Below are 144,179 nucleotides of genomic sequence, written 5' to 3'. Positions count from 1 at the left end.
GTAGAACAAGACAGTTCTATAAGTCAGTTGTAGAACAAGACAGTTCTATAAGTCAGTTGTAGAACAAGACAGTTCTATAAGTCAGTTGTAGAACAAGACAGTTCTATAAGTCAGTTGTGCTGTCGTCTTGCTCTATCTCCTATTTTGTTGTGGATATACCTATTTGCTCAAATGGCCCATTGTTAATTGTGGGTGGATGGGTGCTGTCTATATAACAAACATGCTGTTATGTTAAAGAATTGAATGAATTGAATAAATTCATATTGCAAGGGCTGAGGCGTCAAAGAAAGAGCATTGCCTAACAGACTGTTTGTGAAGAAGTCAGGGGTTGGATGGAAGCCAATTAATCAATTATTAAAATCACCATTCACTTATTGGATTTAGTAGTTCATTGAATAAATAACTCAGGGATGGATTAATTATTAATCTAAGCACAATTTATTTGACCTTATTTTAGAGATAGCCTTTTCTTAGTTAAGTTTCATTCAAATTGAATTTGCTTTGTTTAAACCTACGTCGGCCATTTTGAATAGTAGTAGTGAAAGCACTATATTGATTCTACTAGAACATAGGATCGCTAGAAGATTGGAAAATAAAGGTCAGTGGTAGTAGGCCTGTGTAGTAGTGCCATTGATTACCACTGGTGTTGCGTGTGACTTCATCACTCCAGGACTTGTGGCTGGTGATTGAAAATCATTCAGGATGTATTTTTGGAATTCCCACTTGAGTGATATTGATTGTGGTAGCCAATTCGATGCCACACATTAACTTATTAAATCATGTTTGTATAGGAAAATGAGTGGAGCTATGAAGAGAGAACAACAGAGCGTGAGGCTTAAACAGCAACCGGCAGCCGAGGCACTCATGATGAAATGGAACCTTATCAGGTGTCGCTTATGGTTTCGTCACCATCCCGACTGCAGGAGGAAACTGTATACTCACTCTGAGCTGCCGCATACTCAATACTTCGTTTCAGAGTAAAAATGCGGGATCCGATTCCAGCCACCCACGGCTGACTGATCAGGCTCCATGCCTATGCAAGAGGTCTTTCCAAACAGCGAGCACACAGGTGCCACACAACACATGTCAGAGTAAGAGAACTCATGGCGGGGGATATTGAAAAGCATGGCTTCTCTTCTCAATAACATGTACTTGGGGCATCGTTTCTCTCGCAACCTACTACATACTAACTCCTTCAGGCTGTTGCCTGGACATTGAGGCAATGTAGAAATATCTTAATAGCTGCCAAACGTATCAGTTCATTTCTTTGCAGCGAACGGCAAGCAGTGCCTGGCAGTAGTAGTGAAGCCTACCTCGCACACAACCAACCACAATGCAGAGTTTTTTTAGTTGTGGGATCGTGCATGGATTTGCAAGCCCCCTGAGACAATAGTTCTGATTGTCTGGTCTCCTTGAGGAATGACCTCATCCTTGTCTCTGGTTCCTTCAGCGCAACCCCACTAGCTGTCTCCATTGACACAAGGCACTAGCTCCCTAGCTCCTGTCTGCGAGTGACAGGAGCGCTTACACACAGAGGCCACAGCCTTCCGTCACCGCTGGCAATATGCCAGGCTCAGCGACGTCTGTCCCAGAGCTGTAGGGATGTCGATGGGGGAAGGGATGGGGAACATGTGTACTGTGTGACTTGTCTCAGGGAAACCCCTCCGCCTCACATCACTGACACAGGAGTGGAGTCCCCTACTCACTCACTCACACACTCACACACACACTCTCTCTCTCTCTCTCTCTCTCTCTCTCTCTTCTCTCTCTCTCAACTGGGCACATACTGTTTGAATCAACAGTTTCCAAGTCATTTCAATGAAATTACATTAAACCATCGTGGAATAGACACAATTGACTGACCTTGGAGTTTTGCATCCTATCGTACAATTCCATGTCTTTTCTTTAAAAGAGAAGGACGGGCTCGTCCTCTTTAAGACTTTGTTCCTCTAAGTTTATTTGGGGCTTTTCTCAATAACACATACATTTTCTTACTTCTCTATTTCCAGAAATGCCCTGAATTAATAATGATTCACACCAAACAATAACTCCTGTCGGCAACTATGGAGACTAGGTCTGACCACAAAACTATGATGCAGAGCTATGTTGCGTAGTAGTGATTACAAGCATTGCCCTCAGTCACAAGGTCATGTTACCTAATGAGGATACGTTTTTTTCATGATACTGTACTGTACTTCCACTGCTGAGAGGAGGACGGCTCATAATAATGGGTGGAACAGAGCGAATGGAATAGTATCAAACACCTGGAAACCATGGAAACCATGTGTTGTATTTGTATTTGATGTATTTGATACCATTCCACCTGTTCCGCTCCAGCCATTACCACGAGCCTATCCTCCCCAATTAAGGTGCAACCAACCTCCTGTGACTTCCACATCCATTCAGCCCTGGCTTTCTGTTTCTTCTCTCCATCCTCCTTCTCCACAGGAGGTGGAGTGGGGTATGATATTTGTGCATCTGTAACTTTCTCACTATTCACGAGTCATTCACAAATATACGTAATCATGGTAGCATTCACATTAATGTAGAAGTGTTTAGAAACATATTCTATTCTTATGTACCATAAAAGTGACTCCCAAAATGACAATACATTATTTACCATTCATTTCTATTGGGCACAAAGTATCCTGAAACACAGCCAAAATAAACAGCAAATGCATCCAACAAGTTTGTAGAGTCACAAGCTTGATGTACTCAGTGCGTGCTATGAATACGGGACCAAATACTTAACTTTGTACTACTTTAATTCACATATAAGTGCATTTTTCACAATACTTTTGATTGTACATAGAGTGTGTAGGTGGGACGTTTCATACTAGTCTGTTGTGTAGTTTTATTGAAGTCGTATTGAATCGTCATATTGATGCGTCACTAATGCACTGGTCCAGTCTGAATACATGGACGTTTCTAATTCACACGAACATTTAATACTATTCACAAGATGCAAAGAGAGAGTGAATCATCGCTGACCAAAAGCCTCACAACCACCGCTGTGAATGGTGTGCGGATCTTGAATAACCAGATAGCCTGAAAATGTCACATCATCTTGTCCTACGCCGCCTGCACTGCTGTTCCCCCTTTGCTGCCTTACATTTGTCTGGCTATGACAGGTAACCTCCCACTGGGCAATTTCAATGAAATGACGTGGAACCAAATGTGGAATAGATGTTGAATTGACGTCTGTGCCCAGTGGGCTAATTCCTAACTTGTCCCTCCAGAAACTTTGCTGCTGTCAAAAATCCACCGATTTAGCTAGCAGGTGCAGCTCAAGTTGTTATCTGATACCTCAGGAGTGCTTGAAAGAGGTATGCAATGCTGCAATGGATAGCTCAGGGAATGTATAAGGTAGCTAGCTTCAAGTTACACCAATACTGTCAACTGTAACATATTGTCAGATACCTAAAATGACTCTCTTCACCTTGACTGACCTTGGAGTTTTGCATTCTATCGGGAAATTCCAGCCTTTTATTTGAAAGAGAACGATTGGCCGCATCCGGATTTGTTCCTCTAAGTTTTTTGAAAGACTTTTCTTAATAACAACATACATTTTCTTACTGCTCTATTTCTGGAAATACCCTGATTTAAAAAAAATCCCACCAAACAATAACTCCCCTTGGTAACTATGGAAACAAGGTTTGACCACAAATCTATGACTCAGAGCTATGTTGCGTAGTGGTGATTGCAAGCATTGCCCTCAGTCACAAGGTCTGCCATGCTACTAAATGAGGATACGGTTATCATGTTACTGTACGTTCACATCCCCCTCGGCCCTGACTTTCTGTTTCTTCTCTCCATCCTCCTTCTCCACTTCTGCTTTCTCTGTAACTGCCTGGTCTGTGAGACCACTGGGTGTTTCCACGAAGGAATCCCCTGCACTCCCAAAAGTAAGCGTTTGTGCTTTACACTTTATTACCGTACTATGGAGGAAACCAATCAAACGTCTTTAAGGGAAGCACAGAGGAGCTAAAAGGTGAATGAACAGGCTGGGAGGGAGAGGAGCGGAAAGGGGCCGGGTCAACCATGAGGTTACTGGTCATAACCGTCATTTCCACTTTCCACACACTGGTGGAAAATGTCACATGGAGGTTCTAGTATGATCACCAGATTAGCTGTTATGGGAGCACTGCCCTTCCGATGGTGAATGGTTTTATATGGAGCTGAGGTCAGCAAGGTCACGGGGGTCACATATAGACTTTAATTGACACGCAGTTGCCAGAACTATAGGTTTTGAGATCCACCTAATGTCCTTTACTGTGGATGGTCTGTTTGGTGTGGTCAAAAAAACATTTAAAAACAAACTATCACTTGTGTTCAACTGGATCAATATTTATATCATTCTGTTTTGTTATGAATGACTGGAATCCCCTTAGAATCCATAATTGCTTTGTTGTCTCAACCAATGTGGTTATAGTGGCACATTTGCTTTGTACCTCAGGACATGAAAAGATATTGAATTGATATTCCCTGTGGCTGAACAACATCAGGACAGATGTTGCCGTGGCGATTGCTTGACCCTATCAGTCAGGGACTGCATTGAATGTGAGTCTCAGCGGTGCTGTGCCTTTCCTCTACAATGTGTCATCCAACAAGATGACAAATGACCTAGCGTGCCTAACGCACTCGCTCCACTCCACTCTCTGCTCTACTGATGGGCGGACATAGTTGGAGGGAGGGAGGCGCACATCTGCGATGACTCATCTGGACAATCCCCCGTCCTCTTTTCCACCCCCCGTCCGGCCGGCCGTCATCCCTCTATCCCCCATACCGCTGGCACAATGCTGTCCTTATGCCATGTGCGAACCCCTTTCTCCACACACACACACACACACACACACACACACACACACACACCATACATAGACAAGTGCACACAATAACATTTGATTTGAAAGAATGTGTATGCGACCAATACAATTTGATTTAATTTGACAGACATGGACATACTGTCGTAGATAAACACTGCATCCAGCATTAAGTAACACAGTGATATACACACACAGAATATACAGTAACACAGTGAAATACACACACACACCCCTCCCCCCTCAGGGGCTACACACACACACACACACACACACACACACACACACACACACACACCCCTCCCCCTCAGGGCTCCAGGGGCTACACACACAAACAAAGCCAGGAGGGAGCCACGCCCCGCTGAGAGATAAATGAGGCCGGTCACCTGAGTGTGTCTGAGGATGGAGATCAGCTGGCTCTCCTCTGGGTATCTGGGAGGAGGGAGGCTGGGGCCCTCTGGGGCCGTTCCACAAAAGATGATCCTTAACTCCTCAAACAGGCAGACTCCCCCTTCAAGCACTCTGATATACGGGGCTTTCACTTTTCATTCTCAACACCCATCGCACCCCTTCATCCATCCCTTCACATCCACCCACACATGCACTCCAGAAGTCTATCTGATGCTGCATATTTAGTTGAGAGCTGCTAAATGTTCTGTCTCGGTCGCAAGAACAGACAGAATGTGCCATCGTTATGGCTCTGCTGTTTTGAATTGCATCTGATGATTTCAGCCCGGCTAAGATGAGTCATATTCAGAGTCCTTCAACAGTGAATAAACTCACACATACTGCTCGAGTAGCCTAACGAGTTGTTACTCATCTCTCTTTATTACTCTCATCTTTCTTTACCAGTGCTATATAGAATCTAAAATGGTTCTTTGGCTGTCCCTATAGTGGTACCCTTTGAATAACCTTTTTTGGTTCCAGTTAGATCCCTTTTGAGTTCCATGTAGAACCCTTTAGAAAGAGGGTTCTACATGGAAACCAAAAGAGTTCAACCTGGAACCAAAACGGTTCTACCTGGAACCAAAAATGGTTCTCCTATGGGGACAGCTGAAGAACCCTTTTGGAAACCTTTTTTTCTAAGTGTAGGATCTTAATTTGAGCCAGTTTTATACAACAGGAAATGTGAATTATGTGAATTATAATTCATGGCAAATTTTTGTAAGTGTTGATACATTTTTCAACCTTTGCAAACCAAGTCTGACATTTTAAAGTGGAAATTGCAAACTTTTGAAGCCTTTTTAATCCTTGAATACACTTATTCAAGTCTGCATTTCCTTCTATGCAGGAAAATTCTCAGCAGCAAAAGAGGGTTCAAATTAATATCTTACATCTGTATACTCACACGCCATAGGGTTACTGCTACTGCTACTTTAAAAAATATATATTGTGTACACTCTATATAGACTTTTTCTATTGTGTTGTTGACTGTACGCTTGTTTATCCCATGTGTAACTCTATGTTGTTGTTTGTTTCGCACCGCTTTGCTTTATCTTGGCCAGGTCGCAGTTGTAAATGAGAACTTCTTCTCAACTGGCCTACCTGGTTAAATAAAGGTGAAATAAATAATAAAACTGGCAGTCGGCGAGTCATCTTGAGGCCTATTCAGTGTCACAACACTAGACTTCAGATCATTCCTACATTGGCTCAAACGGGACTTAGATGTTCAAGAGGGGTCATCAAATGATCTACCTACCGAAACACAGACCTAAGGCTTCATAAAAGACGTAAAAACTTAGTTGACTTGTTTTTTCAAATATATATTTCTGTGTTGGGAAAGGGGTAAACAAAGAAGATAGAAAGAGAGGAGAGGAGCACCCTCACACTTTACACTCCCTTGCACACTACAATTGTGACAGCCTGAGTCATTTTCTATGCGTCTATATAAAAGTGAGGAAGGAGAGCAGCATCTGGGCGATGTGATGTGCTGCCCTGACCATCACTCATTAGCCGGAGCCTTACAGACACATCATTTGTCTATGGATGAGCAATAAAGAGCAGCGGAGGCTGCCGTGAATCATGCCTGAGCTTATTGACGTGTCACACACACACAAACACACACACACACGGATGGGGGTTAGGGGAATGCGTCGTGGTGACATCACCACCCTTGGTGGCAGGGTGCTTTGTTTGGCCTGTAACTGCTACAATGGGGCGGGAGGACGGGCCCCGCCTCCGCAACGCGCACCGCGATGCCGAACAACAACAAGGACGGGGGACCCTGCGTTGAATATACAGGACTGTCAAAGATGGGCCATTAATAATACATGTATGTGCTACTGCATGTTAGCGGAGTTGGCAGGTATCGAGGGGGACACAGAAGAGACTCACTCTCTGGTGGTGCATATGAAGGCCAAACGGGCCGACAACAATACAACCAAAACAGAGCCTTTCACTTCAACTCTGCCCACACAAGTAGACAAGGCCGGACACAAAAGAGGGAGGGGAATCCATATGCAACACATTCATCAGGCACAGGAGAGGAAGAACGGGGGCTTGGGGTAGATAGTGAGGGAATAAGGGAAAGTATGGGGTGGGGGGGGAGTGGTTTGTGGGTTAGGGGAAAGAGAGGTGTGAGGGGTAAGAGGTTTGAGGGGAATGGGGAAGAGAGGGGGTGGAAAATGGGTCTTAGGGAAGAAAACATGATTGACAGTTAGGGAGAGAATAGGATTACAGCATGATACCTTCGTAACAACCAGCAGTAGAAGAAGGTCTGCATGAAAGAGAGAGAAAAGAACGTGGAAATGGGTTTGTGAGAAAATGTTGGCCAGCTTCGTTGATTGTGTGGGAGGTGTCGTGAAGCCATTTCGTAAAGCTAATTCAAATGCACAAAACATCAATGGCAAGAATAATTTATTTATTTTTCAAATGAGCCCCGGTTATATAAGAAACATGGCTGAGATACCCCCTGGGCCAGAACACAAGCAGCAGTTTAGAACTGTCAATCCAAAACCTCACATGGCAGCTGCCTCCATGAACAACATGCGATGAAATGAGTCGCTCGTCAACCGCATTAAAAAGCATGAGACAGAGCATGTTATTGGACAGCATAGGTGTGGAAAGAGACAGCATTGTAATGTAAATGCTGAGCGCCTTCATTCCAAATGTACTGAATACATTACGCCACTTATAACGTGGTTTTTAAAGCAGGGGATGAGCAGTACAAACTATAGGCTTACATCCTTAATGAATGAATACCCGAAACGGAGTCCAGTATCTGCAATACAAGTTTCTGTGTGACTCATAATATGGCTGGGTGTTAGAGAAAGAATCTCTTTGATTCTACCAGCGGCCGACTTCTCTATTTCTGACTGTATGCACATAAATATTCACAAGGAGGGTGATTGGTGGTCTGTGTTGGGGAAGCAACTCTGAAAATATAGTTTACCAAGCTACTAATGACTTCACACTGGAAGATGTTAAGTTACACTAAAACTCCCCTTAAGAAAAATATGCTTTTGGTATTTAGGATTTATCAGGAGCCTATTAAAAACAAAAACTGGTTCAAGTAAAAATGTGTCAGGTCTGATGACGAAAATGAAAGGAAATTCTTGCCTACTTCACACATATTTTATTATATGTTTGCAAAATAAGTAGTGTGTAGTTCCAGTAGTTAGCTACACTGGTACATGCTAAAAAAAAGTAATTCACTTCTGAAAACACTAACAAGGTTAGAATTTAGTTCAACTGCCACCAAGCTACTGGAAAATGTAGTTAAATTACTAGTTGAGCTACATGTAGTTTACCACTCCCTAACACTGATGATGGTGAAAATATAGTGTGGAGAGTAATGAGAGTCTGGAACGATGAGATGAGAGTCTGAAACAATAAACATTCAATACCTTTCTCTTCTCTCTAATTTACCTCCTGTATATTTGTGCCCAAAGGGATGTGTGTCGAAAGCAAAGTTCACTAAACAAAAGAAGCAAACCACCTATTAGCACATCCTATTAGCTTTGCTTGTCCTCCAACACCTGAAATCTGATGGAATGTGGCCCAAATAGACCTATTAGTTATGGTAAACTAACCAATAAAAATGATTTTGGTCATAATCTCTCCACAAACCCGAACTAACCTTCAAAGAAAGAATGGTTGAATTTTTAACAGTGGGCTTAACGCTGAAACTCTCAGCTAAAATATACATATTATGCCATGGATCAGGATCAAAGTAAACCTCCACAGCGGTCTAGGGAGTTTGAATTAGTTAAGCTTTTAGCCCCTTGGCTGTGCAATATTCCGTTTTTTTTTTACCTCATTCAAACACAATTATTGATGTACAAACTTGAGTACCCCTAGGCTTCCCTCAGCTCCTCTCTCCCCGCACTCCTCTTACACCAGATCAGTATGCCTCCCAACTCTCTCAGCTTTCATTTGAAAATCCTTCATAGGGTCTGGTTCCTCTCAATGTTTCTTCCACAAGTGTTTCATTTCAATGCCAAATGTCACCTTCAGTATGTTAACGCCTGGTTTTTGTAATAGATGGCTTTCAAATGACCGTGGAAAGCGCTACAAATACATTTAAATGGATACATTATTCTCAACCCTGCTTGTATGAAGAGAGTCATACCGCATTGGTAAGAGAGTAGATGATAATGCCACTGTGGCTATTTCCAACGTGTACTCTGCATGCCTACATTCCATAGATGTCATGACAGAAACGTTGCAAATTGCTACGACATGGCAGAAAGTGAGATTCTCTATTGGAAATGTCTGCAAAAGATTGGCATAGAGACGGACAGAGGAGCCCTGGTAAAGAAATGGCAGGCAAGTGCATTTCCTTTGTAGCCTGTCCTATAAAACGTAGCTAACCAAACCAGGGCTAGAGTTAACTATACAAACACAGCATGCCTTGACCTCTTATTCAGGTGTGAATCAATTGTGTTCATCTCTTCCTTGAAACACAAACCATATTTTCCACTTGGAAGAATCAAAATCGACCACTGTTAATGTCTCTTGCCCTCAAGCTGTCACTCATCTCTGTAGCTCTACAGCAAGAAGTCTTTCAGTCTCAGTGCTGGCCCCAGCCATTATAAATGGTCCATTTTTAACATCCATTAATGGCCCTATTATAATTCAACAGTGAAATGCAACTAATTAAATTGTCATGTGATGGCTGGACTCAAGTCATTTTAACTAGTCAACTGAAAAGGAAAAATTGTGTCATTGAGTATTAGTTTGTAGATGGTTAGTCCTGTGGGGCTCAGTTGGTAGAGCATGATGCTTGCAACGCCAAGGTTGTGGGTTTGATCCCCATGGGGGACAAGTATGACAACGTAGGCACTCAATACTGTAAGTTTCTCTGGATCAGTGTCTGCTAAATGACAAATCATTTGTGAATGATTCAAATGTTTAATCAAATTTATTTATAAAGTCCTTCTTATATCAGCTTTGAGATCAAAGTGCTGTACAGAAACCCAGCCTAAAACCCCAAACAGCAAGCAATGTCTCACATAATAGGCCTCTGTGAGAGATGCAGTTAGTTAGAAGGCTTGGCACAATGTTGCCATCCAGTGGTAGCTGTTCAATAACTTCCAATCAACCACATGACAATGATCTTTTTCCTAGATTCTGTTTAATGTTCCTCAGTCTAAACAAAACTTGCTCCACAATCAAGAAAACTTGTATATATATTCAAACATCTATGAAACAAACAAGCCCTCACAGTGTTGGCAGGTCTAGTCAAATTAAACATGTCAAACCAATTTATCCTTAAGGCAAAGAAAATAAAACATTTAAAAACATTCTTACCAGCCGTTTCTAAACAAAAAAACTTTGAATTACAACTCAATTCAGTTTATACTGATACAGGAGGGTTTAAAAAAAAAAAAAAAAAAAAAAAAAAAAAAAAAAAAAGCCAATTTAAAGTTGCATCAATAACTTGCCCTTTTTGGGCAGACTCACTATAACAGTGTGCAGCCACCAGCACCAACTGAATTACTTTCACAATCATATCTATGTATGTATGTATAACATGCATGTATGTTAGGTGTACTTGGCTGCTTTTAGACAGACAGCCCGTTCTGACCCCACCCACCCCACACTAACTGCTCTTTTGACCAATCAGATCTGAAAAATATCTGATTGTGGAAAACATTCAGAATTTGGCTGCCTGGCGAAAGCCTAAGTTAACAGAATTTTCTTTAGGGAAAATCATTTGGGATCAGCAGTATGTTCTGCAAACAGACAAATCATATCCATTTTAGTGGTAGAGTGGCCTCACCAGTCTCTCCACTTTCACAAAAGGACTCCGAGGGGTAAAAAATGGAAACGGCAAACTTCCAAACAACCATTTCATTTCAAAAGCAAGAGTTAGCCTCGTTTAAAAAATAAAAAAAATGTATCCATTCATAACCATGTATTTGATAACAAGGTGGTAGTATTTATGCTTATTTAAACCACAGGCTTTAATATACATTTATCTATATACACTTACATTAGAAAGCAGTAGCACTGTCAAGTACATCAGTTTCAGGCCAGGTTAAATGGTTCTCTGGTAATACAGTATTACGTAAATAACTAAAAGAAACTGGGCAATGTGGAAGGTATAAAGAAAACTCGAAAATAAGTTGTTGAAATTGTAGGGTACTAGCTATAAGTAAGCACCATCTGTATAATAGGTTTTAATCTTTATCTAAAAAAGTGTGCGTTCACAAGACTCGAAAACATAAAAATAATAACTAAGGCCTACGATGCTGTTGCGAGATGGAAAAAATGGGACACTACATATTTATTTGGACAGTGAAGCAACATTTTTCCCCCTCCATTCGGCTCTATACTTCAGCATTTTTCTTTGAGATTTAAATGTTTTATACAGTGACTAAAGATTGTCACCATTAAATTGGAAAATACTTCCATACAAATCTGTTATGTTTCGAAAGTAAAGCACTTTATGCATCTACTACCCCCCCCCCATTTGAAGGTGTCATTAGTATTTGGACAAATTCACTTTGTATTAAAGTAGTCAAGTGTAGTACTTGGTCCCATATTCATTGCACGCAATGACATCAAGCTTGTTAAACTACAAACTTGGATGCATTTGCAGTTTGTTTTGGTTGTGTCAGATTATGTTGTGCCCAATAGAAATGAATGGTAAATAACGTATTGTCATTTTGGGAGTCACGTATTGTAAATAAAAAGTAGAATGTTTTAGAACATTAATAAGGATGTCTCCATGACTACGGATAATCACAAATAAATCGCAAATAATTACGAGTAAGAAAGTTCTTAAGTTCTTTGTGGCTCAAACTCTCACTCATCATTATTCAAGATTCATTCATGAGTATCTGTAATCAAGGTAGTATCCACATTAATGTAGAGGTGTTCAGAAACTTGACTACTTTAACACACAAGTGAATTCATCCAAATATTTATGACATCTTCAAAATGTTTGGTGTTCATTTCTAAAAAAAGAGAAGCTCAAATTAAAAAAAGAGACATTCTGTACTGTCGCCTTGTATGAAACATTTGATCTCAAATCCAAAATGCTGGAGTAGAGGGACAGTCATACTTTTGCTCCACTGTTCAAATAAATACGTAGGGGAGTGTAAATGTTGGCTACAAAATGAGCAGGATTGTGGTGGGTGGGACAAACAGCTCTAGCTAACCCATATAAAATGACCAACTATCCCAGTTAGATTCTCTCCGTAATACTCACGACACATTTAAGCCAGTCCTAAACATTTGTTCGAGCTTAAAAACACATTTTTTTGCATGAATATACCTACAGTTGAACGACAGATTGTTAGAAGGAACAAATATCTACGAATGTCATTGGTGTCGGGTGTCACGTAATGTTTACAGAGGAGTTGTTATCGAGGGCTTTCGTTAACGGTTTTCTATGGTTACGTTTTATAGGGTTTTTAAGACCGCACTCCCCTCAGAGGCAAAACACTGGTAGGTGAACCAAAACAACAACCCTTCAGTATTGTGGGCAACCAACCAATGTGGCACCTGAACACACGGCGGATAACATCCCAGATAACATAAAAATAAACTAATCCGCTCCACATGTGGTGCTGGTCCTCGATAGCAGACTCCGTCTCCATGTCTATCGCTCTCTTCCAACTGGCGTAGCCGTTTGGAACGCCATGCTAGGATCTGGCCTTCCCACTCCGGGCCTGGAGAAAAGGGAAAATAGCAGAAATGGGACAAATCAGCACAACTGTTCCGTCGCGCGAGCTTTGGCTTAGGCTGGAAGGAGGAGAAAAGAATGCATGGTTCAGCAATACAATTGAGCTCACTTCAGGAAACAGCAGAGGGAGCAGCCCCCCCGATCCACATCGATGGGACCGCAGAGGAGAAGGTGGAAAGCTTCAAGTTCATCAAGGAGGCTAAATAAATTTGGCTTTACACCTAAAACTTTTACAGATGCACAATTGAGAGCATCCTGTCGGGCTGTATCTCCGCCTGGTACGGCAACTGCACTGCCCATTACCGCAAAGCGCTCCAGAGGGTGGTGCAGTCTGCCCAACTCATTACCGGGGGCAAACTTCCCACCCTCCTAGACATCTACAGCACCCGATGCCACAGGAAGGCCAAAAAAGATCATCAAGGACATCAACCACCCGAGCCACTGCCTGTTCACCCCGCTATCATCCAGAAGGCGAGGTCAGTACAGGTGCATCAACGCTGGGACCGAGAGACTGAAAAACAGCTTCTATCACTAGGCCATCGGAGGCGGCTGCCTACAGACATAGATTAGGAATCACTGTTAATAATGTTTCCATACCTAGCATTACTCATCACCCATCTCATACGTATATAATGTATTCTATACCACTATCTTAGTCCAATGCCGCTCTGACATATGTATCCATTCCTTACTTAGTTGTGAAACTTAAATATTACTTGTTAAATGTCACTGCACTGTCGGAGCTAGAAGCACACGCCTTTCGCCTTTAGTAACATCTGCTAAACACGTATGTGACCAATACATTTGATTTGAAAAGTCTTGAGACAGTCATGCAGCTAGGTGTTAGGCATTCATTTGTTTGAAGGTTACCTCTGCACCAAAGCATTTCTCTGGTGGGATTTTGAATCACGTCTTTGTAGTGTGTGTGTGTGTGTGTGTGTGTGTGTGTGTGTGTGTGCCCACTCACATCTCAAAAAGAGACATCAGTTTGAAGACAGTATTATTGCCTGGGGGCTTTTAGGAGGAGCTCTAGGGGATAAGAGGAGCTCGTCTGTCAGAACGAACTGGAGAGCAGAGATCTGAAACACACATTCAGCTGCTTTACTCCGACTCAGAGCCACTGGCCTTACTTCACGTGTCCAAGGCAAAACAACACCATTTGATTCAGACACGGTGCCTACTTTTGAACGAGAGCTCAAAAAACAAAATGAGGGAAGCAAGCACCTTTATGGCAACGTTATGACTTGACCTACAGCAACAGTCTCTGGGATAGGCCTATTCTGTCATCCTCCCCCACCCAACTCTCCAAAACACATTTTCAACATGATCAAAATATTTAAAAAACATAATCTTTCCTTTCGTCCTACTCTCACATCGACTCACTCAGTCAGGACTGAGGCAGGTCGATGTCTTGGCGTTTTGATTGGGTGAGAGAGGGAAGACTTACCGGTTGTTGGGTCGCTGGGGGTTTGGGGCTCACTCCGGGCCGTACCCTACCTCTGGTGGGGGAGGTTTGACGGTGACGGGCTGGGAGGAGCGCCGGGGAGGCGAGGGTTTGGGCTGGGCTTGCTGCTGCATTGGATCGTAGTACGTCACCCCACCGTACACCTGCGACTGGCCGTACACCTGCGACTGGGCCTGAGGGGAGAGGAGGTTACACGGTTTATGCATGTGTGTAAATACACATTCCTAAATGTTACGGGTGGAGTCAAATAACTTCTAAATATGCATAGAATTGCAGAGCTGTCAGCATAGTGCAACAGTAATGTGTTGCATTGGGTACAATATATAGCAACATTTGACATGCTGATGTGGTAGCTATGGTGTCTTGAGGGCAGAGGTCTCACCGGCGGGTTGTACATGGGGGGCAGGGTGGCTCCTGCCGGGTAGGGGTAGTTGGTGTTCCCAAAGGTCATGACCCCTGGCGGAGGGTAGAAGGGCGGGGCCAGCAGCTGCTGTGGAGGGGGCTGCCCAGGGGACATGGAGACGGGGGGAGCAGCATAGAGAGCTGGGTTGGGCATGGGGCCACTCGACTGGTGGGGGTGTAGACCTGAGGGGGAGACGGGAGGGGTTCATGGGTGTGACCAGACAGACTGAGGCCCATAAAGTAGCCAACACCATACCAGCATTTCTGGTCAGGAGTGGGGGCCGTTTAAAACTGAAACTTTGGTTACACCCCCCCCCACACAATTAAAATCACAGTGCAGTTATTTATCACAAAATTACCATTAAAAAGGTCCCAATCATCATCAAACGGAAAAATAAACATACCTAACGCAACAATGCTGTAACGTTAGGAGATATTATTTTCAAAGAATATAAAGCACTTTGCATGTCTTCCTTGTTAACAGTTGAGAAAATGGCAGTGAGAGAGACAGGGAAGCGACAGTCCTGTATGGCAATACTTAGAGAGGTTAAATTAGGTAGTGAAATGCAAACTTTGCCAAGTGGAATTGAGCTACAGTGGCAGTACAGGTGCAATGCTAAAAGGTAAGCACCGTGAGACCCGAAACATTGCTGGCAGCAGCTCAGGACCCTAAACAAGAGACACGGGATCTTCACAAGAAAGAAGAGCGATAAGGGATGGATAAAATAACAGCCCCGATTACAGAAACTGCAGTTAATATGCAGCCATCGAAATGGTAGAGGCTATCGGCTTCAATGCCCTGATGCTACATCTAGAACCAAACTACAAGAAAAAAGAACCGTGATGGCCCGGAAGGAGGAATTATACAATGACTGCTCTGCAAGTACAAAGCGTGAGCTCTCAAAACACCACAGATTGTTGAATGTCTGAACAAGCTGTCATACATCACTATCACGAGCCATCACATTGATGACAAGTGGGACAATAAGCCCCCTGTACTGACCAGAGCATGGAGGAGAGGCACACAGAGAGCCTACCATCATTGCTGGCAGCCATGACTGGGGTCGATTGAGCGCGACTGCACCCTAGCAGTCATGAATAACCATATCTGCATTGTGATTTCGCATGTCATTTTATGATTTTTTTCTTGTTGTTTAAAAAACAATCACATCCCTAGTTTGGAGGCACTTGAGGAAACTTTTAATGACGTGAAACACTTATTGAAAAGCACAAAGTTATTAACTAAACGAGTAAGAATAACAATTCATTTGAGTTCAATAAGAGAGCATTTAAGCAATACTATTCCTGAGTTGATTGAACATGTCTTCACGTGCATGGTGATTATACAGAGGTAAGTGAGGTTCAAGAAAGCTTGTCATTGACTTTCCTTTTTGTTGCCAGAGAAGACACAGGCCGAGTTCATATCTATCATCTTAGTTGAGGGTAACTGCTGCCCTCACCACGTTTTCCCTGGGTCCCCTGGCAGCAAGGTGACAGACACTAACCTGGGTGTCCTGGATGGCCTGGGTGGGGGAGGTGCATCTCAGGCTGGACCAGCATACCCTGGGGTGGGAGGGGGGCGGGGCTGTCGCCGTGGGCATAGATTGGTCCTTGGTAAGACACTGCAGGAGGAGACAATATAGCATATATATAGCAACTCATGTAAGCGCTCTACAGTCAGATATATCATTCTACAACCAAACCAAACACACTACATGGTTTGCTTGTCAAACATTTCTAAAGTTGCCACCCCCCCTTGCTGCTATGCCTCCACTCTCCTGGGTAGGCTTTCCACTAGATGTTGGAACACCGGGGACTTGGTTCCATTCACCCACAAGAGCATTAGTGAGGTCAGGCACAGATGTTGGGCGATTAGGCCTGGCTCGCAGTCGGCATTCCAATTGTCCCCAAAGGTGTTCGATGGGGTTGAGGTCAGGGCTTTGTGCAGGCAAGTCAAGTTCTTCCACCATGATCGACAAACCCTTTCTGTACAGACCTCGCTTTGTGCACAGGGGCACTGTCATGCTGAAACAGGAAAGGGCATTCCCCTAACTGTTGCCGCAAAGTTGGAAACACAGAATCGTATAGATAGCGTTAAGATTCCCCTTCACCCGAACCATGAAAAACAGCCCCAGACCATTATTCCTCCTCCACCAAACTTCACAGTCGGCACTATGCATTGGGGCAGCTAACGTTGTCCTGGCATCCGCCAAACCAAGATTTGTCCATCAGACAGCACTTCAGGCAATACGATTCCACTACTCCAGAGTCCAATGGCGGCGAGCTTTACGCCACTCCAGGTGACGCTTGGCATGACGCATGGTTATGTTAGATCTTTTATGAAGCTCCCGGCGACAGTTATTGTGCTGACGTTGCTTCCAGAGGCAGTTTGGAACTCAGTAGTGAGTGATGCAACTGAGGACCGAAGATTTATTACACACTTCAGAACTCGGCGGTCCCGTTCTTGTGTGGCCTACCGCTCACGGCTGAGCCATTGTTGCTCCTAGACGTTTTCACGTCACAATAACAACACTTACAGTTGACCGGGGAAGCTCTAGCAGGGCAGGAATTTGACAAACTGACTTGTTGGACGGTCCTATGACGGTGCTACGTTGAAAGTTCCTGAGCTCCTCAGTACGGGCCATTCTACTGCTAATGTTTGTCTATGGAGATCGCATGGCTGTGTGCTCAATTTCATACACCTGTCAGCAACGGGAGTGGCTGAAAAAGCCAAATCCACCAATTTGAAGGGGTGTCCACATTCACTATATATACAAACATATCTGATGTGGCAATCATGTGTTAAACTATAACAAAATAAGCTACATGGTTTATCACAGATACCCGTGTACCCTAACATTTTTAAGGCAGCATTCTAACGCAGCTACAACATGTAGTAGTTTAGTACTGATTCTACCAGAGCCTGGCTCTGAGCCGATGGACAAAGAGATACCAGCTAGTGTTGTGTTTTCAGTTGTGCCCTGCCTTCTGGTGGTAGTGTGTGGCACCGACTCACTGGGCTCGTAGTAGTGGCTTTCCATGACCCCTATGTGCATAGGAGGAGCGGGCTCCGGGCTTGGCCTCTGGCGCTGGGACGAGTACCGCTTTGCCCGGTTACCAGCTCCCTGAGATGGAGAGAAAGAGGGTGAGAGCTGACCGAACCACTCAAAATGTCAGGTAAAAAACGCCACACTTCTCCTTGAAGGCAACATATAAAACGACAGAAACCCATCTCTGTACATAAGTCACCACAAGTTGGCCTACTCACCAGCTCTTCTATGTTACTGTATTGTGGAGGTGCTCCACCCATGTGCATAGAGTTCGGGATGCCTGCAACGAGACAAAAAAAGGGTTGACAACACGCAAGCAAAACATATCCAACTACCTGATCCACTGCTGCGGTTTAGATACATCTTATAAGCTTCATGTCAAACAAGCTACCAACGTGTATTTCTGACTCAGGTTTCTGTCCTGACAAAATGTGTACTTGAGGCACTTTAAACCTTGGGTGCAAAAAGGACATTTTATTTCCAATGTATTGCATGATGAAAACCTCCCAGGCTCCAGACAGCATGCAAGGACGCACCACCACCTGCACTGAGTGGATTAGCTGGCTTAAAAGAGCTACTTGCATTCGCACACAGCCGGCCCCCCCATTGCTCCACACTGACTAATGGCCTCATTATGTCAATCAGCCTCACTGAATGGTCACTGACCTACTGACTGGCTGCTGCTTAGCTTCACCATGGCTGCTGGTGCAGTGGTGACTGAGCTGCTTGTAACAGTGCTGCTGGAACTATGAGAGGATGTGTGTCACTCCATATTACTCAAATAATAATAATAATTTTAAAAAGAGGGGTAGAGCGAGAGAGAGGTAGAACGGGGTAGAGCGAGGGCAAAAGAGAGAAGGCTCACCCCTCATCTCAGCGCGTAGAAACGAAGTTGGGTTCTGGGCCCAGTTCTGTCCAGCCAGGCTTAGTCTGGCCAGGTCCTGGTCCAGCCCTGTGAGTACCGTCGCCTGGCTACTGTCTCCAGCATCCCCCTGGCTCTGACTGGGGCCCTGCCACGGCTCACTCGTCAGTGCCGAGGAAGACACGGTGGAGGCAGGCTCCTCAAGAGAGGCCTGCTTGTCCAGCTCAGTGGCCCGGGTGCGAGTCCTCCTGGCTAGGGAGTACGACTTCTTCTCCACGGGCCGCTCCGGAGCCGGGGAGGCATCGCGGGTAACCGGGTTGTCTGCCGGAGGAGCAGATCCCCCTCGCTGCTGCTCCTGTCGCCGTGGCGCTGAGTCCCTTTCTCGATCTCCCTTGCCACTGTAGTGGCGATTGTGGTAGACGGACTGAGACGTTGTCACTGTCGTGTTGCGCTCGTCATCCTCCTCACTGCGGATCTCTTCCACCACTACCGAAGAGCTGCGCTCCGTATGGGCCCCTCTGTTCCCGCGGCCCCTGGGGCCTCGTTCCCCGTCCATGGGCGGTAGGCTCCGGGTCTGGAGGGGCTCGGCCTTGGGGCCTGGCCGTTGAGACTCCTGGTGTCTGTCATTCTTGTACTGGGCCTGGGGGGGACGGTTGCCCTGGAAGCCCCGGGGTGGGGGGTGGGAGGAGGGCCTGGGGGGGTTGTTGTTGCGCTGGGTGTTGGGGGCTGCTGAGGGGGGAGGACCAGACTGCTGCAGGGCCACGGCTAGGGGAGTGCTACGGCTGTTGGGGTTCCCTCCCTGCTGCCAGGAGGTATGGATGGGCCTCTCCCCGTCTCCATCCCGCCAGCGCTTGTCCCGGACTGGAGAGGTGCTGTGTCTGCAGGGGGAGGAGAGGAAACTAGTGAGGACAAGCTGCTAGTAGACCAGCGGTTGGTAAATGATGGTACACGGGCCAGATTATGTTTTGATTCTTTTATTTTTATAAACACTCCAGGCGACTTTTGAACATCTAAAACGAGGTAGAAAGTATACAGAAACTATAATGGACCTATATATTTTCAAATTATTTATCCTTTTCAGACACGCAAATAGCTTTTGACTAACAAATCGGCCCAAGAAAACCTGCACGACTCTGCTCAATTTTTATTTATTTTATCTCAAAGTGACCATCAAGCCAAAAATGATTCCCCACTCCTGTAGTCAACTATTGCTGTTATTTGTGAGATGACATTGTAAGGGGATAAATTGTGCCTGTTAATATAAATTGGCACGATAGACGATACTGGTGGTTAGTGTTACAGGCTTTCAGAGACATGGGAATTTCAACACTGGGTTAGTAGAGTTGAGGGTCAGTAGAGTTGAGGGTCAGTAGTACCTGGGCTTGCGCTGTCTATAGGACCGCTCATTGGAGACACCTCCGTTGCGGATGTCATAGCCGTAGATTGCAACCAGCTCCTCACGTGACTTGGGTGCCTGCTCCTCCTCCCTGAACCTATCGTGTTCCCAGCGACCCTCATCCTTCCACAGCTTCCTGTTACGACCCTTCGGCCTGGAGGACAGGAAAGAAGCAGCAAATATACCAATAAACAGGTTTACCAATGAAACGACATCCGTCTATTACTAGGAGTCATCCATCCTTTGTGTGGTTGTTGGTCACGTTTAGATAGTTTCAGTTGAACGACAAACATTCAATGAATAAAAAGGATAAACTTTCCGTTCCCCCTTACCGTTCCTCCTCCTGTGCGTTTCCTCTGACGTCGTGCTCAAAGAACATTCCCTTACGGGGGATATAGGCTGGGTTATTACGATCCTGGTCATCATCCAGCTTCTGGCCTGGTTTAGCACCTTTATTCTCAGAGTCTTCTGTGCTTTCCTGGTTACACGGAGTAGAATTACTCAAAATGATTGACCAAGAGGACTATATTTGTATACAATTCTATATATGCATGTATGCATTTTCTTTTCAATGAACCATTATACCTGTCCATCCCCGCTTTGCCTCTCCCCTGCCAGGTTGCCTTTATCTTCACACTTCACTTCTTTACTCAAACCTTTCTCCCCCTCCTCTACCTTCCCCCCTCCTTCCTGCAGCTCCCCCTCTGCAGCAGGGGTGTCGGCAGTAGGACTGGGTTTGGGCCCAGCAGCCGGTGGAGGGACCTCCTCCTCCTCCTCTTCCTCCTCACCTCCCTGAGAGAGACAATACAAGACTTGAGTTAGTTTGCTTCGTGTTTATCATTATCAAGATGCTGTCAGAGAGATCAATGCAAATATCCTTAGAGTCCTACTTATTCCAGTCAAAAGCGTCCATGCATAGTGGACAAATTAAACTTCTCATCAGAACCACAGTTGAGACCTCATTAAGAGGATTCCAGTACCATCATGGACATTGCAATGCATGAGTACATCAATTGAAAATGTTGTATTTGTCTGTATCTTGCATCTAGGGGTTGCTACAGTGCAGAAGGTCTGTGTTCTGAAATACCGGTACCTGTATCAATGGTTGAAACCTGCTCATCTCTTCAGTCCATCCAGGATTTCGCTGCAGCAATTCTGACATTTCACATTGCAACATGTGAGGATTTTGTCCAATTTGTTACAAAAATTCACTGACGAGGGAACAGGTCTGTTGATGTGTGCTTAACTGGACCACATTATGCAGTACATTTGCAGTGATTGGTTGAAATTGTAAGCCCTCTTTTTTTGTGGTGATCAGTATGCGATAATTTGACTGTTTTATGAGGTAATAGTGCAGGATTGGTCAAATTTGCAAGCCCTCACATAATATACTGGGTATTGTTGATTTAGCAACAAAAAAAATATGGGTTGCAGAACAGCTACATCCTGGAGGGACTCTTGTTTCATGGTGATTGAATTTTTTTTGTCTCAAATACTTTGGAAGTTAGATACATCATGATCTTTCCAATCCACTAGTTGGGCTATTCTGTTGGGAGGAGGAGGAACCTTGGGGTAGCCTCATGAAGCCTGCATTACTGAAATTCAAAAAAAAAATCTGGTTCATCAAATACTATGTTGCCCAGCTTTCCATGCAAATAAAATATATAAAATGACATTTTACCCTACAGCATAACTCTGTTCAGCAGTGGCAACTCACCTCTGAATGGGAGGCATTCTCCTCAGGATCTGCACTTTCATAGTCAGAAAGGACAGCTGCAAAAAAAAACATTAAAATGTGTCTGAAACAAGTACATCAACTGTTTAACAGTGGTGTGATCCAAATGGGAAATGCTTCAGATGTGTGCGTCATTCTAGATAGGCCATTGGATTGCGTCACCAAACACTGGCTCACCTTCTCCTACGCCATCTTCACTTTCCTGTTAAGAAAGGATAACACTAGTCAAACAATGTGAATGAATTAACAACAAATAGCAACAGTATGTAGCCTACACACCGTCACGCAAACACGATACCAACCCGTACGTCAATTATTTAGTAGCGGGGGGGGGGGGGGGGGGGGGGGGGGGGTCTGTGTCACTATGAATGTATCCTCAATTCATTAGCATACTGGTATTCGGATGACTGACATGCCCAGAGTAAACTGCCTGTTACTCAGGCCCAGAAGCTAGGATATGCATATACTTGGTAGCATTAGATATAAAACACTCTGAAGTTTCTAAAACTGTTCAAATGTCAGTGAGTATAACAGAACTGATATGGCAGGCAAAAACCTAAGGAAAATCCATCCTGAATTTTATTTTATACAGCACAGGCCATTTCAGAGCTTGCCTATGGGAAATACAAATAGATAGGACCCAGATTGCAGGTCCTATGGCTTCCACTAGATGTCAGTCTTTAGAAAGGGTTTCAGGCTTGTTTTTTGAAAAATGAATAAGTAGTTGGAAGAACTACAAGATTAATTAGAAATATCGTTTGACTTCTTTGAACGGACTTTAGCGGTAACATTTTGGATTCGTTTGTGTGCCTGTTGAAAGAGTGGATTACTGAGATTATTGGCTCCAACTAAACTGACTTTTTTGGATATAAAAGGACTTTATCGAACAAAACGACCATTCATTGTGTAGCTGGGACCCTTGGGATTGCTAACAGAGGAAAATCTTCAAAAAGGTAAGCGATTTATTTAATCGATATGTGAGCTTGTGACGCCTGTGCTGGTTGAAAAAGTATTTTGGTGTGTGGCCCTGTCCTCAGATAATCACATGGTATGCTTTCGCCGTAAAGTATTTTTGAAATCTGACAATTGGATTAACAATAAATTAAGCTTTTAAATTATGCATGAAAATACAGGTGTCATACATGTTTAATATCACAATTTTTGTATTTTGAATTTGGCGCTCTGCAATTTCACCAGATGTTGTCGTAGGTGTCCCGCTAGCGGTTCACGTGCCAGAAGACGTTAAATGACCAGGCCATTCAGTGAATTAAATGATTGAGGGAATTAACTGGAATTATCTTGTCCTATACAGATGTGGAAGCTGACAGTCAAGTTTTTCTATTCACAATCCAGACTACAATAAATTACTTCCTAAAGAAAATCAAATCCAAACCTGGGAAAAAGAGCACTCTTCCATAGCTAAATGGAGAAATCTAGAAACGGATGAAAGAACGAGATCATGCTCTAAAAACAGCCCTGAAGTCCAAATTAGACCATGAAAGACGTAAACGAGGCAAAAAAAAAAGAAAAGTCCTCACTGTCAACTGCGTTTATTTTAGGCAAACTCAACATGTAAATATTTGTATGAACATAAGTTTCAACAACAGACAGAAACTGAACAAGTTCCATAGACATTTGACTAACAGAAATGGAATTGTGTCTCTGAACAATGGGGCGGGGTCAAAATCAAAAGTAACAGTCAGTAGCTGTTGTGGTCACCAGCTCCATTAAGTACTGCAGTGCATCTCCTCCTCATAGACTGCACCAGATTTGCCAGTTCTTGCTGTGAGATGTTACCCCACTCTTCCACCAAGGCACCTGCAAGTTCTCTGACATTTTGGGGGGGGGGGGAATGGCTCTAGCCCTCACCCTCCAATCCAACAGGTCCCAGACTTGCTCAATGGGATTGAGATCCGGGCTCTTCACTGGCCATGGCAGAACACTGACATTCCTGTCTTGCAGGAAATCACACACAGAACGAGCAGTATAGCTGGTGGTATTGTCATGCTGGAGGGTCATGTCAGGATGAGCCTGCAGGAAGGGTACCACATGAGGGAGGATGTCTTCCCAGTAACACACAGCGTTGAGATTGCCTGCAATGACAACAAGCTCAGTCCGATGATGCTGTGACACTCCGCCCCAGACCATGACGGACCCTCCTCCTCCAAATCGATCCTGCTCTAGAGTACAGGCCTCGGTGTAACGCTCATTCCTTCGACGATAAATGCGAATCCGACCATTGCCCCTGGTGAGACAAAACCGCGACTCACCATTGAACAGCACTTTTTGCCAATCCTGTCTGGTCCAGCGACAGTGGGTTTGTGCCCATAGGCAACGTTGTTGCCGGTGATGTCTGGTGAGAACTTGCCTTTCAACAGGCCTACAAGCCCTCAGTCCAGCCTCTCTCAGCCTATTGCGGACAGTCTCAGCACTGATGGTGGGATTGTGCGTTCCTGGTGTAACTCGGGCAGTTGTTGTTGCCATCCTGTACCTGTCCCGCAGGTGTGATGTTCGGATGTACCGATCCTGTGCAGGTGTCGTTACACGTGGTCTGCCACTGCGAGGATGATCAGCTGTTCGTCCTGTCTCCCTGTAGCGCTGTCTTATGCATCTCACAGTACGGACATTGCAATTTTTTGCCCTGGCCACATCTGCAGTCCTCATGCCTCCTTGTAACATGCCCAAGGAACGTTCACGCAGAGGAGCAGGGACCCTTGGCTAACAAACAATCTAAAAAACAATTGCAGGGAAAAACCATAGTAACACTGCAAAAAGACTAGAAATCTAGAAAGACTGTGAATGAGTCTAACACAGGATGGAGTAGAAATAACAACAGCCTTCAATTCCTACTTTGTTGACTCTGTCAAGGTACTGACAGAGCCCCTCCACCGGTTTCTTAAGGGGTCAGCGCTAATGAATGATACAACCAGTGAACAAGGTGATGAGCTCACTAAAGAACTAAAGCAAAATGTGTTTGGGCTGGACTCTACCTTTCTTAAACTACACAGTCACTCTTTAGTCCCATTACTAAGGTCACCAACACATCTATTGGTCAGGGGGTGTAGCAGAGAAACTGATTGCCCACCTCAACAACAGCCCCATCACATTACACTCCATGCAGTTTGGCTTCAGAGCAAAACACTCCACAAAAACAGCCAACTGCTTTCTTTTGGAAAATGTGATGTCCAAGATGGACAAAGGGGTGTTGTTGGGGGCTGTATTTCTTGACCTAAGGAAAGCTTTTGAGACGGTTAACCATGAGGTTCTCGTCACAAAACTGTCCAAGTTCAATTTCCCCCCCCGATGACTCTAGATGGATGAAATCATACCGTGAAGACAGAACTCAGCGTGTCAAGAGTGAACAATGGGCTGTCGCCCACTCTCAGCTATGATGTGGGGTGCCCCACATCAACCTGTACATTAATGATCTGCCTGTACTGGGTCTTAAGTTCAAATGTATGCAGATGATACAGTGATATACGTGCATGCAATGAGCAAACAAGCTGCACAAGAACTCACTAGTGTAATGGTCCAGGTTACAAAGCATCTCAGCGACTCATGTTTGCATCTCAATTCTAGGAAGAAAAAAAAGTCTGCATGTTCTTCACAATGAGGGCAACAGATGTTACTGTGTCAGGGGAGAAGCTCCAGGTGGTATCTGATTTTAAGTACCTTGGGCTTCATACTTGATTCCGACCTCTTAAAAAGCAGGTGAAATGGTAACTCAAATAACCAAATTCAACCTAGCTAATTTCCATTCATACAAAATTGTTTGACTGCAGAGGTAGCAAAACTGTACTTTCAAATCTCTGATACACACTTAATATACTGCTTGACTAGTTAGGCCCAAGCTTGCTGTACAACATTAAAACTTATTCAGACTGTCTACAAACAGGCTCTCAAAGTGCTTGATAGAAAGCCCAATAGCCATGGCAGCAGATCCACAAGGTCTAACATGAGGTGACTATATGGTTCCCTTAAGGAAAAGCAGCTTTAGTCAATTGGCTTTCTCCATGAGAGCATTTTGTTTTGTTGCTTTTTGTGCTATTGCTCTGTCTGCATGCTATGTGTTGCCTTTCCTATGTTGCTCTGCATGTGCTCACTGCTCATTGATTGTATTGTTATTGTTCTTAATAACCTGCCCAGGACCTGCTGTTGAAAATTAGCCGGCTGGCTAAAACCGGCACGGTTTTCTAAAAGTTGATTAATGTACACTGTCCCTGTACAAAAATTAAGTAAAACCACCATTTATTGTGCCAAACATGGATTCCTCACATCACTAGGGATTTAGATAAATATCAACAAGCTTTGTGGTAGTGGCCATTCAAAACCAGAGGGTGAAGTCAAGATTATTACTGGTCAGGAAAAATTACTAGGTGAGGCGTGACTGGACGCAAATGTAACGTTATGTAGCTAACGACGTTAATTTGCACAATTTAACAGTCAGATGAAATAACCCAACAACATCAAAGCTCCCTGTGGCTTTAGTTAACATTAGCATCTAGCTACTACAGTAGTTAGCACATTACTGACATAACGTGCGCCAACGTTAGCTAGCTTATAAGCTTGACACACTGATAGTACAGTAACTAGCTACATTAAAATACTTTCCTCTTGCTAACCATTAGCTAACGCGTTACCATCGCGGTAAACGTGCTAGCTAGCGTTACCAAAAAAACTAAGCGAGCGCAAACGAACGGGCTTGTCTAGTTAGTTCACGGTTTGGCCCTTCACACGTTTCCCGGCCAAACATGAGCGAGTTGGTTGATTTATGAGCAACATTAGCTGAACGCAGCAAACGCAAAACATGGGGATGCGGTTTGGCCTAACCACTGGACAACTATCCGCGCGGTACTGTTCCATTACCATAGCCGGCTGACTTGTTGACCCAGCCATTAATTATAGTAGTGAGCAGGCTAACGTTAGCTAGCCAACTAATCAAGTACTATTAAATCGATCGGCTTTGCGTCTCGAGAACAAGACACTCACACACTCGGATTCAGCATCGTTTTTCGGCACCACACGAACAGCTGGTGCCTCAACTGGCTCAGGTTCCCGTACTCGGGGCTTTGTCGTTGGCGAAAGGGACTTTCCACTTTCCGATCCCGAACCAGATTCATCGTCCTCCTCGCTATCCTGGGACGCGCGCCTCCTTCGCCGTCGCCGGTCCGCCATCTTAGAAATCATATAAAGGAAACCGGAAGAATGCCAGGAATTATGGGTGAATGTTAGTTACGCAATTCCGCCTTAGCCTCCTCGAGCTTTTTTTAATCAAGGCATTTCAATCTCTCTGGCAAGTTATCGTTTCAATTAGAAAGTGTCGTTAACTGGTTGTTGAAGCATTTTTGAACGATTAAGTCAGTATGATGACACCTGTGAACAAAATTATAAATCCCCTAAAATCTGCTCAGAGTTGAATGAATATGAAGTATTATCCAGAGACATTGATATTCACATTCACTCATACCTAATTCCCATTATGGTCCAGTGCTTTCAAATGAATTGTATCTCCTACATTTATAAAATCAGGCACAGACACCACCCAAAAGAAACGAAGTCATGTTCATGGGCATAAAGCATTTTTTTAATTACAACATCTTGTTTGAAACACAAACCATAAGTGCTGCTGAGGCGCTTTCAACACATCTCACTCCTTATGACCAATGTTTTTTTCCTTTTATCTCCAACAGGTCTCCTTTCTATAGGATGCAACAGCAATCACATACAGATGGGAGACAGAGTCTTTCTGCTCTGTTCAAATATGAGGCATGTCAATATGAATGACAACGTCAACAGTTTGTAGAACTTTAGCTTCTTTTCTTGGGAAATTTTGTGGGTGAAGTTGCAGAGGAAAACTGTCCTCAAATGAACCCAGTGGGACTCTAGAGGAGACAAACATCTCTGCTCTTCCTGGATAGTTCACACCAGCCTCAGTCTTCTTCCAAACCAGCCCTACTATGAACAAACAATAGGATCCGCTCTGCAGTCCAGCAACCATGACCAAACTGTGGCACAGTACATCTTTTGATTTTAGGGGATTGTGGCATGCAATTCCCCCACCCCGTCTGTAGTACTCTCCCAAATAACAAGGCAGACGTTCACACAGAGGGGTGCTGCCTGGCACCAATCCAGCCGGTGTCTCCTCTCTTGAACTCAGCTGGAAAGGACAGATTTATTTATTTTCGGCAGGTCCGGTGGGGGGTCTGCTTTTTGGGCACCTCTACTCGACAGCGGCTTCGCTCGTCCAGCCAGGGCAGGTCAAAGATCCTTCAAGGGTGAATAGAGAAACACAGGGGTTTAGTGTTTAGGAAGCAAGCACTCAGATTGTATTCAAGTGATGTTTGGCTCAGTGTTATTTAAGAACCAGTGCGTATGACTCAACTCACCGTCTTGACAGCTTTGGCAGAGGTCGGCCAAACACCACCACTGGAAGGTGGGGGGTGATCATGAGGGTCTCCACTGAGGAGAGAGAAAGAACACCTTCATAAGTGATGAGTCCAAGACCCTACTCAGTATTTCAACTGACTACATTTAATCTCAACAGACATTACTAATGGGATAGTTGCTTTTTGGCCAGATCTAAAAAATACAATGTTATTGGTTACATACACATATTTAGCAGATGTTATTGTGGGTGTAACTAAATGCTTATGTTCCTAGCTCCAACAGTGCAGTTGTATCTAACAATTCAGTGTATAGGTGGGCTTACCATCCTCGGCTTCTGGGTAGAAGGAGAACACTTCTGGCTCACTCTCTTGGATACCCTTCCTCTTGTTCATGCGCTGCTGCAGTCGCTGGAACATCCGCTGCTCTCGGATCCGCTGGATGTCCCATCTACGGGAGGTGAATGAAGGAGAGTGAAGAACACAGCAACAGAAGTTCAAAATAAGGGACACAAAAATAAGAAGAAAGGCAGAAGAGGTATGCCAGAGAAACACACAGACTCATGGCAAGAGTTGGTCAGACAAGTAAACAGAGCAGAGTGAAAACTCTAGCCCTCCCTTACCTCTTCCTTCTCTTCTCATCCAGTTCATGCTTTGAGTGGCGCTTCAGGAAGACATTGTCATCCAGATTCTGTAAGAGAAAACATGTGGACTTTAGACCTCCTGACCAGGGGTCTAATCTGGACTTCCACCAGCATAGGGCTTCAAACAGAGCAAGACAAGTACCCACCTCAGGGATATCAGATGCCGCCTCCTCCTCTCCCAGGGGCTCCATAAGGTTTTCCTTCCACGAGGGAACTGTGTACAAGAGAGAGAAGGTCATTCCACCACATATGCAATTTTACAAATCCTGTTTTGCACACATTTTACAAAAGATAAAGCAACAAAAAACAATAATGTGGCCTATTCCAAAATACTTAGGCCCAAGTCTCAGCCTTCTTATGTGCTGTTCATACTTATTTTGCCCGTTTCCCTATTTTTGGGGGATCCAATACAACCACTTCATGACAGTTTATAACACTCACTGGCCACAGGCTCCTCCTTCTTGGGTGAGGGCTCCCGCGAAGCTGGTGACAGGGGAGGCACATGCCAGCGACACAGGTACATGTCTGTGGTGGACAGGTAGTCTAGTTCCTCAGTGGCGGCCGAGCAGGTCCCAGGAGACCCATCCGAAAACTCTTCCCCGTCCAGAGGCTCCTCTTTGGGGAGAAGCGCCTCGTTGTGTGGGGACTGGGAGGCCTTGGCTTGGGCACGTCGTTTGGCTGCCCTGGGGTCCTGGAAGAGGAAACGCCTATTGGCAAGAACAAAACAAACTTTAGAGGAATTGCGTGAGGGACAATAAGGGGCTTTGCATGAATCTACAGTACATAGATATATCTATCCATGTATGGATCTAGGACAGGCCTGGGCCCACGACCTGATTCAATGACCTGATTCAACACGGCCCGCGGAATCATGCTCAGATCAAAGAATTTGCGATAGTAACGTTTTGAAAAACGTATTTGTTATTCAAATTAAAAGCCCAATGAATACTTGCCTTTGTGTAATGATTTAACTCCCACCACTTGTTGGACATTTATTTTGAAGGCACGTATAAATAACTGCACAAGGACATACATTGACTGACAGGCTGACACACGCCACAGTCACAAATAGTAGCTAGCTAGAAATTGCGCAAAAATTAGTACAATTTAAAAGAAAGGTAGACAATGAACGTAGGATGTTCTAGCAAGAGTGGACATCAAAATACAGTCATGGCCAAATATACATGTTCACAAAGTCTGCTGCCTTAGTTTGTATGATGGCAATTTGCATATACTCCAGAATGTTATGAAGAGTGATCAGATGAACTGCAATTAATTGCAAAGTCCCTCTTGGCCATGCAAATGAACTGAATCTCCCCCCAAAAAATCCACTGCATTTCAGCCCTGCCACAAAAGGACCAGCTGACATGTCAGTGATTCTCTCGTTAACACAGGTGTGAGTGTTGACGAGGACAAGGCTGGAGATCACTCTGTCATGCTGAATGAGTTCGAATAACAGACTGGAAGCATCAAAAGGAGGGTGGTGCTTGAAATCATTGTTCTTCCTCTGTCAAGCATGGTTACCGGCAAGGAAACACATGCAGTCATCATTGATTTGCACAAAAAGGGCTTCACAGGCAAGGATATTGCTGCCAGTAAGATTGCACCTAAATCAACCAATTATCGGATCATCAAGAACTTCAAGGAGAGCGGTTCAATTGTCGTGAAGGCGGCTTCAGGGCACCCAAGAAAGTCAAGCAAGGACCGTCTCCTAAAGTTAATTCAGCTGCGGGATCACCAGTACAGAGCTTGCTCAGGAATGGCAGCAGGCAGGTGTGAGTGCATCTACACACACAGTGAGGCGAAGACTTTTGTAGGATGGCCTGGTGTCAAGAAGGGCAGCAAAGAAGACACTTCTCTCCAGGACAAACATCAGAGAGACTGATATTCTGCAAAAGGTACAGGGATGGGACTGCTGAGGACTGGGGTAAAGTCATTTTCTCTGATGAATCCCCTTTCTGATTGTTTGGGGCATCCAGAAAAAAAATCTTGTTCGGAGAAGGTGAGCGCTACCATCAATCCTGTGTCATGCCAACAGTAAAGCATCCTGAGACCATTCAAGAGCAACTTCTCCCAACCATCCAGGAACAGTTTGGTGATGAACAATGCCTTTTCCAGCATGATGGAGCACCTTGCCATAAGGCAAAAGTGATAACTAAGTGGCTCAGGGAACAAAACATTGACATTTTGGGTCCACGGCCAGGAAACTCCCCAGACCTTAATCCCATTGAGAACTTGTGGTCAATCCTCAAGAGGCAGGTGGACAAACAAAACCCCACAAATTCTGACAAACTCCAAGCATTGATTATGCAAGAATGGGCTGCCATCAGTCAGGATGTGGCCTAGAAGTTAATTGACAGCATGCCAGGGCGGATTGCAGAAGTCTTGAAAAAGAAGGGTCAACACTGCAAATATTGACTCTTTGCATCAACTTCATGTAATTGTCAAAAACCTGACACTTGTGAAATGCTTGTAATTATACTTCAGTATTCCATAGTAACATCTGACAAAAATATCTAAAGACACTGATGCAGCAAACTTTGTGGAAATTAATGTGTCATTCTCAACTTTTGACCACGACTGCACTTCTTTGAGGTAAAGGGAAAGCTGTGTGCTTAGTGTGCAAAGAGAGCATCGCTGTCTTGAAAGACTACAATTTGTCCCAACACTTCCAGACAAAGCATGCAGAGAAATATAGGAAAGTCTTCTGAGCAGAGGGCAGGTGCATCAAAAGAGTTGCTTTCTCAGTTGCAAAAGCAGCAAGGACTTTTCACAAAACTGCATTCAGCAAACGCTGGAATTGCGAGAGCTAGCTATGTACTGTCCCACAAAATTGCTAAACATACCAAGCCATTCACCGAGGGCGAATTCATAAAAGAATGTTTAAATCAACAAGAAAGAGCTGTTTGAAAATGTTTCCCTGTCAAGACGAACAGTGACACGGCGTGTTGAGGACATCGCAGAGAATATGGAACAACAGTTGAAAGACAAGGATTTCACCTATTTCTCCTTGGCCCTGGATGAGAGCAGTGATTCACGTGACACGGCGCAGTTGTTGATATTCTAACAAGTCATAACCCCAGACTTTGAAATTACAGAGGAGCTTCAGTGCAGTCAATGAAGAGCACCACCACATGGAAAGATTTATTGGAGGAGGTTAATAAGTGTGTGGCAAAGCTGGGACTGAGTTTTGAAAAGTTATCCAGTGTGACCACTGATGCTTGCTCAAACTTGACAGGAACAAATGTTGGCCTTTTCAAAAGGATACAAGATCAAGTAGCTGAGTTGAACCCAGATCAGAATGTTTTTTCCTGCATTGCATTATCCATCAGGAGGTGCTCTGTAAATGTATTCTGAAAATGAGCAATGTTGTGGATACAGTCATTAAAGTGGTAAACTTCATAAGCGCAAAATCTTTAAATCACAGGCAGTTTACCTCACTGTTGGAAGACAGAGTCAGGTCATGCAAATCTCTCCTACCACACAAACGTGAGATGGCCAAGTTTTTGGGAGGAGCTTGTAATATGATTCTGGCCCGCAATGGCAAAAATATATTCTAATGTGGCCATCCATGGAAAATAATTGCCCAGGCCTGATCTTGGAAGTATGTCATATCATGAAGTTAAAAAAATAAAAATATAAAAAAAAACTGAATGTGGAGCCCTACCGTTTGTGGCCCTTGCCTCCTCTGCCAAAATTCAGCATTCGGGGTGTATGGCTGCTGTGGCACTCAGACAGCCCCTGCCCCTCTGGTGTCCCTGGCATTGCCGCCTGGTCTTCCTGCAGGCTAGGGATGTGGTTGGGGCACTGGTCACACCCATCCTTCTTACCTAGCTGCAGACGGCGAGCCATGCGCTCAATCCGCGCCATGAGCTGCAGTAGTGAAAAAACGCGTCACATCAGTGGGGCTAAAGTGAGCTTTATACCCCCTTATGATTTGGCATTTAAATAGTTTGTCTTGAAGGGTAGCCTATTCTCTTCAACACTTGAGATTTACAGTCCATAAGAGTACATCAAAAATATATTGAGGCCAATTTAGTTGACTTCAATAACCTTACACTTCATAGAAACAATGATGTCATAAGTGCTGCACTGCTATTACATCACAATACCACTGGTGGCATTGTGGAGCTGGCCTAGGTTGGAGGTGAAATACCTACTGCTGGTTATTCTGGAAAATTCAATTTTTCACAAAATGTGCTGACCAGGATCGACAATTGAAATGTTATGCATTGTGTTTGCTAGCATACCATTTCCTTCTCAGCTTTGAGGTCATCTATCTCCTTGCTCTTGGACTGGAGCTGCTGTTGCTGTTGTTCAATGAGTTCCAGTTGGAGGAGGAGGATCTGGCGTATGCAGCTGGTCTGTGTAGGGGAGTGACCAGGTCCTTTCCTAATATTCCCTCTTTTGCCATCTGGGCTGTGTTCTGATGACTGTGCCCCCATGATTGATGCAGTAGTAGCCCCTCTGACCTCCCTGCCACACACTGCATCGTCCCAGGGCTGTTTGATAGTGTTGAGCACTGCAAGGTCTGTCTTGCCCATATTGCTGTTTGTCTGTCCTAGTAGTGTCTTGCTCTTGACTGGTGTGGTGCCATCACCCCCCATTGGTTTGTCCTGGGGAGTTTGGGCTCCAAAGATCACCCAGTTCTCCTCTTGCCCAGACCCAAGCCCAGGGTTCTGTCCAGATCCAGGCCTGCAGGAAATCGGTGCCTGTCCTGGCACCACCTTGGCTTTCCCGTGGAGCTGCTGGCCGCTGCTGTTGTGGATACTGCCCAGCACGTTTGGGACTCCGATGACGTATTCACTTGGCTCCCTCCTCAGGCCAATGAAGGAATCTGGTGTTCCTCCTGCTGGAGCTTTGACCAAATCAATCTTCCCTACTGTGTCTAGCTTATATCCTCCACTTGTGAACACAGTGGATGTCATTGTCGTGGCAACCCCACCACCAGAACCCTTGCCAACCAACGCCCACCAATGTCCTCCTGACAGGGGCGTTGGTGGCACAAAGAGCTTGATCTCACACCGTGGATGCCGTTTCTCCTCAGCAGTGGGCTGTCTAGATGTCCATGCAAGCCTGAAATACAAGGGAGGGATGTCAGATGGGCACACAGTTAATTCAACATAGTTTATGCCTGATAACCTTGTCTAACTAAAATCAAATGTTGAAACAGACAGGAATCAGCCACAATGCCCTCTCTTACATCAGATATAGCCCAACTAAGGAAGCCACTTTGCTAATAACGTTAGCGTTCTCAATCTCTGGTTGCTACTAACTACAATTTCCCTCCTCGCGCATTTCTATACGCCCATGAATAATCTGTACGATATTGACACATGAACCAACAAACTGACACAATAACAACAATCGAGCAACCCGGAGATAAACTGACTTTCATCCCAACAATACAGGCATGCCTAGCAGACGAGGTAGTTAACGTTAGCAAGCTTATACAATCATTAAAGAGTTGAGTTTCGTCGGCTACCCAATGATGTGTATAATTGACCTAGCTGGTGTTTGGAGAAAACATTATGCAGGGACTGGCAATTGCTTGGTTACACGGGAAACAGTTCTAGAATAACAAACGCTACAGCGGAGCTGCAGTCGCTTAGTTGGCCAGCTAACTGGTTAGCCAAGTCCTCCATTTTAGGTCCGCAGCAAAGAGCAAAACAATGACAGCCACTTTGCCTTCAACCAACCCGGTCTCATTTGACGCCATTTTAACTTTAAACGCTTTACAAAGTTAAGTTTTTCTCTTGAACGTTATAACACATTGTGCTTTACACTTCTCACTAAAGGCCACCTACCTATTTGATATTCTCTGTACTCATTCGAACTCACCTATCGCCTTGATGCCCCTCTTCTCAGGTCGTTTTAAAATAATGATAATGCGCATGCGTTCCTTGTATGCTCGCCTCTGATTGGTCAATTAGCGAGCGGTTGCGCTGAGCTCAAAAGATTTCCCAATAATAAAAATGCCAAGGCAAATGCATATTCCTACCTAATTTTTATGATTGTTACAATTTGTTGTAGTTAATGTATCTTGTACAATCATGCAACCATGATGAAATTGTTATGGTCGAGAGAGTTCTTGTCATATTTTCTCTATTCACCCTGGGATTAGGTGCAACCAATTGGCAACTGGCTCAGTCACCACCAATTATTTTTTTATATTGTGGAACGAGTACAGCTATGGCATTTCATCTGTTTGCTTGATATTAGTTTGGGCTCTTCTCTATTTGGGGAGAGGACAATTCTGGGCTCCCTAATTCCCTATCTTGTAAGGGAGTTATGTTTATTGAAGATTAGTTGGAGATAAACCATTACATGTTACCACTTTTCTTGTAAATGAGTTAATATCTCAACATATTCTACAGTAGAGACCACAGGCTGTTTGTTACATTGGTGTTAGTCACTGTGGATCAATGCTGCTCTTTGACCACAAGAGGGCATACTGAAACGGGTGTCAGTCCCACCCACATCACTGTAAAGTAGCATTCAGGTGCAACACCTGTTTTTGTAAACTGTTTTTCATAAGCATGCATGGATATGCCAACTTCAACAGCCAAAAAGTAATAGCCTACTATAATATTTTAACAATAACCTATTAATACAAAGAAACATTCAAAAAGAAAACGGTATGCCTCGTCCTAGGTCGTTTTTCCCGAATAGAATATAGCCTAGGCGTATAATATGCAGATATACAAATCCAAGATTATGTGGCGCTTCTTCCCTCACATGTCTCTCTACCTCTCCTCTGATAAGTGTTTACATTGATGTAGCCTATGACTGGGTGGTGCTAAAGTGGGTGATCTAAAGTGGTATTTTCTCCACGAAAATAGCAGAGGATCGGCTCCCACTCAAGTATGCCTGATCGTAACAGCGCCCCTGTCACGTGGACAAGCCCGGTGACCATGCATATCCGCTGCAGTGTTTATTAGTGTTGACACTCCTCTCACGCTCTCCGGCTGGCAGACCCGTCTGTTTGAATGTCTGTGCCATCTTACACCCATAACACCGTCCACTGTGCCATAGCGCTCACATGAAGCACCGGGACCCTGCGACAAAATATGCACCTAAGGATTATATATATGTTTTACATAATGCTATAATAAAACCGCGGGGTAGTTAAATAGTCTTTACATTATTTTATTTATGGAATTCTTCTCAATAATGGTAATGAGGTTTTAATGTTTTCTTCTGCATGTCATATAGTGTGAGAGGTTTCCTCTATTTATGTTATTTAACTAGGCACGTCAGTTAAGAAAGACATCTTATTTACAATGACGGTCTACCAAAAGACAAAAGGCCTGCGGGAACTGGGCTGTGATTAAAAATAAATATATATAAATATAGAACAAAACACACATCACAACAAGAGAGACAACACAACACTACATAAAGACAGACCTAAGACGACAACATAGCAAGGGAGCAACATATGACAACACAGCATGGTAGCAACACAACATGAAAACAACATGGTAGCAACACAACATGATAGCAGCACAAAACATGCACAAACATTATTGGGCACAGGCAACAGCAAAAGAGCAAGAAGGTAGAGACAACAATATATCACGCAAAGCAGCTACAACTGTCCGTAAGATTGTCCATGATTGAGTCTTTGAATGAAGAGATTGAGATAAAATGTCCAGTTTGAGTGTTTGTTGCAGATCCTTCCAGTCACTAGCTGCAGAGAACTGAAAAGACTAGGGACCCAGGGATGTGTGTGCTTTGCTGTGGACTGTGCATTATGGCATAGCTTACAATGTTGTTATTTTATTGGAATTAATTAATTATATTATTTTCTTAAGGATATAGTGAATTTTAAAATGAACTTGATGTCCAAACACACTGTGCCTATACAACATGACCCTATTATATAAAAAAAAAAAATAAGGACACATTGGATACGGTCATAAAACACTACTAGCTGGACTAATTACTTAGTATTTTGAGTATGAGACATGCTTGATTATAAACTGGGTATTTCGAGCCCTGAATGCTGATTGGCTGACAGCCCTGGTATAAGAACTATAAGAACTGCCCATAGCCGTGGTATATTGGCCATGTACCACAACCCCTTGTGCTTTATTGCTTAATTACATACCAGAGAAGAGAGGTATAACATTTGCACCATTTGACTATAGTCAAAAATGGTACCTCTCTTCTCTGTTGTCCAACGTCTGCAGTATGGTTGAGCCCACCCATTTACTGCGGATGAGTCACGCGAACAGTAGGTTGGGAGGCGGCAAGCCTCGCTATGTGACCTACTTTTACTTCAGTCACGTCTTCACTGAGATGCTCCAGATACTCAACTAGTCTAAAGAAGGCCAGTTTTATTGCTTCTTTATGCAGGACAACAGTTTTCAGCTGTGCTAACATAATTGCAACAGGGTTTTCTACTGATCAATTAGCCTTTTAAAATTATAAACTTGCATTAGCTAACACAACGTGCCATTGGAACACAGGAGTGATGGTTGCTGATAATGGGCCTCTGTACGCCTATGTAGATATTCCATAAAAAATCTGCCATTTCCAGCTACAATAGTAATTTGTAACATTAACAATGTCTACACTGTACTTCTGATCAATTTTATGTTATTTTAATGGACAAAAAAATAACTTTTCTTTCAAAAACACTTAGAAATGTCCTTGTTTTTTAAAGAAAATCTTCTTTTTTTTGTCCATTAAAATAACATCAAATGTATATATATATATATATATATATATATATATATATATATATATATATATATATATATATATATATATATATATATAGTCCACTACAGTTGGCCAACAGGACTATCATTTTTCTCATAGCCTAAGTAAAATAATAAAAAGTCTAATCTAGTTTTCAATTGTCTAAACGTTCCATCATCAAAACCGCCACTTGTATATTGTTAAACTCGAATCCCTTAAAAGTCTCAGTGAAGACATAACTGAAGTAAAATTAGGTCACATAGCGAGGTTTGTCTCCCAATCTACTGTTCGCGTGACTCACCGACAGTAAATGGGTGGGCTCAACCATACTGCAGACATTGGGCAACAGTGTAGTCAAATGGCGCAATGCAAATGTTATACCTCTCTTCTCTGGTAAATAATTCAGCAATAAGGCACGAGGGGTTGTGGTATATGGCCAATATACCACGGCTATGGGCTGTTCTTACACACTGGTGGAGTGCCTGGACACAGCCCTTAGCCGTGGTATATTGGCCATAAACCACAAACCCTAGAGGTTTCCTTATTGCTAATTTAAACGGGTTACCAAAGTAATTAGAGCTGTAAAAATACATGTTTTGTCATACCCCTGGTATACTGTCTGATATACCAAGGCTGTCAGCCAATCAGCATTCAGGGCTCGAACCACCCAGTTTTACATTTTCTTTTGGTAGCCCGTCATTGTAAATAAGATGTCTTTCTTAACTGATGTGCCTAGTTAAATAACATAAATAGAGGAAACCTCTCACACTATCCTCAAAACAAGGACATTTCTAAGTGACCGCAAACATATATATATATAGTACCAGTCAAAAGTTTGGACACACCTACTCATTCAAGGGTTTTTCTGTATTTGTACTATTTTCTACATTGTAAAATAATAGTGAAGAACGGATGAAATAATACATATGGAATCATGTAGTAACCAAAAAAGTGTTAAACTAAAATATTTTATAGTTGAGCTTCTTTAAAGTAGACACCGTTTGCCCTGATGACAGTTTTGCACACTCTTGGCATTCTCTCAACCAGCTTCATGAGGAATGTTTTTCCAGAAGTCTTGAAGGAGTTCTCACATATGCTGAGAACTTATTGGCTGCTTTTCCTTCACACTGCGGTCCAACTCATCCCAAACCATCTCAATTGGGTTGAAGTCGGGTGATTGTGGAGGCCAGGTCATCTGATGCAGCACTCCATCACTCTACTTCTTGGTCAAATAGTCCTTACACAGCCTTGAGGTGTGCTGTGTCATTGTCCTGTTGGAAAACAAATGATAGTCCCACTAAGCACAAACCAGATGGGATGGCCTATCGCTACAGAATGCTGTGGTAGCCATGCTGGTTAAGTGTGGTTTGAATTCTACATAAATCCTGACAGAGTCCCAAGCAAAGCACCCTCACACCACCTCACCTCCTCCTCCATGCTTCATGGTGGGAACCACACATGCAGAGATCATCCGTTTACCTACTCTGCGTCTCACAAAGGCACGGACTCATCAGACCAAAGGACAGATTTCCACCGGTCTAATGTATTTTGCTTGTGTTTCTTGGCCCAAGCAATCTCTTCTTATTATTAGTGTCCTTTACTAGTGGTTTCTTTGCAGCATTTCGACCATGAAGGCCTGATTCACGCAGTCTCCTCTGAACAGTTGATGTTGAGATCTGTCTGTTACTTGACCTCTGTGAAGCATTTATTTGGGCTGCAATTTCTGAGGCTGGTAACTAAGGAACTTATCCTCAGCAAAAGAGGTAACTCTGGGTCTTCGTTTCCTGTGGCGGTCCTCATGAGAGCCAGTTTCATCACAGCGCTTGATGGTTTTTGCGACTGCACTGACATTTTCTGGCTTGACTGACCTTCATGTCTTATAGTAATGATGGCTGTTGTTTCTCTTTGCTTACTTGAGCTGTTCTTGCCATAATATGGACTTGGTCTTTTACCAAATAGAACTATCTTCTGTGACCACCCGTACCTTGTCACAACACAACTGATTGGCTCAAACGCATTAAGAAGGAAAGAAATTCCACAAATGTACTTTTAACAAGGCACACATGTTAATTGAAATGCATTCCAGGTGACTACCTCATGAAGCTGGTTGAGAGAATGCCAAGAGCATGCAAAGCTGTCATTAAGGCAAAGGGTGGCTACTTTGAAGAATCTCAAATCTCAAATATATTTTGATTTATTTAACACTTTTTTGGTTACTACATGATTCCACATGTCTAATTTAATAATTTTGATGTCTTCACTATTATTCTAGTCAAAATAAATAGTCAAAATAAAGAAAAACCCTTGAATGAGTAGGTGTGTCCAAACTTTTGACTGGTACTGTATATAGCTACTCATGCGCAAACATTCATCTCTCATAAGTAGGTGTGGTTAGTTACAAGATATGGGCATATTGGCCCTCCTCATTCACAAGGTGTAGGCTGTATGCCAAGTCTCTCTCTCTCAAACCTACTGGAAGGTAGCTCTCCAGGAAGAGTGTCGGAACCATTCTATACATACATAAACCGACAGATAGACAAGACAGAGACAGGCAGACACAGTTGATACATCAAAAGAAATAGTCCATGCACTTGACCATGCATAAGCTATAACAACTTTTTTGTATAACTTGACCACTGACATATTTAGCATGGGAGGTCGATGTTAGGTCACTGTTACATTTTGTAGTTCTGCAACACAGCAACATAACACTACACTACAAAAAACAACAGCAATTGAATGGGCTACCGAAACAGTGGTTAGGTGTGTGACCTGAGAATTGAAAAGGTAAATTGGTAGCATGTTGAAAAGTATAGCCTGAATTATTAAAATAAAAATTAAATTAAAAAAATTAAGGTAGGCTGAATTCTCAACCTCATCAAGCTAAAAATTGACATTTTGAATGTGCAATTCCCAATACAGTGTCTAAATTAAGGCTGTCCAAAGTCATAATTTGAAGTGCCTCATAAAAGCCTGTATGGCAAGGTTCTCAAATGAATCAAATCGTGAAGAAACCTTTTTCATTTATGGTCTCAAAAGTCGCCATGGTGTGCTGACAGTGTTTTTTTTCTCAAATGTCATTCATTCAAGGCGAGCCGGTGATCAACAGAGACGGAAACACTGAACTGCTGCAGCATGCATGCGCGTGCATGGCACACAAGAATTTCTTCACAAGGATGGACACTGGCACCGCTGGTGGCACATCTGATTACCAGAGCATGGCTCGGGGATGGGTCGACACAAACAACTCTTGATTACTAAAGGCACGAGATATGATACGCTCTTTATTCGTTTGACCCTTGAGGTGATGCTCTGCCCTAGACTCAAAACAGATATGGCAACATCAATCAAATTGATTTATAAAGCCCTTCTTACATCAGCTGATGTCACAAAGTGCTGTATAGAAACCCAGCCTAAAAACCCAAACGGCAAGCAATTCAGGTGTAGAAGCACGGTGGCTAGGAAAAACTCCCTAGAAAGGCCAGAACCTAGGACAAAACCTAGAGAGGAACCAGGCTATGAGGGGTAGCCAGTCCTCTTCTGGCTGTGCCGGGTGGAGATTATAACAGAACATGGCCAAGATGTTCAAATGTTCATAGATGACCAGCAGGGTCAAATAATAATAATCACAGCGGTGATTTACTCCTCAGGAGTAAATGTCAGTTGGCTTTTCATAGGCGATCATTCAGAGTATCTCTACCCCTCCTGCTGTCTTTAGAGAGTTGAAAACAGCAGTATGCTGAACAAATAGAACAAGTAGCCAGTTAAAACCTATAAACCAATCCGTGTGATACTTGTGTGCCTTATAAAGGGAATAATAACCTATTAGTAGCTTATGATTCTTAAAATTATTTCACTTATAGCAATAGAACTTGGAGCACAAAACGTGCATCTCCGGATCATCCCCAAATATGGAGTTTGGCAACATGCACTGGGTTTCTTCATCTTATCTCTGGGACAGATCTTATGGAGCTGCTGGCTGTAGTACAGACCTTTACTGAACACCAAACTTTCCAACCCCAATAGATGAGATAGGCTTTTCAGGTCATGCTGTCTGGGAAACTAGCTGATGGTGACATTGGCTCTCCAGGCCAAGGTCACCCCTGCCCAAATAGGCAGACAGTGACAGGTAGTAAGAGATGGCTTAGATGATAAGGAGGTCACAATTAAAGAGACACATAGCATTACGAATATAGGCCACCTATCTCCCTGTGCTTATTTATGGTCACACATGTGCTCATTATGCACACGTAAAAGACATGACCAACATTCCTGTTTAGGTCTATTTTTGATAATGTGTGTTCTCTTATGTTAATCAATTTAGTCAATACATAACTAATGTTGGTTTGGGGTATTTATGGTGGATTGTGTTTTTTAAGCAAACCTTTTGTATTTGATTTCCAGTTGTTACACTCAAATGTTATACATTTATTTAAGTGATAATGCCCGAGAAACCGGTGTTTGGAGGATATATTTCTGCTTCGAGGGCATTATCAAATTATACAACGGGTTACCAACATATTCAAATGATGATTATTTTTATGAATTTATTCATACTATTTCATCCTTCCACAATATATAATCTTGACACAAATCTGGGGTTACTAAGCAAACCGGCTGGTCACGAGTCGTTCAGTCTTTTTGATTTGTGTCTATGGACACGACCCAGTCGTTCGTTCTAAATGTTCCAATTGCCATACTTGCTGGCAACATTCTTATCCCTTGCTTGCTAGCTAGCCAGATATGGCTAACTTACAGTCACGTCACAAAGTGCAGCAAGAATAACAGCAAAGTAGCCGCATTTGCATTTGTTTAAGCTGTTTTCTAGTGACACTTATTTGGATAGGTCCATAGCAATTAGCTAATGAATCGCGATTTCGCCTGGCATAGAAAATGTGGTCACTCATCAGGACACTGTCGTTCAGAGGAGCTAGCCAACAACACAGCTAACACAATCACTTCAAACTGAAGCTGGAAAAACTACAGTAGCTGCGATTCGTTTCGTTTTACAATTTTTCAATTGACATTTCTTTGTATATATCCATAAAAATTGTGCCACCTGATTCATGATTTAGACTGGCTGAGAAAAGCTGCCTGCCTCTCTGTCTCTTCCCAACTCGTTCATTACTATGGGACAGCTGGAGGTCGAATTTGAACATTGAAACAATGTTGCAAATGTCAGAAAGATAAATATCTGCTGTTGAAAACTAAATGTTAGTCTAAAAGTAATGTGAGCTAATGTCTTGATGCTTTTTATAGTGGAGATCAAGTTTATAAAATGCCTGGCTGGGCTGATGAGACAGTGGATTGTGCAGTCAGATGGAACAGAGTAAATAAACATTTTAACTTCATAGATTTAGCCGGTGGTAATTTGTGGAATAGACACCGGCTGGAATGCGGTTTTAACAAATCAGCATTCAGGATTAGACCCACTCTGTTGTATAATGAATCATAATGCACTGTCAAGACTTATGTAGGGCTTAATCGTGTGTCTGATATACAGTCTCCAAAGGGATCATCATCAATCTATAGAAAATAATTAATTTAAGGCCAATTATTTAGGCCTACCCTAATTTACAGAGTTGTGGACTCGAGTTACATGACATGGACTCAAGTCACAAATTTGATGATTTGAGAGTGGACTTGATAGAAAATAAAATAACTTGAGACTTGGAGACTCAAGATTCGGGAATCGACATTGACTTCAAACTGATGGCTTGAAATTATTTTGCCAGGTTTTGTAACATTTTGTCACTCATGTTGTTGCACAAAGTCTCCATGGATTACTCTCCACGCAGCATCATCCTTGTCCATCAACACAGGACAGGTGAGTTTGCGAGCAGATTGCTGATTTGTAAAGCCATAGGATCCGTTGCAGCACAAACGTCAAATTGTAGGGAGAGAGGATTGCCATAATAACTCACCAGAGAGCGTTTTGCTTGTTTAAAAGTTTGTGGTTGCTTTCACAAGTAAAATAAATGCATATGTGGTAAATCTATATTCCATCTAATCCTACAATAATTGTTAGCGTTTCATCATTCCATCCCGGTAACTTTTATTTCAACACGTTTCATGTTTGATTCCATACATGTTCATTTAGCCTACCGTTACTTACCCTCTGAGTGGGCGCGATGTTTATTGTGCACGTGAACATTAGCAAGACCCACGAGGTAGAAGTTCAGTTTATTTCAATTCAATGTATGGTTTCCTTTGTTCATATTTCATGGGCTATGCCAGAATTCCGTGTGTCTGTGTCCTACTTCTGTCATTCTGGTTGTGCGTAATAGGAGTATGTGGGCATAGAAATAGGCTACGTGGGCTGCACGCCATGCTTTGGAGTCAGTACGTTGAATTAGATAAAATCATTGTTCCATGCATGAATGGTGATGAAATATCATTAGTAATCATAATTATAATGTAACAATGGATGTGGAATATGCATTTTACATTGTAGAACTAGTGTATTGGGTAATTGTGTGGTCCTGGGAGGGGCCAAGTCCCTATACAGTGTATTCGGAAAGTATTCAGACCCCTTGACATTTTCCACATTTTGTTACGTTACAGACTTCTTTTAAAAAATCCCCTCATCTATCTACACACAATACCTCATAATGACAAAGTAAAAACAGGCTATTAGACGTTATTGAAAATGTATAAAAAATCAACTGAAATATCAAATTTACATAGGTATTCAGAACCTTTACTCAGTACTTTGTTGAAGCACCTTTGGCAGCAATTACAGCCTCGGGTTTTCTTGGGTATGACACTACAAGCTTTAATGAACTTCCACAATAATCACTAATATGATACATGAAGTCGAATGACTCACTTGGTTATATGGATGTTAAGGCTATGTCTCATGCCTCCACAGATGCAAAATGAACTAACATTTACATTTGACAATGAGTGACTGCTTTGTAAGTACGCCTACGCCTTAACAATTTACAGTTAGAAGTGAGCTCGACAGGTTTGCACGCACACATAATCAAGTTATTCCTCCCCTTGCTTGGTAATGCCTATTTCAAATCACATTTCTCTCGGACACGTGTACAGCGAAGTTAAAGCTGGAATCCTTATATAGTTGCTACATACATTTTTGGACTTATAAATGAATTATATATACCCATTATTTCTTGAAGAATTTAACTTATAAATGCATCATGAGCTTAGTTCAACTATCGTACCCAAAATACAAGCTTGTTTTAAATGTCAACAAAACATGGTTAAATACAGGTTAAATAAACATCACATGGTTAAATCTATAGGCTTGATTTTGGTATGTCCTTGCATCCATAGCTCTGTCTATGAATTTGAGAGTGGTTACATTTGTTCAGGCCCACGGCTAAGCTTTCTACCAAAACACATTGTTGTTGTTTCAATTAAGGATTCTAGCTTTGAAAATTAATGATAGTCTACTGAACATGAATAACCGCTTTCGGCTTATTTTCTCTCCTGCGCTATATGCAGCAGCAGCACAGCGGGTAGCCTAGGCCTCCTCCTTTTGGGTTTTAAATACTTTTATCACGGGGAGTGCATTTACTAGATGCGTGAAGGTAGCCTAACTGCAGGTGACAACAGCCTGAGCAGTGCCCTTGATAAAGATTCCAGAACAGTCCCCAGCTAGTACATAACGTTCTGAGAACCATGTGTTTTTTTTTTAGCTTGGTGAGAGCTGGTTGTCCTATGGTTATTTTGCATACTACCTTCCCACAACTTTTGGGGAATGGTGCAAGACAGTTACTTAGCTTTAGCACATTCTCAGCCCATTTAAGGAACCTGATTTTTTTATTATTTGAATTTCATAACATTAGCAGAGCATGGCTTGACATTGGAAATGCTCTCAAATAGTTCAGACAACATTAAGAAACAACATTCTTCTGTGGAAATTTCAGTGCTTCAGCATAACGTTTTCTACAGGTATCCTTATGGTTCTATTTAAAGTCAAATATATTTCCATGTGTCCTATCTGTGCTTGGAGTATAACATTTTTTGATCCAAAACAAGCTATAGATGTGTTATAAATAGCTTAATGAAATATTGCATGAAACATTTAACCCTTTAAACCCCAATATAATTCTAGAACGCTGCTGTAGATTACTGAGAACTTTCAAGATAAATCAACATTTCTCACACATGTCAAACAAACAGATAGCTCAAAAACAAAGAACAAATGACAACTACAACTTAACTTACTTTTAAAGAGCACAACCTCTTCCTTAATATAACACCACATTCATGTCGATAGGAATAACACTCATTTTGTCTTCCATTGTTTAAAGACACTATCAAAAAAACAATTAACACTCAACACAACAAAGAACTAGAGTATTCAAATTATAATACATTTGACCTAATTACTCACTCAAAAATGTAGCAAGTATATTATACTGAACAAAAATATAAACGCAACATGTAAAGTGTTGGTCTCATGTTTCATGAGCTGAAATAAAAGATCCAATAAATTTTCCATATGCACATGAAGCTTATTTCTCTCAAAATTGTTTGCATTCCAGTTAGTGAGCATTTCTCCTTTGCCAAGATAATCCATCCACCTGACAGGTGTGGCATATCAAGAAGCTGATTAAACTGCATGATCATTACACCGGTGCTCCTTGTGCTGGGGACAATAAATGCGGTTTTGTCAGGCAACACAATGCCACAGATGTCTCAAATTTTGAGGGAGCGTGCTATTGGCATGCAGGAATGTCCACCAGAGCTGTTGCCAGATAATTTGATGTTAATGTCTCTACCATAAGCCACCTCCAGAGTCATTTTAGAGAATTTGGCAGTACATCCAACCTGCCTCACAACCGCAGATCACATGTAAATCAAATCAAATCAAATTTTATTTGTGACATACACATGGCTAGCAGATGTTAATGCGAGTGTAGCAAAATGCTTGTGCTTCTAGTTCCGACAATGCAGTAATAACCAACGAGTAATCTAACCTAACAATTTCACAACAGCTACCTTATACACACAAGTGTAAAGGGATGAAGAATATGTACATAAAGATATATGAATGAGTGATGGTACAGAACAGCATAGGCAAGATGCGGTAGATGGTATCGAGTACAGTATATACATATGAGATGAGTAATGTAGGGTATGTAAACATTATATTAAGTGGCATTGTTTAAAGTGGCTAGTGATACATGTTTTACATGTATGGCAGCAGCCACTCAATGTTAGTGGTGGCTGTTTAACAGTCTGATAGCCTTGAGATAGAAGCTGTTTTTCAGTCTCTCGGTCCCTGCTTTGATGCACCTGTACTGACCTCGCCTTCTGGATGATAGTGGGGGGAACAGGCAGTGGCTCGGGTGGTTGTTGTCCTTGATGATCTTTATGGCCTTCCTGTGACATCGGGTGGTGTAGGTGTCCTGGAGGGCAGGTAGTTTGCCCCCGGTGATGCGTTGTGCAGACCTCACTACCCTCTGGAGAGCCTTACGGTTGTGGGTGGAGAGGTTGCCGTACCAGGTGGTGATACAGCCCGACAGGATATATAGTAACCACGTCAGTCCAGGACCTCTACACCCTGCTTCTTTACCTGTGGGATTGTCTGAGGAGGGGGTACTGATTAGTATTTCTGTCTATAATCAAGCCCTTTTGTGGGGAAAAACGCATTCCGATTGGCTGGACCTGGCTCCCCAGTGCGCCCCTGCCCAGTCATGTTAAATCCATAGATTAGGTCCTGATTTATTTATTTCAGTTGACTGATTTCCTTCTATGAACTGTAACTAAGTCAAATCTTTGAAATTGTTGCATGCTGTGTTTATATTTTTTTTCAGTATATACTTAAATATTATTTACATATAAATACAAAAATATCCAAAATGTGACCAGAGGACAAAATTCAGAAAGTATTTCAAAACCCACACAAAGTAGGCTATTTGATTGACAAGGATTATTACTTCTGCAACAATGTAAAAATTCAAACAACCATTCAGGAACTATTTCAAAATGTAGGTAACCTGTCTCAATAAGATTTAGTACAGACCAGGCTTGACACAAAATGTAGAAATAGTAGCCTACTTCGACAACAATTCAGTGAATGCAACAAGTATTAGATAGAGATAAAGAGAGAATATACAAAACATAACTTTTCAGAGACAATCAAATATTTGTAGGACAAATTCAATTTTTACACTGTCACTTTAATGTTTGCATTTAGCCTACAACATATCATGGAACTTCTGGAAGCACGGCCCCATCCTGCAAAATGGCACAGAACATGTAGAGCACCCAAAGGAGGTTTCTACATATCTCTCACTCTTTGCCCTGCATCCACTCCAGATGCACACCCTCTCTTGCGCCCTTCAGACTTCCCCTGCTTTCAAATGAGTTACAACTCGGTCCACACTGCACTCTTGGCTCCCCTCCTGCTGCCACTGCAGCCATATCACAAAGTGAATGCACAAGCTGCTTTTTGAATGCCTTTAGGGACCAGCACCTGCGGTTTCTGGGAAGGGGCCTTTGCAGGGTCCCCCACATAATTATGATGGCAATGTTGAGCATCCCCCAAAGCACATACTTACACCATTTTCTGCCTGTGTGTCCAACATTGCAATAAGTCCTCAGTCAAGATGGTCAACCCCGCCCATTTTCTTGTTGTAATCCATTACAAGCTCTGGAAAATATATAAATTCCTACTACTTTTAAAAACAACTGTGTGGTACACATGTGAATGGTGGGACTTGGGGTTGACACAATGCATGGAAACGTAGGCTCCACTCTCAGGTGTGCTCTCCCTCTTCCCCTCCCTCCTCCTCTCCCTCTGCTTTGTACTCTCCCTCTACTTCGTCCTCTCCCTCCTCCTCTCCTCTCCCTCCACTCTACTCTCCCTCCTTGCTCCACATCTCTATCCCTCCAATCATCTCTAACTCCTATTCCTCCCTGCCTTTTGCTGCTGAGCCCTGACTCTCCACATCACTTACCTCACTTTCACTGACCTAGAGGAACATGGGGTATTGTGTGGAGATTGATGAAGGAAAACACTATTTAATCAATTTTAGAAAAAGTCCGTAATGCAACAAAATGTGGAAAAGGTAACTTTATCTGCACCTAGCAAACATATAACCTAAGCCCAACAGATAAAAACAAATGACTCTATCCTTGATTTCAGCCTAGATGTTGGAACATTGCTTCGGGGACTTGCTTCCATTCAGCCACAAGAGCGTTAGTGAGGTTGGGGGCTGATGTTGAGCGATTAGGCCTGGCTCGCAGTCTGTGTTCCAATTCAACCCAAAGGTGTCCAATGGGGTTGAGGTCAGGGCTTTGTACAGGCCAATTAAGTTCTTCCACACCAATCTCGGCAAACCATTTCTATATGGACCTCACTTAGTGCACGGTATTGGCGCAGTGTAGGGGGCTCCTGATTGGCGCAGCGGTCTAAGGCACTGCATCTCAATGCTAGAGGCGTTACTACGGACCCTGGTTTGATTTCAGGCTGTATCACAACCGGCCGTGTTTGGGAGTCCCATAGGGCGGTGCACAATTGGCCCAGCATCATCTTGGTTGGGGTTTGATCGGGGTAGGCCATCATTATAAATAAAAATGTGTTCTTAACTGACTTCCCTAGTTAAATAAATAAGAAATTGGAATGCCATAACAGGACAGGGCTTTCCCCAAATTGTTGCCACAAAGTTGGAAGCACAGAATAGTCTAGAAAGTCATTGTATGTTGTAGAGTTAAAATGTCCACTGGAACGAAGGGGCCTAGCCTGAACCATGAAAAACAGCCCCAGACCATTATTCCTCCTCCACCAAACCTTACAGTTGGCACTATGCATTCGGGCAAGTAGCGTTCTCCTGGCATCCGCCAAACTCAGATTCGTCCATCAGACTTCCAGATGGTGAAGTGTGATGGCCAGAGAACGAGTTTCCACTGCTCCGGAGTCCAATGGTGGCGAGCTTTACACCACACCAGCCGAGGCTTGGCATTACGCATGGGGATCTTAGGCTTGTGTGCGCGGGTGCTCAGTCATGGAAACCCATTTCATGAAGTGCCTGATTTAAAAAAAAGTCACTGTGCTAATGTTGCTTCCAGAAGCAGCTTGCAACTCGGTAATGAGTGTTGCACCCGAGGACAGGCGATTTTTACGTGCTACGTGCTTCAGCACTCGGCGGTTCCATTCTGTGAGCTTGTGGGGCCTACCATTTTTTGGCTGAGCCGTTGTTGCTCCTAGACGTTTCCACTTCACAATAACAGCACTTACGGTTGACCGGGGCAGCTCTAGCAGTGCAGAAATTATACAAATTGACTTGTTGGAAAGGTGGCATCCTATGAGTCACTGAGCTCTTCAGTAAGGGCATTCTACTGCCAATGTTTGTCTATGAAGATTGCATGGCTGTGTGCTCGATTTTATACACCTGTCAGCAAAAGGTGCGGCTGAAATAGCCGAAACTACCAATTTGAAGGGGTGTTCGCATACTTTTGTATATATAGTGTATTATTGTTAGAAAAACAAGGGCATTCGCATCCGTTTTAGTAATTTAAAGAAAGGCAGTTGACGGCTGCTATGGGTTCTAAAGAGTTTTAAGGAAGTTATTTAAAAAACTCTAAATAACCAATCATTTCCATTCTCAGATGTTAATAAAACCTCCCAGACAAACTTTCAAGAAACCAGAGCAAAACGTTCTCAGAACCTCCCTGCAACCTAAAAATAAGTTCACAGAATATGTCCTGAACATTCAATTTTACCAGGCAGGAAACGTATGGGTTCGTTCACAGAACCAATTGGAAACCACAAACATACGTTCTCACAACTTCCAATGAACCAAATGTGCTACTGTAGCTGCGTATAATGGGAAATAAATTAGATCTTCAGGGGAAGTCGCAGAATTGGGCTAGGTGATCTTTACATGTACCCACAGCAGCACAATGTGGGGGCATGAGGACAATGTACACAGAGTAGAATAGAGTGGGGCGCTGTAAACAGTCTGGTAGAAATGGTGCGCATTATATGCAGGCATATCATGTTCCTTTTGATCCTGCAGAGTTTTCCTATTACAAAAACACGGGTTATAAAATGGTAATAAGTAAGGTGTTATGATGCTGTCTGCAATTATTCTTGGACAGTTTTATTTTTGTATTCTATACCACCATCACCCCATTCCCATCGCGTGCAATGCTGACAGAAAAGCTGAATAAAAGCTAATCGTTGTTATTGATCATATTACGATGTTTGAAATGCAATGTTCCTCGCTTCACAAAAGGTTGCATTATTCTTTTCGTTGTATCAAGTGAATGTCTGTGGTCACGTCCACATTCCCACCAGACATGAAAAGGGGCGCCCTTTGTGAGCCAGTATATAATGACACGTCCAATTAGATCCAAATTAGACGCTATTTGAATGATCGATGGAACTTGTGCCATGGCTTTGCGCATTTGGTTATATTAAATATTGTGCATATGTCTGTCCTATCCCCTTTAGTTAAAAATGGTAGCGTTAAAATATTATTTCCCCACATTTTTCGTAGCCATTTTAGTAGGAGTTACCATCTCCATGTGCGCAGGGGGTTTAAAAGAAAAGCTGATGTGTTCGGAGAAAAAGTGTGTCACTGGGACACGAGGCACTCCCCGGGGGTCACATGGTCCCGTTTTCAGCCCCGTGAGAGCAGGCATGCAGTGCGTCCTCGTTCCTTTCCTAAGGACGAGGGAAACTGAGAAAAATCAGACCGGCTTGGGAACTGCGGTCAGACCTACACGGATAAAGCCAGTGACAGCATAGACGCTTTTCGTAATTGTTTTCGCTGGCAGTGCTTACAGAGAAGTGTTTCACATTACGCGGGAACTTGCTCGATAGCAGCTGCATCCTTTGGTAGTTTATTAACCTTGGTTCTTAAGTATTGTAATGAGTATTCGAACTCAAATAGAGCTTTTATTATAAAGAGGAACATAATGACATCGTTATAACAGAGAAGAGGACCTTCTTTTTGCCAAGAACATAGCCAGAAGGGAATTTATCCTTTCCTAAACTGTTTTCTATTTTCACCGATATCTATATGAATGTTTTGGAGCTCAGGATGGCAACAACAGCAATGGACACAAATAACAACAATACAGGTAGATATTCAGGATTATCATGTTGTGCGTGTGTAATGGGGTTATGTGTTTTACGCATATTGTTTTGGCTACCTGGCTTGTTGGCAGTCTGTTGAAGCTCTTTACATTTAGTTGTTTATCAGTCCGTAATACTTAAATCAATGATGAGTTGAATTGTATTGATGTACACCTGTCGATTAAGTAGAGACACTTGTGTATATGGAACTTACGTGGCTGATGGAATCATCCTTGTGATGCAACACTAGATGGGGGAAAGTTCAATGGGTCTCTGTACAGTTCTCCTCATGCCAAACCTCAGTCCATGGCTGATGAGGCTTGAAGTAGGCCTATTCCTCATAGTGTTTATTTTTAATTCTCTGATGATTGTGTGTTATCATTACTGTAGCCTATATATTTTACCCCAACCGTTCTTCATAATTGTCATTGTCAAGGTCGAATTACTGTCCACAGTAAAAGCAAAATTAAGAAATGTTGTATCGTGGAGTTTGTAATAGCCTATAAGTTATCTGTACATTTCATTAAATAAATATTTAAAGTACTATACATTGTTTGATGGTGTACGTGTGGTAGGTAGAACATCATGGTTTGAGACACAGTGCTCTAAAATAGTTCGGGGGGAAGTAGGTCATGTAAGGTGGACGGACATCCCTTTGATGCAGACATCCGCGCCTGTTTTTTCCCAATTCACATGGCCCGCCAAGCTAGCCATGTGCGTTTTGTTTTCATTCACCGTTCTCCACCAATCTCCATCCGTATAGAGAGCAAGCTCATTGCATAATTTCTCGTCGGAGTCCCATGGGTGAAGCGGTCTTGGATGCCATGTGTGCACTGCTATTGGATAGCTGGCGGGTGTAATTATTGCGATTCGATCAGGACATCATTCAGTCACGTGTTAGATTGAAACGTGGGACACGAACATTTATGTAAGGCATCATATCACAACTTATTGTTGCTGACATAATTACACAGGCATAACCAAATACTTGCAGGGTGATTGGGACATTCCCTCTCGATATCTAAGATGTCCAAAATAATGAGCTTACCTTTATTATATTATTATTAGGGCAATGCGATAGTAGGTCTAATAAAGCATTTATAGGTTCATTCATTTGAATATAGGTTCAGAGAAAATACATTTTCAATACATACAATTATATTGTACAGCTACAACATAGCAAAGTGAAAACATAGATAGATGCCAAGCTTTTCAGCTATATTCAGCAAGTATGTTGTAAATTACATTAGATTATCTAAGGAGTATATTGTGGGAATTGACTGTCTATCAGGTACCATGGATAGCGCCAGGCGGGAGGGAACGTGAGGCTGTCCTAGAAACAGTTGGCGTGTTCCATGGGGGGTGTATTGCACAGCCAGCCAGTTTGCCAGCCTCGTTGAATAACCTGCTGTTGGAGGAGCGCACGTTGAGTAAGGGCGTGACTAGAATGTATTCCAGCCAGCCTACACTAGTGCTGCTCCTCAAGCAACGCAAGTCTGCAGTCCAACCCGTTTTCATTCCATGGCTATCCCATGCATAGCTTTCGATGAACTATTAAATTTCTTTCAAATACCTCACTCTGAATGTACGTTTACTCACTAAGACTAGTTCAATATTCAGAGCTATATCTATTGATGTGTTTTCTTCATTTCACGTTGACTTTACAAGTGTTGGTTTAACATGGCAAGTTATTGATTTTGATAGAAAAGCAATCTTATCTTCCACTCACTGATTGGTTATTGTGGGTAATACATTATTTGGGGATAGAAAGTCAGGAGGTGGAAGACAGAGCAAAGGGAGTGAAAACATGCAGTGGAGAGAGAGGGAGGAGCATTAATACTATAGCACCAGGCAGGACAAGGAAGTGCACGTGTTGTGGTGACACCTGACCCAGTGACCCTATAAGACCTTATGTTCCATTCCACAGTGAATTATGTTTCTCCTCCAGGGCTGCCTGGCTGGCTGGATTCTGAGATTGGAATGTCTCAAAAGGAACAGAACAGACAAACATTCTCTCACTGTTTGTTCAATCAGGATATTGGAATTCATCCAGTTTTAAATGTCAGGCTTGCAAAACAGAAGTATAGAGTTTGGTTTTGTTAAGCACAAAACAATGATCCCATCCTTCAATAGGCCACACCCAAACATAGAGTAGGTGGGCGGCTTGCCATCAATGCAGGGAAATTAAATCACAAAGATGGTTTAAGGGCATCATCAATTAAAGCCTCAACAACACAATAAAATGTCCTGCTAATGACTCCTTAAAACAACACATTATCTCCTCACAAAAACACATAATCTCCTAACAACAACACATTATCCCCTAACAACACAATACAGTTGATCTGGTATTAGAGCACAGGTTAATTGGAGTCAACAGGAAGTGCAGAAAGTCTTGGGCACATGCTTTGTAGGTTCAGGTTTCGGCAGGGACGCTGTGTGTGGAAAAGGGTGGGGCACACCATTTGGCATTTAAAAAGCGATTAGCCATTCCTGGTAGCCATGTGCATGGCACCCCCCGGCGACCGGGCACGAGTTGGTGTGTGGGTGGCCAGCTGTGGTGAAACGTGATCCTTGAACGGAACTTGTGAGAATTAGCCTTCACAGCTGGAGAAACTGAGACCGCTGGATTAGAACAAGCAGGAGGGAGAAAAATAATGAAAGCGGGAGAGGGAGAAGAGAAACAGAGTATGAGCAAAAAAGAGGGCAGGGGCTGTAGAGAGAGAATAACAGAGTTTCAAGGAGAGTGTAAAGGGAGAGTTGGAGAGAAAGGGAAGTAGGGCAAGTAAAAGTTGTCAGGAGAGTTCCAACAAAGAGAGAGAGAGAGAGAGAGAGCAAGAGCGCAAGAGAATCTAAATCCACTCGTGTGGGTGGCTATGTCTGGCCAATGAGACTGCACAACAGCAATAGCACTGACTGTGCAATTGGGCAGGATCCAAAAAGAACGTGATCATTCTCCATGCGGCAATGGCTTCTTCCATAATGTCAAGAATGTTCTGTAGGTGATGCTTGCTCACGTGGTACAACCCACACAGGAAAATCTTGCCCTTATGGCTTCCTGTAAAATGTACTCTGTGGTCAAGGCCTCTGTTTTGGAAAGAGTGGTGACCACCTCTGAACTAGAAAAATAAACGGAAAGCCAGCCTTTCCTGCCAACATTTCCTGGAAAGCAGTGTTTTTTTCCCAGCCACTTGTCTTCTTGGACTCTCCGCAGTCACTCTGTTGCTATGGTTATCATAACACTGCCACGGTTTCCTTCCATAATTGTCCTGGGTAGCTAAGGGAACATTTGGAATGTATAGAATTATACAAAGTTGCAGCCGCTCCCACGTTTTTTGTCAATGAACATGAATGGGCGCAATATCAATGAACATGAGTGGGCGTCCTCTCTTGAACCCTCTTCCTCTTTACCTCCTCTGTTTTAGTTTCCATCGGTCCTCACTGGCAGTTGACTGATGTCCAATGGTTAGAGTGTCAAAGAACAGAGCACTAAATGTGACCAATGAAATTATCTCACTGTTTTTAAACCACGCATCCATTCTAACAAGCAGTCCTCTCGCTCTTTCTTTTGTCGCTAGGGGGCGTAATCTCCTACATCGGCTCCAGTGGCTGCTCACCGAACCGCACCAGCCCAGTGTCTATGTACAGCGAGAACTCCTTCGGAGCCTCCTTCCCTCCCTCCCCCAACGGCTCCCAGGGCTTCTCCAATGCCTACTCCAGCAGTGGCAGCTCCAGCTCCTCCAATGGTGATGATGGAAACTCCTCTTCCGGCTCCGGAGGGTCCCCAAGGCTTAGGGGTCGTAATGACAGCAGCATTTCTCGCTGCTCCCCCAGCAAGTCCGTGGCAAGCCTTACCAGTGAGTAGACCCCCATACCAGAACCCCAATACTTTATATGAATCCAGATTGTGCACCCCTATCTGTCATTCCTGGAACTACAGCCTTAAGTCCTCTTTATGCTTGTAACAGAACTGAATGGGATGGTGCTGCTGTGTAAAGTGTGTGGAGACGTCGCCTCAGGCTTCCACTATGGGGTCCATGCCTGTGAGGGCTGCAAGGGATTCTTCCGACGCAGTATCCAGCAGAACATCCAGTACAAAAAGTGCCTGAAGAACGAGACCTGCACCATCATGAGGATTAACCGCAACCGCTGCCAGCAGTGCCGCTTCAAAAAGTGTCTGTCCGTGGGCATGTCCCGCGATGGTACGTACAGCTTCATATGCTAAAACATGACACATGCAGCCACAAAAAGGTTTAATAGTTCTACTACACTCTCATCCCTGTTAGGGCTGTTGACTCAACATGTCTCTTTCTCTCTCCCCAGCTGTTCGCTTTGGCAGAATACCCAAGCGTGAGAAGCAGCGCATGCTGGCAGAGATGCAGAGCACCATGAACAGCATGAACAACATGCAAAACGAGTTCCAGCTGGCCAGCCTGACTCACAACTCTCCCCCTTCTCCCACTTCCTCTTCTCCCTGCCCGGGTCTGACTGTGGCACTCCAGCCCCAGGCCCTGCCTTTTGCCCCTTCCCCCTCTCCTCCAGTACAAGCCCCTGCTTCCCCTCTGCCCCCACCATCCAACCAAAGCCCGCCACTGTTGGCCAGCTCTCCACCCCTATGCCCCAGCCCTGGGGTGGACTGCACCATAACGGCCATTGCCCGGGCGCACCGTGAGACCTTTGTTTACGCCCACGACAAGCTGGGCAATTCTGTGAGATTGCATAACGGAGAGGTGGACAACTGGGGCTCAAATTATTGTCCTGCTGGCTACCACCAGAACAGCATCAACACAATCTACCACCACAACAACAACGTGGCCCTCCAGAACCATGGCTTCCTGGCCATGTCTGACAGACATCACCAGAACAACGGCAAGCAGTTCCACAACAGCAACCTGTTCGGGAGCCACCAAAGCATTGAGACTAGCAGCGTCCCCCAGGGCCAGAACTTCCCATGGAAAAACCACAAGGACATTGTGCTGGTGAGTCACTGAACAGAACAGCAACATAGAAAAGATCTTGATGTCAAAGATTGTCAATAATAGTGGCAAGTAGTCATAGCATATAGGAAAATGCTGATTACGGTTCTCCTCGGTCCTCCAGGCATGTCCAATGAACATGTTCCCCCAAGCCGAACCAAGCAAGACCCCCCAGGAGATCTGGGAGGACTTCTCGCTCAGCTTCACGCCGGCTGTGCGTGAGGTGGTGGAGTTCGCAAAGCACATTCCAGGGTTCAGTGCACTCTCCGAGAACGACCAAGTCACCCTGCTCAAGGCCGGCACCTTTGAGGTAGGCATCCGTGAAAAGTGTGCAAACAGATATGCAAAGAAACTTCATACAGTGATAACCAAAAATACTCACAGCTGTACTGTATTGAGAAGATACAATGACTCAACACCCACTCACTTTTCCCTTGCTTCTGTTACAGGTCTTGATGGTGCGCTTTGCCTCCCTCTTCAACGTGAAGGAGCAGACTGTCACCTTCATCTCGGGTACCACCTACAGCCTGGAGGCACTGAAGGGAATGGGCATGGGAGGCCTGCTAGACACCATGTTTGAATTCAGCGAGAAGCTCAACTCCCTAGAGCTCACGGCCGAGGAGCTGGGTCTCTTCACCGCTGTAGTGCTAGTGTCTGCAGGTAAGAACAATGAGAATTCTTATTATTTACTTTAACAACCTATTTAAGCAGTTAGAGCTCAAGTACTGTACTTGTCCTGCCAGTAAATCACCATGACCAATGTTCCCACGGGACTGCCGCACAGAAGAAATAACAGCCCGGGCAGAGAAGCGTGAGATTGAACTTCACTCAACTTTCTAGAGTTTCCCCCCTTAGTTAACACCATCAACGTTTCCATTTACTGTGGGAATTGTGATGGAATCAAAGAAATATTAGCCATTATAAATGCAACATACCGAAACTAAACAAACTATGCAAGACTTAGTATGCAAAATTAACTATGCAAGAGATTTTGTTGTAGGCAGAACGCATCGGAGTAGGATTCTATTGCATTGACATGCACAACTCAGCCCATACTCTACACAGACCGGTGTGGCATAACCAATCAGAAATGCAGTAGGCCTATATGCAAATAGACCATTGCCATATATGGATCTGTGCCATTCACTTTGAACTGGACTGTGTTAACAGCATGAGCGGTCAAGAGTAGATGCGCTTGTTTTGAGAGCTGCATGCAAGAGCAAGAGCTGCATGCAGCCACGTGTGTACATTTGTTCATATCCTTTGATAGTTTAGGAGTTATTAGCCCAGTTATAGATATGTATTCAGCAATGGGGGAGTGAATGCTTCCTACAAGAGCACAAACCATGTACATTTCTAGACATCTTTAAAGAGGGAGTTGGATAAATAACTTTTTTTTGTCTTAAAGGAGCAGTGTTGTATTTTGAGAGAGTCTTAAATAAGCTAAGTAGCCTATAGGCAGTAGCATCATTTGTCTGATTCTCTGTAATATTTTGGAAAGTGGTTTCATCAAACAACACCACAACATTTTCAGTTGGCCTACATTGAACACCACACATAGGCTGCTACTTTAGGCTGAATGATAGAACAGCCATTTCCATGTTAAAATGTTATGGAATGCATTTTTCCATTGTTTTTGATGGGAGGCCATTCTCGTAGGCCTACATTATGATCAAATAGCCATAGTAGCCTACTTGACCACTGTCTGACACTGTTACTTAAAGCGGATACAGCCTCAGTGTTCCCAGTAAATGCGAGCTGGAAGTTGCACAGAATTTTCACAATGTTGAAATTTGCTCAGCGCCGAGAAAAAGTATGGGGAACATTGAATCTTCAAAAATCACTCACTGTTATGGCATAGTAATGGTCTGTACTAAAGTGTAAAGTAGTCTAACGGTGCTCTCTTTCTTCTCTGTCCTCTTTCAGATCGCTCAGGCATCGAGAACCTCAACTCCGTGGAGCTGCTTCAGGAGTCTCTGATCAGAGTGCTGCGTACCCTGGTCAGCAAGAGCAACCCCTGCGACGCCTCTCGCTTCACCAAGCTGCTGCTCAAGATGTCCGACCTGCGCACACTCAACAACATGCACTCCGAGAAGCTGCTGTCCTTCCGCATCGACGTATAAGACCGTCACCACTGATGACAAGAAAACCCGTCTGGACTCGTCGCCCATCTCCACCTCACGGACAGTGGTGGTTGGGCGGCTAAGGGGCGGGGCAAGTTGGGGGAGGTGACAGGGGATCTGATTCCATCTGCTCGCTTGCTCCCTTCAGGGACACCCGCCTCCGAGTTGACTGATGTGCGCATCAGCCAATGACATGACCGAAAGACAGTGATTGACAACTGATAGGGGTAAGGCCAATAGACCCATGGAGATTAGGGAGACAAAGCCCTCTACATAAATTATTTTTGGAGGTTGGGGTGGTCACAGCTCAAAACTGCCCAGAACAAGTGCCCCCTCTACACCAGCCGGTCTGAGGGGGCCAGAGACAATTGGTCGGTTGAGCTGAACCAAAAATCAGCAATTGGGCTTTACTACTATGTCCAATTAGGCCTGGTTCCTTCCAAGAGTCTGTTAGATGCATTTTAAAGCCATCTGCTCTGTTTTATCATGGCTGTAAATGATTAGTTAAATATGTGCAGTGTTGTAAACTTAATCATATTCCAAACTGAGTTTGTACAAATTTGTATATATCTAGCTACAAACGTCAATAAGCTTACTTGAAATGTTTGAAAAATGTGTATAATATATATATTTTTTTGTTAAGATGAAATTCTCTAATGCTCATAGTTATAAATGTGTGGGTACAAATGTGTAAAATACAAATTGAGTGTATGCATACAAAAAATAATATCCAGAACTGTATTTCAAAAATGTTTTATGTAATGAAGGCATTATACAAAAAAAATACTTATTTGAATTCCTTTGTGTGATCTTTTTCTGTAGTACCGATTTTGTTATTCTACATCTGTCTGTGACTGGGTTGGAGAGACCTAGCTCACCTAGCTATTAGAGGGCTGTGCTATGTAATCAGTAAGCCACAGGTCACAACACTCACTGAGGATGCTGACACAACACTAAAGTGGGAATAACAGTTCGTACTGACCAATGACCAAGGCTGTACATTTGCTTGGATTAGGTCTTAATTATAGAATACATTTCAAATTTGAGTAACCCAGTGCACTTTGACCTTGAGATGAATTTATTTGAAACGACATGCTGACAGTCATTTTTTTTATTTCACCTTTATATAACCAGGTAGGCCAGTTGAGAACAAGTTCTCATGTACAACTGCGACCTGGCCAAGATAAAGCAGTAGCCCCATCAATAGTAACAGATTATTGCTGTACCTCAAGGTCTTGTCTATAAGTATTTCACAGAACACACTACAAGCAGGTGTAAATCTTCCACTCAAAACATTTCTCATGTTCCTGTTTTGTTTCCGCATCCCGTCATGACCACAACCACAAAGTAGTGTTCTGCATTGTAGCCAATATTCAAATATACTGTAGCTAACCAAAATGCAGAATTGTTGAGCACTATCTGCCCGGTAATTGTTACCAAGTAAAGGTATGACACTAGTGCTCGGATGAAAAATAATTTGGTTAGCAAAAGTCAATGAGCTACAGTCCTGCAGACAAATCGTAGGTTAGAAGCTGGATTATGTAATAATTATGTATGGGTAAGAACATTTCCATGGACAAGGTTCTCATTAATGAGAGCAATTAATGAGACCCCTTGACTTTTTCCACATTTTTGTTACAGCCTTAATCAAAATCTACACACAATACCACAATGACAAAGCAAAAACAGGTTGAGATTTTTAGCAATATTTTTTATTTGTAAACCTGGAAATATCACATTTACATAAGAATTCAGACCCTTTACGCAGTACTTTCTTGAAGCACCTTTGGCAGCGATTACAGCCTCTTTGGTATGTTTCTACACGCTAAGCACACCTGTATTTGGGGAGATTCTCCCATTCTTCTCTGAAGATCCTATCAAGCTCTGTCATGTTGGATGGGGAGCAGCGCTGCACAGCTATTTTCAGGTCTCTCCAGAGATGTTAGACCAGGTTCAGGTTCAAGTCCGGGCTTTGACTGGGTCTCAAGGACATTGGGACTTGTTCCGAAGCCACTCCTGCGTTGTCTTGGCTGTGTGCTTACGTCGTTGTCCTGTTGGGAAGTGAACATTCGCCCTAGTCTGAGGTCCGGAGCGCTCTGGAGCAGGTTTTCATTCAAGGATCTCTGTACTTTGCTCTGTTCATCTTTACCTCAATTCTGACAAGTGTCCCAGACCCTGCAGCTGAAAAAGATCCCCACAGCATGATGCTGCCACCACCATGCTTCACCGTAGGGATGGTGGCACGTTTCCTCCAGACATGAAGCTTGGCATTCAGGCCAAAGAGTTCAATCTTGGTTTCATCAGACCAGAGTATATTTTTTCCATGGTCAGAGTCCTTTGGGTGCCTTTAGGCAAACTCCAAGTGGGCTGTCGTGTGCCTTGTACTGAGGATTGGCTTCCGTCTGGCCACTCTACCATGAAGGCCTCATTGGTGGAGTGCTGCAGAAATGGTTGTCCTTCTGGAAGGTTCTCCCATCTCCACAGAGGAACTCCGGAGGCCTGTCAGAGTGACCATCGGGTTCTTGGACACCTCCCTGACCAAGCCCCTTCTCCCCCGATTGCTCAGTTTGGCCGGGCGGCCAGTTCTAGGAAGTCTTTGTGGTTCCAAATTTCTTCCATTTAAGAATGATGTAGGCCACTGTGTTCTTTGGGACCTTCAATGCTGCAGACATTTTTCGGTTTTTGCTCTGACATGCACTGTCAACTGTGGGACCTTATATAGACAAGCATGTGCCTTTCCAAATCATGTCAAATCAACTGAATATACCAATGGTGGACTCCAATCAAGTTGTAGAAACATCAAGGATGATCAATGGAAACAGGATGCACCTGAGCTCAATTTTGAGTCTCATAGCAAAGGGTCTGAATACTAATGTAAGTAAGGTATCGTTTTTTTTATTTTTTATACATTTGCAAAAATGTCTAAAGACCTGTTTTTCCTTTGTCATTAAGGGGTATTGTGTAGATTGATTAAGAACATGTTTGTTTATCCATTTTAGAATAAGGCTGTAACGTAACAATTTGGAAAAAGTCAAGAGGTCTGAATACTATCCGAATGCACTATAACTGTTAAACACCTCTATAACATAAACAAGTAATTTTCTGTTTAAAACTGCCCTAGGGAAAGCTAGAGAGCTCCCAGTGACTAGACACAGGTATTACTGGGGACAAAAACAAAGTACAACTGATGCTGATTGATGAGACTACTGTATCACATTGAAGACAGAAAAACAAGATCCCTTTCACTTGCGTCCACAGTGGAGTGGAATCTGATCTATGAAGAGGATTATCAAACCACCCAACCCCAAAGTGAGGAGAACGTAACCTAATAACTGCAGAAGCTGCTGCACACTTGGATCAGAAGTGGGTCAAACCGTTCACATAACCAACTATTCACAGCTGACATTGGCCCCACCTGCTGCATCCCAGGGAGCCAATTGATAGTCAGCAGGTGAGGAATGAGGAGCGAAGCATGAAGCAGGGAGGTTAACTCTGACAGTGTGAAAAACGAGGGAGAGCAGGCTCTCAAGTTGAAGTGCCAAGTAGCTCAGACAAACCACCAAAGGGCATGTCTTTTCAAGAATACGAGAGCAGGTTGTCAACAGCTTGTACGTTAAGTTACAAAGTCAGGTGGAAAGAAATAGAACATTGCTTGTGGAAGCCATTGAAGACCCATCTCAGATCTCAGGCCATTTCTCTTCAGGCTTTTGACAGCTTTCAGGGTTGACTTTATCCAGAGCCATAGGCTCTGTCTGTCAACCCATAGATTATCTAACCACATGCTGTCAGACTACGGGGAGCAAAATAATTCAGAGGCCCAGCCACAGGATCTATGCAGTGTACATAGTTACTTCTCTAGTAGTTATAGGGGTGCTGATGACTAGAAGAGCATCAACTTTGATAAAGAAATAAAAGTTGCACTCTTCATTCGTCACAATGTGATTGATTTATTTTTCACCTTTTCTTTAAGTCTAAATATGAAGAAAACCAAAAACATTTTCACCAAAATGGTATGTTATTTATTTACATGCGAGTCGTAATATTGTTACAACAATACATAGACAAGACAACAGATACAGCTAGAAGACAAAACAGAGCAACATTAGAGTCATGAGATATTTACTAGGGATGTGCAGCTCTCCCTTCATGAATGATTCGATACGCATCTAGATAGCTACATGGGCTATGATATGATACAGGAACGATATATTTAAGTCTTAAATGAATCGGTTTGATTAGGGGAATGAATTGATGCGATTTGTTTCTATTTAGTATTTTTTGTCGTTGCATGAACACATTAATTTTCAATTTTAAAATAATATCTGCTAATGATTAGAGCTCAGGAGCTGGGCCTATCTGAGCTGGATCTGTCTGAGATTACTTCTATAAGCTGAGAGTTCCTCTGTTAGTAATTGTGTGTCAATATCAATGATATAGGCACATGAGCTGAGCCATAGGGCCGACTGAGCATCTACCACCCCACTATCATCAGATTAGGGCAATTTATGCTTTTTGTCCCCCCAGTCTTTAAAAACAAATCTGCAATTACCATCACCCACTCATTAACTTGTCATTTTTGCAGATAAAACGTGTTGAGCTTGTACTATGTCAATATTTATCTTCACAAATTAGCATGGCATTTAATATAATGTAGCATTGGATTTTTAACAGTTTCAAAAGCAAATGGTTTAGACCGTTTGGAATTTTATGGAGCTTATCCTGCTCTGACCAATGTATGTGACCATGCGCAGCTCTCAAAAATGATTAAGGTCCTTTATGAAATTACCCCATTCATGTAGAAATGACCAAATATACTGACTGTTTAAAAAAAAAAAAAACTACACAAACTATTTTTTATGGTGACCTGAACAATCTAAAAATCGGAATGATTGAAAACTCCAATCAGCAGTTCGATGCCAGGTGTCCAATCCGGTAGACTACACAACTCCAGTAAAAAAACTATTATACATAGCATTTGGTAACAATGTTCCAGCAAATTACATTGGTTGTCACTCAACTAATAAACCCTAGGATGACATTGTGAAAGCCATTTTCAAAGCATCTGAATGCTGAAGGTGCCGCGCTGATGTACAAACAGCCTATTAGAACAGGGATAGGCCTACCTCTAGTTGGCGCATGGAGCTGTCTCTACCTGCACTGTGCTCACAATTATCTGACAGTCATACGCAGTTAAATACATAAAAGTTCAATAGCCTACTGAACTAAAGGAGGACACATTAACTCAGTCATAACACATAAGAGGTATTTTTGGAATAAAACAATGAGTGAAAAACAGTGAACTGACGATTGTAACATTTGAATCAGTTCTGACCGACGCACACTTCATTTGGATTGGTTTGGGCTCCTGCAGACCCATGCACTAGTATCTTAAAACATTTGAACCAGGACCGATGTATCAGTAAATTGTTACATTCCTAATATTTACATATTACAGAGGCAAGAGCGCCATTTAGTGATCATGGAGAGAAACAGCCACTTCCTCTGTGTAGACTAGAGAGAGGATGGTCAGACGTTCGGACTGGAGGAGAGGAACTCCAGCCACTCTGTCAGAGAGAGGGTCTTCTGGGGAGGCTGCAAATTCAAACAACATGTCTCACATTGTAACGGAATGGAATGTAAAAATCAATATCACTTACATGGTTGTTTGTAGCTATGGATTTCCAATTTTAAGGGGATCTCCAAAAAAATACTGACCCCAGAGGGTAAATAATAACTTCAAGAACAAAATAATTAATATTTAAGGGTAGATAACTAGAAGGGCAAGGACAGTGCTCCATCTTTGCTAAAAAGGTGTTTGCTAATACCATTTCAATGGGACTCAATACATCAATAAACAGGTAATGGCGATGGACGTTTTACCTGTAGGACAGCATTGTCGACCAGTTCTCCATCCCTGCGTACAGAGATGAGTGTAGCTGTGCCTCTGGAGGGGTAGCCCTCCTCCACCCTCAGATTACACACACTAGAGGCAGTCTTCAGGAACACGAGCAGTCTCTGGCCTGGACGCCAGTCTATAGCAAACCTACACACAGGAGAAATACTCACCATGTCAAACACAGGTGTTAAAGAATGAAAACATCATCATGTGTCATTGTGTTTGGAATATGAAAATGTCCACAGATACGAATAAGCTCTCAGACTAATTCTTGCTTAGAAGCGTTGGAGTATAAGCAATATTATGAACATAAAGTGTTCTAGTGTGATTGAGAATGCATTGGAAAAGGTACTCAATACTGGCTGGCAACTTATACTCACCTTCAGTAGAACTGAGTAGTTCAGAATACTGAAGATATTCTGTCAGGGGTCATTAAAAACCATCTTTGTTGGGTTCGTAGCTGAGCAAGTTATGGTTGTTGAGTGCTACTCCACGTTTTAGTTTGCAGAAATTGCTAAGTTTGAGTGTGTTGATCTGATCGACTGTATACAACTGTTTTACATTGGTTTTTGTAAGTGTGTGTGTCTCAATGATCCCTCTCCAAGAGAGAGGCAGTGGGATATAGTCTAATGGCTGCTTTTAATGCTTCAGATAATGTGGTAATGCCATTCAAACAGCAACAGGATTCGATCTCAGAAAGAAACATCATTCCACATCAAGGGTCTCACTTCTATCATCACTGACTGATCTTTGTAGGCACTGTGTGCGTACCTGGAATGCAGGGCCTGAATCTCAGCCAGCATCTCTCCCTGGCTGGTGTAGCACTGCATGACCTCCAGCAAGGCAGCACTGAGATGAGAAAGGCAACCCTTCATTGACACCTCTAACAGCCCTGCAGTACCCTGATACACCTAGAGGGAGGGAGAGAGGGACAAAGTGGGGGTTGTGACTAATGGTGGCAAAAACATGTTATTTTCTCAATAGGTCCCAAAAACAGAGAAATAATGTAGACAGATATCTTACTTGACTAAATCTAACAATGATTCCCATCTAGAACACAAGGAATACAAAGGGGCTCAGGGGGAGCTAAGGAGAAGAGGTGTAGGAACTAGGATGGAACCGGACCAGGAGCTATGGAAAATATGTGTAAGGACCAGAAACCAAACCAGGAGTGTATTAATTTGTCGCACAGCGTAGCAAAATGTTTTGCAACGGAATCCAATTACTCGAAAATGAAAACTTTAAGCAACTAAAACAAGAGTTTGTATTGGACAAATTCAAGAAGGTCCCTCCCTATACATTTTGTTTGGTTCCTAATGAATACCACCCAGGTCGGAGGTCAGCTGTATTGTTTACCTGGAGGTGGAAGTGGTCATCAGGGCTCCAAGTGACAGTCAGTCTGAGGGGCTCCAGCTGGCCAGAGGTGAACCCACAGGAGCGGGGCCTCAGTTCCACACACAGCTCTGAGGACCCCACCGACAGCAGCCTACACTGCATCACTCCCTGCGTCTCCTCCACATAGCCCTGCAGGCTGGTTGACAGGAGACAGAGGTGAGTATGGACTGGAGCAGGGCAGTCAGGTGCCCACCCTCGTTTGGAATTACCAAGGGACTAGGTTAGGGTTTCTGGTTTGATTTTAGACTGGGGAAAATCTAAATGTTTGTCTTTCTCACATTCATTATGAAATGGGACATTGAATGAGAGTTCTAATACCGGAGTGAACAATATGGAAGTGTGTTAGCTCAAGACTAAAGTCAAAGCAAATTAGTGGAGGTGGGAGAGTAGAAATAGGACGTCTCTGCAAGGATGTATAATGATTGGTGGATAGCGTGGATGTCACTCACGCGTCTCTCAGGTGCTGCCAGTCAGCCGAGCGGTCCAGTGTGGCGTCGGTCTCCGCCCTCAGCTGGGCCAGCTGCCCCTCACACACACGCAAGGCATTGTAGGCTGTCTGGAGAGACTCCCCCATCTGCCGGCTGAGATCTTTCTATGGGAGAGATGTGGAAAGACATCACATATCCAAAACATGGCAAAGGACTGATACAAAGTAACCATACAAAAGACCATACAAAAGACCATGTCTGTCGAAAGTCTGCAAATTGTGATAGGACCGTTGCTCTCTTTTTAAAAATTGGAAGGTCGCCATACAGACTAAAGGGTGTGTGTGTGTCCGTGAGAACGCATCATTAGTGCACGTATACCTTATTTTCTAGTGCTGTGACCAGGTTTGTCAGTCGGTCCCGTTTGTGGTGCAGTTTGTCCATCATGTCCCGTAAGGTGCTAATGAGTGCCTCCACCTCCTGGACACCCTCTTTATATTCACTCTTCAGGACCTTCCAGCGGCTGTGAGCCTCATTGCCTGTACACAGAAGACCAGTCATTTCCAAAAGTACTACAAAAGGGGATCTCCCCGACCCCTCGGAATACTATTAAGTGGTACTAAGAGGTGTGTATCTATGTGTTACCGGGGTTTGGGGGACATGGTTCATTAAACAGCTGGTCAGTTGTCTCCAGTCTCTCCAGAAGCTGCATCATGTCATCAAGCACAAACAACTGTCTGCCCAAAATCTTCTGTTTACTACGACTCTCCTGAACAACACAGACAGTACTTATAAATGTAATTAACGCAATGCATATATTTTTCTTTGACCAACTCCAACATTTTGACGAGTTGTTTGGCCAAGCATTTCAAAGTGTCTAAAGTAGGTGAGGTGTTAACCTACTCACAGATAGGTAGGGCACCATCAACTCCGCTTCCCCACCCTCCTGATGCTCTGCCCCATCGTACAAATCCAAATGTACATGGTCGCATCTTTCAAGCAACCTGAAAACGATGGTTCAGAGTCAAACTAAGAAAAGCTAGTTAACGTTAGCAGCTAGCTTGCTTGTCTAGATACTCACATATTGACAGATATTTTTAGGGATTTACAATTAACTAGGCTATTATAAGAAGCCTTACCGCGATTCATAATTTGACGAAAGGCACGATATTACGGAATAGGGTTGAAATACATCGCATAACATTATTCAATTTGAGAAAAATGCTTAAGGAACTTACGCTTGAACAGCCTCAGTAGCCATTCTGGTTTTCAAAATTCAGCGACGGCTGTTCAACGTGGAATGTGATTGGATAGATTATTGTCCAATTAGGTTGAAAGTATGTCTTGCGTCATGAAAAAGGGAGCGGCTTCTTTCATAGCCATAAAAGGCAACATTTATAAGAAAATCTATGTAAAAGCATAGAAATGGTCTGCTTTTTCATTTTCCTATATTTTTTTTCAAATGTATTTATTATCAGCACAGGCTCCTGACTACCGAACTCAACAGTACTTTAGACATAAATACACGCCACAGTGCTGGTCTTAAACAGGTGTGATTTGTGACATTTCAATCAGGACACTACCAAGCTAGCACATTTGGTTCCTTGGAAGTTGTGGGAATGGAAGTGTTTAGTTTCACATTGGTTCTGGGAACGAATTCATACGTTTCCTGACCGGTAAAACTGAAAGGTTTTAAACGTTCTGAGAACAGAAGTGAACATTTAGCTTGTTCTGAGAACGTTCATTTTTAGGTTGCAGGCAGGTTCTGACAATGTTTTTCTATGGTTTCTGAAAGTTTTCCTGGGAAGATTTACTAACGTTCTGAGGCTGGAAATTATAGGTTATAGAATAACTTAACTTTCACTTGATATTTTAATAAGACTTCTAATAACACTCAGTTTGGGTTAACTGTTTTGAACTCCAAGCACAGATAGGTCACATGGAAATTATTTTGCTTAGGCATCAACCATGCAAAAACATATATTTTTTAAATTGTGGCATGGAGTCAGTGATGCTCAAACCTATGATATTCTGTTCTCTGTCCATCAAATTAGTCCACAGCGCCACCAGGATGGAGCTAGCATGGTGTGTGTATTTTAAGAGACCCCATTTAAAAGGAAACAAGCACTCATTAAGATCAGGTGTTGCCAATTAGTGTGCTCGGCTAACGCACAGAAACACACTTAGTAAGACAGATGATAGAGACTTTTGTTGGAACTGAGAACAGAATGTACATGTTCTTAGAACGTTACCAATCTTTTCTTTTTTTTCTTTTTATATTTTTTTTCTTAATGTTCTGAGAACATTAACTTTAAATAGGTCTATGAGTAAACGTGCAGAAAAAAGTTATGCTGAAGTACTGAAATTCTCACTTAAGAAACTTATGGTTCTCAGAATGTTATGTGGGTATCTTGTGCCCAGAAAATTGTGGGAAGGTTGTATGCAAAATAACCATAGAACAACCATGCTCTCACAAAGCTCTAAGAAACATGGTTCTCAGAATGTTATGTGCTAGTTATTCTTTTTAATAAGAGGAGGGGGTACTGCTAAATTCATAGACTGTAAAAAATACATTTCAGGACCTTGACCTAGCCAAGTGTGTACCCATGATATAATTATTCTATGTGTCAGAGGAACACATTGCCTCAGAAAGTAAAGCATTTTGGTAAACTCTGCTGAGAGTCTATAGGCCTAAATAAGTATTTGTTAATACCAGTGTTTTAGGTTGCTTCTAAGTTATTCCAGGAAAGTTCAATAGCATAGGGTTCCTAGACTCTTCATTGATATCTTTGATTGGAATTTCAAACTCTAGATCGAGACATGATACATGGTGCTCCATCAATGCTCCTTACAGGACACATCACTGCACTCTATACTCCTCTGTAAACTGGTAATCTCTGTATACCCGTCACAAGACCCACTGGTTGATGATTATTTATTAAACCCTCTTCGGCCTCACTTCCCCCTATCTGAGATACAGTTGAAGTCAGAAGTTTACATACACCTTAGCCAAATATATTTAAACTCAGTTTTTCACAATTCCTGACATTTAATCCTAGTAAAAATTCCCTGTCTTAGGTCAGTAAGGAACAGCCCTTTATTTTAAGAATGTGAAATGTCAGAATAATAGGAGAGAATGATTTATTTCAGCTTTTATTTCTTTCATCACATTCCCAGTGGGTCAGAAGTTTACATACACTCAATTAGTATTTGGTAGCATTGCCTTAAATTGTTTAACTTGGGTCAAACGTTTCAGGTAGCCTTCCACAAGCTTCCCACAATAAGCTGGGTGAATTTTGGCTCATTCCTCCTGACAGAGCTGGTGTAACTGAATCAGGTTTGTATGCCTCCTTGCGCACACACTTTTTCAGTTCTGCCCACAAATATTGAGGTCAGGCCTTGAGGTCAGGGCTTTGTGATGACCAATCCAATACCTTGACTTTGTTGTCCTTAAGACATTTTAGCACAACTTTGGAAGTATGCTTGGAGTCATTGTCCATTTGGAAGACCCATTTGCTACCAAGCTTTAACTTCTTGACTGATGTCTTGAGATGTTGCTTATATATATCCACATAATTTTCCTACCTCATGATGCCATCTATTTTGTGAAGTGCACCAGTCCCTCCTGCAGCAAAGCACCCCCACAACATGATGCTGCCACCCCCGTGCTTCACGGTTGAGATGGTGTTCTTCGGCTTGCAAGCCTCCCCCTTTTTCCTTCAAACATAACGATGGTCATTATGGCCAAACAGTTCTATTTTTGTTTCATCAGACCAGAGGGTATTTTCTCCAAAAAGTACGATCTTTGACCCCATGTGCAGTTGCCGTAGTCTGGCTTTTTTTATGGGGGTTTTGGAGCAGTGGCTTCTTCCTTGCTGAGCGACCTTTCAGGTTATGTCGATATAGGACTCTTTTTACTATGGATATAGATACTTTTGTACTGGTTTCCTTCAGCATCTTCACAAGGTCCTTTGCTGTTGTTCTGGGATTGACTTGAACTTTTCACACCAAAGTACGTTCATCTCTAGGAGGCATCTCCTTCCTGAGCGGTATGAGGACTGCGTGGTCCCATTCAGGCATTTGGAAATTGCTCCCAAGGATGAACCAGACTTGTGGAGGTCTACAATTTTTTTTGAGGTCTTGGCTGATTTCTTTTGATTTTCCAATGATGTCAAGCAAAGAGGCACTGAGTTTGAAGGTAGGCCTTGAAATACACCCACAGATACACCTCCAATTGACTCAAATGATGACAATTAGCCTATCAGAAGCTTCTAAAGCCATGACTTCATTTTCTGGAATTTTCCAAGCTGTTTAAAGGCACAGTCAACTTAGTGTATATAAACTTATAACCTACTGGAATTGTGATACAGTGAATTATAAGTGAATTCATCTGTCTGTAAACAATTGTTGGAAAAATGACTTGTGTCATGCACAAAGTAGATGTCCTAACCGACTTGCTAAAAACTATAGATTGTTAACAAGAAATGTGTGGTGTGGTTGAAAAACAAGTTTTAATGATTCCAACCTAAGTGTATGTAAACTTCCGACTTCAGCTGTATCTACTGCAGCCCTCATCCTCCACATACAACGCCTGTTCTGCAAGTCACATTCTGTTAAAGGTCCCCAAAGCACACACATCCCTGGGTCGCTCCTATTTTCAGTTTGCTGCAGCTAGCGACTGGAACGAGCTGTAACAAACACTCAAACTGGACAGTTTTATCTCAATCTCTTCATTCAAAGACTCAATCATGGACAATCTTACTGACAGTTGTGGCTGCTTTGTGTGATGTATTGTTGTCTCTACCTTTTTGCTCTTTGTGCTGTTGTCTGTGCCCAGTAATGCTTGTACCATGTTTTGTACTGCTACCATGTTGTGTTGCTACCATGTTGTTATGTTGTGTTGCTACCATGCTGTGTTGTCATGTGTTGCTGCCTTACTATGTTGTTGTCTTAGGTCTCTCTTTATGTAGTTGTGTTGGCCTGGGTTTAAAAATAAAACAAATACAATATAAATATAGGACAAAACACAAATCACAACGAGACAACACAACACATGATTTGTGTTTTGTCCTATATTTACATTGTATTATTTTTTTATTTTTAAACCCAGGCCCCGTCCCCGCAGGAGGCCTTTTGGCATTGTAAATGAGAATTTGTTCTAAACTGACTCGCCTAGTTAAATAAAGGTGAAATAAATAAAAAAAAACAGTGTTCCACTCATAGAAATATAATGAGTTATTCTAGTTCTGTGGTTAAATTGTAATTTTTCTGTAAAGACCACAGTGGGGGAAGAAGGCAGTGGTGGAGGTACTGTATAGAGGAAAAAAAGACAACACAGCAAACACACAAGACAGAAGCGGGTTCCGGTTTTCTCATCTTTTAATAACACATTCATATCTATGCTCTGTTTTGTTTACAAGGAGTTTAAAACAAGTCTTGATGAGAACTAAAGAAATCAGGCGGGCAGAAGTTGAAAGGCCAAGGCCCCAGAGGTGGAGGAGGGCTGGCAGCAGAGCAGAGCCCGATAGATGGGCCTCTCTCTCCATGTCCTCCTCCTCCAGCTACTCCGGAGACTGACCAGCTAAACAGGTCCTTTCTTTTCAAATGAATCATTCAAAATAAAAATACAAAATCTAATCGTTTAGACATCATGCTGCTCTGAAAAGGTTTTACTGAGTGTTATTATGTTGCAGTTCACAGAGAGAGAATCCTAATGCATTCAAACACAAGAAATACAATCCTATGTCATTTGAAAAAGCAATCAGAAAATAAATCAAACAAAAAAAGAGAAAGAATGTTGAGGCTAAAACGCACATCTAATGAAGAACAAAAATGCAATTGGATAATTAAATCTTGTTTATCTTGTTTTTTGAGAAAAACAAATACTTAAGTTCAATTTTAAGTTCAACTTTCAAAACAGCTTCTAACAACAGAGAAAACAAAATCATCTTTGGAAGAAGTAAAAGTTTTTATTTTCCTTTAATAGACTATGAACTACAGTATATGGAGATGCAGCTACCCAGTTATTTATTAATTTACTTAATTTTTATTTGAGCATTTTCAAATGTTAAACTTTTTCGTGTCCTTTTTTAATTTGACCTTTTACCAATTTTTTTCCTAAGAGGTAGATCAACAAAGAATTTACATGGTTACAGGTATCGTTCCCCTTGATTGAGGAAGTGAAAACAAAGGGAGAGATGGAAGAGGGGCAGAGCTGGAGGAGGACTGTGGGAGGAGGAGGGTGGGACACTGGGCCTCAGGACCCCAAGGTGAGGGCCTATGGGAGAGCTGGTTATCTGAAGGGGTCAAGGAGAAATGTGGAACAGGCACAGAGTGTGGTGAATCTAATGAGGGATAGAAGCAATTTCAGGGCCCTTGGGTTCTCATTTAAGAGAGACCGAACAACCCTGCTCCACCAAAAGAGCCACAAGGGTTTAGTTTCCCATGTATTCACTTTGTTCCAATCCTCAGTGCCCCCTTATCACTCAAACCAACATGTCCCAGGCCTACTAGAGGATGCCCATAATAAACCCAGTCACTCCCCACACATAGTCCTCTCCTGCCCTGCTCCTGCACCCCACTTCACTCTCTGTATCTATTGTTATTTTTACAGTCCCAACTCAAAGCTGTAGAGGTAAAAATTCAAATTAAAAAATAAATTAAAGTGAATGAAAGAAAATACTGTAACATGCACTGTTTGCTCTTGTCTGGTTGATAAAAAACAATCTTATGGCTAAGTCTTGAGGTAGCGTTCCCAGTTATGTGTGAGGTTTGTCTCATCTTTGTAGCACACATCTATGATGTTTCGTTTAAGTGAAGACCAGAGTCTACCAATGAGGAAAAAAACATTGTGGTGTGCATCTTTGTTTCAATAATCATAGCCGTCATTACGAAAGCTTGAATCTGTCGTCAATATGCGAAGCTACAAGCTTTGATGGGTAGTTTCAAAATAGTTTTGTCATATTGTTGTGGGTTTGTTTTATACGTGGATAATCAACTGTCCACATGCCAAATGTTGACCATGAATATAGCTTGTCGACATATCACTCAAATTGCATAAAAAAGGACTTCAGTTTAGAGATTTAGAAAATTTCGTTTGTGGACACAATAGTGAGCCATTCGCTTTGCCACAGACAACGAGCATGGATTTCATGTTATAGTGCTTCAAAGTGTGAGGGCTGAAGACTGAGCCACTCAGTGAACAGACCAGGTGTCATCCATTACAGATAAAACCAAATTCTTATTCTTTCTCTTTTTGAGTACTAAAACTTGTTTGGCACAGTTATTACTTACATCATGTAATGCGTTACATGTTAGTATTTTGTCTTTATTTAGTAGCTGTTTATGAGATCTGTGCATTAAAAACATGATCAGAAGAAAAAAAGGTAATCAACTATTTTTCCAAACTAAAGCAACGGAAACAAATTGAAAAAAGTATATGTAATAAAACTAGAAACATCTGAACAGAAGTGAGAAAACGAACACAATCGAGGCCAGCGTAAGAGAGGGTGGAGGACTCCGTAGTTCCCCTCAACTCCCAAAAATGAAATTATATTTAAAAAAGCTCCTCCTAGTCCTGTGGAGTACAGAAAAGTACAAATAAAATCCTGGTAGTAAGAGAGTGTGAGTAGAAGGATCTTAAACCAGGGTGGTGAGATAGTGAAAGAAGACTAGAGGGGAGGAGGCTACGTGTGTGACGTTAAGTCCACTTTGACTGGACTATATGGTGTACAGTTGCATTTCCAGTGACCTAACATAAATAGGCAATTCTTGTACATCAAACAAGGGTACGCTATTTGTCTGTCAGTCTCTGACATAGTAGATAATAGTCCCTCCCCCGCTTTCCACAAACGATTGGCCCATCTCCCGTCACTCTTCTACACCTCCCTTACTAAATTGCATCAAGTTTAAAAAGTCCTGGAGGTTCTCGGTCATTTCAATATTTAGTTGTTTACGTTATTCAATTAGTGTAACAGTATTTAACCAGATGTCATGTCCAAATAAAGCTTGCTGTATACAAAAAATAAAATAAAAAACTAAAAATGGCTGCAGTCTGAATAATCCAAAATAGTGTGTCTTGGTGTTTGTGAACAGAGCTCTATGGGTCGGAAAGAGACGGAAACTTCTGAGGAGCATTTACCCCACATGATGATGGAGTCATATGCTCCTTTCATATGCTCATTGCCAAGGAGACCTCTAAACATGTCAAGTCAGCTCTTGCCATGGCGAAACAAGAAGTTGCCGTCTCTTGAAAAAAAAATGGAAGCATAAACAGTAGAATAGACTTTCACCTGTCGATGGTGAGAAAGTATGTTTCAAAGCCGCTGGCCAGTCTACTGGATGTGTTCAGTGAATAGCTCAGGCTGTGGAAATGATGCTATCTGGCAGTGTCAATCAGTGACCTGGCACGTTTTACTCTTCGACTTTTCCATCATTTCTCATCATTTTCCCCCCATAGTTATTTCAAAAATACAAAAGTCTGGTGATCGGTTTCCTTTTACATCTAATGAACAGGTTGAATCTATTTATTTGATGCATTTTTTTCAACTTCCTTGCTTTCTGCTCCCATTTTTAAAAGGGTTTTGAACACTCCTCTGTCTGTTGAAAGACAAACCGAGTCCATAGGTTCTCTTTCTACTTTTTTCTGCTTTTTTTTTTACACCCCACCACTTCCCCCGCAAAAAAAAAATGTAACACTTAAAACCAAGAAACAAAAAAAATCACTAACACACCCAAACCCACACGCGATCACACTCACAGATCTGTGAGTGTGGGGAGGGCTGAGGCTTATTGGTCAGTGCACAGAGCTAATAAATATTCACATTCAGTGTTTTCAGAGCAAGGGGACAGATTGAATGCCCTTCAGTCTTCCATCAACATTTATCTGGCACAGCACTAAAGATGGACTGCAACATGCAAGTAAACATTCTGCGCATTAAGATGATGTCATCATGAAACAGACAAGAGGGCCTCGGATACACAGTGGTCAAAGTCATATCATGGGAATTCTGCCTCAAAAACCTATCCTGTCATGCTGTCAGTATTCTAGTTCAGCAGTATAACAAATTATAGCTTGTATGACAAACATATATAATCATAAATAACCGTTTGACCATGTCAAAAACATAATTACCGGGACCTGATCATAACCCACCCCCATGGTGTGGTATGGACCAACATGTGCCCAGAGACCCTCTTGACTAACAGCGCCATTCCCCATTGGCCAATACTCTGATTTTAAAGACCGAATGCTCCAATCATACTTCAGAAGAGCCAGAGGCTGCCCCCAAAGCAGGCATGACAACACATGACATGGTCCTCTATCACCTAGCCATTGTTGGCTAATTTCACTTTCTCTTCTGGGGCATCACCTCCGGGTCATTCTGATTTTCAAAATAAAAGTCACACAAAAAAAACAGAAAAAAATAACCAAAGCAACAAGACAAAACCTAAAAAATGTATTTATTTTTTCTTAAAAAAATAAAAAATATTCAGGACTATCAGCTTTATATAAAACACCAGCAAGCAAAAAAAAAGTTAGGAATACTGAGGTAACAATACCCTGAGGTAGGTTTTTATTTTTAATTTCATTTTATCTAATCTTTTCTAGTAACGGTGAGAGCGCCCCATGCTTCTACCCCTCCTTCATTAGGTGGGGTCTGGAAGCGTCACCAGCAGGCCTTCAGCGGAGGGGGGAGAGAGAGAGAGGAAGCCATCCCCACTAACTGTTATTACCTTTCCATCTAAAGGCAAGGACTGTGGATCAACTCACCTGACCCATGCAGTCGTGGTCCTCAAAGACTGCTGTGTGTACTGTTTTTGATTCCATCTAGTCTCCTAACTCGTTTGTGACCTCAGTACGTGTGGGCCCAATCCTGCTTGGTATCAAATTAAACAATGGATTTCGTTTTTGATGTTTTCGTATATCCAATAAAACGAAATCCAGAACACACAGGGGTTTCCAAAGAACCGGATTGGGTCTAAATTGGGTCTGAGCATGAAAAAGGCAACAAGCAAAATCAAATAAGACCTCTTGCCTGTCAGTCATTGCAGGACTGCTACACAGTATTTCTCCTTGCCCTCAATTCATTCTCCCGAGGGACTTGGGTTAACTCACATATCATATATATATAATATATATAAAATATGCCGTTTAGGCGTGGGCCGCTCGCCAGCGAGCATGGCTAGCTAGTTTACGGTCGTTCTCGTTCCGCGTCTCGGAGCTAAGCCTCTGCAATAGAACTGCAGGACTAGCCGCGGCCTCCACGCTCTTACTGATCTCTCACTGCTCCGACCGCCAGACGCCTATCGGGACCTCAGGAACAAACCGTGTCTCGGAAACGAGGCAGACCTGAGTTTCGAGGCGACCCCAAAAGGCAAGGCGATTGAGCGCAGCATTTCATTACATTTCATGAAGATTCTATTTACAACCTCATATTTTATTTTGTTCTTCTTAGATTTCTATTAAGGAGTCAAAGAGCAGTGTTAACAACTGCGGCCCCTCTGCTGAACTTTCATTGGCTGACGAAGGGTCACTTAATCCATGACCCCGCCCCCACTGCAATGGCTTCCCCGCCCCCTCTCCCGGCTCCCGATCACTGCATTCTATTAATAATACCTCTGAATAAACATTTCTATACATATATCTTTATCTTTAAAAAAACCACCCTTAAAATATAGGACTGGCTGGAGATGGTTAAGAGCTCAGTATGGGTTTAGTATCAAGTAGGCTGGCCTATCCAAGTGTGATCAGGGAAAGTAGTCGCTCTCCATATGAGGAGAACCAAATGACCCCCATTGGTGTGTGAGAGAGACCCTCTCTGAAACACACAAGGACGCCTCTACCTACCACCTCCTCCAAACAACTCACCATTCCCAGTCAGTCGCTCTGGCCTGGCATCTGGTCTCTGTTTTCTCTAAGTTTACTTTGCCTCTCTTTTTTTCCTCTCTAAACTTTGTCCTCTCTCAGGTGTTTCCTCTCTCTGACTCAGTTTGACTCGCGTCTCTCCTGTCTATCGCTGGGTCCGTGTGTCGCTCTCTTTTATACGTCCATTCATCTATCCGCCGTTCGTTTTTCTGTCTGTCTGTCCGGTAAGGTCCCTCTGCCCCATCACTTTCTCTGGGGCCGGGGCTCCTGTGCCAGTCCCTGGGAGGGCCCCATCTCAGACAAGACCTGTGGGTGTGGCCCCTGGCGCTCCCCCTGGCGCTCCCCCATGCCTCCCTTCTGCTGCTGCCTGACCTGCGTAAGAATGTCCCTGATCTTCCTTTGGGCCAACTGCAGGAGAAAACAACATATGAGTGAGCACGTGAGAAGACTGAAAAGTACTGGAGAAACTGTTGACGGAAATGATGAGGAGAGGTTGGGGCCTCTTCAAATCTTGGTAGGTTCTATATAGCCAATTCCTATAGGCAGCTTATGAACGAGAATGAGGACTAGGAGATCCTCACCTGGCTTGCGTAGAAGTGGCCGATGATCTTGACAATAACCTGGTCATTCTCGTCTGGGGTCTGTTCGCGAGGGACCACCACCTCAGCTGCAGTGAGGTTCTGTAGCTCATTCACCTGAGGAATAAAGAAGGTTATGTTAGTGATTTGCACTTAGATAAAACTAACATGACTGTTTATCGTGATTAGTGGTCCTATGCTCGGTTATTCCAACTCAGGAGAGGATGGCCACAAAGGACATAGAGGAACAGAATTGATTGTAACACAAGGTACAAAAAGAGAAAGGGATGAAAAGGACCTAGAGAAGACCCTCTACACTCACCGTCTTTCCGCCTTTCCCGATGACTCGGCCGGCAGCGGCAGCAGCTACCTTGATGTGCGTCTCCAGCTTCACTTCCTCCTTTGGCCCAAAGAAGTTTTCCTCCTTCAGTTTGCCATAAATCCTGCCCTGAGCCTGAGGTGGCAACAAAGAGAGTTTGACATCAAAAAGTAACTATACCCATGGCTTGACGTGTGACTTCAACAGGGATTTGGAGGGAAAAAAGAGAGTACGAAGGAGAGGAAGAGTGTAAGGCTAAAAGTAGGGAAACACAGGTTGGAGGAGAGGAAACGGATGAAGGATGAGAAGGCAGGACAGGCAAGCAGAGACCACACACACAACAAAAGATGCAAACACCAAGAAGAGGGATCCCAGTTCTGAACATGATGAAAAACAGAGGCTGAAAAAGAGATTGTCTTGTCATGCTCCCATTCTACTGTACCTTGAACTGGGCCTCAGGTGGGCCGGTTACAATGACCATTCGCATCTTGGAGTCTGGAGCCTCAGCTGGGGCAATCTGTCAGGGGAAAATATATGAAGGTCAACTTAAACCACATAGATAGAGGTCTGTAGCACATGGGAATATGCAAAACTGACTCCTCAGCCTGAAGTCTCCCCACTTGTGCCAGCGAATAGCGAGCTTTTCGCATGGCGCCGACTGGCAAGATGCTTCAGGAGGGCGGTCACGTGTGCTAGCAAGGCAGAGGTCCTGAGTTTGAGCCAGGTTTGGGCTGAATCAGAAGGAAGTGTTACCCGCTAAACAAGCAGTGTAACGTCCTTTATAGAGACATGATAAGTACAAGTATCGGTGTCTCAAAAAGTCATTGTTTTTTCAAATCAGTTTCAGAGCGGTGATGAAATGCAGCTTGGTGTATTATCTTTCCTCACTGACATTCACTCCTTGTGTGAGCACATTTTTTATTTTACCTTTATTTAAAGGGCAAGTCAGTTAAGAAAAAAATATTATTTTCAATGACGGCCTAGGAACAGGGGCAGAACGACAGATTTGTACCTTGTCAGCTCAGGGGTTTGAACTCGCAACCTTCCGGTTACTAGTCCAACGCTCTAACCACTAGGCTACCCTGCCACCTGTGTATCCTAGTAAATTTCTCACCTTGATTGATGCTCCAGCGAAACGGCTTAGCTGTTTTATATGCTGTCCCTTCTTGCCAATAATAGCTCCTACTGCCTGGGCCGGGATGTACACATGAACTGTCTCCTGCTCAGGGGCCTGTAGGGTGACATGAAACAGTTACAACTATATCACAACATGACCACAGCCCAACCAATATCTGACCCCGCTGATCTAGAGGTTATTACCACACCATAACCCAACCCTGAGACAGACAGAAGTAATGTTTGTGAGAGCTAGCATCAGCGTTTGCAAGCACAGCAAACTGAGCTAAAGCTCAATGACTGGAACCCAACTAGCTTAGATAGAAGCCTGTGAACTTACCCCAAAAGAGCCGTAGGGGGATGCAGAGTTGCCTGGTGGGGGAGGGGGCATGGAACCGGAAGGGGGGAAAAGTCCAAGCGCTCCAAGGTTCAATCCGGGAATCAGATGAGTCTGTTGCTGGAGACAAGAAGCAGGTAAGTGCCAAAGGAACTGAACTGAGAGTGCATGATAGTTTGAGTGCATGTGACAATGACTGTATGTGCATTTCTCGCTATTAAAGTCAACAAATACAGGTGGAAACCTAAAGTGCCAGGGCCAGGGGAAAGATCTATGTGAGAGACCATTGTGTTTTGAAGAGAATTGGAGGCCAGTAACTTTACTGAGCATTGACTCACATTCATGGCGGCCATGTCATTGTCATAGGCCTCACGCACTTTCTTCATGATCTCTGTCTCGGCCAGACAACAGGCCTCAATGGGTCCCTTCACTGTGATGGTCCTCTCTGGGTTGTACACGGTCAGGTCCTGGAGTCTGCACAGGTGCGGAGGGAAGGAAGAGAGGGTGGGAGAAGTGAAAGAGAAGGAAAAGAGGAAAGAGGGACAGGTCAGGTGGAAAAGGAGGAAGATAAGAAACAGGAAGAGTGGGTAGAATAAGAAAGAAGAAGGGGAGAGGAGCAGAGGGAGAAAAAGAACAAGGAACGCTGTTAATCAACCATAGGTGATCATTGGAGACTACACTAATGAAGAAACCACTCAGTACATATAGTTCTATTTTTTTTACCCCTTTTTTTCTCCTCAATTGGTAGTTACAGTCTAGTCCCATCACTGTAACTCCCATACAGACTCTGGGAGAGGCAACGGTCGAGAGCCATGCATCCTCCAACATACAACCCCACCAAGCTATTTTTGACACACTGCTCACTTAACTCGGGAAGCCAGCCGCAACAATGTGTCGGAAGAAACACTGTACACCTGGCGACCGTGTCAGCGCCCTGCACGCCACAGGAGTCACTAGAGCGTGATGGGACAAGGACATCCCTACCAGCCAAACCCTCCCTTACCCCGGACGAGGCTGGGCCAATTGTGCACCGCTTCATGGGTCTCCCGGTCACGGCCGGCTGCGACACAGATTTGTAGTGACACAGCTAGCACTGTGGAGCAGTGCCTTAGACCGCTGCGCCACTCGGGAGGCCCGTACAACTGTACAATTAATCAGTCTCAGTCATTAGATATAGTCATAGGTTTCAATCACATGGTGCATGATCTTTCCTAATTGACCATGGCAGCTCTGCGTAAACATAACCAGGGACCTGTGTGTTTCATGATGTGTGTAGATGTGTGTGTATGTTTTTAGATGTGTGTGACTAACGGGGAGATGGTAATCTTGGTGTCGGTGTCCTGCTCCACTTTTTTCAGGTTGCGCCCCTCCTTGCCGATCAGTCGGCCTACAAAGTTATTGTGAGCCAGGATCTTCAGGGGTACTTCTTCAGCACTGAGAGGATGAGGAGAACACAGTATGAGATTAAACACAGAAGAAAATCCAAATATACCGTTTCCTAACTGTATTTATAAACGTCCACCCCTAGCACAATCGGAGATACCGTTTTTTAATGGGAAAAGTTACAAAATAGCTGGAGGGTCACTTTAAAGTTGTCACACTGTGCAGGGTTGACAGCTGCTTCATGGACACTGCACTCACGTCTTGGTGTCCTTAGCCTCCTGTTGCATGATGTCCAGGATCATACGGCAGGCAGAGGAGCAGCCCTCAGGGGTGGAGTGGATGCTGATTGGCTTCTCAGCTGCGCCGGCATTCTCTTTGCGATGGACGTCAATTCTAGCAGGGACGGAAAACTCAGGAAAGTCAGTTTGGCCATACAGTATGGTGTCCACAAACAGGTGGGCGGGGCACTTTTGGTTTGTTTAAATTCAATCGAAAGCCCTTTGGGTTGTGCAACGCTCCCAGTACCTTTTCATACTCACTTTCAAAACATTAACAAAGCTGGGATGTAAAAGCCTCATATCAGTAATGGCTTTGCTCGGTCTATTCTAGCAACATGTTCTCTTTTAGAGGCCATACCGGTGACTTGCACTTACTTGATCTGGTTCTCTGGTACTCATCTGTTACTTGGTCAAGTCATATTGGTACTCACTTGCTCTGGGTTTGTTTGGTGATGTTGCGGATAGTGGCACCCTCCTTGCCGATGATGGCCCCCACGTATTGGGTGGGCACCAGGAGTCGGAGGGGGATGTCAGCGTGCTGGTGTTTCGAAGGCATGCCTGAGCCCGGGGAACCTCCACGGGGGCCGCGGGACCCGTAACCGGGGCGACGACTGTTGTCCTGGCCACGTTGGGAGTCGACATCGGACGTCTCATCTGGGATGTAGGAGACGCGCAAGGAATTGTTCTCAAACTCGTAGCCGTTCAGCTTCTGGATAGCCCTGGGAGAAAGAGGTGGATGTTACGTTTCACATTTAATCACACATCGACAATATCAAAAAAACTAGAAATGGTCGTTTATAAGGATGACAAAAGAGAAAGAAAGAATTCCTGTGGTTTGTGTCATTTATCCACAAGGTTTTCTGAAAACATTTTTATAATGAGTTTTATATGATTTTACTGAAAGAAAATGGACCTTGAAAGCCAAATGTCTCAAAACAATGCTTTTCTTAAGTGAAACCTTCTACTATGGCCAAATTCATCAGCTGCATGTGTGCCGTTCATCTTTAATATCTTTGATCATTTTTGTTGCAGCGCAGCGCAATCCCCAACTGCAGTCCTACTATCATACCACTAGAGGTCAAGCGAGTGATATATATTTATATATATATATTATATATTATATATATATATATATATATATATATATATATATATATATACATACACTAAATATACAAAAGTATGTGGATACCCGTTCAAATTAGTGGATTTCAGACACACCCGTTGCTGACAGGTGTATAAAATTGAGCACACAGCCATACAATCTCCATAGGCAAACATTGCCAGTAGAATGGCCTTACTGAAGAGCTCAGTGACTTTTAACATGGTACCATCATAGGATGCCACCTTTCCAACAAGTCAGTTGATCAAATGTCTTCCATGCTAGAGCGGCCTCAGTCAACTGTCATTTTTATTTTTTAAACGGGTAAGTTGACTGAAAACATATTCTTTACTTATCTATTGTTCACCTAATACCTATTTTTTACTTAAAAATTGCACTGTTGGTTAGGGCCTGTAAGTAAGCATTTCACTGCTGTGTTCGGCACACGTGACAAATAAACTTAGATTTGATTTGAGTGTTCAAATATTGAAAAAACATTTGGACATAATTTAGCCCTATACGCTTTGTTCGTCTGGTCCTCTGTAGCTCAGTTGGTAGAACATGGTGCTTGCAATGCCAGGATAGTGTGTTTGATTCCTGGGATGTCAAATGTATGCACTCATGACTGTAAGTCCCTTTGGATAAATGCGTCTGCTCAATGGCCTATATTATATGGACACAAAAACATTCAGATGAGCAAGGTGTGAAAGGATATGGAGTGGGTACATTTGTAAGTAGAGATATAGAAAATATAATGTACTATGGGAGACTTACTGTCTGGCATGTTCCCGAGTTCCATATGTGACGTTGACCACCGCAGTCTCACTGTCTGTGTTCACTAAGAAAAGCAGCCAGAGTGAGAGGAGAGGGGACGAGAGAGAGACACGCAAGGAGAGAGAGAGAGGAGAGAGAGGAGGGGAGATTGCATAAGTCAGAGGCTATAAACCCACCTCCTTTCCATTTCCTGAACAGTTGAGCACTGAGAGTTATTGATATTGATTGACCTATGACAGAGCATGGGATATCCCATTGATCAAACCTGATTCGCTGACAGAGAAGGACTGAGAAGCAGTGATTTACCACTGACATAAAGACTTCCCTCTCGCAGTGTTTCCGGTAGACTGGTATACTCAAGCTATTTCTTAATGAGCTGTATTCACAAAGAGAGGTGCTTGGACGACAGAAGGAATGTCAGAACTCTGATCATAAAGCGCCTCAGAGTAGGAGTGCCTCTTAGATCGTAATGACTAAGATTACCTGGACAGGTAGGACCTGATCCTAGATCAGCACTCCTATTCTGAGACGCTTTATGAATCTGCTTTTGTTTTGTAGCTCAGATGGATATGTAAGCAGATCCGGTCAGGTCTCAGGGATAGAAAACAGTGAGTGACATTTTTGCGGCGCAAAAGCATTGAGCAAAGTGCAAAGAGTTACTGTGAATCGCATTATAATCTCGCCCAGTGAGTGTGTACAGGAAGCCTTATCATTGGATTTGCAGGTGAGATGTTCAGAGCGGAGTCTGACTGGTTGTGAAAAGGACAGAATAACTCTATTTTTCCCCAGAGGTAACTTCAGTATCTTACCTTGTTCGCAGTTCTCAACGGTTCCATATTGGGCCAGCAGACCATCCAGCACCTAGCGAGGGGAGAACACAATTTCATTATAGTTATGTTAAGACATTTGCACCTAAACTGGGCTTCTCCAATGTTCTCTTATTTGTCTCACTTGCTACATCAGTGTGAAGCAGTTCCAGTCCTCAAGGGTCAAAGTGTCTGCATCATTTCAACCTGCCACTTAAGTGATTAGTGTTACTGACTGGAGAGAAATGCTTCCCTGGTCTAAATCAGACACTGATGTCCTGTGTAGCTCTGTTGGTAGAGCATGGTGCTTGCAATGCCAGGATAATGGGTTTGATTTCCGGGACCACCCATACGTATAATTGTGGCACCCACTACTGTATGTCGCTTGGATAAATGGCATATGCGGCCGTCCAGAAGCTTGGTTTGACTTCCCTGCTGTTTCTACCCCTGACATTGGGCCTCTTTTTTTTTTATTCCTTGCTGTACTGTGGCTCACGTGCAGGGCTATAACATGGCTGGAGAAACGATACCCTCGTGTGGCCAGCTAGGGAAGTTACACGCTGCGCGAGAGCGCCCGTCAGGACGGAGTGGAAAGAAAGAGAGGGAGGGAGAGAGAGAAAGAGAGGGAGAGAGAGAGAGAGAGAGAGAGAGAGATAGAGAGAGAGAGAAAGCGAAAGAGCCCCGCCTTAGCAGAGACATGTGGCCTGTCTTCGCCCAGCTGTCAGCGGCAGCGTGCGCCGCTCGAAGCCCACGCCAGCACACACTCACACAGACACACACAATAAAGACACAAATGCACATACGAACACACACGCTCATGCCCGCAGCCATAGTTCATCTAAATGCCTTTTACCCCCTTAACTCACTCACATCCCAGGCGGCTACACAGAACATTCTGTTCGCAACATTTTTTCTGATTACTTACCTTTGTTGTAGCAGGGACTAATCTATGTTTTTCCGTCTCCAAGTAACACTAACTGGTTGAGAGACACTAACGGACCATTGATACATTTTGATATGGTGAAACTATGTCCTGGTCAAACCAGGGGCACTCACCTCCCACTGCAGGTGTGGAGGAATGTTTCTGATCTGGAGTTTCCTGGTCCTAGGAGAGAGTGAAAGAGAGAAAGAGAGAGTGAAAGAGAGAAAGAGAGAGAGCGAAAGAGAGAGAAATACTATTCGAAAATATTCAACTCAAACAATCCTGTAAAACATTTACATATTTTATGCAGTCAAATTGATTTGGTTAAACTATTACCTGTTGTGTGGTTATACTATATTATACAATGGGTGGTTATAATCCTGAATGCTGATTGGATGAAACCTCATTCCAGCCGGTGTTTATTCCACAAGTTACCACCGGCTAAATCTATGACATCAAAATGCCTATTTACTCAGTTCCATCTGACTGCGTAATCCACTGTCTCATCTCCCCAGCCAGGCAATTTATATACTCGATCTCCACTATAAAAAGCATCTAGACATTATCTTAGATTTCTTTTAGACTAACATTTAGTTTTCAACAGTGGAGATTTGTATGAACCTCGCTGTCTGTCTCTCCAACATTTGCAAAATTTTTCAATATTGAAATTCAATCTCCAGCTGTCCCATAATAATGAACGTGTCGGGAGTCGGGACAAGACAGACAAGCAGGCTGCGTTTCTCAGCCAGTCTAAATCATGAATCAGCTGGCATCATTTTTTATAGATATAAACAACTGTCAATTGAAAAAATGTCAAATGAAACGAAGTGCAGCTAGTTTGCAGTCTTTCCAGCTTCAGTTTGAAGTGATTGTGTTGTTGTCTAGCTCCTCTGAACAACAGCGTCCTGATGAGTGACCACCTTTTTTATGCCAGGCGAAATCGTGCCTCATTAGCTCATTGTTATGGATGTATCCAAATAACTGTCACTAGAATGCAAATGCAGTTACTTTGCTTTTATTCTGGCTGCATTTCTTGACATGACTGTAAGTTAGCCGTAGTTGGCTAGCTAGCAAGCAAGGGATAAGAACGTTGCCAGCCAGTGTGGCAATAGAACATTTAGAACGAACGACTGGGTTCTAAATATATCCTCCAAACACCAGTTTCTCGGGCATTATTACTCAATTAACCATCCAATTCGGAATATTTTTTATTGTAAACCTACAATTTACCAAACTGATCAAACGTCATTCTTTATTTCATTGAATCAGCAGCATGATTGGGTTCTCTGGTTCGCAGTTCAGCATCATAAAATACCAGTGTATCACAGTTTGCCTGCAGCAACTGTGAGAGGAAAGAGCATCGGTGTCACTACTCCATATATTTTATATATGTACAACTCCAATACTTTGAGCCTCTCAACTGAGAAGTCTGTGACCATAAAAAAAAAACGATGAGCTCCATTGTACTGACCGCCAATGCTCCATTGAAAGTTATGACAAGCTGTCAAGAAAGACAGACAGACACACACGGTTGGCAGTCTTGTGTTTCAGGCTTAAACATCCTGGTTCAGTACACATGAGCAACGCTGAAAGTGTGTGTGTGTGTGTGTGTGTGTTTCTCAGCTCATCAGCATCTGCCAGCTTGCATATCCCGCTGCCTGTTGCTGGCCTGGACTCAGAGAGAGAGCGAAAGAGAGAGAGAGAGAGAGAGGGAGAGAGAGAGTCAAACTATTACGGAGTATAGTAGAGGGAGAGAGTGTGTGAGGTTGGCATTAAGCGAGAGTGAGTTGACTGCAGGGGAACGCATGTGAGAAAGGGACAGAGTGTCACAAGGTGCAAATAGGAGTGAGAGAGAAAGAACTGGAGCAGGGGGAGAACAACTGCCATAACAACATCAAGGTTCCCCAAAATACAAGAATAAACAAACAAGCTGAATAACTTATATATTGAACCACTCAGTACCAAAGTAGTACTCACAGATGTATTCAAAGATTTGGCCGCAGAGAAGGCAAAGTGGAGGAGATCAGGGGAATATAGAAAGGAGAGAAAAGAGGACAGGGAGGGGTAGAAGGTAGGTATTAGTAGCCTATCCAATTTTCCTGATTTAACCCCTTAGGATCTCTGTCTGGGAGTAGGATGACGTCACTCCTAGATGTAAGGTCGCATCTACCACCAGATTTTAGAGGGTAAGCTGATGCTAGATCTGTGTGCCTAAGGGCAACTGAAACACAGAGCTGGGAATTGGTTGCCAGCGTCCTGATTGAAACTCTAGAGGGAGCTCTAATGATCTATGTGAGAGGTTGTGTATGTGTTTGGTGTGTGTGTAGAGGAGAGAACGGGCGCCAGGGGTCATACGGGAGGGGCAGCTCACTGCTCTGCTGGTTTGTAAAGGGTTAATATGTGGCAATCCCCTGGTGACCTCTGAACCCTAGTTTCCACACCCAGGAGAGACACAACCCAATAAAAATTCCCTGCCTCGCCTCTCGGGCTCTGCACGACAAAACACATGGAAGGGCAAATCTAAGCTCATGGGCCTCAGGTAAATGACATTCTACACATATATTACCATAAAGCCACCCAATACAAACACGGCACAGGTTGTTTTCAAGAGCAGCAACATTCCGAAAGGTTTCAGGGCATTTTGGGGATGAGGCTAAGATGTTCCTGTTTCCTGTGCAACACGGTTGGATGGTAGTTCAGCAATGGGTTGAATGTGCTGTAACCATTAAGGCACTAACGACTCTTTGGCCACATAGAATGGTTCAGTTACTCGAAGGCCACCACAAAGTCTCGAAAAGAAATAGTTTTGGCCATTTTGGGTAAACTTGTGAAAGCCACCAAATCAACAGCCAAGATCATGGCCGAGCTTCAGGCTTCACCACCCACGGTAGTCTATTTGTGAGGGGGGATGGGTGAGCCTTTGAATTGAGATTTAGGCCTGGTGTGATGGGGGCGGGCTGGTCTGGGGGGTTAGGGGAGAATGTGGGATGGTGCAGTGAGCAGAACTACCAAGGCCACCAAGCTCCTGGTACTTTTCCTCCTCGGCGAAAACCCTTTTTCATCCATCAAAGTCCCTGTCCCGCAAATCAATACATCAATAGACGTAACCATCCACCCAACCCCCACATCTACATACTCCCCCACCCAACACTTAACTCACATTTGCCCCTTCAACCCCCCTCAACTATCGGCCCCACACCCACACCAACTGTTAAATTAAATGAACCTAGACAACACTGACCGCCAACTCCCAGGCACCTCATTGGCTGACGCCATGACGACAGGGGAGGGGAGGGGAAGATGGGTGAGTGGCGAGGAGACAATATGGTTGCACCCATTCATCTGTTGTTGTTCTTCCCTTCAGGGGTGGTCTTCCCTCCACATGCTCCAGACCTCACATAGCAAATACTCCAAAAGGAACAAACATTTGAAATTCTTGAAAAACAAAGCTCAGCTGAAGCTTAAGGAATGTGTATGTCTGTGTTACTGACTTTGTCCTTGAGGTAGCATCTAACATATATAGCGTGTGGTGGTACCAACAGGACAATGGGAGAAAGATGAGGGGCCTGGACGCTTAGAAGCCTCAAGCTCACAGCTTTGCGCTTGTGGGGTCAAATGGGAAGGGCCTTTAAGACTGATCAGGAGACTCTATTGGTCTGAAGGTGTGGGGGGGGGGGGGGGGGGGGGGGTGAGACCATAGCATTGTCTCATAGGAGGGGCAAGGAGGAGTTAGTTTACCATGTGAAAGAATAGAATGGTCAGGGAATATAGGGTGGGGTGGGAGAAGCACAGCAGGTGGGAAGAAGAGAGAGGGAATATATATATATATATATAGAGAGAGAGAGAGAGAGAGAGAGAGAGAGAGAGAGAGAGAGAGAGAGAGAGAGAGAGCACACTCTATAAAGGACAGACATCCCAAACATTGAACATGAGGAAGAGTGAAAGTGCCAGGGAGCACGTTTGCTACAGACCTGTGACGAAGAGCGCAGGTGTGTTTGAATGTACGTAAGTGTGTACATGTTGTACAGACACTGTTTGGTTATGCAAGGGAAAATTGACTTGCGGGAGGTTTCGAAAGGTCCTAACTGAATAGCTTAACTCTCTGTCCTCCATTATACTCATGTCATCAATTTTGGTTCCTGTATATCTCCCCTTTTTAGATCTCTCCCGCAACATTTCATTCAAGGATAGGCCTCCACGGCAGGGGTCCCCAATTACATTCAGCCGTGGGCTGATTTCTCCTTGGTCGGGGTGCCGGGACATAGCTCTAAATAATTGATACACTGCAAATTGACCACAAGAATCCTTAACAGATACAGTATTTTACAAAAACACAATAATTTCATGCCTTGGTAACATCGAGGTATGATCACATATCCCTCTATTTACACATGGGAATACTTGGGAACAGATTTCAAAAATTATAATCACTTGGAGCTCACTACTGTAAGTCATTTTGGATAAGAGAGTGTGCTAAATTACTAAAATGTAAATGTACTTTCAATATAATTTCCTGGCATTTTATGTCCAATAATGAAAATTACATAGATGTTGGAACATTGCTGTGGGGACTTTCTTCCATTCAGCCACAAGAGCATTAGTGAGTTCGGGCTCTGATGTTGGGTGATTAGGCCTGGCTCGCAGTCAGCGTTCCAATTCATCCCAAAGGTGTTTGATGGGGTTGACTGGGCAGGCCAGGGGCCTAGCCTTAACTATGAAAAACAGCCCCAGACCATTATTCTTTACAGTTGGCACTATGCATTGGGGTAGGTAGCATTCTCCTTGCATCCGCCAAACCCAGATTAGTCCGTTGGACTGCCAGATTGTGAAGCGTGATTCATCACTCCAGAGAAGGCGTTTCCACTGCTCCAGAGTCCCATGGTGGCGTGCTGTACACCACTTCAGCCTACGCTTGGCATTGCGCATGGTAATCTTAGGCTTGTGTGCGGCTGCTCGGCCATGGAAACCCATTTCATGAAGCTGAGGGTTGCAACTGAGGACAGCTGATTTTTACGCACTACGTGGCTCAGCACTCGGCGGTGGCCTGCTACTTCACAGCTGAGCCATTATTGATCCTAGATGTTTCCACTTCACAATAACAGCAACGGGTGTGGCTGAAATAGCCGAATACACTAATATGAAGGGGTGTCTTTACTTTTTTTTTTTTTTTTTTTACTTTTTAAAAAACTTTTTCTGGATTGACTGACCTTCATGTCTTAAAGTAATGATGGTCTGTAGTTTCTCTTTGCTTATTTGAGCGGTTCTTGCCATAATATGGACTTGGTCTTTTACCAAATCTTCTATATACCACCCCTACCTTGTCACAACACAACTGATTGGCAAAAAAACGCATTAAGAAGGAAATAAAGGACTTCCAGCGCCGACAGAGATGGCCGCCTCGCTTCGCGTTCCTAGGAAACTATGCAGTTTTTTTGATTTTTGGTTATTACTGCATTGTCGGAACTAGAAGCACAAGCATTTCGCTACACTCGCAGTAACATCTGCTAACCATGTGTATGTGACAAATAAATTTGATGTGATTTGATTTGAAATTCTACAACTCACTTTCACTTTTCACTTTTAACAAAGCACACCTGTTAATTTAAATGTATTCCAGGTGACTACCTCATGAAGCTGGTTGAGAGAATGCCAAGAGTGTGCAAAGCCCCCATCAAGGCAAAGGGTGGCTACTATGAAGAATCTCAAATCTCAAATATATTTTGATTTGTTTAACACGTTCTTGGTGACTACATGATTCCATATGTGTTATTTCATAGTTTTGATGTCTTCAGTATTATTCTACAATGTAGAAAATACTAAAAATAAAGAAAAACCCTTGAATGAGTGTAGTGTGTTCATACTTTTTACTGGTAGTGTATATTTATTTATTCTCTTTTTTTATTTTGCTCAGAAACCTTGGGGGCAAAAAAAAGATCGCCGGCAGGCCGCCTATTGGAGAACTCTGCTCTACAGTATCACCTCACCATTTAATAAACAAACACAACTACAATATTCAAACCTTTACTTTCATACTGTAGACTTTACAAATAAGGAACCACAAATGTAGAAAAAAAAAAGAAAAAAGTTTGGGCTCAATTGCGTAACACACACACCCTCAGATAATTTTACATAGGGGTAAAATCTACACAACCATACACACATGCATACACAGAGGAGGTGCGATTTTCACAGAGAGCTGTTGCACAGGCATGCATGTCGCCCTGGGTGGCTCGCCTCCCATTCCCATCAGGCCGTCTGTTTAGCATTGGAAAGGTCCCTAGAGCGCCCCCCCACCGGTGGCTCACCGATGCATGATGGGACAGTCTCAGCAGGGCTGGAGGACCCGGCCATCCTCCCGGTGGAAGGAAAAAACAGTGAGGAGCATTCCATAGCCCATAATCATAAACACACACCCAGACGCCCACACATAACACACCAAGTCACACACCTACCAAGCATATTAAAAACAAACACACCCACCCGTCCGCACATGTGCATATTTGCACATACATCCGAATTAGTATTGTAACAAAAGTCACTTAGGCTCCACACATTCACGTTTGAACACACACACACACACACACACACACACTATGTGTACTGAAAACACAAACACACCCACACCACAAGCATCAAGTGCATACAGACTTTGTAGATGCCCCTTGATTTACAAGATTTACAAAAACCAACAAAGGCACGCCATAAATGTAGGTCTGAACACACTTGCTAAAATAAAAGGGCACATAGATAAAATACTCACGACTATACTAACATACTGTAAACACCTACCAACACAAATACACACATACAAACTGTGATTATGTGATTAACTTTTAAACTTAAGTCAGTGGGTGGTTGGCCTAAGTAACCCTTACAGTCCTTTTCATCTAAGAGTATAACTACAACAGACCATGGAGTTTTGAAAATGGAGGCCAAAATTTGTTTTAGGGAAGATGGCGTAGCCGAAGAATAGTGACAATTACACAACAGCAATACATATACAGTCTACCAAGCAAAGGGGCCCACGACAACTCAACCAACTCAGCGGAATGAAAGAAGTACACACACATGCTAACACACACACGTGCACCAGGGTAGCTGCAGACCTCCAAATCCCACCAAATTAACTATGTGGGGCCCATGGGCAAGGTGAAAGGTCAAGCAGGAAATGGAGCACACAGGAAGTCTCAGTCATGTAGCACCGCTTTGCCTTTTCTTTTTATCCAGAGCTACTTCCTGCCTAATTTCACCCTCTCGGTGGCTTGGCCAATCAGCAACCAAGCTCAGAGGATGATGGGGGAGTAGGGAATGAAATGCAGAGAGGGAGAGAGATAGAGAGAGCGAGCGAGAGAAAGAGAGAGAGAAGAAAAAAACAATAGGCTTCAAAGACAGCAGCTTGCATTCTCTCCCTCTCTCTCTCCGAGCACTGCGCCCCTCCCCCACATGCACACACCCCCACTCCCAGCTAACTTCCTCTCAATGCATGTGGAGAGCAGAGGAGAGGGGCGAGAGATGGAGGAAGGGAAAGGGGTGGGGCCCTCAAAAAGGTGCCTCTTAAAAAATCAAATAAAACAGGGCTACTGATTAACGGCTCCTATGTACACTATTTCTGGCTCCGGGCAGAACTCTTTTGGGTTCAATGTAGAACCCTCTGGGGAAAGGGTTCTACCTGGAACCAAAAAGGGTTCTTCAAAGGGTTCTCCTATCGGGACAGCCGGAGAACCCTTTTTGGTTCTAGATAGGACCTTTTTTTCTAAGAGTCTATAGAGCAGTAGGGTAATGAGATTAAGCAGCGAACTGCCAAAGCCGTGATATATGTTGGCTCTGTACTACTGCTATAAAGCCCTTCAGTCAAAATGCTCACGTCCTCTTCCTATAGCTGTGATTGACCTTATGCGTGTAGACAACATAATGTGTAGATTTTATCTGGTATTTACAACTTGATGCTTATTTCATTGCAACTACCCGGTGAATTTGACAATAAAACCTTATTGTTATTTTTTATTTTTTTAATGAATTCATGTTTTGATTTCACATTAAAAAAGACCAGTCTGTCAACATTGACGTTGAGAAATAATTTCAACACACAATTTTTAGGGCTACATCCACAACCGGCGTGTTCGAACTTTGTATTCCACAAACGGTGTATTCAGAATGGCTAAAGTTGCAACGTTCGTATCAAACGCTAAATTCAATACTGTTTTTGTTTTGAGCGATAATTCAACATTTCAGCTTAGCTGAATACACCTCACATCCCTACTAGCCCTTCTCTGCTGCCTACGCCCTTCAAAAGAGGTAGCAGTTTTTCTCAGGGACGCAATGGAACTCAAGCCTGAATCTCCACCATAAATGAAACCAAATCCACTCTCACCATACAAAGCTCAAAGGCTCCAGATAATAACTGTTACAACAAGGCCATACAATAGCAAGGGATGTAGCTTAGCAGCACCATAGCTTCTGCTCAGAGAGAACGATAGCGCTAAATGCGAACTGTAATCACTTAATTGAGAAGCTCATTCCAATAATTGGCTCATAAGTGTCTTGATAGGTTGCCATACAACGTACACCCTAAAGCCCCACACTCCTCCTTCAATTGTCCCAAACGATGGTTGGGAGACACTGTTGTTGCACCTTGATTTTATGATATGTTGTTAATAGTAATGAAATAGTAAGACAGATGCAGATATTGCTTACCATTCAATCATACATTGAGATTTGGTAGTATTGATAGTGATACAAACAAATATCTATTTAAAAAAATCCTTAATCTCTCATTTTAGCAATATTAACAAAGTTCAACATGTTAAAGGAATGTTTTTGGTTTCAAGCGGTTTCTCCAGGGCATAGTAAGTTCTCCTGCAATGCAGGACATTTTCAACTTAGAGTGCATTTGAGGTTATAAAAGTCTTCTGAAGTTTGTCATTTCCACTTTGAAATGTCAGCCTTGATTTTCCATTGAGAAAAATGCTTCAACCCCTACAAAAATGTCCATTAATTATAATCCACATAATTATTCACATTTCCTGTTGTGCAGGATCATTTTCCTGCTGTAGCAAACTGACAACAAAAAAATGAAGATCCTGTATGCACTATACTGTAATGTGTGGGTCAACAGCCTATACATCCGGGGAATGGTGGTCAAGAAAGCTGACTGTGTGTGTGTGCTGTCTTTATGGGGTGGGCTGGGAACCTGCAGGATAGCAGGCCCATGGTTGCAGTTCTAAGCTGATTATGCCAAATGTGTGTGTGTGTGTGTGTGTGTGTGTGTGTGTGTGTGTGTGTGTGTGTGTGTGTGTGGGTGAGAGAGAGAGAGAGAGAGAGAGAGAGAGAGAGAGAGAGAGAGAGAGAGAGAGAGAGAGAGAGAGAGAGAGAACATGCGGACTACTGAAGTAAATTAAAACCACTACACAAAGCCTAGTTCAGGAATTGGTGTTGGTGAAGATGGGGAAAAGAAGAGCAACACTACAAAAACAGCCACCTTTTCACACGCACGCGCACACGCACACACACGCAAATGGTGGGATAGGGCAGTGTGTGCAGTGCAATGGCGATTGCGACCTCCGTGGATCTGTTTGAGAGATATGCAAATTGTAGTGGGCCTTGGGTGTCGGGTAAGGTGGAAGTGATCTGCCTCTCAAAGTACTGCATGATGACAGAAGTGAGCGCTACGGGGCGATAGTCATTTAGTTCAGTTACCTTCGCTTTCTTGAGTACAGGAAGAATGGTGGACCTCTTGAAGCACATGTTGACAACACTCGAGCCAGCTGGTTTGCACCTGCTCTGAGATCGCGGCTTGGGATGCCGTCCGGGCCAGCAGCCTTGTGAGGGTTAACACGCTTAAATGACTTACCCACGTCGGCCACGGAGACAGAGAGTACACAGTCCTTGTGAAGCTGTATGTTTACGTCGTCGTGTTTAGCTCGTCTGGGAGTGAGGCGGCAGTGTCCGCGACGTGTCTGGCTTTCCTTTTATAATCCGTGACTGTCTGGAGTTCCTGCCACATACGTCTCATGTCTGAGCCGTTGAATTGTGACTCCCCTTTGTCCCTGTACTGTCGTTTTACCTTTTTGATTGCCTCACGGAGGTCGTGGATGGTCTGTTTGTGCAAGTCCATGTTCCCAGTCACCTTTCCATGGTTAACTGCGGTGGTTCGCACTTTCAGTTTTGCGGGAATGCTGTCACCTGTCCATTGTTTTTGGCTTGGATAAGTTCTAATTTTCACATTGGGAACGAGATCCTCTATGCACTTCCTGATGAACCCAGTCACCGAGTCAGTGTAGACGTTGATACCATTCTCAGAGTTGACCCGGAACATTTCCCAGTCTGCGTGATCGAAACAATCTTGAAGCATAGATTCCGATTGGGCAGACCAATGTTGATCAGTCCTTTTCATGGCAGCTTCCGGTTTAAGTTTATGCCTATAGGTGGGGAGGAGCAGAATGGAGGTGTGTTCTAAATTGCTGAAGGTGTCAAGCAAGGCTGTGGGTAACTGGTGAAAGGAGTTAGGCACAGGAGAGCTGAGATGCGTGGACAAGGTATTTAATACAAGAAAATACCAGTGTAAATACTATACTATGGAGCTGGAAAATTACCGGTACCACGAAATAAACGGCGTTAATAACATAACCCGGCAACAATATGCCAGCCGTCAGATACAGCCTTACAATAAAACAAACACGCACACAAACATGGGGGAAACCAGAGGGTTAAATAATTAACATGTAATGGGGAAATTGAAACCAGGTGTGTAGAAAACAAAAGACAAAACAAATGGAAAATGAAAACAAAAATGAACAAGGAGAGGCATCAACTTCGGCCGAAAGTCGTGACAGAAGGAAGGTCGGGGGAGGGCCTTGTAGCTGTCCCGGAAGGGAGAGTAGCAAAGCGCCAGGGTCCATGTTCAGCGTGTAGCAAAGGAGATGTGTTGATAGAATTTCGGTGGCGTTTTCCTCAGATGTCCATTATTAATGTCCCCAGCTGTAATAAATGTGGCCCCAGGATATGCGGTTTCCAGTTGGCATATAATCCAGTGTAGTTCCTTGAGAGCCGTCACGGTGTAGGCTTGGGGGGAATATACATAGCAGTGATGATGACTGAAGAAAATTATCTCGGGAGGTGATGCGGTCGGCATTTAATTGTGAAGGATTCCAGATCGAGAGAACAAAAGGACTTGAGTTCCTGTACATTACCACAATCACACCATGCGTTACAAGATACAATATACTTTATTGCCATACAACCAATGCGAAGGGAGTTCAACGTTCTGACTGCTGCGGGGGAAAAGTTTTTTTTAAACACCAGAGGGTAGGGGCTGAAAGAGTTAATTGGCTGGAGGGATGTGTGGGGGGTTGTTGATGATTTATTTCCGCACATTTGGATGTGCGCTTGGTGTGCAGAGAGCTCACAGAGGGAAGGTCAAAGCCAGTGATCTTGAAGGCATTTGACACAACCCTCTGTAGTATCTTCTCAATGTGACTGTCCATGTTCCCATACCTAAATATAATGGATGATATGTATGTGATATGACTGTATGATGGCTGTGTAAAACTGAACCAGCAGCTGACCCTGTACGTTTTCAGTTGTCTTAGAAGGTAAAGACTCTGCTGGCCCTTCTTGATGATGTGGTTGGAGTTGGCGTCCCATTTCAATTATGTAAGTGCAAAGGAATTTGAAAGAATCTATCAAGGTTATTGATTGGTCAGTGATTATGACCTTGGGGTTCTTTCTTATCCTGTAGGCTATGGCTATCTCTGTGTTTTTTGAGGCATTGAGCATGAGGTCATTTTCCTTACACTACGTCATCGCCTGAGCCACTTTTTATTTAACCTTTATTTAACTAAGCAAGTCAGTTAATAACAAATTCTTATTTACAATGACGGCCTACCAAAAGGCATCTGCAGGTGTTGCAATCTGTGGTGGAATGCCAGGTCGACAGCGTCTTCAATGGGCCTATTAGCTCTCTAGGCAAACTGCAGTGGATCCATCAATGGGGATGTGCATGATGTTAAGTAGGCTGGGACATGGCATTGAAACGCTTTTATGGCCACAGAAGTCAGGGCGATGGGGCTCAGATGTTTGAGGCAGGGTGTTTTGGGTGATTTGGGGACAGTGATGATGGTGGATACTGTGGTACTGTACAATGGAATAAGGAAAATGTTACAAAAGTCAGTGAACACTGGAGCCAGTTGTTCCACACAGTGGTGGAGCACAGCTGGGGCAAGTTGATCCGGCCCTTCGGCTTTCCTTATGTTCTGCTTTTTGAAAACAGTTCTCACCTCATCCTCCTGTATGGTGAATGGTGTCGGGAGGGGGGAAGGGTACGTGAAGTGGGGGGGTTAAGTGTCTATGCACTTGTTTCCTCAAAACGCGCAGAAAACACATTGAGCTTGTCGGGGAGGTCAGGGTCCTCATTTGAAGTGGGGAGGATCGTTTTTTTTTGTAATTTGTTATCTCTTGTAAATGTTTCCTGACTGATCTGGAGTCATTGGCAGTTAATTGTGCTTTCAGGTGTTTCTTGTGGTTTGTTTTGGCCTTCCTTTTCCTCTGCAAAGTTCATATTTGGCTAGTTTGTATTTTGTTAATCATGAAACAAACCCCACCGCCTTCCTTTTTCCGGTAGAGTTTTTTCTTCTTGTCCGCAAGATGGACGGAGAACCCCCACTGGTTGAATGGACGGGGACAATATATCTGGAGAGAGCCGTGGTTCCATAAAACAGAGTATGTTACAGTCCCTGATGTCTGTCTGGAAGGAGATCCTTGCCCTGAGCTCATCCACTTTATTGTCCAAAGACTGAACGTTAGCGAGTAATATAAGCGGTGGATGGTATGCAAACAAATTTCTGCTAGAATTTCTGGTGAGTGACCACCGATCTAATGTCCAAAAGTTATTTCTGGCTGAAGGTAATAATAAATAATATAAAAGTTCTGAGAAAATAATGAAAGAAATAACATGAAAACAAATTTACACAGCAAAGCTAGCAACAGGGAGACCGTGTCTGTCGGCGCCATCTTGATGGAGATTCCATGCAGTCCATACCAGGATGTTGGTGCCCATGACTCCAGGAAGGCATTTCACAAGACAGGACAAATGAGAGCCAAGGAGCTAACTACTCAGAAACAAGTAGTGGATGTATGTTTATCACAATTCTTTGTGAAATAGCCTTACTACCACCCAAGAAGCTCTCTACAAAACATGGAGGCTTAAATGACTTCATCAACATACAGTGTAAGCAAGGAGCACTGACATGAGACAAGATATAGGGAAGAGTGTGGTAATCTGAGCCATTTTTTGCATTCAGCATCACTCCGTCAAGCGGAATATAGTATTCTTTCTAACAAATATATCTACATATATTTCAGTATGGTGGGTATCCCTGGAAATGATCCGAATTCATGTAAACCTTACAGTTTTTAAAACATAGCTTGTCCAAAAAAGTGGTCTCTTTGCACAACTTACCCCGGATATGGGGTAAATTGATCCGCAGGACAGAGTAAGTACACATTTCTGTACTGAATGAAATATTATCACTACCTTTTTAAAACCATAACAATCTTTATTTTCCAAACACAATTCAACACACTTTTTTGTCTTTCAATCATTTTAGGCATCTTTTAACACAGGCTTAACTCCTAACAAACATTTTGTACTTTATTTAACACTTTTAACATAGGCCAGGCCCTGTTGTTACCTCATATCCCAGCGATAATTCCTTGGATTACGCCTGGGAAGAAAACACTTCAATTTGGTCAACTTGCCATTGGCTCAACCATTGGCTCAACTTACCCCATGGTCATTGGCTCAACTTACCCCATCGTCATTGGCTCAACTTACCCCAAGGCAAACATGTTGACTATATTAGCCCACACATCTACAAGGATGCACTTTCATGCTAGGCTTAGGACCTCATATTGAAGCGTATAGAGATCCCAACTGAACAATCTTAAAATGATCTACGTTGGTTTAGATGCAAGCATCATGAAACCGCTAACACAATACATTCATTTGGCTTGGTAAAAAAAAATAAAAAATTGGGATCTAACTTGCTTACCACTTTTTCCATGTGGTTCCTTGCTTCATAGACTCCATGAGATTATGACCTCTTCTTAAATAATTGTTCAAATTATAAATTCGGGTGGCTCAATTTACCCCTTTGGCTCAACCTACCCCACTCTCCACTACACTGTATATTTACAACCCTTCCCCCACTTGACCCCCTCCCACTTAGAATACCTGATAGCTGCCCCCACCTTCACCCCCCCCCCCCCCCCTCCTCTCTCGGCTCCACACGCCCTGCCCTACAACGGGTGAAAGGTCACTCCACTAGCCAGGCAATCAGGAGGCACCGATGCAACATTAACCCTAAACACGCCATGGACACACACAAAGAGTTGGGCCTTTCTGCTGCTATAGCAGGCTGTCTATGTCACTGCCTATAGGGAGTAGAATCATATGGAAATGCCCAAAACAAGACATGCTAGCAAAAACAAACACAGGGAGATCTTGCATAGGGAGAGTCTAAATAGGTAGAGTCTGTTGCATGAAGAGAGAACAGAGAGCTGGTGGAAAGACTGCCGCTGTCTATACGATTACAATCTTCACCTGGTTCATTACACTTCAAAAACAGCGGTCAGAAAAAGAGGCTCCAAATTTGCCCGTGTGGAGAGAATTGCTGAACAACAAAAGGGTTGAGAGATAGCATGCATGAGTCTTATTTTCTCAGGGTGCTCTGAAGGTACATATATAGAACTACCTGAAAAAAACTACAGTGTAAAGACTTGGGGAAATAGTTATCATCCCAAATGCTACAACTGTGAACTGTAGTAGGCCTATATGAATAAAAGAGACAGTTCCCACTCGGCACAAATTGGTTGAATCAACGTTGTTTCAGCGTAATTTGTCAACGTATTGTGATGTGGAATCTACGTGGAAAATACATTGGATTTGCAAAAAGTCATCAAAAACTGTTGTTTTGCATGTGAAATTTCAACCACAGAACGATGTCATGATGGTAACCGATTTTCAACCTAGACAAACCTTTTATAAAATATGTTGAATTTCTATCGTTAAAAACAACATCAGATCTTCAACGTTATATCCACTAGAAGAAGAAAAATAACAAGTTGGGCAGCACCTCCATTTGGTCTCCCATCTTTAACCAAGCCCTGCTTAACTTTGATTTCCATCACTAACTACTAACAATGTGCTATCATGAGAATGAATTATTGAGAGATCTCTTAATAACTAAATAGATTCACTGTTGCTATCGAAGTCATTCCAAAGGGAAGGTTTAACAGAGCAAATATAACACATATAACAACCATACTCTCTATAAGTCATACATCATCAACATTATACTACTTAGGCCTATATATACTGAAGCAAAATATAAATGCAACATGTAACAATTTCCAAGATTTCACTGAGTTACAGTTCATATAAGGAAATCAGTCAATTAGAATAAATTCATTACGCCCTAATCTATGGATTTCACATGACTGGAAATACAGATATGCATTTGTTGGTCACAAATACCTTTTAAAAAGGTAGGGGCGTGGATCAGAAAACCAGTAAGTATCTGGTCTGACTCATGCAGATCTCCTTCGCATAGAGTTGATCAGGCTGTTGATTGTGGCCTGTGGAGTGTTGTCCCACTCCTTTTCAATGGCTGTGCGAAGTTGCTGGATATTGGTGGCAACTGGAACAAGCTGTCGTACATGTCGATCCAGAGCATCCTGAACATGCTCAATGGGTGACATGTGAGTATGCAGGCCATGGGAGAACTGGGACATTTTCAGCTTCCAGGAATTGTGTACAGATGCTTGTGACATGGGGCCGTGCATTATCAGACTGAAACATGAGGTAATGGCGGCGGATGAATGGCACGACAATGGGCCTCAGGATCTCATCATGGTATCTCTGTGCATTAAAATTGCCATAGATAAAATTCAATTGTGTTTGTTGTCCGTAGCTTATACCTGCCCATACCATAACCGTCTGTCACAACGTTGACATCTGTAAACCGCTCGCCCACACAACGCCATACACGTGGTCTGCGGTTGTGAGGCCGGTTGGACATACTGTCAAATGCTCTAAAACAACGTTGGAGGTGGCTTATGATAGAGAAATTACAATTCAATTCTCTGGCAACAGCTCTGGTGTACATTCCTACAGTCAGCATGCCAATTGCACGCTCCCTCAAAACTTGAGACATCTGTGGCATTGTGTTGTGTGACAAAACTGCACATTTTAAAGTGGCCTTTTATTGTTCCCAGCACAAGGTACACATGTGTAATGATCATGCTGTTTAATCAGCTTCTTGTTATGCCACACCTGTCAGGTGGATGGATTATCTTGGCAAAAGAGAAATGCTCACTAACAGAGATGTAAACACATTTGTGCACCACATTTCAGAGAAATACGCTTTTTGTGGGTATGGAAAATGTCTGGGATCTTTTATTTCAACACATAAAACATGGGACCAACACTACATGTTGCATTTATATTTTTGTTCAGTGTGGTATTTGCAAAGTCATCAACAGCTATTGTTTTAATTCAACCCAGGTTTCAACTAAAAATAGACAATACATAAAGGCCTAGGATTTCAAGCTTTGGTTGATGTCAAATTTAATCTTCAAGTTAATAATAAATATGTGGGATTCTCATCTCCATTTCATCCAAAGATCTAAGTTAATGAATAGGACTAAATCAAATCAAACTTTATTTTGTGTATTTAAAGTTTGATTTGATTTGATTTAGTCCTATTCTTTAACTTTGACTTTTGGTTGAGATTGGGGACATGAATCCAACATATCAATTATTAATTTGTAGACAAACTGGAATTAAAGTCAGACTAAGTCAGTGGCACAAAATATATATCTTCTTCAAATGTAAATATTTGGTTGCGTTTAAAACCAAACACATTTAAATATCACTTCTGCTATACAGTAAATAGCCTATTAACTTGTAAATAGCCTATTAACTAGTAAATAGCCAATTCACTTATGTTCAAGTCTCCAACTAAACCAAAAATAATGTTAAAGAATAGGATTAAGCCAGTGGCTCAAATGGAACCATCCAAGCATTACATAAATCTCCTTTAAATGTTGAAATTTTGTTGCGTTGTCAACCTAACACAATTCAATATGACTTTTGTAAAACAGTAAAGTTAAGGCTATCTTTCAAACTAATTTGGCAGTTTTTATTCAACCTTAAATGAGTAACTCATCCACGGTCACATTTTAAGGTTACTGTGACTATAAAAGTCTTTATGTAATCACAGAAACTGTGCATGTTCAAGACAGCATGCAAAGGTCGCAGGATCTGTGGAGATCTTCACAATTGAAATATCTGTGTAGAATCTCAAACAGCATTGATCACTTGCACTATGTACTTTTAATGTAATCTCAACTACAAGCCAGGTCATTTGGTTGTGCTATTAGATGAAGCGCAGTGATAACATATTAAGTTGTTATTAAAAATGTCTGACAGTGTATTCCTATTTCAATGTTGTTGTGCTTTTTAATGGTTGAAAGTGCCGTTAGATGACAACCAAAATCAGATGTTGTTTTTTTATTGGAATTTAGTTGTGCTTTTATATGGTTGAGAGCATAGTTATAACATACTGGGAATTTAGCAAACTCTGGCTGTCTTTTTGAGTGGGTGAATAAAGGTTGAAATATCATTGATTAATGTCTCAAACAAAAATGTCCCACATTTCCACGTTGACATGACATGGTGTGCCCAGTGGGTTTTGTCAGTTCAAAATCCCATTCTCTTCACACTATGCCCAAAATGAAGGATATGGGCACTTTCCAGGTACGAATCTAAGAAAATGTGGAGCCAAATCAAAAGTCGGAAGCAAAACTGGGAAACCCGAAAATCCTCCATCATGTCTAGGCACTCAAACCCAATAAATGGTTGGCTTTTGTTGAAATCTGCACGTCCTCACCAGTCAGTTTCTATCTACAAGCCATCAGACTGCTGAACAGTCAAACTGGACTGACCACCTGCTCTGATTCTTCGCCACTATAGTACACATGCGCTCACTCATGCACACACCCACACAGACATACACACACATACAGTACATATACATTCATGCTGCACACACACATCACAACTGCTGCTAGCGTACTCTTTTTATACTGTGAAACGTACACACATGCACCCCTTCCCCAATACACGTGTAAATACTGGACTATAAATTGTGCCTTCCTGTATTATACTTATGCTAAAATGTTAATTATATTCTACTGTCATTGACTTTATGTTCCTATTCTTATCTTTTATTATTTCTTATTGTTGTTGCGTTGTCGAGAAGGAACCTGCAAGTAACCATTTCATTGGACGATTTATACCGTGCACTTCCTTACACAAAACTTGAAACTGAAACAGACTACTTGAAAGTCCAAATGAGGATGTAATCTCAAATTCAAACACTGTACAAAGCAAAACAATGACTAAGAGATGATTGGAGCTCTGTGCTCATCAGTGACAGATAGGCTATATGAATGTCAGACGAGCTGACAACTGTTTTGATAAATGATTGATAGAAACGCGTCACATTAATGCAATGCAGAATTATTTGCAGGACAAACAAGGGATTGTACACACGCTAGATCACACTTCCAACATGGCAACTGCCTGACGTTGTTAACCGACTAAAAACTCAACTTTTATGGATTGGTCATGCTCGTTGAAAGGTTTCAATGTGCAAATCTTCACAATGTGCCATAAAAGCTTACCAAGATTTTAACTCACATTTTTCAAAGAGCAGAGAACAGAGTGAGGGAGGACAGGAAACAAAAAAGCAGCTTGCAAGTTGACATATTGATGAAAATGAAAGACCCACACTGCTATAGGAGCAGCTATTACGTAGGAGAGAGAAGTAGATAAGTAAATATTTTATGGGGACTATCTAGCGAGCATAAAATCAGAGATGAATATTTAATTGTTAATGGGAAGGTGCAAAGGCAACCAAATATCATAACACTGTACGATCTAGCTGCTAGAGCCTGAAGTGCCAATAATCCTCAGTGTGTCAATCAAAGACAGACATGAACCCTTCTGTGGATGTAATACTGTACTTCATGCTTTAAATAGCTAGAGTGTGCAAGAGAGGGAGGGAGAGAGGGAGGGGGTGGAGAGGAGCGCAAAGAAAGAGTGGTAGGGGAGAGGAAGTAGGAGGCACAAGCACTTGATGTGATTTCTTGAAGTCAACTGGCAGTATGCAGTCAACTGGCAGCATGCAGTCAACTGGCAGCCTGCAGTCAACTGGCAGCCTGCAGTCAACTGGCAGCATGCAGTCAACTGGCAGCATGCATGACATGTTCTTTACACAGGCTGAGCTTCAGTGTGCTTGGGTATACCACTGCTTAGAATGAAATAGATGCCAGTACTCATTTGAGGTACTGGAGTCAGATTTTAGAGTCAATATTCTATAGAGTTTGAATCTAAATTCAAGGTCCTGGTACTCACTACAAGTGAGCACCTACCCAGCTCAAGCGCAAGTGGACATGTATTACGTAATGAAAAGACAAAGAATTTTTACCTTACAAAGACTACAGTACCAAGAATAGCCGGGAGAGTTCAAAGACTCGGACAACCTCGTTGGCCGAGAAAACCTGCTGAGAGGGAGGAATCTCTTCCAATCAAAAATGTATTGATATGTCACAATACATTTCCTCTGTGGTTGTACAGTACCGGTGGATGGAGGTGGTCAACGGGTTTGGGAGAGAGAGGGGCTTGCAGGGCTACCGTGAGGAGCAGTGGTTGAAAGTAGAGGAGTGATTCCCCTGGCACTGACCTGGTCCTGCTCCCTTCGCAATTAGTATTTTATGGTTCATGATTAAAGACAGACGAAGAACAAACAAGACAATGTACTAATAACTAACGCCATGTACAGTGCCTTGCAAAAGTATTTAGACCCCTTGGATTTCTTCACATTTTTGTGGTGTTAAAAAGTGGGATTAAAAACAGATTCAATTGTCATTTTTTTTGTCAACAATCTACACAAAATACTCTGCCATGTCAAATTGGAAGAAATATTATTTTAAAATGTTTTATTAAAAATAAAAGTCATAACTAAGATATAGTCTTTGCATAAGTATTCAGCCCCTTTGTTTAGGCAAGCCTAAATTAGTTCAGGAGTAAACATTTTGCTCAACAAATCACATAATAAGTTACATGTTCTCACTCTGTGGGAAATAAAAGGGGTTGACATGATTTTTTTAAATGACAAACCCTTCCTCTGTCCCCTCTACAGAAAACATCTGTCAGGTCCCTCAGTCAAGTATTGTGTTTCAAACACAGATTCAACTACAAAGATAAGGGATCTTTTCGACAGCCTCAAAGAAGGGCAGTGATTGGTAGATGGGCAACAAAAACAAATCAGACACTAAACATCTCTTTAAGCATGGTCCAGTTAATAATTATGCTGTGGATTATATATTAAACAAGGCACTAAAGTAATACTGCAACAAAAAAAAAACAGAAAAGTAATACACATTTTGGTCTGAATGCAAAGCCGTATGTTTGGGGCAAATCTATCACAACACATCACTGAGTACCTGCCTACTTATGTTCAAGTATGTTGTTGCTGCATCATGGTTTGGGTATGCTTGACATCAACAAATACTGGGGGAGGTTTTCAAGATAAAAAGTGTGATGTAGCTAAGCACAGGCAAAATCATAGAGGAAAATCTACTTTACACCAGAGACTGGGAAGGGAATTCACCTTTCAGCAGGACAATAACCTACAACAGAAGGCCAAATCTACACGGGAGTTGCTTACTAAGAAGAGAGTGAATGCTCCTGAGTGGCCAAGTTACAGTTTTGACTTAAATCTGCTTGAAAATCTATGGCAAGACTTGAAAATGCTGTCTAACCATGATCCCCAACATTTTGACAGAGCTTGAAGAATTGTGGAAAGAATAATGGGCAAATATTGCACAATCCAGGTGTGCAAAGTTCTTAGAGACTTACCCAAGAAGACTCACAGCTGTAACCGATGCCAAAGGTGATTCTAACATGTATTGATTCAGGGAGCTGAATACATATGCGACTACTATATTTTACTTTTTAAATTTCTATTAAATCTTTTAAAAAATGTTCACATTTTTTCTTCCACTTTGACATTAGGCTACAGAGTATTGTGTGTAGATTGTTGACAAAATAATGACAATTACATACATTTTATTCCCACTTTGTAACAAAATAAAATGTAAAGAAATCCAAGGGGTTTGAATACTTTTGCAAGGCACTGTAGCTTCCTCTTCTCTGGAGATCCCAAATATGTCATGGCATGATAAGATTTGTTTCTCGTCCCAATTTTATCTAAACAAACCTCAATCAATTACAGAAAATGACCAAATCATAACTCAGGTAAAGGATGGTATTTTCTTTGCAATCAAGTGTCCATGGCATTCTAGTTTTTTATTCATTTTTTAAACGCGTTGATTTGAATTTGTCGATTTGCTCCGGTACAATACCCGACTTTCAATCGAATCAGTAACTTTGTCTTTGAGTCCCATATGTTTCAGAATCAGAAAAGCTCCTCTTCTTTGAAAAGGCATCCATATTAATCGAATATACGACGACCATATTTTTTTTGACAAAGCCATAAAAAAAACGAATTGACTAATAAAGCATTCATAACACATTCATAAGCACTAAAGGAACACGAGAGTTACAGGGTTACATTATAAACATATTATTACACAGATACAGCATGAATATACTATTAGGTATTAATAGCCTAACACTTCATGACAAGGTCAATTATTAATGACCAATGGTAGGTTTAGAATGTTGCCTATACACTTTTACAATATGACATTACTGTTGAGGTAACGTATGTAATTGTTCACTTAACCATTAAGTAATATGCCTACTTAAATTAAACCGCAGCTGTTTCTCATAATATGTATTTACTGCTTATGAGTCAACTATGGATGTTTTCTAAAATAGTGTCAAAGTAAGGTGTTACTGACTATTATGCTGCTTTCAACTCTGCGGATGAGCATGTGAAACAAAAACACCTGGCCATCAAGGTGTGTGTATATCTCTGTGGTGTGTGTGTGTGTGTGTGTGTGTGCACGTAGAGTTTGAGGCCCCTGGGAGCCTCTGTGTTTATGGTGCCATCTCTCTCATGCATCACAGTGCTGCACCACACACGCACACAAACACCGATTGACTGAGGGGGAAAAATGCTCAGCTGAGGAATGTGGGGCTTCTGCCATGGCAACCAGCAGGGGAGGAAACACAGGTCCTCTCGTACATTATCACGTTACGAGCTCCCCCTTCTTCCCTCCTCCTTTCCTCCCTCTATCCCTCCTCTCACTCACTCACTCCGCCCTCTTCCAGGCTCCGAATTCCACAGTTCCCGAGCCTAAAACAAATCTGGTGAGGTTTTCGATCCTAACTCATTCCATCGCAGCAATGGCGGATTGAGCCGAACCATACACCACAACCCTTGACCCCGGAGTGATTATGAAATGCTGTAGTTTAAGAGTTTAGAAAGGGCCAGAGGGCGTAGCACTAGCAGCAAACAATTTAACTGTTCAAAGGGGCCGCAGCTTCAGCTGAGGTGCAGCCGCCATAACGGGGGTTGGGCTTCCCCTGATTTAAAATAGGCTGTGCAGGGTATGTGGAACACAGTCAGCTAGCTACACACTACTGCTCATTTTTCACAGAGCTTCCTATGGCACTCCTATTGCATGACATCATACATGCTGATAGGCTACATAGGGATTTCATATGTGAGGTTTTACGTAATTGCTTGAATCAAAATGCTACACAAAAACCGACACGTCAACCTACAACCGCCCGAAAGCGGGAGATTGATAGCATCTGATATGCAGACCTTTTGTTGCATTTTCAGAGCAGTTGAGTACAAAGATGTCGATTATTATAATCCTCATAATAATTAACATTTCCTGTTGCTGCTCATATTAAGATCCTACATCCGTAAATACACTGTGCACATGAATGAATGATGCGAATCGCAGCCAAGGACCCTCTCCTTCACTGTTGAAATGAGTCTACTCTACAGGTCTGACCTACACAGTAGAGAGCGCATTCGCGCCATTGCCTGGAAGAGGTGGGTGGGGTGGTCGTTGCGGTGGCTGGTATAGTGAGACGAAGCTGAACCTGCGAGAACAACTCTGGAGTTCATTTAGCAGTGGAGAAGGAGAGATGTGCCTTTAGTTTGGCTCAAAGTTAATGCTTATCTCCACAATGACCCGTTCGTCATGAGAAGATGGCAGCCGCAAGGTCTCCATTTTGTGTGGCACAGTAGCCTAACAGTACATTGTAGGTGAGATATTGATCTCCATCGAGTATATTTAGCCATTGTCACTTTATTCACACATAACTTAATATTTATATTTTTTGTTATACATTCGGATTCCTGAAAAACACATATATAGCCTATATTTCCATTCTGATAAAAGCAAGGTTTCGAGAATCTACCTATAAGCCTACGCATGCAGGACTATTGAGTGCATTTATTTGTTTCTAACATACGAAATGGAAAAATAAAGACATATTTATGCATGACAGTTGTTAATGCACATTTTCTTTACTCTGTAGATGTGCTACTGGAGTCTGGTCACTTTATGCCATGTGAATATGGTCAGTCCCGTAGCCTTGCAGTAGGCTATATGTTGACGCTACAAGCGCCTCGTCGTCTTCCTCGAGCGTCATTTTGTGCGCAACAATGGCCTACAATTTATGCACCGCATGGTTTCGAGAGAAATATATGTCCACTTTACAGCATATAAAGTAAATTAATAACTTTGATTGACATTATTCCATATATTTATAATAGCTCAAGAATAGTCTAAAGGCTACTCGTTTAATTACTTACAGTTTGATCATTAGAAAAAGTTGTCGCTCAGATTTGGGTTGAAGTTACTGAGAAGAGGAGGGTCAAATGTAATAATTTTGGTAAGAGCAGTCTATCTAGGTGGATGATCTTGTATGTATTTCTCTTCCAAAACGATGATATTTCGTTGTCCCTTTCTCGGTAACCCACCCAATTTGACAGGCTCTGCCATATCACCTGAGGCCCTATGCCCACATAGACCTATTGATTTGATATGTGTATGCAATATTAATTCCCAAATGATTGTCAATTAATTTATATTGCTCTAAAAATCAACAATTAACAACGCTATACAGGTTTAAAAGTACTATTCTTTCACAGTTTATCCAATCAACTGATGGTCAAAAGACAAAAGTATGTAGAAACCTGTATCCAGTTTTTGCATAGGCATAGAAATACTTATCGCCGTAAATTTCCCAAAAGGCAATAAAAGAGAAATGTAGGCTACTTGACTGAGACCATAGGCCTAAACATTCCTCATACATTAGGCTATATGGTCTATAACCTCATAATCAGAACCGAAGGCTATTTTCCTTACTTGTCTCTCTGTCCATATTCCATATTTGCCATGCAGAACCCAGCGGGTAAACATCTGAATCAGACAGATAAGAAAGCTATTCTTCAAATTAGAAGTAGTCCGGATTAGGATGAATGTGCGGTCTGTTGGTTAATGAGAATGCATATGTTCAGAATATAAACAAAAACAAAACACAGCATATAACTTGTTATGGTTGCAGTTTGAACACTTACAGGGCTCGTAGACACACACGTCTGTAAAGCCGTATTTTCTAGTTCACTGCGAATGACACCACCCTAGATAAGTCTGAACCATGTGAGCCAGCAAGTAGGTAGCCATCTTTATTGGACAACGCCCAATTACTACAATGAAATACAGTCACATGTGGCAGCGCAGAATATACCAGAACATTTAGGAACATCACTGAGAGCACTATTCATCTGGGCGTCACCTATTGAATAAATTGATATGGATGAGTGTCACAGTCAGTCACCACGTTGAGAATTCGTGGCTAGGTTCCTGTATGGGTAAAACAAACGCCTATAAAGATAATATACTATTAATAACTTGCACACAAAAACAAAAAAAACAGCTGCCATTTTATCACTATTGTTTAAAGGTTAAACAACCGGCGTTTTATAGGATATGCAACCATAGTCGAAGACATGCACAATATTGTAAATCTACATATTATGAATGCACGTCTGGCTATATTTCGTTGGAAAGGAAAGACTGTTCATTGCATCCTATTGAGAAAGCAAACACTCTTGCTTCTCTCTGTCTGTCAGTGCGATGGCTACACACCTCCCCCATCGCTCAGCTGCTAGCGCTCGCTCTACAGCCTAGCGCTGCTGTTTGGAGGAAAACCTGCCTTCATTCATAAAGTCTGTAAACTACTCGAGAATACTACAGCATCGTGGAAGAGGCGGTTCTCCTAGTAACTGCACCGCCCACCTAGAGAAGCGAAAGGGAGGGGAGGGGGAGAAGATAGAAGCAGTCATTGGATAGAAGAAAGGAGGGAGCGTGTGGCTACAATGTATGCCAGAGAGCACGCCTGACGCATACAGGGGGTATAGCAAGGGTTTGGTTATGCTGGTGATATCGAGCAGTGACACATTTCTGATACATATGCACTGTTTTCGAAGAGTGCCTTACTTCAGATGAATCATTGCTGAGGTTGACGTGGACGATTTGCTTCCCGGCGCTGCTCTGTCCAGGAGAAGTCATAGAACCACGTAGGCTACTTGCTATAACGTTTAAAATGACTCATGGAGCAGAAACTTAATAAACCCCACATCCGTACATTCGCTTTTCATGTGATGTCGCCATGTCTACTGGATCTAATGAGACCGAGAATAAGGGAGTGTTTAAACGGTTAGCCTACATTTTATATGCATTATAGCCTATACATGAATTATCAAAGCCTCATGCGTCCTCATAAACGTGCAAAATGTATTTCTTAATTGCCCATAATACGTCCGAGAAAGCAAAGACAAATCCATTCGATCACACAACGTGTGTCAGTTTTCATCAAAGCATGGGAGAAGATAAACCACGTTTTATTCCAAATAGGCAAGAAGTGAGAGGCATGGCAAAACCCCACTAAACGTTCAACTTGAAATGGATGTAATAACCGAGTTATTTGTGTTGATAGCGAGAAGAGACACATACCAATTTAAGGATTAACACCCAACTACACTCTAGAGTGTAATGGCTATTGAAATATCATTATCAATCAATGAAAAACATCTTATTACGTTTCTTCGAAATCATAATGTAGCATAAAGATGACAACACTATGTTCCATCTGAATCCATGCTTTAGATCTATGTTGTCAAACGTTAGGGGAATCTCACTCATTGTGCATGCAAGCATCATGCCAATGATTGCAAACAAATAATTAAAACACTAAGGGAGAATGCCTACTAGTTGAACGAATTATAGTTAATGTAAGTATTATATAAACTCAAATAAAATGTAAAATTCTCAAGTTTATCTACATTGTTTTGCCAGAGTAACAACTTTAGTTTCGTCAACTCATTGCTGTCTAATCTACACTATGAACAGAACTTCGAAATCTTCCAATTCTAAAACGAGAAATGTACATTTTTCCAAACTACTTTCTTTAAGATAAATAATTCTTCCCCACAAATAATATATAAAGTATTACGCCAAATAAACAATAAACAATTACATGAAACACACACTGGTGAACATTTGTGTATTTGCATATTTGCTCATTATCTTATTGCTAGCTCTACGCTCACTGTACCAAGTTGTATATAATAAATATAATGTATGTAAACTTTGTTTAAACTCTGTTTTCTGTATTCTGTTTCTAAATGCTGTCTATCACTAGCAGCACCATATCACCAAGTAACATTCCGAGTATGCTAAATGTACTTGGCGAATGAAGGTGATTCTGATTCTGAGAGAATTGATATAGGCCTAGATCTACTGCTATAAATCTGATATCAATCACTGATTATTGTTTGAATTTAAATGTAAAAAAAATACTTTGAAAACTGAATAACATTAAAGTTGGTGTAATGTCAAATGGTTATTTTTGTTGCTTTATTATATATCGAGATACATTACATTATAACTCCGATGTAAAACAACTATCAGAGTACCTTTAAGATGCACAGGAATATACGCGAGAATTAGGGAGTGAGGGGAGACAAATACTCCTCCTAAATTAGAAAAACATGAACATCATATTAAGATAGTTGTCTTAAATCTGATAGGGTTAAAGCATTGTGCCTACACCCTAATGAATTCACAATGTTACCACTGCAAAGTTCTGAATTCAATACAACTAGTCTACAAGTCAATTAAGCGCAGAAACATTTACAATTAATTAACATAACATACTCAAAAAAGTGAACATATCTTTACACATAAATTAAAATAATTGAATACCAAATTAATATCCATAGAGTAATAACAGAAATTGTATTGTATTATACTCAATTATACAGTACTATTTCCAGTCCAACTTATAGGACCCTCTCCAAATGGTCAGCATTGGGGTAAAGCCTGTCTTTTGCCCGATTTTAATGTACAAAAATACAACCGTGGAAAGAATGTCATTTTCTATCAAGTACACTTTGTGTTAAGTGACATTCAATTGCTCAGAGTTTGGTTATCCAGCACTACAACATATACTGTTTTCTATTTTCAAAAAACATTATTTTTGTTTCTAAATTCTTCAACCACAACGTTCTATGCCATTAACACCACCATCTTTAGTTAACTAAAAACGTGGTCCAACCAGAAGCCTTCTGTGAGATCCACTTCAAAAGAATAGAGAAGTTATTCTCCCCATTTACATTCAAAAAGGTAAATAAGTATTTTGACTAAATAAGATGTTCCTACTTTTGAGAATTTAGAGTCCTTGAACAAATCGGAACACTTGAAAAGTAACAAAGTGTGAGGTAATCATTCACTACAATGCTCATGTATAGATAGATCTCTGTTTCCCCCAGTCACATAAACATATTAAGAAAAATAAACGCTTAAAACCTTCCTCTAAAAACATCTAACAAAATATCCATATGAATCAATATGACCACAAACAGTTTTCAAAACCTTGCTAAAAGTAACAAGCATTTCCAACATCAAAGTTCACTTTGAGAGAGAAAGAGAGCCACAATGTACTTGTGTTTCAAAAACAAGAGGGTGGTTTCTTCCTCGGAGAGTGTGACGTCAGCTCTGACTTTGTTTTGAATCAATGAACCCCAAGGACCTATACAACGTCCAGAATGTGGGGGGGGGCAGTCCTCTCTATATGCAACTGACTCCTAGGAACAGTCACGGCATCCCTCCCTTCCTCTGTTTTGTTCCCTTCTCATGTGTAACTTCCAACACACAGCACAACGCCATGGCTGCTGCCCCAAACACTGATTGAGGAACGTCGGGTAATGATCATTACTGATCAACATGGCAAAGATATTTGGGCTCTATATTCAAATAAAAAACTGTTTCAAGACACACGAGAGCGCAACTCTGTTAACCATGTGTTATGTTTGGTACAGTTCACATAGCCTTAGAGAGAAATAACAAGAGCTAAAACTAATGCAACTAAATTAGTTCTAAACTAGATGACAAATAACATTTCTGTCAAGCATTTTGCTCAATACTTGAACATTGAAGCAAGGACCCACTTCATCATAATTCCATTGCATGGTTTCAGGTAGATTGCAATATTTTTTTCACATTTGCTTGAGGTATCAGAAGTTATTCTAAGAAATTAGCAAACTGCAGGGGTTCTCTGTACATGTGTGTTTTATGAACATTCAACAAATCTATCAAATTCTCAGACTCAAAATATTAATATTCACACATTTTAGTCATTCAGCAGACGCTCTTATCCAGAACGACTTACATTTAGTGCCCTCGTCTTAAGATAGCTAGGTGAGACAACCACATATCACAGTCTAGTAAGTACATTTTCCCTCAATAAAGTAACTATTAGCAAAGTTGTAACATAAGTATTACTAGAGGTGAAGAGGAATTGATACACATTTAAACTCACTATGCAGAGATCAATCAACACCTTGGTTAACAAACAGGTAACTGCCAAAATAAAGGAAACACCAACATAAAGTGTCTTAATAGGGTGTTGGGCCACCACAACCCAGAACTAGCTTCAATGCTCCTTGGCATAGATTCTACAAGTGTCTGGAACTCTATTGGAGGGATGCGACACCATTCTTCCACAAGAAATTCCATCATTTGGTGTTTTGTTGATTGTGGTGGAAAACGCTGTCTCAGTTGCCGCTCCAGAATCTCCCATAAGTGTTCAATTGGGTTGAGATTTGGTGACTAAGGCGGCTATGGCATATGGTTTACATCGTTTCCATGCTTATCAAGCCATTCAGTGACCACTCGTGCCTTGTGGATGGGGGCATTGTCATCCTGGAAGAGGCCACTTCCATCAGGATAGAAGTGCTTCACCATAGGTTGAAGGTGATCACTCAGAATGGCTGTGTATTTAATTGGGGTTTACCTTTCCCTCTAAGGGGATGAGAGGACCTAAACCATGCCAGGAAAATGCACCCCACACCACAACAGAGCCGACAGAACCCTCATTTACTCAAGTGTTTCCATTATTTTGGCAGTTATCTGTATATGGATAATGAAGACAAGGATAACATTTTGACCCAATGGCATCCCAACATGCTAGTAATTTTAATTAGACCTGAACCATAACTAAAAACCACACAAAAACAAGTTTTATTCATAACATCGGTCAGAGTGTGTTCAACCTCATCCTTTTCGTATGAGACTGAAATGACACCTGTAACCACAACTGGGGAGGAAAAATACAGCTGTGCATTATCAAATAACCAAGCAACCATGCACGTTTGCTTTTGTATGTTTGCCGGACAAAAATAATATCAACACGAAACATATTTCAATAGATTTAGATCTCATCGCTCCTCGATCTATGTGCGCAGCAACTCAGCAAATGATCTTAATCCAGAAATCCAACACTCGCACTCACATCCATGTGAGCATGTGTCCTGGTGTGACATGGCACACACTCCCAGTGTGATGAAGTGACTAGTATGAGGGGGAGAGGTATGAGGTGGGGGAAGGGGGTTGAGTAAGGGTGTAGGTTTGTAAGCCGCCCTCGCTCCCTTTGCCTTGTAGAGTGTGTGTGTGTGTGTGTGTGTGTGTGTGTGTGTGTGTGAAAGGGGATAGCATGGCCATACCAGCACATGCCTGTTTGGCAGACATGTGACCTGGAGGCTCCATTTTAACTGATTCAGAGTCAGAGCTGTGAGACTGAGGGAAAGAGCGAGAAAGCGAAAGAGCGAGAAGGAGCGAGAAGGAGCGATAGAGGGTAGAAAAATGGAGGAGGGGAGAAAATGGGTCTTCACTTTGCTTTGTCAGGCCTCATAAGAGAACAATAATAATAAAATACTTACATATCATTTGACACACCCACTTCTTACCACCTTATATCAAGATGTGAATTGCAGCCGAGACATGTCAACACTTATCTTCCTACATCTAAAGTAATCATGCTCAATGATATTAGATGATTTCTATCTCTTTCCATTGATGTTGCCCTCTAATTCTACACATTTTAAAGCTTGACATAGGCACATTTTTTATATATATATTTGAGTATTTCCTTAATACTGCCGTGGGCTAAATCAGGGTCACACAGAGTGTTTCTTGGTAGTCTTAAACAAATCTACAAAAGTATACACCTCACACAAATGGTTATGGTCTTCAAAAATGGAAGACAACACCTACCTGTACAATTTCAGATATACAGTCTTGAAATGCATAACATTTTGAGTTTGCATCCCACTATTACACTATATACATCACAGAAGACTGAAATATAACAAAACCGTTTGACATAGAAACAACAGATTTTCTGAGGTTTCAAAAAAAAAGGTATGTTTATACATTCTGAAGTTATGAAAAACATGAATAACATTCCACCCATGAGGCAACTAGGTCGTTTGACTTTAGGAAAGGTTGGGAAACAAACCTCAAACTGTCCCCGAGCTCAACGGTAAGGGAAACCCCATTAACACATCACTGTTGACATCCTTTCATGCCATCCTTTCATGTGCCTCAGATACAACACAACCTTATTAACTGTATGGGAAGGTTTACACGAAGTAGTCCTTCAGTAACTATTTAGGAAAATGGTGATGACTTCTGGCCACCGTATAGAGCAATGGCACTACCAAGAGTGTTGACCCGTGAAGGACCGAGCCATTTGGTCACTAAGACATACTTTAAAAATACAGATAAATGACCTGTAAACCTACACTCTGTTCAGTCACAATTATTTTCATTGTCTCAATAATCGATTGGTCATTTTGGATGTCTAGAATAACACTGCTTTCTCACCTGTGATGCAACAAAAAAAGAATTTGTTTATAAACCATAGTTCATTAAGGTTCAGTAACACTTTTATGCGTGATGTCATATTACATACTTTAAAGACATGTTTTCTTTTCCAATTCAATACTATGAAAAATGTCATTCCGATTTAATTCAGTCATTTGAAGACAGTTTTCAAAAAGTCTTAATTTGTCCATTGAGGCTGAACATGTTAATAGCATTAGATCATTATTTATATGAAAACAATATTTCATAAATCAATAGTTATTCATTACAAAAAGGTAAACAGTCTGATTAGCATTCAAGAACCCCATTGTAAGTTAATATAAGAACATAATACAATTATGAATCTTTGGTCCACACAACTCCACAATCCTTAGATCATGCTGCTACTGCGACTACCACATGCGACTATCACATTCCCACTTCAAACTGTCTTTTCAGACAGAAACACTGCAGACAGTCTTTCAATAACTTCATTGAGCTATCTGAAATGTATTATGAAAATGGAACTAATGCTCAACAGTCCATTAACTTAGAAAAAAAAAACATAGAAAGCAACTTGCCAAAGAGCATTCTGTCTACAACAGTTTTATCTTTCTCAGAGCTTTAATGACCTTGTACAGTACATACAATATGTGCACTAGAATTGCATCTACGCTTTCCACAACTGGGATCTGCACTCACATCTGGGTTACCACTCATGAAACAGGATTTGGATGTTGAAGACATGCAAACTATGATTCTTTTTTTTTGTTGTTGTTGAAAATGTATAGAAATTGGCAGACAATTTAGAGCTCCGCTACTTTGGAACCCCTGGACTAAATTACTGAGAAGTGGGCCAAGGATTTCTGAAGACGAGCAAGAAATATCCTCTCTCCCCATCGAGACCTTCCACATTCCGGCACTTTTGGGTGCCAAGCCCCACTGTGACACCCACAGAAAGGAGGTGGGAGCACAGTTGGAAAATCCACATGAGACACAACACCTCTTAAAGCAGAGCAGAACAGCAAAGGGGACTGACTGGGGAAGCTCCGCCCACTAGGCTCTCTGCTCATTGGTGTCCAAGTGAACAGGGAGCACTCTGGAACAAAATGGCTGCCCTGGGTGATCAAACAGGTGGATGATGAAGCACATTCATGACAAACATTTGGGTTCTTGATGAGAAGAGGTGATTAAATGCAACAGAGCTGGTGAAAAGTGACTTTTTTACTGCTGTGAACTAAATCTAAAGAGAGAAAGACATGTCACTACACAAATTGTCAACATCGTTGGCTATGAAATGAGTAATCAACATCTTGGCATTTAATATGTATCCATTCAAAATGTGCAAACACATTCAAACGTATTTGTGAACTAATGAATGTATACTCAAAAAATTACACAAATAGTCAATATCAGAATAGCTCAGTCACTTTGAATATAATAATAACAAGATGTTAGTTCCTCCCAATGAAAACATTACTTCAATATCCTTTGATTTAATAAATAGACAACAGAAATAAAGATAAACCAGTCACACCTTTATAAAAATTGATCCCTTGGAATTTTCACACGGGGAAATGAAACAAGACATTTAGCAGTGGGACGTGGCTTATGATTGTCTATCACCCATTTGTTCTAACACCCTTCAATTTTCAATGAATCAATATAGAGGGGATAGCAGTTGTCACCAGTCATTTACTGTGACACTCTGGTCTTGCCTACTGACCCACTGTGGATTGACTGTGGCTAAAGGTGCTGAGAGATGCAACAGGGAAGATGGTAAAAATTGATGGGAAGATGGATGGAGCCAAATACAGGACCATTCTGGAAGAAAACCTGATGGAGTCTGCAAAAGACCTGAGACTGGGACGGAGATTTGTCTTCCAACAAGACAATGATCCAAAACATAAAGCAAAATCTACAATGGAATGTTTCAAAAATGACCATATCCAGGTGTTAGAATGGCCAAGTCAAAGTCCAGACCTGAATCCAATCGAGAGTCTGTGGAAAGAACTGAAAACTGCTGTTCACAAATGCTCTCCATCCAACCTCACTGAGCTCGAGCTGTTTTGCAAGGAGGAATGGGAAAAAATGTCAGTCTCTCGATGTGCAAAACTGATAGAGACATACCCCAAGCGACTTACAGCTGTAATCGCAGCAAAAGGTGGCGCTACAAAGTATTAACTTAAGGGGGCTGAATAATTTTGCACGCCCAATTTTTCAGTTTTTGATTTGTTAAAAAGTTTGAAATATCCAATAAATGTCGTTCCACTTCATGATTGTGTCCCACTTGTTGTTGATGCTTCACAAAAAATACAGTTTTATATCTTTATGTTTGAAGCCTGAAATGTGGCAAAAGGTTGCAAAGTTCAAGGGGGCCGAATACTTTCGCAAGGCACTGTATCTTAGCTTCTTTTGGGTTTGCAGATGCAGAATACAGAGGCTCTGCCCTGTTCCCTCTGGCCTTGCTTTTCCATATCAACTCGGAAGGATACAAAGGAACAGGCGTGATAGACATAGCACTGATAGACAATTTCATAACAAGCCATAACAAGGCAACAAGAACAAGCTTGTCTACATTGAGTATGGAAATCCAACAAAGTCAAGGAGAAATCCAATAAGGACGTTTGACCTCTTGACGGATTCAATTTGATGAGTCAAACTCGCAAAAATGAAGAAGATCACACAAGATGCACACCTATGATGTTATTCATCTTTTAACTTTCTCCCACATTTAGAGGGAAGATGATGTTCAGTGTAAAAGGAGACTTTCTCCTTGAATAACTTTTTCCAGTTCGGCCATTTAGCAGACACCCTTATCCAGAGTGACTTACAGTCAGTGCATTCAACTAGGTAAGACAACCACATATGGGTCTTTCCACAGACCACAGCAAACGTACTGATAGTGTAATACATTTGAATACAAAGGTACTAAATACGAGGATGTCAGTCGGATCTAGCTATTACTGTGTCAGGTTAACTTATTTACAAAAAGCTGCATCATATTGGAGCAGAAGCTATATGTGACAACTTAAAGAGGGAACATATCCCAGCCTCAATAGTTTATTTAATAGAAAGACTATTTCAGAAAAATGTGCCTTTGACATAATACCCATGGTACACATAGTTCCTGTGGAAAGCAGTCAACTTCAGGTTTGTAAAGGTCCACATGGATAGCAAGAGAGGGACTTTAATTACACAGAATAACTCTGCCACAAGAACCACTGACATACAAACACTATAGCTCCTTGATCTTAAATTTCTCTCATTGCAAAATATATGTTTAAGTATTTAGTGCTAAGAGGCACTGCCCCTTCATGCACACACACCCCTCCCATCCTCCGGTTTGCCCCAGGGGGAAACTTTGGGAGTGTTTACTGTGTTCCTCACCCAACCGAGCCTCCAGAGAGGACGGTTCACAAGGCACACAAAGAGAGGTCAGGGGTGAGGGGGCGGGAGGCCCCTAACACAGGGAAGTACTTTTTGGGGTGGGGGGTGGGGGGGGGTGAAGACGTTCTGCTAGACTGAGCGAGGCTGAAGACTTTGTATTCCAGGAAGAGTGAGGTAAGTAAGTAAACATCAGCTGACTGTGTGACCCAGAGTAAATAAAAGTGATAAATAAAAACAAATCAACAAACGCCCCTTAGTAGTGCAAGCTCTTCAGACAGGCCAGTCATCACAAAAGGGCCACATACGTTCAGTTCTACTCCATTCATAAATGTTCTAAATGGCATTTATTTAACCCTACGTTGATGTTTTTATTCAAAACAAATTGAACAGTCTGTAAAATATCATAAAGGAGAGAAAAGTGTATGGGCACAACCTAAAGCATCTTGCTAGGACAAAACTGGTACCTGCTTCATGCCGACCCGGTAGCAACAAACCGGACGTTTCTACTTGTAGAATCGCAATGCTCATCAGTGGCCAACAACTTGACTTTGAGCCAATCAGAGAGCACAAACCCCCACGCGAGGAAGCCAACAGGAGTGACAACATAAAGGGAAAAAAGAGGGCAATTTACATCCATGGTTAAATGTAATGAGCAAGTCACACTTCATATGCAATGTAGGCTATGGGATGGAAACTAGCGAATTGCACAGATGCAATTCACACAAAACGAAATAATTCCTCCAAGCTAGATAACTAATATTGACACTATAATTAAATCACAATGGATTTGTTTACAAATCCTGCCTGTGTTAGCTGCCGAGATAGGGCAGACTCCTTACCTAGCAAAGCTAGCTAGCTATGCTGTGCTAGCTAGAGAATATGCTGACGTTAGCTTGCTAAATATTTGGCTATGAGCTGGCACTGGCAGTAGGGGATTATGGAGAGTTAATTAAATAGTTTCTTATTCTTCATGTTAGGTAGTTATCTAGCTGTGGCCATCTGGCCAGTATCAACTATGGCTTTCTACAAAATAGCAACATTAGCGCAGCTTGCTGTATAACTAGCTAACATTGGAATCTAGACCATAAAATAAGCTCCACACATGGACCTATATTGCCAAACAACGCTACTGTCACCTTCTGGTTTGGAGTATTTTAACAAGGCTGAGTTGCTGATGACTTCAAGGTCTTTGCTGGGTAAACACAAAAGTGACAATGTTCAGAGGTACTAAGTACTGTCGGAAGGCAAATATTTGACAAGCCTACCACAATGTCTGAGCTATAAGAAAGTGTTTCTCACACTTCAACTGTTCTTAGGAAACTATATTTAACTTTCATAATGAAGCTAGAGAAAGTTTGATAAAAAAGTATATCTAAGATCATTTTTAAACATTGTACCGTTCACATTTTACAATGCAAACAAATTCCACATTGGTTCATTATCATCTAATTGTTTAGATGGGACGGTGAGGCGAGCCTCTGTCTGTCCACACAGAGACAGCTCAACTCTACCCCGGGGCCTCCCTGCTGTGTGTGTGTGTGTCCTCACATGCTTCAAAATGGCCACCATTGTTCCTGTACCCAAGAATTCAAAGACAACGGAACTAAATTACTTTTGTCATCATGAAGTGCTTTGAGAGACTAGTCAAGGATCATATCACCTCTACCTTCCTGGCCACAATAGACCCACTTCAGTTTGCATACCGCCCCAACAGGTCTACAAACGATGCAATCGCCATCACACTGCGCACTGCCCTATCCCATCTGAACAAGAGGAATACCTATGTAAGAATGCTGTTCATTGACTACAGCTCAGCATTCAACACCATAATACCCTCAATGCAATTGGGTCCTGGACTTTCTGACGGGCCGCCCCAGGTGGTGAAGTTAGAAAACAACATCTCCACTTCGCTGACCCTCAACACTGGGGCCCCACAAGGGTGCGTGCTCAGCCCCCTCCTGTACTCCCTGTTCACCCATGACTGCGTGGCCATGCACGCCTACAACTCAATCATCACGTTTGCAGATGACACAACAGTAGTGGGCTTGATTACCAACATCGACGAGACGGCCTACAGGGAGGAGGTGAGGGCACTCAGAGTGTGGTGTTAGGAAAAAAACCTCTCACTCAACGTAAACAAAACAAAGGAGATGATTGTGGACAGCAGAGGGAGCATCCCACTATCAACATCGAAGGGACAGCAGTGGAGAAGGTGGAAAGTTTTAAGTTTCTCGGCATACACATCACAGACAAACTGAAATGGTCCACCCACACATACAGTGTGGTGAAGATGGCGCAAGAGCGCCTCTTCAACCTCAGGAGGCTGAAGAAATGTGGCTTGTCAGTCAAAACCCTGACAAACTTTTACAGATGCACAATTGAAAGCATCCTGTTGGGCTGTATCACAGCCTGGTACGGCAACTGCACCCCCTCAACCGCAAGGCTCTCCAGAGGGTGGTGCGGTCTGCACAATGCATCACCGGGGGCAAACTACCTGCCCTCCAGGACACCTACAGCACCCGATGTCACAGGAAGGCCAAAAAGATCATCAAGGACAACAACCACCTGAGCCACTGCCTGTTCACACTGCTACCATCCAGAAGGCGAGGTCAGTACAGGTGCATCAAATCTGGAACCGAGAGACTGAAAAACAGCTTCTATCTCAAGGGCATCAGACTGCTAAACAGCGATCACTAACTCAGAGAGGCTGCTGCCTACATTGAGACCCAATCAGTGGCCACTTTAATAAATGGATCACTAGTCACTTTAAACAATGACACTTTAAATAATGCCACTTTAATAATGTTTACATATCTTACATTACTCATATCATATGTATATAGTGCATTTTATACCATCTATTGCACCTTGCCTATGCTGCTCGGCCATCACTCATCCATATATTTATATGTACATATTCTCAGTCACCCCTTTAGATTTGTGTGTATTAGGCAGTTGTTGGGGAATTGTTAGATTACTTGTTAGATATTACTGCACTGTCGGAACTAGAAGCACAAGCATTTTGCTGCACTCGCATTAACATCTGCTAACCATGTGTATGTGAACAATACATTTTGATTTGATTTGTGTAGGTGGGAAGGGTTGGTTTCCCTTGCATTTCAGTTGCAGCTCGGAAAATCCTGACTCTCGCACATATGGAGACAAATCCATTTGGCTGCACATTGATCCCAGCCGAGTGGATCGCTCTTTTCCCTGCTCCACCGCCATATAGGCTCTCCCATTCAACACAAAACCCAAAGATCTCCTCTTTTATTCTGTCTTTCCCCCTGCCTTTCTTTCTTTTCACCCTTGGCTTCTTCCAGGTCAACAGTTCACATTTTTACCTAAATTTATGAGACACGTTGCCAATCCCTCTGCGTTTTTCCCACACCAGCCATGGCTGGTTGATGTGTGTGTGTTGGGAGGGGGACAGGGTTGGGGTGGATTTAGGTTAGTGGTGTCCATGGCAAGTCCAAAGCTGTGAGAAGATCTGAAGGGAGTGGGACTCAGCCCCTTTAAAAACAGGACAGATGGTCCAAACCAGAGAGGGGGAAGAAGGCACATTAGCAAGGGGTTGGCAGTTTCTTAAAGAGACGGTGCACATTTCCCCCCAGCTAGCCCCCTCCAACAGATTCGCCTCCCTCTCTCCAATCCATACACACAGAAATGGACACGTCTCTTTCGCCATCTCCACAACCCACACAACCCCCCACTAGATTTTCTTTCCTTCTGAAAGCCCATAAGGAAGTCCTTCCATGCAGCGCCCCTGCCTCTCCTCCCTCCACTATATTCCGCAACTGAAGCCCCGGAAAGAGAGCGAGCAGCTAATCATATGACCCTGTAGAGGAGCGTGCGTGCATGTATGCGACAGCTCTCTTTCTTTCTCTCTTTTGGTCTCACTTTCTCTCATTCACTCCTCAGCCGCTCGCACTCACACTCTTTCTCTCATTCTGCCTGGCTGGCAAAAAGTTATGTATCAGGAATGTAATAGAGCGCAGAACATGCCTTTCTGCTGTGGGTGTGTGAGAGGTCGGGTGTGTGTGCCAGCTGTGAGTGGATGTGTGTGTGTGAGAAAGAGCGAGGGAGAAGGAGAGGGAGGGAGCGAGGGACTGCCTTTTTGTGTGCTGCAGCGTCAACGGCCTCTCGGTGCTGCACACAGGTGTTCCAGCCAGCTGATTGGTCGCACCCCCTCTCTCACAACGCCCCCTCCCTCGCATTGCCTTTGGTAGTACAACAATCATGAGAGGAAGAAACTGAGTTTGCTGGCTGCTAGCTTGAGACAGGCAATGGGAGCTATACTACAGCACTACTACGTGCTTGATTGATGCAGATGAAGGATTTTTCATATGTGCCACATATTTCAAGGAAGTTTGTTAGCAACGCGGGAAAGAAAAAAACCCAATAGGACCTGTTTTGCATACACATTTTGACTCATTCTTTCGATGTACATTTCAAAGTAATTTCAAGCATTTTCAATGAAACTTTGTGAAACATTATTTGAATAATCATATACTGGGCTTTTCCCTCATAATAAAATCATACCTGTAAACTTTCTTCCCTCATTTAACCGTACATTTTTTTTTAAGAGCACCAAAATACTTTAAAACAGTAAATATGCAAATGTGTTTATTGCAATCAGTAAGAGGACAAACAAACTAATACAATCAGTTCAAATTCTATAAAACCCTGAGGACAACATATGTTCTGCACATAAGCTCAACAGTAACAGAAAGTCATACTGGATGGATAGGAGACAAATGGGAGGATAATTACAAAACAGTTAATATATATTTACAGTAATGAATGCAATCAGGAGTACAGAGGGCATGTTTTCTTTTCACTAAGCACTCCTGCAACTACCCTGCCCCCCAAATACAGATGTGCCCAAAGCATTCAATAGCCAATCCCTGCATCCCACTGGGCATAGACAAGTGGCCTGGAAGCCTGCAAACACTGGTCATGATGTCACAATAGGAAGCCAACCTTTCTTTTTTCATTTCAGGTTCTCTCAGGGTGGTGTTGGGTGATACTAGAGGAGGGGGGCGGGGGGTGATGTGGGGGTAGTAGTAGGCTATAGGAGATTTTTTTTTTTTTTTTTTTTTACCAGCACCTGGCATTTAGGAGGGGGTCTGGAACTTCCCTTTGTTTCAACATCTCTCAGAAGTGTAGGCACATCAAAATAGGCCCGTTGCAAACGGCCATGCTCGAGCTAACGTAGCATTCCTCATTAAGCTTAAATCAGTGAAGCAGGGCCATGGGTTTGTGTGCAAGCGTGAGTGGAAGAGGTGTGGTACACACAAAAGCTGAACATACCCACACCAACACACATATATTAAAAGAGTAGTTCACTATTTTACAACTTGATGTTAGATGGTTCCTCACCCTGAAAGTAGGCTATGGGCCAAGAGAAAATGCAATCCGGGGTTCAGTTTTCTTTAAACAGCCACCCCAAACTTCAGCTACCCTTAGCCACCCGGGAACCGACCCTACTATCCTGGCATAGCAAAGAACAATGCTCTACCAACTGAGCAACAGAGGACCATGTGAGTATGTTTTTTAAAAGTATTTCCAAATCACCTGAAATCAGTTCAAATCAACTCAATTTTTGGTTTGATGTTCCTTAAAGGTGATTTGGTCATTTAGAAAATGCTCACATGCTCCCATCCCTTCCATTGATTATTAGCTTGTGGTGGCTAAAGTTAGCTGAAGTTTGTAGTGGCTCTTTAATAAAGAGAACTGAACCATGGATTACAGTTTCTCCTGGCCCATAGACTAATTTCAGGCCCTGGAAGCATCTGACATCAAGTTGTAAAAATAGTGAACTACTCTTTTAAATCTGAAAATTCACACAAAAAACATAATGTTCCAAAAGTACTTTTTAGAGTTGTGGCAAGCCATGCCAAAAATATATAACACTTAACGTTTTGTGTGACCTCACCAAATTCCCATAGAAATGTGAGTAACAGATTTTTCATTCTCATTGGAAGCAAGTCTAAGGAGTGGTAGATCTGTTCTATGTGCATTATTTCTATGCTTCCCGTTCTTAAGTTTAATTTTTGGGTCTTTTACTTTCTGTTTTGTACACCATCTTCAAACAGCTGAAAAAACAATATTTTTGGTTATTAAACATATATTTCATGGCGGTTTAGATGGTACAATGATTCTCTACACTTGCTTGTTTTGTCACATAAACTGAAATCAGGCTAACTATTAGAATTTTAGCAACCAGGAAATGGTGGAGCAATTTCTACATATTGCACCTTTAACTTTCTCATCTCAAACAAAGTCTCCCATTTTTTCTCAAGACTTCAGACACAAACTAGGAGTTGTCACAACAGCTTAATTCTAATAGTAAGTAAGCATTTCACTGTTAGTCTACACCTGATGTTTACGAAGCATGTGACAAATAACATTTTATTTGATTTTGTAGTACATTTCAATGCCCAGGGCCACATCAACAGATTACTTGCAGGGGAGGGGGTTCCCTCCCTGCATACATTTCTAATTTATAGTGTATGCACTTATGTCAGGAGGGACAGAGTTATGTCTGAAGATCCTTCCTACATCACCCCTCCCCCTCTCACCTTTCTCTCTCTCTCTGACACACAACCACAACTCTACATCGCACACTAGGTTCTACTTCACTCACAGGCTTAAGTCCACCTCAATACTGGACGCTGCAGAAAGGACATGGCTTGTGAAGATATATATTTGTGTTAATCAACAAGACTGGCAACATAAGCCAATACAAAGAAACAATTATAAATACACAATATAGTTTGAATATTTGGAGAGTTGCCTAATTTAAGCACTAGTGTGCAGAAAACAAACTAGATCAAGATAATATGCTGAAGTGATTTTAAATAGCCTATAGTGAGTGGCACGTAGAATAGATATTTGTCAAAATGAGGTATTTTACAGTGGGCGAAATAAAATGGAACAAAGGGTTGGTGTTGCACTCCAGTCACATGGTTTCTCAAGGAGAGGCATGAGCCAAAGGAGCAGAGTTTGAACCATTGTCTAATACCCCATAAAATGACCACTTTCTTCAAATGAACTTTTTTTTCTTCATTAAAGCCCCTATGTCTGGGCTTCTCATCAAAATCAAATGAGGCATTGCGAAGCATGTTCATTGGAAATTTAAAACAACACAACTCAGCACAGGCTCCCGTGGTAGCGTTTGCAGAATTCCCAAATAATTGATAGGACTACAATTTATATGTTCAGGTGACAATGACAGAACTATACAAATGTATTCACGTGAATTTATATTCCTAACGCTGGTTTTAAAGGAATTTGGCCACCCCTAGTTGAGTTGTTGCGGCCATTTTGAGTGTCAGCAAGATATTAGGCCTAGTCGAAACATTAATTTATAGCCTATGTTTAACTTCATGGTAAAGGCTATAAAGGCCTAAGATCAACAGAAAACAAAACTTAAACAGCTTTGCTACATTAATAGAGAGGAGTGCGTGCTTTGCAGCAGTGAATGACGGAAAGAAAGAACACCCTTTGCCATTCATGATGAGGATCGCCATTTTTCCCACTCAAGTGACGTTGGATGACTTCTCTCAGTGGGGGCGACCACGTGTTGTGTATCACCAAAGGTAGGCCACTCCAGTTCAAATCAAATCAAATCAAATTTTAATGGTCACATGCACATGGTTAGCAGATGATATTGGAAGTGTAGCGAAATGCTTATGATTCTAGATCCAACAGTGCAGCAGTAACTAACAGGTAATATCTAACAGTTGTGACATATAGGCTATTCCATGGGCGAAAACCTCAACACAGCTATATTCTAACAGTTGCACTGAAATGTAGGCTATTGCATGGGCGAAAAACTAAACTATATTTCTCTATGCCATTGAAGGTTGAACATACAGCCTCGTTCAAATTACCCATAGGCCTATGCCTATCCGTTAATTTGTTATACAGACAAAGGTTGTAAAAAGCCTATATGCATTCATTTAACGTTATAATTGTTGGTCCCATACAGGCATAGAATCCATCAATGAATGGCACTTGAATGGTAGGCTATAACACATATTTCTATTATTATTGCAATACAGCCACGACTTTTCATTGTCAGGGATACGGTCTATTACAGACTTGAATGTAGTCTATACGTTTACATCAGCCTCCATACATACCGCTTTTACAGATAGGGCATAACATATGTTTGAACATAGTAGTAAGTCAAAATAAATTGCCTTTGATTAAACGTTTTCTTGAAAAAAAAGGCTGGTAAAAAAAGAAGGTGTGGCTACACCTGAATTAAAAACTCTTAGCCTAACCTCAAACTGTTACACCCTAATCTCAAACCCGTACTTTAGTAGACGAATAATTTCAAATAACCTACATGTGTTAAAAGGTTAATGGTAATGAATATTTGTTTGAAACTATTTTTAACTACGCTGAAATGTAGTAATATTTTTAACTGGGTCAACTGTAATGGAGGGAGGGCTCAATGTCCCCATTTTGATATAGCATGTATAGACAGGATAAATAACCTAGGCTACTCAAATTATTTTTGACGAAATGTCCATTGACTTGATGTGAGTATTGCATTACATTTCAGCACAATATATGTTTACTGCCATACACACATACACGTCTGTTTAATGACAAAATATGAATTAGACCAGAGCAAGAATAGGCATAGCCTATGCATGCACATATAACCATTTATTTTCTACAGGCCTACCTCATGATTAATAACCAGAAAACAGTATTTTTCACATTTCTAACCCAGAGACCAAATTTATTGGAGATTCAACATTATAAAACAACGCCCAGACAACAACAAAACAATGTTCGTGTGCAATTAAAGCAAAAACGCAATTAAAAGGCTTCGCTCTTCAAAACGAATAATCGCAATGCAACAAATTACTGAAGTTTCAGTAGTTGTCGTAAAGTGATTTAAACAAATTTAAATCCCACATATTGACATAGCAACTCAATTGTCACTAGGCTGTGCATGACAATATAGTGCCAACATACACAACGTAACCACGTACCCAATGCCACTAAAGTAGCTGTGAAAAGTAGCTATGGCCGACACATTTTTTATAAATAAATAATTCTGCACACAGGAAGGCCTAGGCCTATAACAAGGCCTTCCGGAGGTGAAAATGAACATGAGGTATTTAAGTGATGACGTTGCAACCGATATTACCTTCACAGTGTCAATTAAGTGTCCCAGTAATTAATGGACAGCCTTCATTTTCGTTTTAAGAGTAGCCTTTAGTGCATACGTAGACAAGACTCGCGACACCACATACTCCACACATGAGTAGGCCACACCGTTTACAGCAATGTAATTAAAGAGTAGCCTAAATACAAAAACTTCATAAAAATATTAGATTTGCGAGTCTTACTACTTCATCCACACACCAGGCATATAACTCGACATCTAATGCGTGCATTAACTTAAATAGCAACATGTCCCTTCTCCAGCTAAATCCATACATTAACAGATGCAACAACTGAAGTGTTATTGGGGGAGGGTGCTAAATACCTTTGCTTCTTAGGGACAGAGTGTTCGACCTCAATATGTTTCCCATGGAGCTCCACTTTACCTGTAAAATAAATGTTTATGTTGAAAAAAATGAGGGCATGTCCTCCATTCAGAGTGTAGACAGTGTATTGCATGTATTTGCCATATATAAATCATATTTACCATGTGACTGAGTTGTGTGTTGCTTAATTGTGTCTTATGTTGTCTAATATGCACTAATGCATGTTCAAGATAAGTTAGTGCTCAATAACGCAATAGGCCTGTCATTGAAATATGATGGGCAAGAAGTTACCCTCCTGGCTCAAATGGAAAGGCATTTAACAATTGCGTTGTGAATTAACTCATCAACTACTATTTCACTTCCACACATTGTTGATCTTTTACAACTCATTCTTCCCAGTCCCTCATGTCATATAGAGTACAACAGAACACTTATAGTCCATTTGAAAAGGACATTGTCAAACATTTATTAAAAGCTGAAGATGCACATCTGCGTGCCCTAGAGTTCTTAGTGATCTATTTCAGGCATAACACACGAGCAGCATGGCGACCTTCGTGCTATATAGAACACATCACATGCTACATATGTAGGAAATCATGAAGATACATGTAAGGAAATCAAGCCTGTTCGTGACTTGTGAGACGAATGGGAAAGTAATTTGGCAATGTAATGGTCAAGGCAATCAAAGCCATTAATCTATGAAAGAATAGTGTCGATGTATGCTTTTAAACTACACATATAACGCATTTATATCTTAGCTATAGTGGCCTTTTCGCCAAAAGGGGGAGGTGTAAGATTTGATTCTACAGCTCTACGGAGTACACAGAACCTAGTCATACAAGGAAGGCACCAGAGAGCAAGGCTTCGGTAAGTACAATAAAAGTATGTGGCCAAAAGGCTGAAATATAGGCATTTGGCTATCATATCCAGGACAAAACTGCGATTTAGTGTATGTAAATAGACCTAAAATAGAATACGATTCGAGAAATCTGGATATCTTGATGTTCTCATTCAAATAGGTAGGCCTATGTGATGGGCCCCCTCTCCCTGTAAAAGTTGAGTATCTTGTTGTTCGGCTTAGCACTTCATAAACCTCTTCTCGATTATTATAGGCCTATGCAACATATTTGCTACGAAGTATCTCTTAATTCTATCATATCTTCTACTGGACAATTAGGATTGGGACGCGTGAGGGGAGTGGGCAAACCCTTATATATTTGAGCCTAGGTGGTTTCCCCATTGAATTTAAATTACATAAAGGTACGACGCTATTGAAGTGATCATTTACGTTCAATTACTTACCGGAAAATGCTTCAATGGCTTTCATAGCCCATTGGTCGTCCGGACAATCAACAAACGCGTAGCCAGTTTTCATAAGAAACTGCCCAGAGTATGGAATCTTGTTGTCATCAAAGGTTTTAACCAAGTCCTCTGCAGTCACGTTTTCATTGAGATTTCCAATGTATAGCTTGTTCATGTTGAAAAATAGAGGTCCTCCAATTGAAATGAAAAAATCTGAGCAACAAAACTTTTTTTTCTTTGAAAACGCAACGAGATAGATCTACCCAGGATGATCACAGGTTGAAAACACTTGCAAATGTCCACAAGCAGTAAAAGAAAACGAAATACATTTATTTTCAAAGTAAATCTAAAAGAAAAAGAAAAAAAAGTTTAAAGTAATGGTAATGTTGTAGTCTGATTAAGTCCAATATTGAAGTGGAGAAACCTTGACTGCAGCAACCCAAGCGAATGAATCGCACAATGTAGAATGGATCAATTTGAATTAATTTGATGGTGGTTATGGTGGAATAGTGGTAGAAGTATGGCGGGATCGGGAGAAATGTTTTCCTCTCTCTGCCCCTCAACCTCGAGTTGTACCCTGCACTGTCACAGATCCTTCTGCCTGGCGATGGCACCGCCTCTAAACCGACTCGAATTCACATTTTTTTGTTTGCGAAGAGGAAACCACGTGGTATTGGAGTAGCTAGAGAAAGGGCCAGCCTCCTGGCGGCGTAGCTCACCAGATGAGTGTACGAAGCGAGCCTTCATGCTATGCCACCGTACTGTGTGCGTATAGGCTTTATGCATACGTAGCTCACACATGCGCGAGTGTGCTGGGCATGTCTGATGTCTGCTGAATATCAGTCACCGGGAGGGGATACTTCCTTCAAGATGCGGATGTGTGTTTTGTCCTTTAAAAATATATAAATCATTCGCAGATTTTGGATAGGAACATAATAGATGACTATTGTGTCGGACGTGTGCGAGTTGTGGTCTACTTAGTTTAAAATCAGCTCTTAGCTCATATACCATTTGGTCAAGACATTCTCTCTTCAGCCCAGCTCTTGAAGTCATCCCGCCTCTCCAATGAATATGCATTGTGATAAAGAATTTGGTCGCCAGGAGGATGTTACATGAATGTAAAATCATGAACTTCAAGTCATTTTCGAAAGTCTATAACAAAGGTTGTGACATGGGCAACGAGGCCAACAGCAGTCAAGCAAGATACATTGTAACAAACTGCCGAGCGTGGAAGGAAATTGTTACATTGTATCATTGTTTAGGTTCATTGTTTTCACTCGTAACATTGTTGCATTCGCCTGAAACTAGAAGGCCTCGCTGGAGCAACGATTCATTGGTTTAAGGTTATTCTTTGGCCATATAACCAGCCTTACAAGTTTTCCGTTTTCATCATATTTCTGTATAGGGCTTTTAGGAAACTGACAGCTCGCTTTACATGGTGTACACTACTCTACCAGGCAAAATACGCCCAATCCCCTGATTTAATTTTCAAAATGGAGGATCCAGTGGTGCAGGCCCCAAAAGCGCAAAGGGCAGCTTTTCATTGGAAGGGGAAATGGCAGAGCTTCTGCTGCAGTCAGTGTGCACAGTGTGCTCCACCGAAAGTCGTGTACTTCATCATGAACAGTCACGAACTTAGTGAGTTAAGTGTGTTTAATATAATAATTGAATTATCTCTGCAGACAGAACATAACTGTGAATAAATTATACGATAATGAATCTGCATTGAGGCATTTTGTTAACTACTGAGAGTGCAGCATATACTGTATTCAACGTGGCATATAGGCATACTGTATCGCTTTGTTGTAAAATGCCTTGCCTACAGACATTGGAGGGTTAAAAACTCAAAATCTTCCAAACAATTTCATTATGCATAACACATGGCAACAGCTCACGTTATAACACATGTGTTATGGAACGCTTGATTTGTGATGTATTAATTAAAATTAAAATGACAATAATATCACAATAATTAATGCTATACGAAGACGTGGGCTTGAGAACCAATCGCAAAATTATTTTTAGGCTAATTAAAAGTTAAAAAAAAAAATGAATTACACATTTTGACAAAACCATACAGTAGACTAAGTTTCGCTTAGATGCATCTACTCTATAATCTATTTAATATTAATAACAGAATCTTTAGCCTATACCTCTTCAGCGTCACACAGTTAGTGCAGATAGAACAATGGCCGAATTGTACTGAAAGGAAACTGACAAAGTTCTGTTTCAAATTAACCACTAGTAAGCCTAAAGAATAGGTACTGTGTACTTACATAGTTATTATACCAAGAACTTGAAATTCCATGTAACCACATGATATACAGTACCAGTCAAAAGTTTGGACACACCTACTCATTCAAGGTTTTTCTTTATTTTGACTATTGTCTACATTGTAGAATAATAGCGAAGGCATCACAACTATGAAAAAACACATATGGAATCATGTAGTAACCAAAAAAAGTGTTAAACAAATCGAAATATATTTCTTCAAAGCAGTTACCCTTTGCCTTGATGACAGCTTTGCATGCTCTCAATCAGCTTCATGAGGTAGTCACCTGGAATACAGGTGTGCCTTGTTAAAATGTGATTTGTGGAATTTCTTTCCTTTTTAATGTGTTTGAACCAATCAGGTGTGTTTGGAAAAGGTAGGGTTGGTATACAGAAGATAGCCTTATTTGGTAAAATACCAAGTCCATATTATGGCAAGAACAGCTCAAATAAGCAAAGACAAACTACAGTCCATCATTACTTTAAATCAAATCAAATGTATTTATATAGCCCTTCTTACATCAGCTGATATATCAAAGTGCTGTACAGAAACCCAGCCTAAAACCCCAAACTGCAATGCAGGTGTAGAAGCACGGTGGCTAGGAAAAACTCCATAGAAAGACCAAAACCTAGGAAGACACCTAGAGAGGAACCAGGCTATGAGGGGTGGCCAGTCCTCTTCTGGCTGTGCCGGGTGGAGATTATAAAAGAACATGGCTAAGATGTTCAAATGTTCATAAATGACCAGCATGGTCAAATAATAGTAATCACAGTGAACAGGTCAGGGTTCCATAGCCGCAGGCAGAACAGTTGAAACTGGAGCAGCAGCACGGCCAGGTGGACTGGGGACAAGAAGTAGTCATCATGCCAGGTAGTCCCTGAGGCATGGTCCTAGGGCTCAGGTCCTCTGAGAGAGAGAAAGAAAGAGAGAATTAAAGAGAGCAAACTTAAATTCACACAGGACACCGGATAAGACAGGAGAAATACTCCAGATATAACAGACTGACCCTAGCCCCCCGACACATAAACTACTGCAGCATAAATACTGGAGGCTGAGATGGGAGGGGTCAGGAGACACTGTGGCCCCATCCACTTTAAGACATGATGGTCAGTCAATCCAGAAAATGTAAACAACTTTCTTCAAGTACAGTCGCAAAAACCATCAAGCGCTATGATGAAATTGGCTCTTGTGAGGACCGCCACAGGAAATACCCAGAGTTACCTCTGCTGCAAAGGATAAGTTCATTAGTGTTACCAGCTTCAGAAATTGCAGCCCAAATAAATGTACAGACACATCTCAGCATCAACTGTTCAGAGGAGACTGTGTGAATCAGGCCTTCATGGTTGAATTGCTGCAAAGAAACCACTACTAAAGAACACCAATAAGAAGAAGATACTTGCTTGGGCCAAGAAACACAAGCAAACTGGTGGAAATCTGTCCTTTGGTCTGATGAATCCAAATTGTAGATTTTTTGTTCCAATCGCCATGAGTAGGTGAACGGATGATTTCTGCATGTGTGGTTCCCACCGTGAAGCATGAAGGAGGAGGTGTGATGGTGTGAGGGTGCTTTAATGGTGACACTGTCAGTGATTTATTTAGAATTCAAGGCACACTTAACCATCATGGCTACCACAGCATTCTGCAGCAATACGCCATCCCATCTGGTTTGCGCTTAGTGGGACTATCATTTGTTTTTCAACAGGACAATGACCCAACACACTTCCAGGCTGTGTAAAGGCAATTTGACCAAGAAGGAGAGTGATGGAGTGGTGCATCAGATGACCTGGCCTCCACAATTACCCGACCTCAACCCAAATGAGATGGTTTAGGATGAGTTGGACCACATAGTGAAGGAAAAGCAGCCAACAAGTGCTCAGCATATGTGGGAACTCCTTCAAGACTGTTGGAAAAGATGGCCTCCCGGGTGGCGCAGTGGTTAAGGGCGCTGTACTGCAGCGCCAGCTGTGCCATCAGAGTCCCTGGATTCGCGCCCAGGCTCTGTCGTAACCGGCCGCGACCGGGAGGTCCGTGGGGCGACGCACAATTGGCCTAGTGTCGTCCGGGTTAGGGAGGGAGGGATCTCCTTGTCTCATCGCGCACCAGCAACTCCTGTGGCGGGCCGGGCGCAGTGCGAGCTAGCCAAGGTTGCCAGGTGCACGGTGTAGCCTCCGACACATTGGTGCGGCTGGCTACAGGTTGGATGCGCGCTGTGTTAAGAAGCAGTACGGCTGGTTGGGTTGTGTATCGGAGGACGCATGACATTCAGCCTTCGTCTCTCCCGAGCCCGTACGGGAGTTGTAGCAATGAGACAAGCTACTACAACAATTGGATACCACAAAAATTGGGGAGAAAAAGGGGTAAAATTATTATTATTTTAATAAAAAAGCATTCCAGGTGAAGCTGGTTGAGAGAATGCCAAGAGCCTTGAAGCTGTCTTCAAGGCTGTCTTCATGGCTACTTTGAAGAATCTAAAATCAAAAATATATTTTCATTTGTTTACCACTTTTTTGGTTACTACATGATTCCATGTGTGTTTCAACGTAAAAGAAAGAAAAACCCTTGAATGAGTAGGTGTCCAAACTTTTGATTGGTACTGTATCTTCACTATTTATCTTTTAAAAAACGTTTTACAAACACACAAATGCACATAATGAAAGTCAGTTTAAGATTTAAAAAAAACTGTAAAAGACAAAAGGAACATATATTTTGAAAGTGCATATGGCCAAAACATACCATAACATTAGAAAAACAACATAGGCAAACACTTACAATACATACAATAATGCACAAAACAATAGAATAATGAACACATTGGGATAATTGAGTTGATAATGAGGACTTCACACCAGATTAAAAAAGATTCACAAAGACTAATGTAAGGAGGAACTGCCACAGCCTAGTACATGCACTGTTTATGTTGAAAGCTATGAACAATGGCACCAGTCACTCAAACAAACAAATGATTGATGTCACTAAATATTGAGTCAACCCGTATGTTTGGTGTTGTATCATTGATGTAATTTGTAGGGTGCAAAAATAATTTAAATTCTAGAACAAACTGCCTGGTCAAAGCTTAATTGGTTCAGTGGTTCCTATACTCTTATAAACTCAGCGAAAAAAGAAACGTCCTTTTTTTCAGGACCCTGTCTTTTAAAGATTATTCGTAAAAATCCAAATAACTTCACATATCTTCATTGTAAAGGGTTTAAACACTGTTTCCCATGCTTGTTCAATGAACCATAAACAATTAATGAACATGCACCTGTGGAACGGTCATTAAGACACTAACAGCTTACAGATTGTAGGCAATTAAGGTTATGAAAACTTAGGACACTAAAGAGGCCTTTCTACTGACTCTGAAAAACACGTGGCAGACCACGTGTAACAACACCTGCTCAGGATCGGTACATCCGAACATCACACCTGCGGGACAGGTACAGGATGGCAACAACAACTGCCCGAGTTACACCAGGAATGCACAATCCCACCATCAGTGATCAGACTGTCCGCAATAGGCTGAGAGAGGCTGGACTGAGGGCTTTTAGACCTGTTGTAAGGCAAGTCCTCACCAGACATCACCGGCAACAATGTCGCCTATGGGCACAAACCCACCGCCGCTGGACCAGACAGGATTGGCAAAAAGTGCTCTTCACTGACGAGTCGCGGTTTTGTCTCACCAGAGCTGATTGTCAGATTTGCGTTTATCGTCAAAGGAAAGATCGTTACACCGAGGCCTGTACTCTGGAGCAGGATCGATTTGGAGGTGGAGGGTCCGTCATGGTCTGGGGCGGTGTGTCACAGCATCATCGGACTGAGCTTGTTGTCATTGCAGGCAATCTCAATGCTGTATGTTACTGGGAAGACATCCTCCTCCCTCATGAGGTACCCTTCCTGCAGGCTCATCCTGACAGGACCCTCCAGCATGACAATGCCACCAGCCATACTTCTCGTTCTGTGTGTGATTTCCTGCAAGACAGGAATGTCAGTGTTCTGCCATTGCCAGCGAAGAGCCCGGATCGCAATCCCAGAGCACATCTGGGACTTGTTGGATTGGAGGGTGAGGGCTAGGGCCATTCCCACCAGAATCGTCCGGGAACTTGCAGGTGCCTTGGTGGAAGAGTGGGGTAACATCTCACAGCAAGAACTGGCAAATCTGGTGCAGTCCATGAGGAGATGCACTTCAGTACTTAATGCAGCTGGTGGCCACACCAGATACTGACTGTTACTTTTGATTTTGACCCCCCCACCTTTGTTCAGGGACACATTATTCAATTTCTGTTAGTCACATGTCTGTGGAACTTGTTCAGTTTCTGTCTCAGTTGTTGAATCTTAAATCTTACAAATATTTAATGTTAAGTTTGCTTAAAATAAATGCAGTTGACTGTGAGGGGCCGTGTCTTTTTTTTTGCTGAGTTAACTTAATGTTAACGGGTTATTCAGTCTGGTATAATGTGGAAGTCTTAGTCACTAGGGAATTGAAGTTGTAACCCAGGAGGTTGCTACATTAGGTCAAATCACAAGATACTTAATATAAATTGCAGAAAAAACCCAGAGGACAACTAAATAAATAACTCAAACTACTTTTAATGGTCTAAATGGAAAGGTTGCAAAGTCATGTTTTTTTGCTTATGTCTTATGCACTCACTAAAACGATAAATGCAGTTATTATGGAGACCCACACACAACTGTGCATGATAGGGAACTGGTATGTACAGATGTAGGATCTTAATTTGATCAATCTGTTGCAGGAAAACTTTCCTGCAATGCAGGCAATTTAAAATGTGTCGTGTATTTGAGGTTAAAAACGGCTTCTGAAGTCTAATTTCCTCTGAAATTTCAGACTTGATTTTCACTTAAGAAAAATGTATTAACCTCTATAAAAATTATAATCAACATAATAATTCACATTTCCTGTTGCTGCAGTATCATTTTTCTGATAGCTCTAATTAAGATGTATGGGATCACTGGTATGTAAAACACACACTGGTAATGGAATACATTGAAACCAGCTAAAAAGTTTGATAACTTAATGAAACAAATGAGGTTCTGATAACTTCATCATCAAATCAAATTTTATGTTTCACGTGTGCCAACATTACAGTGAAATGCTTACTTACGAGCGCTTTCCCAATGACGCAGAGTTAAAAAGTAATAAAAAAAGAACAAGTTGCAAACAATAAAATAACAATAACGAGACTATATACAAGGAGTACCGAGTCAATTTGCAAGGGTAGGAGGTAGTTGAGGTAATTGAGGTAATATGTAGGGTAAACGTGGGATAACTACCCCCCCGGGGTAGAGGCCCCCAGCCCTATAATTCTCACAGAAACCACTTTGTTGTCTATTTTTCACTTTCCCTGGCTGCCACTACTGTTGCTTAACTAAAAATATTATCTGTTTCATCCCAAAAATGTAAGCCATTCTAACAAAACGATTCTGAGGAAAATTATTATAATAATTTTTGTTGGGTCTGTTGGAAATTCGGAGGTAATTTGATCTAATATTCATCATTTAGAAAAAAGTTATATCTAAATTATGAATATTTTATATATATATATCTAATCTATACACTTTATATATATACATACAATTAGAAGCTTAAATATAAATAATCCACTTGTTTTGAGATAAAAATGGTAATTAGCTTTTAATAAACCAGTAATATTTAAGGCAAGTGTGTTGGGGCTAACATTGGATTGCCCCCCCCTTACATCAAAACCTCATCATAGTGAGGATATTAATAGTGAGATGTGCAATGGCATTTTGTTTCAATGTTTTGATTTTAGACGTTTAGCTTTTAAGAGTTAATTACTAAAAAATGTCAAAACAAAATGTATAAAATAGAGTTTAACACACTAATATTTGGGGGGGGGGGGGGGGGGGGGGCAATACCTGTTAATTAAATGGAAAACGTCAAATTAAATAACTACAAAATTGTATCCACTTAATTCCCTCCATAACTTGCTTGCCTTAGCATGACCATCATTCACATACCTCATGTTTACCAAACATTGCTTTTTTTTGGGGATGCCAAGCAGTTGCCATACCAAGCGGTGATGCAGCCATTCAAGACCCTTTGGATGGTGCAGCCAACATATTGCAAATCAAGATAATTTTATTGTCCATTGTCCACGAATGTTCAACAAAAAGATGTGTGTTCTACTTTATCCCAACCCCTCCGAAAGACACCTATAGCGTACACACACAGAGGGTGGCGAGGTTAAAGTAGAGGGTCAGCCATAGTACAACACCCCTGGAGTAGTTAAGGGAGTAAGTGCCGTGCTCAAGTGCACAACGGCAGGAGACGGCATCTAGGATACAGGAGTACCAGTGCTTTTGCTGTACAGAATCCCCTCTTTTTGCTTTTCAACCATCTCTCTGCTGCTATATGAGTGAGGGGGACACTGACGATAACTTTGTAATAGAGGTAACAACAGAGAATGCTGTTCAATCAGTGCTATGCACGGTCAATTACTAACTCTGGCACCCCAATGAAAAGTTTTTCTACATACAAAAACAGTTATGTCAGGTGATGCCTGATGGAACATCATAAGGGCATCCATTGTTCCAAAGCCTCATTCCTCTTCACTGCTATTTCACTGGTCTACCAGCAACATGACTGTCTGTGTAACAGCAGCAGGTAGCCTAGCAGTTAGAAGGTTGGGCCAGTAACCGAAAGGTAGCTGGTTCGAATACCCAAGCTGCACCTATGTAACAATGAAGCATAACTATTTTATATATATATATATATGGGGTTTAAAGGGTGTTGTGTGGGTTGCTGTTTACATTGTGGGTTAAAAGCTATGCAGATGGGAGAGTTATGGACGTGCTGTGCAAAACAAAAAACACCCACTTCCTACTTTGACTTTCACCAAATCAGCTCAACTCCCCTTCTTCACTGGTAGTGGTGGTTGTGTGTATGTATGTTTTGGGGGGAGGTGTAAAGTAGGAGGTCAAGAGGTTAGGATAAGCAGAGGTTAAATTGGGCGGGAATGCAGAACTAGAAGAATGGTGTCTCACCACTTTTTTGCATGATGGGAAAAACCTAGTAAACACTGGTGATGTAATACCAAACTGCATTTATAAATTGAGCCATTAGTTAGGTTGGCTGCTATATCGTCAAAATACCATGGAATGATTAGGTGTACTATCCTAAAAATACCATGGAATGTTTAGGTGGAATACCCTCAAAATACCATGGAATGTTTAGGTGGAATACCCTCAAAATACCATGGAATGTTTAGGTGGAATACCCTCAAAATACCATGGAAATCCCTGTGACACAAACTTAATATTGTTGATTTAAAAAAGGGCGAGACTCCCATTTCCAAGTTACACTGCCTAACATACAACATATTTGTAAGGAGTACTTTGTGGGTGGAAAGAACAGCTTGCAAAACATTGATGGACCAAAGGCGATGAAAGAAAGTTCAACTGTATAGATCTAACATGGTAGCTAGTTTCTTTTGAGTTTGAACTAACTGTATCCTTGTCACTCCATCTGTCTTGCAAAGCGATGTCCTCTCGACCACTTTCTATGGACCCTTTTCTGATTTCTCTGTATTCTCCATTTTATATCTGAGATAGACAGACATCTAAGTAGGAAACTAAAACCTAAGCTGCATGAAACATACGCAGTGGGTCAGCAACGAGAAAGGTTGTATGGAGTTCAGCAATCGTACAAGGTCTTACCGAGTTCCCACTCTTACACTGGTATAATGGCTGCATGGTACATGAGTAAGAATGTTTATTTTCAATTATGTTTCTATTCAATGATTCAATGATGTTGGTGATACTATATTTACCAAGATGTCCTCTCTTTTTCTTGTTACATTTAATAAAAATGTAGCTTCATAAGCTACAGCATAAACCTTTGGGCTCACATAACATAACATCAGTGGTGTAAAGTACTTAAGTAAAAATACTTTAAAGTACTACTTAAGTAGTTTTTTGGGGTATCTGTACTTTACTTTACTATTTATATTTTACTTGTACTCGACTACATTCCTAAAGAAAATATGTACTTTATACTCCCATACATATTCCCTGACACCCTAAAGTACTCATTACAAATGCTCTGGCAGGACAGCAATATGGTCCAATTGACACACCTATCAACATAACATGTCATTCCTACTGCCTCTGATCTGGCGGACTTACTGGACATGTCTGAGTGTTGGAATGTGTGTCCCTGGCTGTCCGTTAATAGAAAAAAAACAAGAACATTTTGCAATCTGGCTGGCTTAATATAAGCATTTACTTTTTTACACCTTCTCAAGTATGACTATTGAGTACTTTTTCCACCACTGTACTTAAGTACATTTAAAACCCAGATTGTTTATACTTTTACTCAAGTACTATTTTACTGGGTGACTTTCACTTTTACTTGAGTCATTTTCTATCAAGATATCTTTACTAGTTAGTTAATGAAAATAAATGGAAAGAAGATGTGATGAAGATAGTTTAGTTAGAAGCAATTCCAGTAAAGTAATAGTAGTAATAACAATATCTGTCATGTATTTCCACAAAAAACAGCTGCAGTTGATGAACCGTCTACTGATCATTGATCAAATTAGTTGAGAAAAAAACCACAGCTCAAAGAGAATTCAAATGCAATTTTCTCAATGAAGATGAGACTGCATGCCAACAAGGACACGAGGCTACGCTGCTGCTGCTCTACCTAAGAGGCAGTACCGGACGGCCGCCCAAAACGGTTTGTCAGTTTGTCTTGAGAGTGTGTTCTACACTACACTTGTTTTCGTGGCATAATCGTAACAAGAGATTGATACCTAGAAGAAGAGACATGTAGTAAACACAGTGAAGCGTTATTGTAAATAGCCAAGAGGGACACCATGTTGACATGCAAGACACAATCAAGAGCCGGAAGGGAAGTGACATACTGCAAACATGGTATTACATTTTAGAATGTAAAGTAATGTCTGCGATTTAGGCGGAACACCTGAGGGGAGAACATATTGGTTCAGCATCTATCCAATATTGTCACAGAACACATCATCTTGTATTTATCGTTTCCACCTTTGGAGAAGATACATGAAACATCCAATGAGAATGTGCCATATGTACCATCACAGTGATGGCTCTTTATGATACCAGTAGAGGTTGACTGACTGGAGAGGGAGTGTTTGCGTGCTAGCATAGCCTACACAGCCAAAATATCCTAAGATATAAAGAAAACTTAATTCATACTGTCTTACTGGCATTGTGACCCTGGATATTCATATACGCTGTCATCTACAACAGATACATACTACTATAGTATGTAAGGATTCCAAAGGTAGTTTAGACAATGCTTGACTATACACATCAGGTTTATGTCTGTGAATTGGTTCAATCTGCGTAAGGTAATGATGATGTTTATCATTCTCAGTGGGCGTCAGTCTTTGGCTATGTCCCAAATATTCCCACATAATGCACTATTTTTGACCAGAGCCATATGGGTCCTGGCCAAAAGTAGTGCACTATAAAGGGAATAAGGTGCCATTTGGTATGCATCTGCAGCTATATTACACCATCTGTTTGATTGAGGAACCCCATCCTATTCCAGATTGACTTATCTCAGGGAACAGTAGGACTCGTTAGAGTCCTAAAGTGTGCTACCTTTTCAGAGGCTTGTATAGGATATCAATGGGTCAGGGTGCTGTTTGTTAAGTGTTGTTTCTTGTTTGTGTTTTCCCTCTGGTTGTCAGTCACTCTTACCTCTGAGGTTGTGTGGTACTACACACTTCCTAATGTGAAGGTTGGCTACATGAATGTAATAAGAATACATGGTAGTGTGCTTTCGGCAAAAAAAATCGTGCAGTTTAAATTTCCATGGTGACTTATGTTTCTACCCATTTAGAGAATTACAGTGTTAAGTGAGAATGTGGCCAGATTAAGTACATGGCATTTTTTTCTCCAAATTGAATGTCAAATCAAACTGGAAGTGAGGATGCTTGTCTAAAAAGCATTTAAACATCAGATTTAAAGTCTGGAAGCAAACTTGTAATGTTACAGAGTAGTTATGGCTAAAAGGGTTTTACATTCCTGTTCTTCAATAAGCCTGAAACAGGCGTGGGTGTATAAACAACATTATTCAAAAGTGTGTCTTACTTGATACAGCATTTGTGGAACTAAAACATAAAATTATATATATTTTGCAAGGCACATATTTAGGAAAATAAGTCCAAGAAGTTTACAGTAAATTCAGACAGAAGTTGAACAACAGTAACAACAACAACATTATGAAGGTAAAGTTTCATGCTTTAAAAGATTTACAACTAAATATTTGTGAATAAGTTTAATTCAACCTCAATTTCATGACAGGAAAAACTGTTAAAACTCTATAACCATTTCAGTCATTTTGATCCATGTTTATAACAACGATACAGAAAAACAAAGACTTATGAATGATACTTCATAATTCTGTTCATTACAGAAACAAAGACAACTTTGGCAGATGAACAGTTACTACACACGTTTTTAGTAACATTAAGGGATGTATTTTGTAATCGAATTGTACTCAAAAGAATCATGTTAGACTTATTACTATTCACCAAATATATTCTTACACAATTGATATATATCAAAACATAATTTGAGGTTATTGTATTCCCTATGAGAGATATTAGTCAGTGATCAAAACATTGTTATATGATATTTTAGGTAGAAGGACAAGGTAGAAATTACTAGGTTTGTTCATATTATGTCAAAGGCTTATGTCAAAACCGAAGTAAATAAAAACGTTAAAAAATATACTTATTGAAAATCTTAGTAATTCTTACCATTGACTTGTTCAGAAATGTTTCATGTGTCGTTCTCTGATACGATAGTTTCTGTTGTTTCAGTCAATGCTCAAAATGGAGCGAGAGAGAGAGAGAGAGAAAGAGGGAGAGCGAGGGAAAGGAGAGAAAGAAGAGGGCAAAGTTATTTCCGACGAGAAAAGCGCCAACAGGAACAAAAAAAAAAAACTGAAGAGGATACTGAGTTATTCCCTGAACGAATATGAAAATAAATAAACGGTGTTCAGTTATTTTTTTCAATATCTCCAAGTTTTCGGTAGTCTAATTGCAATCGCCACTTTCAATCAATTATGAACTTGCCTTGCTCAAAACACGAATGGCTTAAATATTTATTTGAAAATCACAAATAGTTTTGATTTGGAATTTTAGTGCATGTGATTTTGTTTGCTACTTCATTAACCCTTAATCTATTGCTTGTTTGTCATTGTCATCTAGCAATATCAGCAAATCTGCCCGATATTCCAATCATTAATCAATTGCTACAGAAGATCTTTAAGAACATAAACAGTTCTGTGTTCAGAAGAATGATCGATTAAGAGGTGGTCCTAGACGTGTCACCCACCAAGATTGTTCTGCTCGTAGCTACCCCCACCAAGTGGACACGCTGAGATAACGCATTGCATGTGCACATAAATGAACTAAAATTGTTAAAATGTATAATGTTTTTCCTCAACTC

The 144,179-nt window shown here is 42.1% G+C and overlaps 5 protein-coding genes and 1 long non-coding RNA gene across 15 annotated transcripts; 1 reads left to right on the top strand and 5 right to left on the bottom strand.

Moving 5' to 3' along the window:
* Positions 1-10,381: 10,381 nt before the first annotated feature.
* Positions 10,382-27,068, bottom strand: LOC110538103 (protein CASC3). Its single transcript, XM_021624695.3, has 13 exons — positions 26,857-27,068; positions 22,045-22,069; positions 21,850-21,905; positions 20,718-20,924; positions 20,465-20,610; positions 20,113-20,286; positions 18,740-19,614; positions 18,093-18,154; positions 17,841-17,949; positions 16,330-16,446; positions 14,805-15,007; positions 14,405-14,595; positions 10,382-12,943 (listed from the first exon to the last, which is right to left on the bottom strand). Exons 1-12 carry the CDS (start codon positions 27,052-27,054, stop codon positions 14,434-14,436), a joined length of 2,334 nt encoding a protein of 777 aa, XP_021480370.3. The 5' UTR covers positions 27,055-27,068; the 3' UTR covers positions 10,382-12,943; positions 14,405-14,433.
* A 361-nt stretch (positions 27,069-27,429) lies between these two features.
* Positions 27,430-34,821, bottom strand: LOC110538104 (male-specific lethal 1-like 1). Of its 4 annotated transcripts, none has more exons than XR_016485217.1 (9): positions 34,736-34,821; positions 33,145-33,970; positions 32,562-32,767; positions 29,336-32,247; positions 29,041-29,108; positions 28,874-28,941; positions 28,577-28,701; positions 28,254-28,326; positions 27,430-28,134 (listed from the first exon to the last, which is right to left on the bottom strand). XR_016485217.1 is itself a non-coding variant. In XM_021624696.3 (9 exons), exons 2-9 carry the CDS (start codon positions 33,820-33,822, stop codon positions 28,044-28,046), a joined length of 1,575 nt encoding a protein of 524 aa, XP_021480371.2. In that variant the 5' UTR covers positions 33,823-33,970; positions 34,736-34,821; the 3' UTR covers positions 27,430-28,043. The 4 variants fall into 4 exon arrangements, 2 of the variants coding, with proteins under 2 accessions (XP_021480371.2, XP_021480372.2); XR_016485218.1 differs by having other exon boundaries at positions 34,702-34,790; XM_021624696.3 differs by having other exon boundaries at positions 29,336-29,601.
* Positions 34,822-50,941: 16,120 nt separating this feature from the next.
* Positions 50,942-59,511, top strand: LOC110538102 (nuclear receptor subfamily 1 group D member 1). The gene is made up of 7 exons (XM_021624694.3): positions 50,942-51,667; positions 55,241-55,519; positions 55,631-55,864; positions 55,986-56,641; positions 56,763-56,948; positions 57,088-57,298; positions 58,565-59,511. The coding sequence occupies exons 1-7, from the start codon at positions 51,607-51,609 to the stop codon at positions 58,759-58,761; spliced, it is 1,824 nt and encodes a 607-aa protein (XP_021480369.3). The 5' UTR covers positions 50,942-51,606; the 3' UTR covers positions 58,762-59,511.
* Positions 59,512-62,757: 3,246 nt separating this feature from the next.
* On the bottom strand, positions 62,758-67,943 carry LOC110538101 (uncharacterized). Of its 4 annotated transcripts, none has more exons than XM_021624693.3 (9): positions 67,716-67,943; positions 67,385-67,481; positions 67,123-67,246; positions 66,859-67,016; positions 66,502-66,644; positions 66,014-66,188; positions 65,429-65,568; positions 64,642-64,804; positions 62,758-64,353 (listed from the first exon to the last, which is right to left on the bottom strand). In XM_021624693.3, exons 1-9 carry the CDS (start codon positions 67,736-67,738, stop codon positions 64,288-64,290), a joined length of 1,089 nt encoding a protein of 362 aa, XP_021480368.3. In that variant the 5' UTR covers positions 67,739-67,943; the 3' UTR covers positions 62,758-64,287. The 4 variants fall into 4 exon arrangements, with proteins under 4 accessions (XP_021480368.3, XP_090049279.1, XP_021480367.3 ...); XM_090193153.1 differs by having other exon boundaries at positions 67,123-67,183; XM_021624692.3 differs by having other exon boundaries at positions 67,617-67,752.
* A 3,895-nt stretch (positions 67,944-71,838) lies between these two features.
* LOC110538100 (insulin-like growth factor 2 mRNA-binding protein 1) lies at positions 71,839-131,243 on the bottom strand. Of its 4 annotated transcripts, none has more exons than XM_021624688.3 (15): positions 130,433-131,243; positions 129,130-129,190; positions 85,094-85,142; positions 84,041-84,092; positions 83,232-83,295; positions 81,787-82,074; positions 81,336-81,470; positions 81,006-81,128; positions 80,033-80,168; positions 79,698-79,814; positions 79,356-79,472; positions 78,684-78,758; positions 78,245-78,376; positions 77,926-78,039; positions 71,839-77,752 (listed from the first exon to the last, which is right to left on the bottom strand). In XM_021624688.3, exons 1-15 carry the CDS (start codon positions 130,605-130,607, stop codon positions 77,588-77,590), a joined length of 1,803 nt encoding a protein of 600 aa, XP_021480363.3. In that variant the 5' UTR covers positions 130,608-131,243; the 3' UTR covers positions 71,839-77,587. The 4 variants fall into 4 exon arrangements, with proteins under 4 accessions (XP_021480363.3, XP_021480364.3, XP_021480365.3 ...); XM_021624689.3 differs by having other exon boundaries at positions 79,698-79,808; XM_021624690.3 differs by having other exon boundaries at positions 83,232-83,286.
* Positions 131,244-132,786: 1,543 nt separating this feature from the next.
* Positions 132,787-143,616, bottom strand: LOC149979361 (uncharacterized). The gene is made up of 2 exons (XR_016485215.1): positions 143,486-143,616; positions 132,787-133,610 (listed from the first exon to the last, which is right to left on the bottom strand). It is a non-coding gene; the product is annotated as an uncharacterized LOC149979361 (long non-coding RNA).
* Positions 143,617-144,179: the final 563 nt, after the last annotated feature.

Source organism: Oncorhynchus mykiss, chromosome 12, assembly GCF_057628025.1.
Source record: "Oncorhynchus mykiss isolate SJ-2025 chromosome 12, ASM5762802v1, whole genome shotgun sequence".
Taxonomy (NCBI): domain Eukaryota; kingdom Metazoa; phylum Chordata; class Actinopteri; order Salmoniformes; family Salmonidae; genus Oncorhynchus; species Oncorhynchus mykiss.
The sequence above is the reverse complement of the archived record's forward strand: the minus strand, read 5'-3'. Positions and strand labels throughout refer to the sequence as shown.

Coding starts and splice junctions, on each gene's coding strand:
- LOC110538103 (XM_021624695.3), bottom strand. CDS start 27,054: ATGATTTCTAAGATGGCGGACCGGCGACGGCGAAGGAGGCGCGCGTCC. Junction 21,906..22,044: donor TGAAGATGGCGTAGGAGAAG/GTGAGCCAGTGT, acceptor TTTTTTTTGCAG/CTGTCCTTTCTGACTATGAA. Junction 18,155..18,739: donor TCTACGCGCTGAGATGAGGG/GTGAGCCTTCTC, acceptor GTCTCGTTGCAG/GCATCCCGAACTCTATGCAC.
- LOC110538104 (XM_021624696.3), bottom strand. CDS start 33,822: ATGACATCCACTGTGTTCACAAGTGGAGGATATAAGCTAGACACAGTA. Junction 29,602..32,561: donor GGAGGCAAGGGCCACAAACG/GTAGGGCTCCAC, acceptor TCTTGCCAATAG/GCGTTTCCTCTTCCAGGACC. Junction 29,109..29,335: donor GAAGGAGGAGCCTGTGGCCA/GTGAGTGTTATA, acceptor TCTTGTACACAG/TTCCCTCGTGGAAGGAAAAC.
- LOC110538102 (XM_021624694.3), top strand. CDS start 51,607: ATGAATGTTTTGGAGCTCAGGATGGCAACAACAGCAATGGACACAAAT. Junction 51,668..55,240: donor CACAAATAACAACAATACAG/GTAGATATTCAG, acceptor TTTTGTCGCTAG/GGGGCGTAATCTCCTACATC. Junction 55,520..55,630: donor GTCCGTGGCAAGCCTTACCA/GTGAGTAGACCC, acceptor TGCTTGTAACAG/AACTGAATGGGATGGTGCTG.
- LOC110538101 (XM_021624692.3), bottom strand. CDS start 67,681: ATGTTATGCGATGTATTTCAACCCTATTCCGTAATATCGTGCCTTTCG. Junction 67,482..67,616: donor TCGTCAAATTATGAATCGCG/GTAAGGCTTCTT, acceptor CATCGTTTTCAG/GTTGCTTGAAAGATGCGACC. Junction 65,569..66,013: donor ATGACCACTTCCACCTCCAG/GTAAACAATACA, acceptor CCCTCCCTCTAG/GTGTATCAGGGTACTGCAGG.
- LOC110538100 (XM_021624688.3), bottom strand. CDS start 130,607: ATGAACAAGCTATACATTGGAAATCTCAATGAAAACGTGACTGCAGAG. Junction 83,296..84,040: donor CGTTGAGAACTGCGAACAAG/GTAAGATACTGA, acceptor TGCTTTTCTTAG/TGAACACAGACAGTGAGACT. Junction 78,759..79,355: donor TCGCTGGAGCATCAATCAAG/GTGAGAAATTTA, acceptor TTCCCCTGACAG/ATTGCCCCAGCTGAGGCTCC.